This window comes from Cyrtonyx montezumae, unplaced genomic scaffold (assembly GCF_038088225.1).
Source record: "Cyrtonyx montezumae isolate F1298 unplaced genomic scaffold, pur_monq_1.0 scaffold_5, whole genome shotgun sequence".
Classification (NCBI taxonomy): Eukaryota; Metazoa; Chordata; class Aves; order Galliformes; family Odontophoridae; genus Cyrtonyx; species Cyrtonyx montezumae.
Window position 1 is genome coordinate 6,007,349 of NW_027072056.1, and position 144,179 is coordinate 6,151,527.

The following is a 144,179-nucleotide window of genomic DNA, read 5'->3' on the forward strand; positions in this document are numbered from 1 at the left end:
ATTTTTTCTCTTTCAGCTTGAAATTGGGAACTGTGGGAATGGAATTGTTTCAGCTGTAGCAAAAATTAAATGAGGTTGTCAACCCCTTCTGCATCTCTTTAACACAAGCAGGAAGTATTTCTTGCAACATGAAATAAAAAGAACGGCAATGAATGAGAAAATGTTTTTCAACTAGATGTTGAGAATAACATAGCAAGCACCACTTTGTCTTTTCTGAACTTTGATAGAAAGCATCTTGTTTACTGAAGATGAATCTAGATATTTCAGATAGCTGGTAGAGCCACCCACTTCCCCAAGCACAAGCACAAAACAAATGTCATGCATACTATGCAGCAGAACCCTGTGAGATGAAGCCAATCAGCAGAAATACACTAGTGACATCACTGATACTTCAAGGCTAACTTCTGCAGCTTCCACAGCTGATCAGATGCCATTGCTTGAGAGCTGCTTTGAAAATAACACCTCCAATTTTATTATTTTGGCTTACAACGTCACAGGCAGATGGTGGTATGAAAGTAGAGGACAAATCCTCCATGCAATATTCCATCACAATTTATTCCTGTGCAACAGATGGCAGCAGAGGGACAGTCTGACAAAATGGGTGGAAATGTGGATGAAGCAAAGGGGTGAAATTGAATTCCTCCATGTAGCTGAGAATTTGCTCTATTAGTGTTACCGTGCTCTTTATATTTGTTGTAGTTCTCATGGAAATAAATAGGAGGCATTACTTTCAGAGCGACCCACATACAGCCTGTGTCATTTACTTTGTGCAGCCTGGGCAGTGCCAGATCAGGCATCTCTTCACAGTACCCCACGAACAGGGCAGACACACTACTGTTGTGCCATTTTTTCCTGACACTGTGTCTAACAAGAGAGGTCTGCAGTCTCTCACTAATATTAATAGAACTACTAATGCATTTCAAATTTTATTTTTTGCATCTTCAAGTTTAAACAGACTGCTGAGACGATTTGTAATTCAACACTTCTCAACACTTACTATCCATGAAATCCTGAGCCTTCCTCAATAGGAAATGGTGCTTCACTGGCTGGAATATCTATTCCTGCTAATCAGCATTTTTAGATAAAGTTTTATTGCCCTTTGCTTTCCCAGCATACAGAATGAAAAGCAGAACAGCACACAAAGGGAAATGTTTCCAGCGTCCTTCTATTGCCACCTGGTGTTCATATTATGTAACCACATACATTTATATTTAAATCTGCAGTTTTCAATCTGAGCTACAGAGCATCTGTAGGTCCGTGGTCTCTTTCTATGAGTACTGAAAAATTTAACTATAAAACATATTTTCTGTCATTATTCTTAAATTTTACATTCAGTGTTGAATTTTTCTTGGAAAATTTTATAGATATAGATATCAAAGAACACTGATAATACTGTGTATATATAGCTAGTAGATCAGTAATATGTCTGCACATACATATATATATAAAACTCAGCTGCAAGAATAGAGCTTCCAGGCAAGCAGAAAGCACGCTGCACTTTTTCTTCCCCTGCACATATTAAATAATCCCAATATTCCAAGAACATACATACAGTAACAAAAATCATGAAATTGTCTTAAACATAATGACAGTTTTAGAACAGGTATTCCTTGTATCTTCTGAGTTCATGTGTTGGAAGCTCATGTGTTTCAAGGACTTTTAACTATGTTGGAAACATACTGTAAGTTAAAAAGACATCTATGATTGTGATGTAACCTCTTGACTTACAGAGCAGGAGAGCTAAGGAAGCTGCTCTGAAATTGGAAGATCAAGGCTCAACTCACCAAGTTTGAAAACATGGTTATGTTGAACTGCTCAAGTTTCATGTTTCAGGAACTGCTCCAAAAGCGGAGGCAGTTAATGAATCTTTCAGCTCAATAAAGTACGGATTAGTAGCAGAAGCCCATATCTGGATTAAAAAAAAATAATAAAACTTCATGGGAAAGAACATTACTCCACTTTCTCCTCTTCCCTAAAAGATAACATCTCAGTCAAATGAACAAGCCAAATAAAATGGAAACATTACTTTTTAATGCTATGGTTTCATTTTGCTTTGGTCTAAGAAAATACAACTTGTTTTTATGTGTTTTTTCAACCAGTTTGTTACACGCTCAATGCATCTGAAGTTTTACAACTCTAAACTGTATATTTCTAAAGCAGTAGTTGTCACAGCCAAGTGAAAAATAATGACCAACCCGCCACCAGTGTCTCCAATAAATCTGAATTTCACTGTTATCATTAAATCACAAACTTTAGTCGCTCTACAGACTTTTCTCCACAATTCGAAAGCTTTCTACATCTCTCCTGACTCTGATTCTCAAACCATTGCATTTCATTTCTTTTCAGTTCTCTTTTGTTCTTCTATTTTGTTGGGATTCCACAAAACATTTGTCATTTTATTCCATCCTTTTTCTCTAGAGCTAAAATCTTGCCACGTATGAAAAATAATTCTCTGGTTCTCTAAAACTTTAGACTTCATTTCAACTTGAAAAGATATAAATTCTCTGAGAAATTCTGCTATGGCTTCCCTAGCTACTTGCCAGTGCTTTATTTATGTGCCTTTGATTTCTTCAGAACATGGTTTACTTTACTTAATCAAACAGATTAATTTTGGACAGAGCCAAATTTCCAGCAGTTGCTAAAAACATTTCCTAGACTCCCAATGAGTTTTAGATTAGATTCTTTATCATTATTGCTATATCTTTTTGGTCCCCACAGCCTGAAAATTAAAATTCTGCTATATATTAAACATTATAGATTCAAAACACATCAGGCAAATTAAATACCATTCCATCCTTCTTCCAGCTAAAACTCAAACATAGTTGTGTCATTTTCTCAAAGGAAATAACTCAGACATGTTTGCTGCTGGGTGCTTAAGACCTTTCCTTACACCAGCCACCAATACATGCTTTATATATTCACAGTTCATCAAGAAATATTACATCTAGAGCTTCTAGTGAGATAAGAGAGAGGACTAAGTTCTTTGCAGCTTCGAGAATCATTCACGCCATCTGAGCATTCTGTCAGCCTGCCTTCCCACTACCTAATCCTGACAAAGAGCTTTCACCCACATCAGTGAGGCTGCTCTGACCCCGAGGCTAGAGGGGTTACAGGGAACACAATGACAACTCTTTCTCAGCAGACACCGCTGAAACTCTTTTACTCTGCATGAAATGCTTCACAAGGCAGTGTATAAAATGCTCACTGAGGCAGGGGAGAGATCCCAGACACCCCACTCTGCACAGTCCTAACCACAGCCACGTGAGCTATAAGAAAGGAATAACCTCTTTCTATCGCTAATCCCCAATGCTTGTTTTCATCTCACCTAAACCTTGGTCGCAAAGAAAGACCATACTGAGATGGTAGACATCAAAAACACATAATGATGAGACACGATTCAAAACATTTTGGTACAACCCTAGAGTTAACTAGTTACTTCATACCTATAGCTTTACACTAGTCCCGTGAGCCCAATGCAACTTGTTCAGTCACTGTCATATTTTTATTATTTTTAAGTCAATTTCTGTTTTTTTTTCATTTTTGTTTGTATTTTCAGCCAAACTTTGAATACCTAACACTAGATGGTGCCTTCTGATGAGAAAATTCTAGGCCAATTTCTCTTTAAAACATGCTCCTGCTGCAGCACTGCAACAAAATAAAATGAACAATGCAATTATGGTAAGCCTTGAGGAACCATGCCATCTGATTTCCAACAGTTTTTTTTTTGAGAAGAGCAAACTCACCATGCAAATTGAAGTGCAATCTGCAAACTAAAATTAAGTACCTTCATACTTCTTTTTTCATTGTATGAAGTTCCAGTGTTCAGATTACACGCATTCAAAATATTTCTATATAAAGTACTCAGTATTAATAAATAAAAATAACCTTTCTTCAGGGAAGTAGAAGCACTCCAAGAGAAATGAGGGGGAAGATGCAGTTCTTATACATTAAACACAGGAATAGGCAGCCTATGGGATATACTGACATAAAATATTAATTTTATTTTTTTAATCTGTGTTAGAAGAATTTAGTTGTAGTTTGCCTGGACTAGTAGCTCTGAACTGTGGGTACGCTTGTTTTTAATATTTCCATTTCATAAATCGGAGTTTGCACTGTAAGGACAAATGTGAACAATGTTATTAATATGCTTTAAAAGACCTTACTCCTTAACCCACTATGCATTCCTACTAAGACTGTAAGCCTCAGATGTGTGTCCCTTTTAATTAGATTAACAAATTTTCTGCCAATACTAAGTATATTCACTTACTATGGAAACTCATAGAATCATAGGGGTTGGAAGGGACCTCAAGAGATCATCGAGTCCAACCCCCCTGCCAAAGCAGGGGGTAGTTAAATAAATACGGTGACCAATTATGACTTTAACAAATCAGTTCTGTAAGTTAACACACTGGTGAGTAGGACATAGAATGAACACGAACTAATTAGATCAAACTCAAGACCAAGCTGAGCTCTATACAACAGCTAGTTCTGCAAGGAGGACAATCACTATTAGCGAAGTGCAATGTTCCAAACCAGCTGATGTATGCACTTAGGGAAATATAGTTAGTGACCTTCCCATTGAAAGCATTAAATCCTGTTCTCTGCAGGAATTGACGAACAGTTGAAAGAGCTTTTGCTCTCACAGAATTCCTCATTGTCTCCATAGTCAGAGATCTATTTAACAGGAACTAACCAGCTGTGACTGAAGTGAACTCCCAGCCTGGCTCTCTTGCCCTTGCTGAGGCTGAGCCCTCTCTGAAACATACAGCCCCACTCCCTCACAGGAGTGCCAGCATCATTCATAAAAACAATGCATGAACTAAACAGTGAGGTAGAGAGAAGGAAATCTCATTCTCAAGACTCAAAAAAGATTACTTATTAATTAACTATATATTTCCATTACACCTTGAATGGGATCATACAGAATAAAGCTTATGTGGCAAAATATCTCCAGGGAGCCTTTAGAGGAGTAAAATGGTTGCTGCTTTGAAAGTTGGCATACTACATCCCTCTCAGACATGGACTCTGCTTCCTGCTTCTCTTGTAGGCAAAGCTCCTTCACCTTTCCAAAGAAAGGCAGAAAAAGGACATCACTTTTTAATCATCAAATTCAAGGACAGGACAGGATAAATTAGGGGATCTTCTTGTAGGAAAAAGCTGCAGAAAAGGAATCTTTTCTGAACACACTACTACCAAGTTTCACTGCAATTTCTGCAAAACTGACCTTTTTTTGGATTTATTTTCTTAATGGTTGCATTTAATTTTGTTGGCTTATTTTGTTTTTCCCTGATGAAAATACAGTGATTGTCTTCATGTCACACGAACCTGTTCTGAAAAATCTTTATTACACCTCAAGTTGTTGGAAGAATTCAAAGCGAGCTTCAAACAACCACTATTTGCCAAAGGTGCCACAAAAAATCTGGTTTGCACTTTCCCCAAAGTCAGAGCTTCCTTTCTAGACTATGTATCCCAGGATTCATCACAGATTTCATTTCCAAAGTGAGCTCCAGACAGCATCCTTGCTGAGTCACCCTGTCACTCCAGCAACGAATGTTCACAGATATTTGGAGCTTCAAAATAACACTACATTAAACCCTATAATCACCCTCAACACAATATGATGTCATGCTCAGCTGATAGAAAATGATTTTGTGATGTTGAGAATCCCTTCTAGGTCTCACAATTCATATAATTTTTAAAAAATATATCTTAAATTTAGAAAAATAGTTATTTCAGTAATTTTAATAAGTACTTGAAATACCCTCTGAAATCAAGACATTTCAGTCAGACCATCAGGAAGTGCAAACACGGAACATGCAATCCTATTTCATCTGATTTGATCTCTTTTTTCCTGCAGTCAGACATGTAGGAAGACAAAGTCAAGACATTATCATAGATAGGGAAATGATGTACAAAACAGTTTTTGCTGTTCTCTGATGTTTTAGTATTTTATGTGATAGCACTAAAACTGGGCATGGAAAAGGTAAAGAGCTCTTTATCTATGCATGAAGGTAAGCTGATTGGATATGGAACATTTGAGAACTCTGAAAAACCAGAGTTTTTCCAGCAGCCCCTCTGCAAAGGAAAAGCTGAAATCAGAATCAAGTTTCCGTCCACAGTTAAATTGGTATAAATCAGAAATGGTGACAAACCTATACAAAATGTTTGGCCTGGAGAACAAAATGTGAAATTTGTCATTTATAACAGCTTCTGAATAAAATGGTACAGCCCTGTATCTAGCCAACTTGAAGACACAAAAACATAACATTGCATAGAATTAATCCAGAATATGTTTCATAAATGTATTACAGGAAGAAAGGAATCAGAAACTCATAAGTGAATAGAAATGCACCTACAGTGCACTACTACTTCCAGTCTTAGTCATGTTTGTAGCTATTAACCCAGGACTGTCACGAAATACAGTCTCATGTAAAGAGACTTCCAAACCACAACTTTGAAGTAAGTGAAAAAAATATAAAATTGGTATAATGCAAGACTAAACATGGTATTTCAGAAAAGTACACACCACTGGCTTGTATAATGGCACCTGAATATTGATTCTCTCTTCCTTTTGTAATGGTGAACAAATGCAACAATACCTTTCCCCTCGTGCCACTGGGGATATGTGTGGCGGTGCAAAGTTTGCACTGAGCAAATAAGTATTCCCAAGATGTCTCCACTGTATACCTGAAGTGCATCACTAGAAAGAAATGGTGTACACGATCTGTGTATTCCTCTGAAACTAAACACTAGTACTGAACAGCAGCTGTTACTCTGCTCATTTTTACCAAGCTTCTTGCCCATTAGACCTTATATTACAAACTGAAGAGTTGTGCTTGCCTAAGACACGCAGCAGTGAACTCATTTGTGTCACAAAAGGGTAAAAACAAATCCGACAGCAAGCAATTCAGTCTTCTCAGACAACAGCTGTAAGGGTACAGATTAACTCAGCAGAGAAAGTTTAGCTGCAGAGTCTACTACAAACAAGAACTCTTCACTTTGTCTCTCCAAGGGCTTGAGCCTATAGAACATCAGTGTGATCCAGAATGATTTAAATGTACAGCTTACTGTTTTGACAGCAGCAAAGATTGACATGAGGAAAGAGACAATACTGCTGCTAGAGCTTGACTGCCCAACTCTATCAAACAGCAGTATTTATAGTCTTTGCTCACTCGTTTTTATGACTGTGAAAAAATACAATGCAGCAAAGGGACAGAAATTACATTTTTAACTAACCTCCTACTTTTGTTAAAAAAATAAAATCATAGCACAGACAAATCATTTCCAGGAAATACATCAAAGATCTCACGCAAGGTGCTTGAATTCTTACTCTCATGCAACCTTACGATGATGATGTGATTTAGTTTTATGTATTACCTGTCATTCTGGAACCAGGAGTCCAGTCCATGACTGCTTTACTCTCAGAACAAGAGTATAAAATGTGGCTGATGCATATCTGATTCATTTCCAACCTTCACACTTCTCAAGTTCCTCCAGAGACCATCAGAGCTAATTCTGTAATAGAGGAAGAAAAATGAAGCGCATTACTATGGAAATTAACAATTTATCAAAACGTCATGAGCATGACTCTCAGGTACCCTCAGATAACTGTTACCACATTAGATGGAAACAGTAATGATAAGCAATCAGAAGGGATAAAGAAAGAAAACACCGATAAACGTTTTTATTTTTGTACCTTCTTCAACTCTTGTGGATTTCCCCTTTATTATTGTAATACTCTGTTCACTTATAATAATTAAAAGGTCTGTAGGAAAGTTATTCACCTGGTGTTTCTTGTTTTCATGCACAGCCTTAAAAAGGATGGCACTGATAACTGTTTCACATGTTAACTGTAACTTTCAATAGAGAGAATTTTGCTTAATTCACCTCAGAATTCACTTCTTTACTGGTACCAGAAGATATTTATTATATTGAACAGTACCCGCTGTACTGCTGCTCTATCCTACCATCACTGTATTACAGTGTTCCCAAGGAGTCTTGAATTTTTATACTTGGTTTGATTTACAACATTCTTTGACACAGAAGACAGTGCTTGCTCAAGGTAATATTTGGGCCATCATTCAAATTCAATCACAGAATTTAATCAGGAATGCAGTATAAAAATAAGCATGTTGCCTCTCACTCAGTAATATCCACAATCCTCCTTTTGGAGGAGCTTTGGCAAAGGACATCATTTTCTTGTATTGTCACTCCTGCAGTGGTTTTACCATCACGCTGAAAAGCAGTGAGTGGGAGACTTACTAAATCCATTGGAGCAGGGCAGATAAACAGCCCATGCTGGGTTTTGGGGCTTCTTTTCTGGATGCAGAGAATGTGGCATTTTGCTGACACTGATAACAGCCTGCAGAGTTTGTGTCACTGCCACAGTCGAACATTTTCCCTAAGTTTTTAAATAATGAAGCAAACTGCTCTACATTACAGGGGACTCACTAGCTACACACAATGGCAACATGACGGGGATCGTTGGCTGTGTCAAGAGCTGTCCAGAAAGGAATTATAATTTTGCTTTCTCCTGTAACTCCCCTTACAGTAATTTCTGAGCACCACAAAACCTTCACTTCATGTATTTTGTACAACTTCAGAACCTTTCTTTGCAATAAATAAGAAAGATGGAGAAGTGAAGTAGAAATACGACTAATCCCAGTTTGGTCATGTGCTCAGAAGTACTTTGACATCTGAGATGATGTATTCCACCCAAGGTCACACTGAAGGCCTTCGGTGAAGTGAGAAATTGAAGCTGGGTGTAGTGAAACCAGTTTCGTCTTCCAGCAGTCACTCACCTTTCTGAAAATAAAACCTGCCATAAAACAAAGATTCCAATAGCAGCCCAGTTACAACAACAACAAAACCCATGGGATCACATAGGATTTCTACCTCAACTCCTTGCACCACATCTCGTTCATAACAACTTATATAAAGAATATACTACACAGCTAGTGCTGAAATGTGCTTTGTCATACCAGAGACAGCAACAAGCAAAGTAAATATATTTATTCCTAAACACTTTTGTTCTAAAATACTTATGTCCAGGTGTCACACAAGACAGCAGGAAATTCCTGTTAACTTGAATGACAAAGCAGGAATCCTTAACATTGTAAAGGCTCAATCTTAGACCATATTCAAATATTTAGATACATGATTCAAGGGCAAGTGAAGAGCATACAGCTAAATGTAGGCTCCAAACCTAAAAACAGCTCACTGGTACTATCCTGCAACATATTTTTATCACTCATTTAGCTACAAAGGTATTTTTGAGAGCAGAAAAATTAAAACCCATTACAAAAGCACAGGCAACTCATTCTCCTCCTGCCCAGGACACACACTTATGGAACCATAGAATGGTTTGTGTTGGAAGGGACCCCAACGATCAGCAAGTTCCAACCCCACTGCCAACAGCCATCAAACTCACTTATTCAAAAATTTATTCTATCACTTGGATATTACAATGAAATGGAATAGATTATGTTCTTTAATATACATAAGCACACAAACCTACTTCATTACCTAACAACATTTTAAATAAATTTGCATTAACCAGAAAACCAGGCAATCCAACACTCACATGTTGGAGGTATCCAGGGCATGATACATAAAACATCATTTGGTCTGTCCTTCTATTTCCTTTAATTCAAGAGGAGTCTAGAGGACTCAAATGAATAGATGACTGCATTTTGGAGAACGAAAGCATGGCTGTTGATCAATCATACTGGTGCAGATGGTCAGATTTTCAGGGGCTTTTTTGTTTGTTTGCTTTTACAAAGGGGCAGCACTCCAAAATCAACAAGACAAAAGGTTTCCACAACCAAACAAAACCACGACTGCTTTGTAAAGAAAATGAATAAGGTATAAAGAGATGAATAGAGGCTCTGCTACATACAGATATACATTCCACCTGTGAAGTAGTGTTTTAAAAGATCAGTGTACCCAGTTCTTCATGAAATGCTTATCAAACACACAGATGTGCACACATCTTTGCTATAAGTACAGCATGTTAACAGCTACCTATCAAGAGATTTTCACTCTTGCACTCACCCTATGGACATGGCCTTGTGACCAGCCTCAATATTCCCAACCACTTAACATATACATAGCTCCCATTAAAGATTATCATTACAGATTACTACACCAGTAAAGAAAAATTACTACATCAGAATGAACATCAGCATTTCTCACTCTTTCATATAAATTGAGCTGCCTGAAATATCCTTGGTGTAGTGATGGAACACTACTACTCAAAACTCTGGCTACTCAGGGCTTGATGTTGGACAGAACATCACTTTTCACTGAGTGAATGACTTAAAACAATAACAATTAGATTGGTATGATTTGTAGTCATTGATTTAATACACTTTCTTCAGAAGCAAATTTCATGTAGCAGATAGAATGCTATCCTTCTCCAGAGAAATAAAACATAAGCACCAAGCAAGCTTATAAACAGCAGTCGTAGGGTTAAAGGATTCTTGTTTAGCTCTTTGCAGGCAAGTTTTAATTCATTCTACTGAGCATCTGAGTAATTGCAGCACAATTTTAATAATGCATGTGTTTGTATGTGGTTTTATGCAGCCCTGTTTTAGCTCAGCTCTATACTCCTAAAACTATGCAGTTGTCTCCTGCTTAGTATTTGACTTATCCCCTGCCATGATTACGTTATTTTTATCCTGAAAAAAATAGTGATGGCTGTTTTGTGTTGTTGGTTTATTTTTAATGAATCTCTTTTAAACTTGGCTCTTTCAGAAAGAAGAATCTGACAAGAGGGTTTCATACATCTGTATAATTCTTATCCTTTTGCTCTGCAGACCCACTATTTGACAGCTGGATCACTCTCATCCAGAGAAACACTCTGATAATACAGACACAGTCTGGCGCCAGGTGCACTGCAGTTATGAATCCCAGAATCACTGGGATGGCAGGCAGGATGCTCCATTATTCTAATGCGATCCCTTGCTGTTCTTGGATTCTGGTTAGAAAAGCCTAGCAGGCTCACTTGAGCAACACTTACACACTGCTTTCTTACTCAAGCATGTTTCTTCTTCCTAGGCATTGAAGAACAGAAGAGTACATCACATTCAATAATCAACATCTAAGGATGTAGACCAGAATTCTAAATTTTTGGCCTGTAGTGCAAAAAAAATGACATTTCTAATTTGAATATCCTTAAAGTTAGTTGCAGTACAAAATAACAGACCATGACACCAGCAGCTGATCAACGTGTCTTGTTCTCACTAGGTCACTCAGTATTCACTTTTATAGCTGTAGTACTCAGCAGAGCATCTTCAGAAATCTGAAAAATGTTTCACAAAACCATTCCAGACCTATTGTCCACACTCCAAGTTCTCATTCAAATCCATTTTTTAATGGAGCTGTTCCCACAAACAGTGGCAAACGCAAGATCAGAATAAAGAAGTCCATTCTCATAAGGGAAAAAAGTAATTAATATTCTGCATTTAAAATGGAAATTCTAACTAATGTTAATACATCAGGAGGAATCAATAACATGCAGAAAAATGGTTCCACAAAGCAAAGCCTGCTGTTTCAAAGCTTTCGCCCCATAGACTTCAGCATTCCTATCAACTAAGACTGCTATAGCTATCACTGTAGAAAGAGGTAACAAAACTCCCATCCTGGACTGGACATGGTAAATCAGCAGGTGATCTGGAACATGACATTTCTCCAAACAGAAAAATTCCTTATATCATAAGTTATTTATTTGGTTCCCTTTGCATAAAGAAAACAAAAGCAGATGAGATAAAATATAAATTACAACTTTTGTTATTTTTGGCACATGTATAACTTGGATAATACTCAGTAACCCAGGAGACTGCAGGCATCTGTTAAATTCATGCCATCAGTATAAAGTAAGTAGTGACAACCTCACCCACTCCAGGTGAGGTCACCAGCACGTACCACAAGAACAGCTGGCTGTAGAGGCTTTGAGACACCAACTGCCAACCAAAGAGCAGGGCCTGACCTCAGCCTAACTGCACACAGACTGGACATCCATCAGCAGGTGCTTCTCTGGGGCTGGAACATAATGAAAGCCCACACCCAAAAGGGCTCAGTTGCAACTCAGTCTGCCAAAGGTTTCTGTTAAGTTGATTGTTCAGTCAAGACTACAAATTTGTTAAAAATAACCACTGATTTGTCTCAGCATTTAAATAGGGACGGGCTATTTTTCCGAGAGACTGTGAAGTGTATGCAAATGTCTGAAAGACTCAGCTTTTGCCCTGAGAATGATTAATCCTATGCAGCTGTTCTCCTGGAATATTTTCAAATGTGTTCAATAAACCTTAAAGATTTGTTACAGAGTGGTGACAGAATTATTTTGCATGACTAACTTCACATTTTCATGAACTGTGAAAGCTTAAAGTTGGAGAGAAGATAGCTTCCACTGATTTGGATGATTAATAAGTAAGAAAGTTTTAAATGGAGAGCACCACTACTCCATTACTCGCTCTGTTAGTTATTCCTGCCTCAAGAAGCTTATTTTCCAAGGACAAATGCATAATATGCTCACTGTCCTCAGGACTTGATATATTTGTCTTGTTTTGAACAGCCATTCATAATGCATGAGAAAAGGTAAAGAAAAAACTCGAATTAGCATACTTTATCTAGATAACTTTATCTAGATAATATATCTGATATCAACTACTTTTTCTAGATATTAAATGCTACTTGTAACGTTTTCAACAGCACTCTATTAATTCAGCAGACTGCCATGTGTTGCTCGCTTGTAAGTTGGCATTTTTGAAGAACTATGCAGTTGCTGAATAAGGCTGGATTTGGAGATGCTATTGAAAAGCTCTTCCTGAATTGCAGTCTTATTCAGCTCATTTATTTCAGTGTAGAAATACGTAGTTCAAACTTCCCATTTATTTCTGGCTCTCACATTTCTATTGGTAATCACAACAAACCATCTGCTTCCAAAAGCTTCACCCCCTCATTCCAAAACAATCTCCAGTTTTCTGTCTAACAGGCAATAAATAAAGAAGAATTTCTTTTAACAATTCCTTTAACTTAATGCCTTGGGACTGGGTTTAAATTCTAACTGCCGACCATCACACTCCATCAGCAACATGGAGCCAGAAAAAGATGTGAAGTGAGAAGGAAGAACTCAAACTGCCTCTTTAGCTCTGGAGAGAACAGTTTTGACATTACCACACTTTCTGTCATTGAGATAAGACTTCTTCTAAGCATATATAAACTTACTTAATTGAAAATCCAGGAAAAATCAAGGTCTTGGCACAGTTCTCTGGTGACTGCTCTGTGTACCCCATTCTTGAAGCCATCTGATGAGCACTGCAGTTAAAACTGCTTATTTCTACACATATCCTTAATGGCAGGAATATTTTATAACAGAATACGTTTGATTCCCAAGTTATCTCTCTAACAAGTTGCGTGCTGTAAAATCTGACCACTATTACTCCATCACAGATTGGAAAATGATTTCAGAAGATGCAAATAACCCAAGAACACGATTTTAAGTGACAATGTGCATCTGCTTCAAAGAGCTCAAAGCCTGAAGAACATTCATAGAAAAGCCCTAGCGAAAACAGTTAAGTGCAGCTCAAGAACAGACCCCAGACAGCTCCTGCTGATTTCTTTACTTATCCAAAAAAACCCGATGCACAGTGCCTCAATTGCAATTATTCCTTTACAGCTGAATTGCTACCCCTGATGTGCAACATCTTACAAAGGCTCCACTACATATGAAAATGCATATGGAACTTAAAATGGTTCTGGAAAACAACGAGGACCAAAATATTCTTTATGATTACTTGATCAAAATATTTCATCATTTTGCAATGTCTTTAATTAAAAATAATTAATGCAATCAGGTAAACACTAAAATGGAAATAATTCAATTATGTGCAAAGTATTATATTGCATTCAAATGCATTTAATTCTCTCAGCAAAATGAGAATATTTTTGAATTTTAAAATACCACTACTCTACACTGTATTACATCTCTGGATATGAAGAATTTTTCATTCCACTGGAATGACTTCAGACTAGGCTGAGTTGCCCTCGAGATGTTCCTTCACTGGCTTTTAGAATAGATGAATTATTTATATAATTATAATAATATAATCAATATAATTATAATCAATATAATATAATATAATAATAATAATAATATAATCATTATCTAATTTAGACAACCTCATGAGATTCGTATGTAAAACTAATAACAGGATAATTAAAAAATGAAGCAAAACTTTTTGCTCTTTCACGATTCTCATTGCTCTAAATGACAATGCAGTCTTGTTTCCCTACTGCATAAGTCCTTGGCATGACGTTCAATTATATCGCCTGAAATCTTTATGGTTAAAAAAGTTTTCACCTGGCAATACAGCAAGACTTGCACTGAATGCTGAAACTTAGTTCTAGCGTGATCCTATCACGAAATAAAACCTCTTAAGACAAAGTGCTGAACATTTTGGACAGCCGTTTTTCAGGCACCTGAAGCTGGAATCTCCAGACACACCATTACTGACCGCTGAGTGGCAGTGTAAGGAAAACAATGCCAAAACCAAAGTGAAAATCCATGCGGTCTTCCACCGAATCTATACTGTCATAAAAACTGCCTGATCATTTACTCAGACTATCCCTGTTAGGAAATACGTGTTTTATCAAAGAATACATACACACTGGTGTACCGGACTGTGCCTGGACATGTTGGCTGATTACACTATTACATATATGAAGAGAGGATTCTCTGCACCTCAATACATGCTATGATTAAGAAAATAAAACCTGTAGGATTCTTTAAGAAAATTCTGAGAAAGCTTGTGGCTGTCTGTTAGAATAATAGGGCTTCACCCTAAAAGCTGAAGGCTGATAAATCAGTGTGCCAGTATGATGGATACCGTGAAAACAAAACAGCATTCAATAGCAAGTGAATATCAAAAATCAAGAAACAATAAAAAAGAAAATAAACTTTCCTGCAGAAAGTTATGGAACTGAGGAACATCAATAGTATTAATCACGAGCCATACAATTACAGTAAAAATCACTGCCTGAAAATTATTAATGAGCTGTATTAAACACCTGAAACCTACAGCAGGCTTCAGATATGTATGATAAATAAGTGAAAAGAAAGCTTCAGTCAAGCTAATAGCTAAGTACTTATTTTACACAAGGCTTATTCATGGAGACTGAAAAAGACACAACAGACTACCATTCAAAATCTAGCAGCAGCTGTTCACCTACCTTCTATGATCAACAGAAGCTACAAAGAAAAGCAAAACACAATGGGATGACATACTAGAATTACCAAAAGGATTTCAAATACAATCTCACAGTTCAGCTGGCTACTTCGCTCTGCTCACTAAGTACTCCATTGTACAGAGCAATAGTAGATAAAGCAGCATGATAGGAAGCTTTTTTTTTTTTTTTTTTAGAGACATGGAGAGTGCAAAAATATTTCTCATTTGCAAACAGCAAATTTGGAAAGAAAGAAAAAAAAAAAAAGATAAATGTGAAAGCAAGGAAGAGAAGCTGTACTGCACTGTGTGCAGGAAGGTGGCAACAGATGGATGAGTGCAGAACTCCATAGTCCAGAAAGATGAAAGCAAAACAGAAGACTCTTTCAAGATTCAGTATTTCTGCACAGAAGATGAATCTTTCCTCCTCTCATGCTGCTTCTTAAGATGTGGTTTCAAGTGCAACTTAAACCCCTCTGAACCCATGCTCACATCTGCCTGCCCCTGCCCTTTTTCATGTCACCACTAGCCATCACCGGTACGTGGCACGTCAGATCAAGTTGCTGATACAGCTGAAAGTTAATTTGTTTTCCTCCTCCTGCCACCTGCACTGCTAGCAACAACACAAAGACAGCAGCACAGTCATTCCTGGGGATGAGAGGGAAAGATGAAATTGCCCTTTTCAGCAGCAGCTGCGGGCTTGGTGGGGTGATTTATGATAGTATACTTGAGAAAGTAAGATCATCGAGTAACCACATTTTTCTAATCTTTCCTATTACTCTGAATTATGAGAAACCTGAAACACTGTTAGAGGAGCTGCAATCGAGTACAACACAGGCTGCCAAGTACCAGGAGGCAGTCTTCCAAGACCAGCAGTTCTGTACATTCACAAACTTCCCATGCAAAGTGCTGAATACCTGCTGCACGTCCTCTCTGTGGGGTTAATGAAGCAACAGCCGTGACAGGACTGAATCACAGCGTAATACTTTGCGTACAGTACGTTGTAAAACACGAAGCCGAAGCACAATATTGATGCAATCGGGAAAAAAAAAATAATGTAACACAGTTATCACAACAGTGACTCTTCGGGGAAAGTAGAAAAGGACGGCAGAAGCAACAGAAGAGAAAGCCAAACGCTGCCCCCGACGCCCGAGGGAGCCGCCCCTCAGCGCTAACATGGCGCCCGTGCGCCACCTGGCGGGCAGCGCTCAGGCACCACCTTGCGCTCCTCGAGCCCGCCCCCCGCAGCCCCAGGCGCACGCACACCTGAGTCAAACCACAGCATTCTTCAAATTCCCTTCCTCAACACTGCACCAATACAGCCTACTTTCCCTTTGCCACAGTGTTAAACTTACCGGCGATGTGGTCACAGAGCCTCCCTCCTACCGACAGCTCTGAGGATGTTCTCTGTTAGTTAGTTTCCGGGCACTGCTTTCCTGAGGCAAGGACTGGGAGATCATTCCAGAAGGATGCTCCTGGGAGTTAGTGACAGCCTATAGACATCTCCAAATGCAGAAGGAACAGTTGTACAGTGGAACAGGCACGTGGCAGAACAAAGGAAGAACCTCAACTCGTGTTTTTAACAAATAATTCTGTTTTCTGTATGACATGCATGTGGCAGCTGCCTTTTAGTTAAGCACATAGTGTCTTTCGAGGAAGCCGCTTGTCACGTGTCACCTCTTTACAAACATCCCTCCAACTTGTAAGACCCTCTGCGGAGTTGAGAAACAGCATGAAAAAGATGGTAAAGATCAAAGAGTTACCATTAGCTTTCTGGTGTAGTACTGGTAAAGATATTCAAGAAATATAATAAATGGAAGTGAACTGATTCTCATTGGTTTAGTCAAAAAAAGACCACAAAATACCAACATAATTAAATCAATGCAAGAGACAACACTGGAGAGCACACAGTGACAGAAAGATCATCATTAAAATAAAAGTTGTGAAAAACTGCTAGGAAACCAAAAATTTAAAGCTGCCACTTTGCCACAAAGAACAGTTTGCAGCTTAATATTTTCCAGAGATCACCATAACGACTCCATTAAATCATTAGGTCACAGTCAGCAGAAGAGTTATCTATACTTCTGCTTAGTAACAAATCTCTTTTTTTCCCCTCTATGCCCTTCTCTTCTTCAGTTCCCTTCTTCAACTACACACTTTTGTTTACCCACCTCTCCCTTAACTTTCCTCTTTTGCACTTTGTTTTAAGCTGCTAAACAAAGGCAGTACATTTTCCTTGATGAATAATTTGATCTAGTACATGATGCCTTATTTTAGCAAATGACAGCACCCTCTGCAATGTCCACATTCACTGTCTAAGTACTGTCTGGCTGACAGTCCCCAAAGAAGCTATCCACAGTCAGTCATTACTGAAAAATATTTTCAGTCAACTTCAGTGCTGTTTGAAGTGTCCTGAGTGATTTGATTACAACTAGCAAATGATGGTTTGTCAGATTTAAAGATTAGAAGAGGTCTGATGGGATGACAGATAACGAGGGAGAACCAGGCAGTTGCACAGAAAATTTGTCATCACTTAAGAATTAGACATAGTCAAGCACAATGATGATGTAAAAGCTGAAGTTACATATTAAAGCAGAAGACATCAAGTTTTAATTATGAGGAGAGAGCCTGTTTCAGGAAATAGCAGCTAAAATTCATAAGGGTTAAAATAAACATGTTGCTAAAATATGAATTGTCAAAGCAATGTCATAGCAAATGGAACAAAGAAGGAAAAAAGCAAGGATAATGTGTTCCTCACACAAATAATGAAGTATGGACGTGGGCCAGATAAACAACTTTTTTTTTTTACCTGCCTGTAGACCACTGACTAGCAAAACTAGTTTTAAGACACAGGCAGGAGATATACTTTTATTAAAAGTTAAAGTTGTTTCCTGCTAATAAAATATTTAACTATGTGTCTAGCTCAGCAAAATACAGTCAAGTTGTGGCTTGCTTACAATGCACATGCAGCAACCTAATAATGTAGCAACATAATGCTACATTAGTTTTTAGTTCATGGGAAAAAGCGACAAGAAGCAGTAGTGGATAGCAGCTTAAGGCAGACAGTTCTAGGAGGGAAAAAAGCCTCAACTTCTCAGTAGTAATTATTGTTATGCATAACAATAATAAGATATAATTAAAAACAGTGATTGAAAAACACTTTTTTTTTTTTGTCATCCAACTAGGTATTGTAGTCAAATAGAAGGGATCTGACTTGCTCAAGAGAGATGTTATGACCTTCCTTATAAAAACTGTAAGATAGATGAGCTAATAATTTCTTCTAGACTTAACATCTGATTTTATTTTTTTTAGTCCCACATGAGCTCTATGGAAATAAAACCTGTTCTCAAGAAAATCTTCCATCAACATCTTCCTTCCCTTCATCAGCAGCTGCAGGCAGCGCAGATTTAACAGCTTGTAAAAAAGAACCCACATTTTTTCTTTGCATTACTTAATGTGTATTGCATATAACAACACTCTGGGACCTCCTTGCTCTGCTTGTGTTGCAGAGACAGCAAGCATCTGGCACAGAGACCTTGGGAGAGCCACAGGTGGCCAAAAGCAGATTCATTTGCCTAGAATTTCTGGAGTTAGGAACCACTGACAGCTGAAAATCTGCTCTGACAGAAGAACTTCGAGATGTATGCAGGAACTGTTTCGGGAACTGCCCCTGTGAAAGTCCTTGGGTGGACTCTGGCAGGGAAACAGCAAAGCTTTAAAGCAACAAGGACCAGAATGCAAATCTGCATTCACCCGTGTGCCCTGCGATGACACCAGAGAGTCACAGTCACCCCGTGAACTCACAATAGGGTGAGTGCCTATGAATTCCAGGCAAGCACCCAGCCCACCTTCAGTCTGCTGGCGACTGTCGAGAAGTCAGAGTCTTCCTGCTGGAACACGAGACCTCGAGACCTTGCCAGGCTACGTGAGACGTCAGAGTCCTGTGAGCAGATTACCAGTCACTGAGGACCCGCTCCAGGAACGCCGGATGTCCTCAGGTCCTGCCAGAGACGCACGAGGAGTCCGTCACTGGTGGGACAAGAGAGAGGTGCTGAGGGCCAGAGGCCGCTGACAGCTCTGCCTCAGGCAGCCTCCAGACTCAGTGCTCTGAGCACCTCCGTGCCAGGGCAGCTGCGGCCATGAGCCGGGAGGTACAGGCCCGGCCGGCGGAGGCCCAAGAGGAGATGTGTCCCATCTGCCTCGGCCCGCAGGACAACACGATCCGCGTTATCCCCTGCAGGCACACCTTCTGCAGGGATTGTATCGAGCACTGGGCCGCCGAGAGGACCAACTGCCCAGTGTGCCGCCAGCACATCGGCATGCTCATGAACATGGCACCACGGCCCCCAGCGAACGCCGCCGCCCGCCAACCACGGGGAAGGCTCCAGAGGCGCCAACGGCGGCGGGAAAGGAGAAGATCTCCACACCGCTCCCGGAGCATCTCACCCCGATGCGCACAGTGCAGCCCCTCCAGGCCTCCCCGCCGGCTCATCCGCAGCCTCTCCTGGCAGTGGGAGCTGAACAGGAGCAGCCGGTTCCGGCCATTGGGGGACATCGGGGAGGCTGAACGGCTGAGACAGCTCCAAGAGGGGCAGTGGGGCTCTGGGGACCACGCAGACACCAGGCCACGCTCCTGAGCGGGCGGCCCGAGCTCACCCGGGGACAGCACAGGAATGGGAAAGCGCTGGCGGGGAGAAGGCTGAGGCACTGCACAGCTCTTCTGCCTCAGCTCTACGGACGTCGCCTCCCCGCACTGTGTCAGTAGAAGCGCTGCCAGCGGCTCGAGCTCATCGCTCCATTCCCCTCTGCTCAGCCCCACTGAGACCCAGCGTCCAGGTCTGGGCTCCTCATTACACCAGAGATCTGGGCACACTGCGAAGAGCCCAAAGAACTGAAGAGACAAAGAGAAGGTGCGGGGAGGGAAACTTGGAAGTGTCAATAAATTATGGGATGTATGGGAACTGCTGAATCACGGCCTGAACCACTGACTGGTCACCTGAGATGAGCACCGAGTCAGCCCTGGGGGCACAGGTGAAGGTGATATACCTGTGTGATTGGAAGGGGTGGAGCCTGGCTCCACCTCTCCCAAACCCCATTTAAGGACTGACCACCACCAGGGAAGGATCTCTTTGTGGAGATCCCTCCTATGTGGAGTCCCCTGCAAGCCTTGACATCTTGAAGGTTAGCCATCCTCTCTTTTGTATTATTTGTATCCCATCTATTTAGAACTACCCAAAATAAACTATCATCCATACTATTTTGTTGTGAAGTACCATCCTTGGGAGTTATTTACCCCACATGGGAAATACTTAAATTGATGGTAGAGCAGTTGCTTCTATTTCCTTTTGAGAGATTAAATATAAAGTATCCTGATGTAATCAGACTGCAGAGAATGGAGAAAGCCTTGCCTTGTTTCATCAACTAGATGATCTTTGTAGTCCCTTCCCACCTAAGCCATTCTGTGAAATTAATCTGATTCCCAAACACCAGTGGAAGTCAAAAAAACACAATATTACTAAAAAAAAATAATGAATTCGATTCACAAAAATTTAGGGACAAAAAAAAAAACTGGAAAAAATGTCAAGTCATACTTCAGGGCTAACATGATTCCTTATTTCAAACTAGGAGGCAGCTGGTATGTCATGCAGCACCTATTTCCAACATTTCTAAAGGTTAATGATGTACTGGTTTCAGAGATAATGCATTAGACTCATGGAGAATAAGCTGTGATAAGTGCAACGTATGTATCTTGCAGCCAAATCCGCATGTACTATGGCAGGAGTTTACTGAAAGAGCCAAACACAACGCTGTCCACGGTTCAGTACTGTTAGCAATGAGTTAGCCAATACTGGAAATAAGCCTGCTCCTACCAACAACAGTCATGGAAAGAAATCCCTGTTCTATTATGCCAACCACAAATAGTCAACAAATTCATAGCATAACATAGCTGGTGCCAGCAACTGCGACTGGAGATGTCCACAATGTATGTCTACTTCACAGCAGTATCTCAGAAGGAATTAGAGCACTACGCAGAAGACAATGGTCCTTAATACATAGGGATAAGAACCTACAGAGACATGAATGATTAGAAATCGAAAAAAATGTCAGTTGTTTTGGATGATCACACAGAGAAACAATGAAAAATAAAACCTGGCAGAACACAGATTTCAACTTAGATGTTCTAGAAACCTATTTAACTGAAACAACCTTCATTTTTTTAGGAGGGCATATTTATGCAAAAAGATAATAGAACTTGGTAAGCATTTCAATAGCTGCAGCAGCTGATGCCAGGCTTTGCTTTACCCAGGTGGTTTGGTTTGGTTTTGTCCCATCTCTAAACAAGACCTGATAGAATACTTAACTCAGCAGGATTCATATCCTTTTAATTCCCATGAATCAGATGCAGTTGTAATTTATCTATAAAGAAAGCAAAGCTCCATCCCTCAAAATAATGCCACAGGAACCTCTGCTGTGCTTGAGGAGTCACTTCCAAAAGCGCACATCAGAATTCCGGCCACATGTTCATATTTTGTTATAGGAGAAGCAGTAAACTTGCCAAATTGATCTTCTCAGTGAAGAGTAAACAGGTAGAAGCATTCCACAATTAAAAGCATGCATTGGTTTCCGAGGTATGTATGAACCAGACACAAGTATTTCTCTAAATATTTTTTTTATATAATGTGAACATTGTGCTCATTATAAGACTGCAATTTCAGGTGAAGCGGCCATTTACTGAGCATTTATTTGCCTAGTATTTAAACTAGTTTGGGCACCCACACATTTCTGCAGTTATAGCAATAATGACAGAGCAGCTGTACTCTGTGCCTAGAAGTTAATTCCTTAAGGTGTGACTTCTCATGACAGCAGAGAATCCAGAATCCTTCAGAAGCTGAAGGCACATTCAGTCAGTGCAGGGGCTTCATGCTGTTATAGCTGTGCAATTCAGGGAGGAAAAGGATGCTTCAACTTTAAACATCAATGGTAAATACCTGGTGATGACAGAAGCATGAACAGCCTTCCTTGAGTTTCACTTATGCCCCATAGTGAGGCTAAGAGAAGAGATGGAAACATAGCACTACTTGCTGTTGCATTTGGTAAAACTTTACAGCACACCACCACACATTCCTATTTGCTCTATGTACCTGCAGTTGGGTGGTGCTCTGCTTTGTGCTAGATGCTTCCCAATGCCTTATTTTAAACAGTGCCTGTGAAATACTGCAGTTCTTCTCTGAAGGAACAATTGCAATCTAAATAAAAAAAGGGAGAGTGAGGCAGTTCATTCTGGCCATTACATGTTGTCTGTTTCTCATGGCTCTGTATCTACAAAAAACATTTCCTAAGGATTTCTTTGTTTTGTTCGCTTGATTTAAAAAAAAACTAAAAACAAACATTTCCACTTCATGATCACCAGACGTTTTCTCATGAGATAAACAAAAATGAATAAAGGCCCTAAATTATCTTAAGTATGCAGAATTAAAACCATGGTGAGGTTTATAAACTGTGTATTTGAAAATCACCGCTGCAGAGCCCAGCAGCCCAGCTTCCCCTTGGAATATCACACCCTGTCTCAACTAGACACCATTTTTTCATTTAACTTTCTCAAAACATTCACCTAACTGCACTTTTCCAGTATGTTTTTCCAAATTAGAAAAACTTCTGCAGAAACCATCTGCTTGACATTGCTTACATATAATAAAATATCACCCAGTGTATTGGAAATGTTTGGGGGTCTTTACATGGGAACCAGAATCAGCATGCTGACTCAGGCAGATCTCCCACTGATGTCAGTGGGAACTGTACCTGAACGAGCACTGCTGGAACCAATACATAGTTTGCTGTTGTAGTGATTGCTGCTGAGTGACACAGGAACATATGGTTATAGTTTAGAAATACCAACTGTATAGGAGATGAGGAAGAATTTTTTTTGGCATCTTGGGCTTGCTGCTTTTTTATAACCATCAGAAACACTCAGATGATTCCCACAAATCTGTTTCCATAAGAGCTTCAAGTGAACACTGAGAAACAGTTGTGAAGTTAGAATCTAGCTCAACACAGTTTCAGTGAATTCGTTGGGATAAAAACATGGAATGCCAGAATACTACATATACAGTCTAGAATTCAGTGTTGCAGTCCCCCTACAGATTGTATTATATTACCTCTGGATGAATGCAGACATTTCAGTATATTTTCCTTGCTCCAATCTAAGAAGAAACAAAGTCTTCACAGTACCAGCTTCGTCAGACCTGTAGGGACATGCCTACCTCAGCTGCTGTTCTAAAGGACAACTGCGTGTCAAACTGGACTCCAAATTTAGGTGTTATGAAATTACGGCTTTATTAAGTCTAAAAGTTGAGTTCTACAAATGGTCACTGAGGTTATAGATCTTGTGAACCGTGATCGTGAAAGCAACACCTCTAGGTAGATAAATCCAGCTCCCTCCTCTACAACACCTGCAGAATGATAAGGGAAGAAACGTGTGGAAAATAATGAAGAGAAACTGATTGTGCATCCACAGTCTTAGCCACAATCTTAAGGTAAAGGACTTTATCTTCAACACTTTCTAGGAAGGAACCATGTTAAAGATCAAATGGTAGGTGAAATAATTCCTATTGCAACCCACTAATTAGCATTTAACCATCACAAAGGAGACAACTTAGTTACAGCTCCTAGGTACGTGCTTTTCTTCTTTGAATTACACAAAAAAGATTCAAATACTTTGCTATAAATAGTTTCTATTACTCCTGGTCTATCAGTCATAGGAAGACTTCCAGACCATGACCAGAAAAGCTATGCCCTTCTCGCACAGAGGCAAGGACATAAAAGCTGGCAAGTTTCCTCGTGTAATGAAAGCTAAAGCAGTTGTAAATTAAAAACACAGAAACAAGAGAGCTCTTAAAGCAAATGTGGAAGTAGTACAGCATTATAACAAGCAGTCATCCTCTCTGTTAGATGTCAGAGGGTGGACCTCTTGGTAGGTATGGTAACTTGCCACAGCCGGGCTTCCAGGATAGAAAGACTGAAGTTTCAACTGCATCATAATTTAGCAATTGACCTCTGATTTGGGAGAAAGCCAGTGTACCAGCACTTTGTAAATTATTGCTCAAACCACTCCAGAAGGAGACAGTTGACAATGTTTGCATTCCAGTAACATGAGCCTGGAGAATTGATGGGAAGAGCACACCCAGGCTGGAATTCAGCAAATCAGCACACTGTTTTGATACTTCTGGAGGTATTCTGACTTAGTCTCACCAGTTATCTCAGTCTTAGCTATACTGACAGACACTCTGGCTTCCATACAGCCTTCTTGGAAGATAATCTCTTTGGAAAGGTATGTTTAGCATGAACACTGGCACTTCTCCCTGGCAAATCCTCCTTTATGAGATTTCTACGGACTAAGAAAACTATAAAAAAACAAAGATTTGGAACCTCCCAGAACAGGGCCCTAATCCAGTGTGAGGGGGTGTATCTACCATCCACAGCATCACAAAGCACAGCAGTAACAGAATCAAGCTCGTACTCTTGGATGGCAGCTACACATTTAGAAAAAAAAATGTTTAGAAGTTAAATTAAGAACATTCGATATAGGGAAAGAGGTACCATCTGGAGTCTGAATCCTACTGTAAAATAACTGGGCTAATTAACATACAGAGGCACCATTCATTTTCTCACAGTGTCAGTTCCCACATTACTGTCACATTGAAAGGCTGTTAGCTTGGGCCAAGCTGAAGAACAGAGGATAAGAACAATTCCACTGGTGCATCACTGTAGCTATTCAAAGGAACCTGAAGTCCAGTTACAGACACTAAAACACTGATTTTAGGAAAGGTGCAAAAATAAGGTGTACTATGATTAGTACATCATCCCTGAACAGCTGCTTACCTGGCTTAAGGAAGATCACCTGACACTGCTCTGTCTTTCATTTTGGGTGACTTGTTATACATTTATATCACCTTCTTCCTCTGTACCTAGTAAAACAAAAGGTTCAAATCATAAGCAAAGCAAATGGGAAAAATATGCAACCTAGACCACAGCTATAATTTCTTCCCCTTTGCAAAGCTAAAGAAAGAAATACAGCATGCACTTCTCATCCTAAGTGAAAGCAAGCCCAAATGTAAATCAGTGCTGAAATAGTCATCAACTTGCATAGTTAAGCCCAGGAGTTGCAAATCTTTGTTATTTCATTTTTGACATTGCTACATTATCTTGCTCTTGGTGCTTCCACTCTTGCTCCTGTTGCTGTATTTTTATCTCAGGTTTCCCTTTTCAGATTGAATTTGTAATTGGGATGACTGACAGCAGGACAACCATCTCCATGTCAGTGTATTTGCCTGTATCACACACATTCAAACATCAAGTTAGCACAATCACTGCATCTCCAAGTGAAACTTAGCACGTAAGTCCGGTGTTGGTTAGAGGAGCCTGGCATTAAAAGCATTAAAACTTGAGTACAACCATATTCAAAGTGAGTGAGATAATTCAGGAACAGGACACTCCATTGCCTACAGTATCATCATCTTCACTCCCACATGAACCCAAAGAAGCAATTCCAAAACAGTGCTGGACACAAACACAAAGCTGCAGGAGGAGCTGAACTTCAACTCTGCATGCACTGCTGTGTTATTTAACACTTCATTAAAGAAGACATGAGTTTTGTTTTGGACAGTAGACTTTATTAGAAATTTTCTCTTCATTTGTCAGTAAATTCACATTAAAATATGCTGAAGGCAGCTCAGTCTAAACATTTGACATCCTGCCATAACAACAACTTCCAGTTTAAAAACTAGATAACTGATCAGGCTGATAATTTGAAACATGTAAGAAATGCAAATAGAAAGCAGCATCTTAAAAATGGGATGAGCCTGAAAAATTAATAACATTTCAGGTAAAGCTGGGAAATTAAAGAACAAAACCAAAAAAAAACCCCAAACACACAACAAAATCAGTAACCCCAAGATGGGAAACAATTAAATGAGAACTCCACAGATTCTAAACAGATAAATAAACATTATAGTCACGCATACATTAAGAAGAGAATCAAGTATTTAGAGTTCATACCACATAAAAATTATAAATTTGCTCAAATAAAAAAGTGACAAGATTTCTAAAATATGAGCATCCTAAATTCTTGGGATAGTGAGCACTTTGCTATAGACTGCAGAACTTTGGAGGGACTAGATTTGGTCTTGAAAGCAATGGACTGCATCTTACTTACCTTGTCCAAAAATTGACTGTTCAGACACATCTATCAGTTTTTCCTTTATGCTTTAAAATCACACATTCTTCTAGACAATCTGCTTGCTTGCTTCTTTTGCTCGTTCCCCTAATGTCAGAGCTTTTAGATGCTATCAGCTGATTATGTTGGGTGCAGAACACACAAAGCTCTACAACTCTGGACACCAAAGTTCACATTGAAGCATTTTTCAAGTTTTCCTTTGCTAATTGATTCTAGCTATTGGGGTGGAGTATAGGAGAGAGAAAGAAAGAAAAAAAAAGAAACAACACGCACATAATTGAAGAATGCTCTGTCCTGCATGACAGGGGATCTTGCAGGTCAGATTTTCTATTGGCATTTACTAGAGGCGTCAACAATAAACCAATAAGTGACAGCTTAGGATAATGGCTTTCAGAACTGTAAACACAACAGACAACAGATAACAAATGAATCTTGATCAAATCAATGTTTTCACATTCTTTAGTAGTCCCCCACAGTGATCTGCTTTCACTGATTCAGAAAAAAATATATATTAAAAATTAAATAACACTTAAATGTCCTTCACAAAAATTTATATTTCGCTGTAAACAATTTTCTGCTATTTGCATTGATGTAGTCCAACGTGAGGCCAGAGGGTTCTAGATGTCTTACTGATACTGTAAATAGTTTTTCAGAGACAGAGGCAAAGGTAGAGTTTCTATGTCATGCAGGCGGTCTCTGCCAAGAGCAAAACGAATTGATCTTCGGCACAAGTCCATTAAAGGCAGGGGTTCCGCTGAAGAAAAAAAAGACACAGTTACTTTTTCAGCATCTCCACTTATAGTCTGCGTTATTATTAACATAGATTCTGTACTGTGTTAAGCAGTGCTAAAGATAATAATGGTGTTGTGGAAAACCTGTCAACCATAAGGTAATGGCGAACATTCATAGAAACAAAAAGAGAGAATTCTGCACATTTCACCCGTAACAACTGACCACCATTTCAGACTGAGCTTCCTCAGCTATAAGGCTTATATTAACACAGAACCACTTTTCACACTTCCAAAGTTGCAGCATAACAAGTTCTTACATCTCCAGATTTCTAATGAGACAAAGAGGTTCTGCTCTGTAACACAACATTCTGTATGTTGTGTTAACATGAACTGAACTGGCAGCTTCTGACCCCTGCATTCCAGTTCCTTCTGTGCCTGAGGAACTGGAAACGGTACTTAAGGGCAACCAGACTTCTCAGCAAACACTGCTTTTCCTGTGACACTCTCTTAGTCTTTCTTTCTTGGAAATTCACTGGAAGCAAAAAATAAATAAAGGACTTTCAAAAACCTATAGGGAATTTCACCTTTACCCCATGAATAAGCAAGGGGAGGAGAATTCGGCAGACTGGAAGCCACTGTTTGCTCTCATGCAGACACAAACAAGCCTCAAAACACAGAAACAACTGAAATCCCTGATGGATAGAAGTTAACACTGGAGACCCAAATAGTGACAACAGCATCTCAAACCATCTTAATTCTATCTCCTTCCTATCCTGAAGTGCAAGTCACAGGGAACTGCAGAAACATCACAGAAACATCACAGCATTTCCCTTCTGCAGTAATGTGAACATCCTCGGTAACTGTAGGATTTGTGGTGGAAATTGTTTTGCAGCAGGAATGGGAATAAAGCTGTAAAGATTGGCTGTGCCCATCTTCAAGAGCAACTTCAACCAGATACAATTGGCTGCACACTTTGCTTTAAAGACTACAGGAAGCTTTCTGTGTTTATTGGATAAAAACATTAGTATTTATATCAATGCTCCCAAAATGCGAGGAAAAAAAAATCTGTCATGTGCCTATATAATAGTGAGAGCCTTGCACGAACTTCAGATGTTTTTGTTTTCCTACATGCCCTTAGAATTGCTCATCTCTCAACGGTTTTGTCAGGAGTTCCTCTGTGTCCCAAATATGCAGGTTTACACATCTAAAAATTAACCTACCGATCCTTCAGTTGGTATCATTTTAAAATCTACTTGAAAACAACAGTCATTAATTACAGAGCACAAAATCCCAGACTTAAGGATCGGTTTTATATACTAAAATTGACACACCACTGATTTCATGGATTTTCTGTCACTTATCCCAGCACCATATTTGATTTGTAGAGTCCACAGTTCATTATGGTGTTTCCAAAAACTGTCCAGGGAAAAAGCCTACAAAGCATTCTGCGGTGTGCTGAAAGCATAAAAAGTGTGTTTAGCTTTAAAAACCACTTCTGTGACTCAGAGATGAAGTCCATTTCTTCCTACAATCCATTTCCACTTCATGTAGAATTTTGGCTATAAAGATTATTTTAGAGAGAGCCCACACGTTATAGAAATCAAGTAACATTTTCTATACATTTGTAGTCTTAGGTTTAACTTCTACTATCAGAGTTATGAACACTGATGCTTCAGGGATGAAGCTGTGAAATTCATTAACCAGGATTAGAAAGTAGGAGCAAAAATAGCTCACGAGTTCCAGGACACAGAGTACAACACATATCACAGGTCTTACACTGTAAACAACAATTTTCCAAGTATCTTCCCCAACCCCTGAGAGCCCCATAAAGAAGATATAAAATGAAGACGAACAGTGTTTTAAGCCATTAACTGATCACATGGTCTTTTTTTCTCCTTAACAAAGGAATACACAAAATGCAGCCATCTGTGCAGCCCAGAACAGAGCTAATTCTAAACTTTAAAACACAGCTTAAAGAAAGGTTAAAATATTTTTCAAGTCTGAACTGCGAGGTGAACCTCTTCTTTCTCAATTCTACAGGGAATTTTGAAATGCTAAAGAAAGTGTCTCCAAGTGTTTGCAACAGCTTCTAGATCACAAGTACCGAGGGTGTACTGCAGCTCCAAAATTTAACTACACTATATTTTCTTTCTATCCAATAGCAAGTCAAACAAAAAACAACAAGAAAACAACAACAAAAAACCCTACAAGTTTTTCCTACACTACATAGAAGCTGAATGTTCTGGATTGCTGGCTGCAAGAGTTTGCAGAAAAATTGTAATAATAGGATTTTAAGTAAAAACTTCTTGCAGCTGTGAATAGTCCTAAATGACCAGAAGTTAAATTCAGGAAAAGAAATCATATTATGTTTCAAAATAGTTCATATAATTGTAAAGCTGTTTAGAATTAAAGAGTGAAAAGTTTAAGGCAGCATAACTCAACAGAGGGACAGTTAAACATTTGCTACGTGCCTCTGTGCAAATACTCTCCCACCTCACACTTCTACTATGTATTTTACAAATAAGGATCATTTGGAGAAAGGCTTGGGTCTTAGGAATCACAAGTTAGATCCTGAAAAGTGGGCCAAGTTCAGGTGGTAGTCTCTATGTACACTGAGAGGGCAGGAGAAGTTGTGCATAACAACTCAAAGACTGAGTGCAACTGCCTTCACCCCGGCCTCAGCAGCTGGCCAGGACCCTCAGCAGCACCAAACCCTAAAGCCACATGGACAGACTCAGCTGGGGACCCTTCCTCAGCACCCAGGGCTGAAAGGGTCCCAGTAGGGCCCCTGCCTCAGAAACTGGCAGGGCAAAGGCCACAGTACAACTGCCCTGCAGCACAGATGTAAGTGGTAATTTCAGAGATGTTTTGAGGTTCTCCAGGTGCTGTTTGCTGGTGTCCCAGATGGGTGCTAAGCCCAGGCTCTGACATAACTGCACCCTGGAGCTGACCATTCATTAACTGCGTCACACCCTCTGCTGGAGCATGCTGACAGGGAACTGGGCTGACATCAGCACTGCTGGTGGGGAACTGGATGGTGGTGAGGAGGTTGCTCGTCATCAGCTCTAACGTGCAAACACTCACATACAAACACAAAAACTGCTTTAGATTTTCATGGAAGTTCAGTTTGAGATAAAAGTGGGACAACGAAAAGTTCAGCTATCTTGAGCATGCACTGCTGTGCACTTCACCTAAAACACAAACACGCAGACCTCATGCATCCAAAATACTCAACAGTATATATGAGAATATACCAATACGCGAGAGACAGCAAAATGGATACTCCGAAGCCACGTGGAAATCTGTAAATGTGGCTACTGAAAGATGTCTTTCTACATGTTTACCTTTGAAAAACTTTTAAATATGAGGATATTAACTGATCGGTGTCCCCAGCAAGGGCAGAAAATTAAAACTCTGAATCAAAGTATTTAGTAAACCATTAGGTTCACTTTTTATCCTGGCTCTAAACAAATGTTTTATTTTTAGAATAGCACAAACAGGAATGAAATTGGAGCAATTCAAGCTTCCAGAGAGAAGAAATACCGAGCCATTTCACTAAAGGTATGTGCACTCCAGTAATGCTCTATCCATTAGGAAAAGGAGGAATGAACTGCTGAGCTGAAATTCAAAATTGTAAAGAAAACATGATTCACAAGAATGGCTCTTTGTACTGAATTCCCAACCAGTCTAAGAAACTGAGTGAGACATTCCAGCACATGGCAGCAACCTTTGCACAGGAAACTTAGTTTCCTTTCAGACTCCAGCAGAGACTCCAGCAGAACTTCAAGAAGAAAGAGTAGCCCTAGCTTAGCTGGTAACCTCCAGGTCTGGCTCCCTCCAAATTGCTGTCCCATTTCTGAATGTGTCTGCAGGAATATTTCCTCTTATGGGCTAATATGAAACTTCTTTACCTAAAGGTAGTTTCTTAGAGATGTCACATCACAGAAAGCTACTTTTCAACAGAAAAAAAAAAAAAAAAGGTGAAAAAAGATCACTACTCAGCTTAGTTCCTATATCTCCCAGCAGTTCACAAGAAGTTCCATTTAAAAAGGGCCATGGGGCACTGCCAGCACTCGTGAGGAGCTGTATGCCACCAAAATATGCCCCGAGCAGCAGACACTGCCATGAGCCATGCTGAGCTGCACATACAAAGTATGCCATTAGAATGCACACATGTAGCTGTGACCAATGAAGTGCCAGTGAGCATTTTCCCAATAAATATGCATCTGAGATAGCAATTCACACATCATTACAGGCTACAAGTTCATTTAGTGCTGGCAACCTGTGGTTACTTAACAATCTGGCACTCCAGCAAGAATGCCTCATCTTTGTAAACAGGCTTTTATCGTCAAGATACTGAAGTCATCTAACATCCAATTACATTAATGTTATTAACTGCCACATTACATAATGCTTGTACAAAAGAACAGCTTTCAGCACAAGGCAGTTACTTGCCAAATGACTGTAATCATTTTCTGAAAGAAATTTTTAAACCTAAAGCAACCCGTAACATTTGCGGTTTTCATTAATCTGTGAAGTACATTTTTATTTTACTTTATAAAATTACAATTGTCTGGGGGGAAAAAAATGGTTGGAAAATGAGGTTTTTGTGAGAACCATCATCACAAAAAGTTAAGAATTTTTACAAGTTATTTTGACGTCTACCTAAACCACCAAACCATCTTACACTTTGGTATTTCCAGGCATTAACATTAACAAACATTAATGTTGTTCCCAAACGTATACCCCTTTGCCAGAGGAATCAGGTGCAGCCACGCTGCCTCAAGAACAAAGGAAGAAAAGAACCTGTGCAAAAGCCTGCTGCACAGAGGCATGGAAACTGAGGAGATGTGTGATGCTTCTGTTTGAACCTTAATCTAGGCATAACTGTTCCTATTTGCTAAGCACTTGGTGGATACTGACCAGCTCTCCTTTCCGTCCTTTCCTCCACCAGGAACTCCACATCACTCAGGCCCCAGCCCGAACCACTCAGTCTCCATCTCTGAGCCTGCAAGCTCCATCTCCTCCGCGATGCCTGCCTGTGCTGCTGGATGGCCCTCTGCCCCATCAGGGCACCAAGTCCACCATGCTTCAGACCACAGCACTCCATCTTTTTCTTAAATTTTTCCTCTTATTCCTGATACTAAAACACCTGTCAAAGGGTAACGTGACCCAAACATTTCCATTGGGGTGAATTAGGGTATAGAGGAATTTGTAATTATCCTTGAATTATCACATACAATAAACACACAGATATAAGTAAGGCAGTAGTTTGCCTTCCAACTATTCTGACAGAGCTTAATTATTGTTTTAATTTTACACAGTACAGGCCAAATTCTTTCTCCTACATAATACAATACATAAATACACCCATTCTGACATATTTATGACTTCCCTGATGCAACTGATGGAAAATCTGACTTGTGTTCTTTAAATGGCACATTCTAGAGAAAGGAAATTGCAAATAATATTTTAAAGAACACAGGCTATGACTGGTCATAAAAAATACTAATAAATCTCCTAGCAGTAATGAAAATTCAGTGAAAGCAGAACAGGATAAAAGAAATTACTTATCTATTTTTCCCATAGATGTCTGTGAGTTCTGCAATCTAACCCAGAAAGCCACGCAAACAGAACACCACATTTTAGTCACAGCTCTGGAGATCCGGGAGAATGCTTCCAAGAAGTCTGCAATCCAAAAGGGCACACCAAAGTACACGGTCACTTCTCTCCCAGACACATCTGCCCAAAGCAGTGGGCTCTGAAGGGCAAAACACACATCCTGCAGCCTCACCATCTCCCTGCTGCCCTGCAGGGCTTTCATGCACAGCTGCAAGCCATCCTGCTCCCTTCTGCAAAAGGTGGCAGATGGGGAGGTTGTGTTATCAGTTGATAGGCAGCATCTCCAGCAATTGTCTTCCAGGACAAATAAAACCTTCTGTAGCACCACATCAGCTCCTTGCTTTTAGCAGACTGGGCATTTAAAAAAAGAAAAAGAAAAGAAAAAAAAAGGAAAAATATAAATATAATGTCAGCACCCCTTCCTCTGTAGCTGAGCTAGCACATATTCCTCCAAAAATCTGGTACTTGAAATTAAATACATTAAAGAGGAAAGGAAGGCAAAGAAGTTCGAAGAGAGAAACAACCCTGTATTAAACTTCTAACCCCACTGCCTATTTGCCACATGCTGGGCCAAGGGAATTGTTTTACACATACCTTCAGCTTCTAAGTGTAAAACACAGTTACATGCAGTTTAAAGCTTCAGTCAGGCAACGTTTAGCAGAATTAAGCTCAATGAGTAGCACTGAACAAGCAGATATTCTGCAGTATCATTTGTTTTTAGCTTATGCTCTCCAGCTGTACTTTCTTGAGAGGAAAAAAGAACAGAATGAAAACAAACCCCCCAAAAATTTCCAAAAGCTAGCAGCCTCTTGTTAGGAGGCTGATAAAAGAATGGGTCATTTGACTTAAGTACACGCCTCCTTGTAATCTCTTCACGTTTCACTGCTTGCAATCTGCTACAAGGAAGACAAGAGAGTACGTTGTCAGAAAGCACCAGAGCACGTGCCCAAATGCAGTGAATTCAATGCAGGCTTTGCAATTATTCCTAAAGGTTTCAATTTAGTAAACCTAAGCACAGGCCATATGCACGGTGCCTACAGGAGTGTTTTCCCCTTGAAAAACAATTTGCCTGGATACAGTTGTAGGAAGGCTAGGTTCAGGGAACCACGTCTAAATACTTGTAACAACCTTCAGAAAGCGCAGATGTACTCCACAAATACTGTCTTAGCATTGGTCCCTGCAAGAGGGAAGCAGAGACTGATAACACAGTATCTGTTTTACCAATGAAAGGATGGTGGTAGGTGGGTAAATGCTTTGTCTAGAGACTTCACAGAAAGTCCAAGTGCTGAGGTGAGCCTAATAAAGCTGAAAAAAAAGTCTGTGAGCAAACCTGTCCATCACCCCCACAAAATTAAATGACCAGAGCTGGTTTCGCTCTTTCATTCTCTCCTTTCCTTACCCTACAAGAAAGAAAACAAATGTCTTGGCCCAGGGTCTGTTCTCTTCCTCATCCTGAACTGGGAGCAAGGGGAGTTAAAAAACAAACAAGACAACAAAGCAAGATGAAGCAATTTACTGTGTGACTCTACCCAAGAGGTTTCCTGCCCAGTCTATAAATGAAAAAATGGCTACTCATACAGAACACTGCCCACATGTCTAGGACAAATAAAAATATTCTATCAACACACCAGGTCTTGCAGGTGTACGGAGAGAGTGGCAAGATAATCAGTGGTTTAGTAGCACTAATTGTCAGGGCTGGTCATAATAACTTCAACATAACCAGGCTACTTCTCCAAAACTCAGCCATCTCACCCACACCTTGATGGAACACCTATAAAGATGAGCAGCATTAGTCTATTTGAGGGCAAAGGTTATCTTAAACTCTTATAGAAGCAGACATCCATGGAGTGAGCTGCTGTATCTTCAACTGAATTTTTAATATTATTACAGTGCTTCAAAAGCAAATGTTTAACCATGCCCCAAGGATCTTTTTAGCTCACCCTCATGACTTCAGTGAGCATCTGTCTGAACAGTATTTAAACATGGTTCTTACCGTCCAGGTGGGTTTATGGTCCACCTTAATAAAGGCAATAGGTGAACTGAAGCACACTTACAACATAGGGCAATATAAAGTCTGGCTTATAGCCCAAATCTGGGGTAAACCTACAAATAAATGTGCTGACAAGACACGTGGGACCTCTCCAGAACACCTTCATTTTCTGAATTAGGGAAGGTAATTCAAATGCACATGTGCTTTATAATAATTCCATTTACAGTAATAAAAACTACAGGTATGATTCACATTTGAAAATATTTTAACACACTACACATCCATGTCACAGATTACTAGCACTGCTCTGTTACTCAGAAGCTGCAAAACAGATCCAGATAATGACAAATGTTACCAGCAAATGAATGCAGCAAAGCTCAGTAGTACACTATTTTTTGCATGCTCTGAGAGAGGGAGAGAGAGAACCATGGCCACTTCTCTTCTGACAGAGAAAGCGTATGCATGATTTCATTCCCTGTGGGTATCAAGAAAATACAAATAGGAAGGATGGAAAGATTTGCTTTCTGATCTAGATTTGTTTGCTCGTATCCTACCCTCAAATACTTCCACAAAACAACTCCTCACTTTGTTCTGAACACATTATGAAGGTACACTGAGACAGTTACTTCAGTGATGATCTGTTTTGTAGTAGAGAAGACACATAACGTGAATACATACTGTTTTAAAACAACAACAACAAAAAAGTGTTTGCACAAGAGATGAGCCTAAGCTACAGGAATGGGTTTCATAGATCCTCCCATTCAGCTTCCTCAAGTTTAACATGGTGGGACTGAGAATTTGGCACAGATTAATGCACACTTTACTGATTCTGCTCTCAGCTCATTTATCACCATTAAATTCAGTTCGTGCATGCCAGGCTACAAAGATGAAACTTAAAATATATAAAGGTGTGAGAAGATTAAAGCTTAGATGAGAATTTCACTGAGTAGACACACTGGAGTTCAAAGACAACGTTGTTCAGGGAGTTATGGATAGATTTATAGGCAAAGTAATAACTGAGAAAGTTGAAGGAAAGTTCAGGTTTCAAGGATGAACCACTGCAGGCGACTCCTGTAACAGGTAGTCAGTCACACAGTGCAAACAGTCTGCAACATGATGACTGAAATATGCTGAACACTTCTTGCATTTTATCTCTCCATGAAATGCACTTCAGAAACGGGCCTATAAAACACCTTTGCACAAGGACCTGCCTATAACAACTCCTATGGCTGTGGACAAGTTTTTATTGCTCTGGGAAAAGAAATTCAGACTATTTTTAGGCAAATCTTTGCCCATCCCTCAATTCACTAGCACATTCCTGTCCTAACAGAATAACAGCAGATGAGTTTCTTGGTGCAAAACTCCATCACACACATTAGAATATTCTAGCATTCAAAATTATAAGTTTTCATTGTTGTTCTTAAGCATGCTTTGTTTTTTGGGTTGATCTCCTCAAGAACACTTTTTGAGAGAGGAAGTAAAACTATGTGGATAAGAGCAAGGCATACAGAAAGACAAAGCGTCACAAATATGTGCTGAACCCACCTGGCTGTCTGACCCATCTGCCGTTCTCCCACTGGCCTACTCTATCTACTTGTTGCATTTTTTATGACCTACTTGTTGTGTGGGACGACGTGCTAAGCTGTCCTCTTGTACTCTGGAGCCTTGCAGGAATTTCTAAATGCTGTCACACTAAACCAATACATGTTCGTTCAATATTTCCAGGGCTTACAGCTCGTATATTCTCAGCTGGAACCTACCACAGTAGTTTTCTACATGGGTTTTTCATATTACACTAGATAATAAAGTTACTTACTCTAGCTGGCAATGAAATGGAATTAAAGCATCTTCTGTATCCCGTTGTCACTTTCTTCATAGTTTGCCATAATTAACAGAAGTGATGACCAGTGACAGAACTGATGACTATCCTGCTTCAATATATAAAAATTGTGTTGAGCTCTTCAGAGATAATGAATATTTTACTACGCTCCTTGTATCACTGCTACATGACACTTCCTCAATTGCTTCAATTTACCTTCTCTGTAGGCTCCAACATATGCAGATTTCCTCAAACCAAGCAAAAAATCAGAAGTTGTGCATCATTTAAGTTTTCATGCAATTGTATACACACTAATGAGCTCTGGGGGAGATCTGCAAACAACAGACCTGATTTGGCACTTCGTTACTCCTCGTATTAATGGAATTACATTGCAATAAATCTGGAGCAATTAAATTGCAAATTAGGCTCAATACATCAATTTAATCCTATTATTTCATTACTATTTATATTTCTTGAAAATGACTTTTTTCCTTAAGTAACATAATTTCCATCAGCACAAAATGGGTACTAGAGATTATCAGAATTATTTTCATACTGAATTTATGATTTGTTGTTGTTCCTTTCATGCAAACACAGCTGATGCTCTCCGAAGACATTTCTAAAGCACTCTGAAAACCCATGTTGAACACACCCAGGTCTGTCTTTACTTGCCATTGCTCAGCTCTTCTTATCACAAACTCCTGTAACCATGTTTCAACCTTGGGAAAGCTCTGCCTGAAATTTCACACTGCTGTGCTGCTGCCTACAACTGGTACTCCTGTATTGAAAATGGTCATTTTGTGAGAAAAAAAAAGTATGGAGAGCTCATTTCCTTACTATTTATTCCTACAGCTGCTCTAGGTTATGTGTTATCATACTCTGAGCCTTTAAAGCACCAACACAAAGTTTGCTGAAGGGATGGGTTAGGGGGATATCATAGAATCACAAAATCCTGAGTTGGAAAGGACCCACAGGGACCATCAGGTCCAACTCCTGGCTCCACACAGGACCACCAAAAACCAAGTCCTACGTCTGAAAGAGGTGTCCAAACATTCCTTGAACTCCATGCCCATCATCCTCTGGTGCAGAACTTTACCATGACCCCCACCTGTCTCTCCCCTGACACAGCCCCATGCTGTTCCCCTGGGCCCTGTCACTGTCACACAGAGCAGAGCTCAGCACTGCCTGCCTGCAGGTGCCATGATGGCTCCTCTCATATCCTCTGCCCTGGGAGTTGAGGGAACTCAACTCCTCATGCCTCTTGCCCTCCAGACCCTTCCCCATCTTTGTGGCAATCCTTTGGATGCTCTGTTTATGTCCCTTTATTGTGGCACCCAAAACTGCACATAGTACTTAAGGTGAGGCTGAGCAGATGTAAGCCTAGTAAGAATGACTTGCTACTGATGTGGCTTCTTGCGTTCCTGAGCATGTCAAGGAGATCCAACATGAGAACAAACATTGAATATCAAGAAAAATCTCTTGGTTTTCACATGAGATCACTGGAAGCAGATAGTTAACTTGTATTTTGCTTACACTCAATTTCTCCACCCTTCAGGGCAGCACTGCTGGGCAGAGCCTTCCCATACTTGGTCCCTCTTCAGACTCTGAGTGAAGAAGCCCTCTCTGAGCTGTCTCTGCTGGCCTGAGTGACTGAAGAGAAGATATAGCTGTGGTTGGAAGCTGCTGCCATTCTACATACATCCATCACTCCTTACAGCACTGCTTAATGCCATTTGAGAATTAGGCTGGCAGCAGCACACCAGCCACAGCCTCTTCCCTGTCCTCCTCTAGGTCACCAGGTCCAGGTCCAGCCAACACAATTTCATCCGACCTCTCAGATGACACATAAGGACTCATCCCCTGATTGCACTAGCTTGCTGTTCCTGAGAATAAAGACACAAGGAGAAGGACAGCAAAAAGAGTCCAGTCCTTTTTGTTTGGGTCCTCTCCTCCATATGCACTTCCCAGCTTCAAGTTTGATCCTTCTGTCCTCGTGCTGTCCACCCATGGTTTTGTGACCACCATCTGCACAAGACACAATTGATATCAAACAAGATGAAGAAAAATCTAGTATGGCTGACATACTGAGCAGTATGGCTGCACTCTGGAAGGAACTATGAAACACTGTAAAGGCTCTGCATTCTTGCTTCCTACTGATTCACTGTCAAACAAGCTTCATCAGTAAATGTCCCTTCCAGCCCCCTCACTCCTAGCCACCAGCTGGCTGATGCAGCTGCAAAGGTGAGTGTCATTTGGTCTGCAGAGAAGCTATTGTGAACTAAGATCTTCCTAGATTTTCATATCCCAAAATCAATCTGTAAGGACAGCAATTAAGAAAAGCATTGCATCTGGAGACAAAGTAAAGCTGAGCAATGCACTCACCTCTTTATGTACTTGTGTACCTCTCATTTCCATGGGAAAGGAGATCCCATCATCCCACTAACACCGCCAATTTCAAACATAAATACCGAAGGAAAGGAATTTGGAAGTTCTTTCAAAAATTTCTACATGGTTACATTTTCAAAGCTTCCCAAAGAGATTTTGGTGGTAGTCTGAGGCATGCAGCAATTGGTAAATGTGAAGGTTAAGGTTTTCAAGAGGAGGTTGATTTAAGCAAGCCAACACTTAGATACTTCAATAAATGACTTGAATCATCACAGTGCTAAGCAGGGAGCAATTAAAGAAAACAATACTGTTCCCAGACCAATAGAAAATATGGTGGTTTTGTTGTTGTTGTTGTGATCTTTTCCTTTGCAGTTCTATTAACAGTTTGAGAGATGAAAATTTCAAAATTAGAAATTAACAAGAAGACAGCATGTATGTGTGGGTGTGTGTTTGTTTTTTGTTAATGGCATATTAGTTTGCTGCTGAATTGCCATTATGCTTTAACAGATTCTGGACACAGGTTCCTTTACTATGTGCCTCACATTCTGTACACCGTTTTTTGTCTTTTTAACCTACATTTACATAAGTTAAAAAAGGCAAGACACAAACGTCAGTCCAATTTTACACTTGAAATATGTATAAACATATATATTAATTTTTTTATAATAATAACTCCACTGTGACTGCTTTCTTTTCAACCACATTTTCAGACCTAATAAACCACTTAAGTATATCTTATCTGTCTCCTTGCCTTCCTTCTGTGCTCTAATTCTCATAGCAAACAGTGTTATTCAGTGAACTCAGGTTTTAACTACGAAAGACGCTTCTACTTATGGGTCTGTAAAGATCAAGCACAGTGGTATATTTTGCTTTTTTTGTTATAAAACCTAGGTGATAATGGTGCAGCAGATGAAATGCTAACACATCAAAACAAATTCTTCAACTCATTATTTAATCCAGAGCACAAAACCTCAAAATATTAAAAACAGATTCAGAATTACACACAGCCCTGAAGAATGCTTCCCACTAAATTCCTTTGCCTTTGTGTCGACTCAGCCTTTTTCACTCCATCAGCATTCTCATCAAAGCCAGAGGGAATTTTGCCAGGGTAAATACTGCTAAATGGTGTCCCTTATCCACGGATATGTGGCCTTTTTCTCCCTTGTTAAGTCTTTTCTGGTGTCAATCTGACTGTAAGATTAAGTGGATATACTTTTTCCTACCTGACTACTCACAGTTTTGAGATAAACATTGATTCCTCATGTGTAACAATATGCCTGCGTCATTGTGACATCTCAGGTAATTCTAAACTAATTAAGTCAGTGATGGAGTAAGCATTTGGAAATAGGACATTTCCAGAATCATTCTTCTTGTGGGTGGAAACAGCCACCTAGACCAGGCTTCCTAGGAAGTGTTCAATGTAACATGCTCTCTAAACCCATCACAGTAGTGAGTTACCTATTTTGGTTATGCTTATACTCCCTTCACTGGGAGGAGAAGTCAAGGCCTTGTGCTTGTTTTCAGTTTTTGTTTTTGTTTTCAACCAGAGTCAAAACCCCTGAACCCAAAGAAGCCTGTAGTCAAACACTAGGGATAAGAAAACTCAGGAGCTCAGGGTAACATTACCCGCTCATGCTCATCTCCCAGAGTGCTGACAATTTTTGCATCTCCTTGTCCTCTCCATGTTTATCAGAAAAACTTATTCAAAAAGCAGAATTAACGAGCAAGGTTAGATGTTTCCCTTTGCAGCTGAAACAATATCAAAGCACAGATGTGAAGATTCGGGCCACTGCAGCAATAAGAAGCAGACCGAATGAATCCTTCCAAAGCATCCTCTGCCTCAACCAGAGGCAACAAGGAGGGCAGGGCAGCAACCACCCTGCCTGCTTGCCAGGAACTCGCAAGTTGGCCCACGCACATGCTGCTCAGTACAACCATGCTGCTAGCAATGGAGCAGGCACCTGTCACCTGCACCTTCTGGTTTCCTCTGTTGAAATTCCCAGGGCTGCGAGCAGGCTGTGCTCACCCCTGCCTGGGAAGATTGGGAAAACAGGACTGTGGAGACTGAGCCCAGTGCTACTAGCTCACAAAAGACAAAAGCTGCTCAGGGGTGATAAGCACTGCATCAAGACCAGAAAAAAAAAACCAACCACATAGCGAAGGAAAAAGAAAAGTAAAAGCTTCTTTCCTCTCCCTGTGCTTTATTATCAGTGTGAACTACACACATCTTCCCAGCTATTAATGATTTAAATTCACAGGTTGATATGATGCACATAATACATTGAATGATTTTTTTTTAATAATATAGCTTTAATTTTACACCCAGAAGCATAATCAGAATTCTAGGTTTGTGTATTCAGGGCCCTGGTGCAGCCTGAAATATGCACAGTCTCTAAGATAACTTCCCAGCTTAGTAAAAGCTGGTAATGCTTTTGTGCTATGTCCTGCATTGATGTACCTTCCAAAAACAGAAGCAGGACTATGCATTATTCATCACCGCCTTTCACTTGTTTGGTAACATCAATTAAAATTGAGCTTCCAGGACATTATTCCCTTTAAAATATCAAAGCCATGTGACAGCTGATCAGGACTGGGCCCCTCTCCTCCCCATAAAGCCTTGAACAGAAGCTGCATACTTGAGTAAAAGCAAACTTCATAGAAAGGAACTTGTATCATTGCTCAAAGATCTCAGCACAGCCTGAAGACATTCCCAATGAACACACTTCATCTGGTTGCTTCTTAGATGCATGATATCCTCAAAAAGTTGGCTGTGTAAAATATTCATCAAATTCACACTTGGGGTGATCCATGTGGATTTAGCAATTACTACTGACAGTAAAGGTCACACGATTTCGCCTGTTCCAAAACTGTCTATTCCTCTTCTGTGCTCAGCAGTCACAGCAGGACCAAATCCTTCCTTTCAAATATGTAGAGTTCAATTAATTTTATGTGCATTTTTCCTCAGGGATTTTGTCCAGCTTTGATGAAAGATTCAACTTAGACCATTCAAACATGTGTATCTTACAAAAACTGCCTTAGCATTGAAGCTATTTAGAATATCTGAATCAAATCTCTCTTACATGGCGATACACTGGTTATAGAAAAACATTTTCAAGGAGTTCTGCAACAAGAACGTGTTCCCAAGTAATAACGTATTGGCTAAACCCCTGACACAAATATAGGAAGTTGAAAAGGCTGAGCGGTATGCTAGTCACGAAACACGAACAGAGAACGGACCAAAGTTGTCTTCACATACAATTGCCATCCTCTGGTAACTACCATATCTTTTCTTAAACCTTGCTCTAAAAATTTACTTCTGCATGCATTTCCCTTCTATAAACCACCCAACTAACTTGTTATCTTGCTCTAAAGCTTGCTTTACTTTGTAATGGCAAGATGATTCCAGTTGTTCATACTAAAATACAGATCTGCGTGGGTGTCCTTCAGATTTTGTAATGACGCGGCCATTCCCCAAACTACCAGGCCCAAACCACAGCACCGACCACAGAAATTCTGCCTGAGCCTGTGGCTCGAGGTTCCTCCTAAAACAAATGTACGAGAAGGGGGAGGAGAGGGGCAGTACAGGGTTTATCAGCTGTAATAAAACCTTTACAGAAAAAGGACCTTAGAACAAGCCTCCCCTGCATTTCTGTCTTCAGTAAAACCCCTCCGTGACCTCTTGGGGCAGACAGCTCCAGTAGCTGCTGCTGCCTCAGTTCCTGAGCAGCCTTTTCATAGTTTAAGTTCTTGTTTTCTACATTTCTTATCCTAGACAAAGTGAAGTTTCCAAGAAAACAAAGGCAAACATCACCACACAAAAAGTCACAAAAGGGCAATCTCATATTTATTTTCAGTTGAAAGGCAGCCATACCCGCCATAGTTTGTGTTTTCCACTTTTTCTAGACAGGCATCTTGTGCAAAATGGCACATCAGGCATGCAAAAGTTACAGTAAGGGCTACAAACACTGCTGCTCTACAGCTGAATCCACTGCCACACAGTTCAAACTCGCAATAAATTTATAGCACACCACTGAAAACTTCAGCACTGATGTGCAAAGTAATTATCTTTGTTTGCACAAAGTAATCTAGAGACTATAAAGAAAGGAATTTGAAGGAATGATACAGAACACAAGAAGTAAGCAAACCAGAAGTTCTCAGAGTCCTTGCACTCTTTCTGGAACCTCTGAAAGACACTCCTTGCTCAAGTCGTGCTGCAGGCACAACACAGTGGACAGACTTACTCCTGCAGGGTCTCAAGTGATGTTCTGTCTGCCACAGCATTAAAACAGATCTGTGGGAAACTCTGCTTAAAGGAAGGTAACACCTCTGATGCTGGAAATTCAATATTTTTTTGAAAATGCTACAACGATGATGTCATATCTCCATCTATCATTTGCTAAAATAGGAAATATCATTTTGGAAACCTGAAACGCATCTGGTAAAAGCAAAACAGCATTATTCATGTAATGCCAGAATACTTACAAACTTGTGCAAGTCTTCCAATTTTGCTTTCAGAAACAAGAAGGTAGGTTTCTAGTTACCCCTTCATGATTTTACTCTGTCCAGCAGAAAAAGGCAATTCATTACAGCTCAGCTATGAGCCCTCCGCAGCGCAGGAGCCATGGTCAGCAGCAGTGCCAGCTGCCTTTGTTCAGCTGCTATGGCTCCATTCCCAACACTGCCAGCCAAGTCCAGCAGGTTAAGAGTGCATGCTGCATTTTTCACAGGGATGTGGTCTGTGATGCAGATGAGGTTGCTCTCTAAGCTTGCCTTCAGAAAGCACTCTCAGGAACCCAGACCAGCCTTTCCTCCTCAAAATCTCTCATTCTCAAAAGGGAGCAAAAAACCCCAAACAATTAAGTTTCACTAGCAAAAAGCTTCTACCAAGGAATTTTTAAGTGTTTTCATCTCCTCCTTTTCCTTAATCTTTTCACTACAAATCTAGGGAGACAGTACATACTCTGAACATTTAAGATATGATCCTAAGTGGTAAGCCATCAAGCTTTACTAGCATCTTCAAAATCAAATTGTGTCAGTTATCTCCAGAAGCAAGCTATGTATCTCTTTTTTTCTGTATTGTTGCATGGATTAAAGGCTATTGTAAGAGGAATTTGAATTAGCTGATCTTTTGGAAAACTGCTGAATCTGAAAAAGAATAAATATCACAAGGAATGAACCACGTTTTGGGGAATGCATCAAAATACTGTGAAAGGTAAAGTTCAAGTATTATTGCGAGGCTGTATTGCCAATGGAAGATCCTGCAGAGGTTGAGCTCAGGCAACATTCAGACAGGACCAGCCTGGAAGCAGAGTGCATAACTAAATGACTGAGAACCAAACCCAGCAGCACCAGGCAGCAGCCAGAACCTTCATCCAGCTTCAGCCAATGGTTGTCAGCCAAGTGGCAATTGCAGATATGTATACAGACTGGAGAAGAACTCCTTGAGAAAAGCCCTGCAGAGAAAGACCTGTAAGTCTGCTGGATGAAAAGCTGAAAATGGGTTAGCAGTGTATGCTTGTAGCCCAGAAAGCCAACAGTGTTCTGGGATAAATCAGAAAAGGGCTAGCAGGAGGGCAAAAAGGGGAATGTCCCACTCGACCCTGCCCTTCTCAGTCCCCATTTGGAAAACTGCATCCAGTCCTCAGGCTGCTAGCATGAGAAAGGTTTGGAGCAGTTGGAGCAGATTCAGAGGACGCCCACGAAACTGTTCAGAGGGTGTAGCATCACACCTAAGAAGAAAGGTTGAGGGATCTGGGCTTCTTCAGCCCGGCAAACATAAGGTTCAGCAGATACCTGAGAGTGGCCTTCCAAAATAAATGGAAGCTCATAAACAGAAGGGAAGTCAACTTTTCACAATTAGAAAGAGACAGCACGGGGAAGAAAGGTTTTGAACTACAAAAAGAGATTTAGATCAGATAGCAGGGAAGTATTTCACTGTGAGGGTGGTGAGGTGCCAGCACACGCTGCCCAGAGAAGCTGTGAATGCCTCATCCCTGGGGGTGTTCAGGGCCGGGTTGGATGGAGCCCTGGGCAGCCTGAGCCTGAGCTGCCTGCAGCAGGAGATGGGAACTAGATGGTCCTGAAGGCCCCTTCCAACCCAAGCCGTTCTATGGTTTTATGATACTCTCCACCCAACTCACGTTTAAAGTCATCCCTAAGAGGGAAACTTAGCGAGGTTAGGATAAGGGACAGTAAGCACTGTCTCTTTACCTCTTGACAAGGGATACCAGGGGGAGCATTTATTAGTTTATGTCATATGACAGTGCTATTGCAGCTAATGCATTCATCAGTGGCAATCCAAAATCTGTTGAAATCGATGCTTCAAGAAAGTGCTTATTTTAAATGTTTCGGGAACTGCCCCTGTGAAAGTCCTTGGGTGGACTCTGGCAGGGAAACAGCAAAGCTTTAAAGCAACAAGGACCAGAATGCAAATCTGCATTCACCCGTGTGCCCTGCGATGTCACCAGAGAGTCACAGTCACCCCGTGAACTCACAATAGGGTGAGTGCCTATGAATTCCAGGCAAGCACTCAGCCCACCTTCAGTCTGCTGGCGACTGTCGAGAAGTCAGTGTCTTCCTGCTGGAACACGAGACCTCGAGACCTTGCCAGGCTACGTGAGACGTCAGAGTCCTGTGAGCAGATTACCAGTCACTGAGGACCCGCCTCCAGGAACGCCGGACATCCTCAGGTCCTGCCAGAGACGCACGAGGAGTCCGTCACTGGTGGGACAAGAGAGAGGTGCTGAGGGCCGGAGGCCGCTGACAGCTCTGCCACAGGCAGCCTCCAGACTCAGTGCTCTGAGCACCTCCGTGCCAGGGCAGCTACGGCCATGAGCCGGAAGGTACAGGCGCGGCCGGCGGAGGCCCAAGAGGAGATGTGTCCCATCTGCCTCGGCCCGCAGGACAACACGATCCGCGTTATCCCCTGCAGGCACACCTTCTGCAGGGACTGTATCGAGCACTGGGCCCCCGAGAGGACCAACTGCCCAGTGTGCCACCACCGCATCAGCATCCTTGTGAGCATGGCACCACGGCCCCCAGCGAACGCCGCCACCCGCCAACCACGGGGAAGGCTCCAGAGGCGCCAACGGCGGCGGGAAAGGAGAAGATCTCCACACCGCTCCCGGAGCATCTCACCCCGACGCGCACGGCGCAGCCACTCCAGGCCTCCCCGCCGGCTCGTCCGCAGCCTCTCCTGGCAGTGGGAGCTGAACGGGAGCAGCCGGTTCCGGCCATCGGGGGACATTGGGGAGGCCGAACGGCTGAGACACCTCCAAGAGGAGCGGTGGGGCTCTGGGGACCACGCACGGCCCCGCCCCTGAGCGGGCGGCCGAGCTCACCTGGGGACAGCACGGGAATGGGAAAGCGCTGGCGGGGAGAAGGCTGAGGCACTGCACAGCTCTTCTGCCTCAGCTCTACGGACATCGCCTCCCCGCACTGTGTCAGTAGAAGCGCTGCCAGCGGCTCGAGCTCATCGCTCCATTCCCCTCTGCTCAGCCCCACTGAGACCCAGCGTCCAGGTCTGGGCTCCTCATTACACCAGAGACCTGGGCACGCTGCGAAGAGCCCAAAGAACTGCAGAGACAAAACTGGTGGTGAAGCAATTACTTCTGTTTCCTTTTGGGAGTTGAAACACAGCCATTACTGACCTGGTGAAAAGCTTTGGCACACGCAGTGCTGTTGGATCAGGGATGCCACGTGTGCCGCTGCATGTCCTCCACCGGAGCTGCTGCAGAGGGTCCCTCTCCTGCCTCGCTGCAGCTGCACACTTGGGTTGAGCTGTGGAGCTGCTTCTGGGGCAGCTTCTTTCAACTCCACCTCCAGGATAGGGCCTGATGGGGCTCTTTCTCAGGCCAGCTCTGGGCTTGCACTTTTCAAGCAGCTGTGGACAATCAAGGCCCCCTCATCCCACCACAAGGGCAGCATGGAGCCATTTCTGAGCTGACATGCTTGTGAAGCACTTTAGACATAACCTGGCCCTCAAGGGACTCTGCTCTGGAATTCTGAGGAGCTTGATATCAGCTTTGCTACATCTTAAGTGTTTTCTAGGAGAACTCTGGAAGGCCTAGAAGCTGAAATGATTTCATTGTGGTTTTCTAGATGCAGGTTTCAGCCTCTGAAGCAGCACAGCTCAAGCTCACCAGGCTAAACCAGTTGCAATGTTTGACTTGCTACCATTTACGATGGGAATAAAGGGAAAGTGCTGGACATGAGGTGTGGCAGAATTGGCAGAGTGCTGCCAAAGACTGCAATATAGCTTTGAACAGCTGAGAAAACCCTCTCTGGATGAAAGGCCACGAATGTGTTTTACCATGATAACCAATATGAAGCATCCAGAGCCTTTTCCTAAATACAGCACCCTCACTGAGGAACACAAACAGCTGTGCTGATCTGCCAATGGTACTCACCTAAGGCTTTTCCATCCCAGAGAGAAAACTGGTTCATTGGTTCATAAGGTTGGAAAGGACCTACAAGATCATCTAGTCCAACCATCCTCCTATCACTATCCCTACCCAAATACTAAATCAAATCCCTTAGCACCTCATCTAAACACTTCTTGAACAGCGCTAGGGATGGTGCCTCAACCACACCTCCCTAGGCAGGCCATTCCAGTGCCTGACCACTCTTTCAGAGAAAAAATGTTTCCTCAGGTCTAATCTAAATCTTCCCTGGCACAACTTGTGGCCATTCCCTCTCGTCCTGTCATTATTTATCAGGGAGAAGAGGCCCATCCCCTCCTCACCACAACCCCCCTTCAGGAAGTGGTAGAGTGCAATAAGGTCTCCTCTGAGCCTCCTCTTCTCCAGACTAACTGGTACTTCCTTTTGGCAGTGGCAACCCGTTTGGTACATGAAAGTTAAAGGAAGCAAGCCTGTTCTACACAGAAGGGCTCCACGTGGCTCCCTTTGCTCATAAATTACAACAGTGAATAATGAAGGTTTGACAACATGAAAGCCGTACTGGTGTCTATAATCTCTTAAAAATAAAAATAAATAAAAATAAAAATAAAAAAGATGGAAAAAAACTCTCTGTGCCCACAGTTGCTGCAAATATGCCCAGAAATGAGGTTACTCACATGCCAGCATCAAGAGCCATTCTGAGCACTGCTGGCAAAATTCACAGTGTTGTTAGCAACAAACATGCCTGTCAAATTAATTATACATGATGAATACTCTTCTTAGTTTAGTTTTTCACGACAAGTGAAAAGAATCACAGTAGCTCTTCATGCGGACAAGAACAGTGTCAGAGCTCCAGCTAGGATGAGCCCAGCCTAATTCCATCACTGAACTCCTCACTCCCGAGGAGCAGAGCTGGATGTCAGTCATTCCACTTAGTCATACTTAAGTGCCTGATAAAAATCTCTTCCTTCAGCAGCTTTCAGCACATTTGAATAGAATTGACTGTGAAGTATACTCAGAAAACAACAGATGGCTTATTCTTAACATGGGCAGCAAAATGTGTCAGGGGGATAGACCGAGATAGTATCTTTCTGCAGCAAATTAAGAAGCACGTGTCAAATGCAAATGCCCAATCACACCTTCTTCTTCAGTTTGTAACAAAAGTTAACAACAATCACCCTTCAGTTTCTCAGATTTGGTGTAAAATGAAATCCCTAACTCAGTTTCTTATTACAGAATTTTTAATTTGCAGTTAATACGGAAAATGTACTGATTTCATTTGTGCACTTCTAGTGTTTCTAACATCCCTATGCAGAAATTCAACTTCTAGGCCTGATTTAAGATCGACAATTAGGATTATAGAATTTAAAAACTTACAATTCCATGCTAGTCAATCAAGTTCCAGATGTTTGCTCAGTTGCCACTCGTGGCGTGATAAAATATTTTAAACAGAACTCAACATTATAAATGAAGCTTTGAAATTCATTTACATTTCATTTTAAATCAAACTGAATTTGAATTTAAGTTTAATTGACACACAGCTAACAGCTATGACAGTACGTCAGAACCAAGAGCAAGAGGAATCCAGACCATCTTAAATCTGAAGCTTCACAACGTAGTACTGGTTAAAAGAAAATATCCAAGTGATCTTGATTTGGAAGCTTCTAAAAAGCCATAGATTTGAGCATCCAGAGAATAGAAATCTCATAGATTCTCTGAGGAAGAAGGGGGCAGGGGTGGAAAGGGAGCAAATGTGCAGATGCTTCTTGGAGAAGAAGAAAAAAAGACTCAGTTGCTGAGTTTATTATCTTACTACTGTAAATAATGCAATACAGCCATTCCATTTACCCACTGGATTTTTCTTAGAGCAGCTTAAGCTTTGTCCCACCTACAGAAAAGACTGACTGTATTTCTGCAGTACGCTTCTGTTTGTGTTCTCTTCACAAACGTACATCATTTTTTCCCTTTTTCTGGAGCTGCAAAGTGATGCTGTCATCACTTTGGTCATCTAACAAAGAGTACCATCAGCAATGCACAGAAGAGGCTGCATCTACAGACTGCAGCTGGCATAGTAAGAAAGTGGCACAGCATTGCCCAGATGGAGGAAGGCCACTATTAGGATGGTTTGCAAATCTTTTGTGCAGCAAAAGAGAAAGATAAGAAAGCCCCTGTCCTTTATGGGCACATAGAAGCACATGTGCAGATGCTCAGAGTCAACAGTTGTGTCTGAAGGAACTGGTAATTAAAGTAGTTCAAAAATGACTTGATTTCAAGTTGATAATATGCTTATAACTATTAGCTTCTTCCCTTACCAGATGGGATGTATAATGTGAAAAATAAATGACAAAACAGCTCCCAGGACTGCTTATTTGTAGCTGCAGGCATCTAGCAAATTGTGAATGAATACTGATGTAAAAGAGCAACTCTAGCTGGGACCACAGTAATTAGTCTTCAAAGCATAAGTAATTTATGCAGAACAATTTTAAACAATTGTTAGAACTATGAAAAATGTAAACCAGACATATAGTATAGAGCATGCAGAGCTTGTGGAATTGTTTTTATATAACAATACCGCTTTTCCTGGAAGAAAAACAAAGTCAATTAAGATAGGCACAAGAAACACTGGATAATTTTGTCAGCCTAAGTAACTGCTTCTGCCTCCACCAAATATCTTTCTCTAATGCTATTCCTGCATTACAAAATAACTTCAGTGGCTTCCCTTCCTGATTTCACCTATGACAACACCTTAACAAAGTGAGCCAGACATACATGGAATAAACCGGCTCTGGCCTACTATATTAGTTGGTGCCATATCGTTTATTGCACTTTACATGCTTTTAGCACAATAGTGAGTACACTATTTACTATTTACTTACTACAAGGTGAGTAAATCATCAGCCAACCCACAACACCACATTTCGAATCTAACACATGAGGTGAGAACAGTTTTGTCAGCACAGCATCACTGGTGTCAGCTCGGTCCATCCAGTGCTCCGATAACAACCAGCATGTGTTCCTGATGTTATGTGGTCTTTCTGCATGGATTAATGACCCTAAATATCTCTCAACTTGAGAGCAAATAGCAAAAGAGAATGATTTGATCTGGGACGTAACTCAAGTGGCAGCAGAAGGGAAGGCGACAGCAACACAAGCAGGACAATTGATTCACAAGAGAGCTATTCAGACAGACTGGATACAACAGAGGGGGCCTGACTACACTGCGTGGAATTCTTAGTTTCACTGCCTATGCCTCTGTTGTAACAATGTGATCTAGCCAAAGCTACACTGCCCCAGTGAATCCAGCCCTCCATCTCCTCCTTGCCATTAACAGTAATAACAATAAATCGATGCAATATAATGAATAAAAACTACAATCCAGCCCTGAACTGTAAGCATGTTACGGCAATAAATCTCACCTATTCTCAACTATTTTAGGACTGTATGTAAATGTCACTAGATACTACAAAAGAATTTTAATGTTCTCTATTCTCCAGTCCAGCTACAGCTTGTCATGATGAATAAAAAACCATTTTGTTAGGGTTCAGTTATTCTTTATGGGTGCCTGCAAATCAAGTTAACTAGCTGAAAGATTGTTGAGTATCATGCTTTGAGAAAAAGCACAATGTGTCACGACCCGGTTCTACCTCCTGCTATCCAGACAGGCTTAGGCTTACTCAACTATCACCACACACTTCATACCCTGCCAACCAAAGTATTTCCTTTTAAGATAAACATTTGAATTACAGATTATAAAGAGCAGTCTGTTTTAGCAGGTGCACTGTCAATCCCTGCCATTCTCAAATTTTTGCCTTACCTACTCAAAGTCAGGAGAGTATCTTGCTAAAATCAGCAGAGCACACCAAAATTCTCTCCACAGCTGTGCAGGATGAAGTGCAGAAGAACAGATTTAAGCTTTAATTAAAACATTCAAAAGGATATTCCATCAGGATAAACAAAGACAGAAGCACAGGACTCTGTTCCCTAGTGATCCTAGGAAGGTACATCTGTGTTTCTGACCCACTCAGAAATGGTATTAAAGACACAACACACATTTACTTTGTATAGCCTCAGAAGGGGCATAGAAAGACACAAAATGAAAAAGCATTGCAAATGGCAACTCCCTTCCTAAGCCAGGGAATATGGGGTGTGAGGGTGGAAGGCACACAGCAGCCTTTTGTCTAAAGACAACATTACCTGAATATTAGTGCACAGTCTATGGTCTGTAGCACAAGAGACACATTCAGTAAGTCTGGGAAGACAAAACATTGATTCGAACAGTCAATCTGCTTTACTCACACAATGTAATTGTCTCCTAGTAGACTTGTGGTTAACTATTTCCCTTCAAGTGGGATGGCAGATAAATAATAATAGGAGCAGGAAAAAAAAAAATCAGAAAAATTAACTGGTATCTTACTAAAGCTAGCAAGGCCATGCATTATTCATGCACAGAGGATGGGAGTACACTCATCAGCTCACGGTGCTTAGGGGAACTCTGCATCTGAGGCTCTCACCATTTGTAGCCATTAAAAGCCTGCCTGCACTACTTTATCTGAAAGCAAATGACAGGTTAACTGCTGCACTTCTTCCTCAGCCACAAGCGGGCGAAGGGATGGCTTCCATCCTCACAGGCACTGTGGGCTCTCCTGCTGTAGTTAGCATACAGCAGTGGAGAGTTCTCCCTACAGAGCACAGAACACAGGAATATTTAAGCATAATGATGTCCCTGAATGGAACAAAGAATTCCTGTATTACTGTAAGGTATCTATGGATATTATACTGCATATTTTCATAGATCCTAACACAAAACCTTTACCGTTTAATGTTGACTCAATACACAATCTTTCAAATTAATAAATATATAGAAAATAGCCACTTTGTCATAAAAGTAGCCCCTTTTTGATTATTTACATCCACTAAGAAAGCTAGGCCAAATTTATACTATATATTTGCAACCTTCTTTCTAAAAATACATCTTTATAGTATAGTAGCTATTATTTCTTTACAGCATAATCATGGAAACCATGACTGCACTACTTCTAGCCCATGTGTTAAATAAGTGAGCTCATTTTGTAGAAACTTTCACACTCATGCCTGAAATCTGTCTGTTACAGTACAGTATTTACTTTTCACTTGGGTTGTAAACCATTAAAACCACAAAGCCAAATCTTGCAGACAAAACTCACATTCACCAAACTCCTAATTGAAAACTGCACAATTCTGAGCAATGCTGTTCATAGTGAAGACATTGCTGGTGAAGGAGGGCAGGAGAAGCTAAAAGAATGTTTCCATATTTGTTAGCAGGATCCCTTCAAGAGCCTTCCCCTAACATAAGCTTTACAAGCTTTTAACCTTTAATTTCTACTTTCTCATTACTCTTTTACATGTATCTATACATGCTGTTGCATGACACACACTAGTTAAAAAATGGAATGTGAACAGTGACTCCAGCAAAACATTTTTGTGTTAAGCAACCACATCTCCCAAGCTGTATCTCTAGATCTGATGAACTATTGATCCTTTTTCTCCTTCTTTCACTCTACAAATCTAATGAAATATTGATTCTCTCCTTCACTCATTTTCAGCTTTGGTTATGCATCCCCCTCCTCCACTTCCTAAATCTCCTTTTTCTCTACAGCCTTAGGCAGGGCACATGCTCATCCTTTGTCCCCATTTCAGCCACGCCTTTCTGTATCTGAACCACTGCAGGTCTGTCCCATGGCAGTTTCCTGACAGAAAAACTCTAAGTAATAATACAGATCAAATGATGAGCTGTGCTCCACAGGGAAAAAGCACTGTGAAGGATCTGGTTCTCCCTTCCAGCATCCAGCATCCTACTGCTCGCTGCTGTCACATCCTGCCTCTCCTGAGGCCAAACCCTGCAGCCAGCACACGGTTCACCAGAGAAAGACCTTCCCTACTTTCTAAGGGGGGGTGCACAACCCAGTTGCAGTAGATAACCTGACCCAAGTCCCTGGTTGTTTTGTTAGTCAACAGTAGTATTTGTTGTGCTCTGCAAGCAAACTCTATTTCAATTCTCTCATTCCTTAAAATCAAAAACTATGAACACAATTCTTTTCAAACAGATGGGAAAAATACCTACGCTTCTCTGAGACTGTGCAAATCTCTGCCAGTTCATTTTTCTACAAGTAACAGTTCCTTCCTTATCGCAAAGGCCCACGGGACCATTCATTCATTTCCACCAGCTCCATCTGCAGCTGACCACACAGCCCTCCCAAGAAAATGCCAGGCAACCAGTGAGGCAACAGCTGAGGCATGGCTTTATCCTTCAGAGCCTCCTAGCCAAGCTACCAAGATGAGTAGTTTCACTGTTCACAAGAGATCTGTCCCTCAGCAAAGCCTTTCCTTTTCTGAAGGTACATTTCTGCAGGCAGTGTCAGTGCCCCACACAGCAAAGCAATGAGCATGGGGGAAGCCACGCAGTGGAGGCAGATCTGGTGTAATGGAAGTTTAACCAAGCACAGGACTTGGGGATCAGGTGATGAGGTGGGCACAAAACCACTATGGGAGGAAGGAACAGCAGTGCGAGCAGCAAATGGGCCATGTGGCAGGCCAAGGACACATTCCCCACCATCAGGACAGCGCTTACTTGCTTGCGTACATGCCTTCCACTGTGAGATGGGGGAAACAAAACAAAAGTCATCTATCTAGCCAAACAAAAAAAGCAGGCACTATCAAGCTCTGGGTCAAGCAGGCAGGGCCGCAAACACACAGGCTTCTAAAGGTTTCCTTTTGTGCCTTGCTTACAGATGACTGCAGATGCCCAGCTCTTCTGCTTAAGCACAATGAATTCATCTAGCTGCACACCACAGTTATAGGACACATTAATATCACGCATATAAATATTAATAACAAGCAATAACCTTGACATTGAGAGTTTGTGTCTCCAGACTAACTCCCCTCTTCCAGTTCTGTGTAAGCTGTAATAGCTCGCACTACTATAAATCATCAGCTCCATGAATTTTCCCACTTAGAACAGCATTCTTGCAAATTCAAATGTGAGCACTTCAGACCTGTTACTATTAAATAATTTAATCAGTCAGTGTCTCCAAACCTGGCTGTAGGAGCAGCTGGAAAACTGGAATGCAAAAGCCAATACTTGAATCATAAGCTACCAGAATCAAAGGCAAGAAGAGTTTACTGCATCACCCATATTTCCGTAGCTCAACCACATCCCAACTCCAACTCTTAGAGGAGATCTCAATGACACAAACAGCTCCAGGAAACCATTTTATTTTGAAAAAAATTGTTCATCTTTTCCTTCCCAGGCAATGTATCACTGTACCAGCAGCATCAACCGAAGGCTGATGGGAACAGTGATGACCTACTACCCAAAGCTAACTTTCACAGTCTCCTCTTCTTCCAAAATACTCATGGCAACAAAAGCCTCATTGTCGTGGCTCCAGCCAAAAGGGAGCAGATGCTCACCAGATGCTGCCAGACTGAGAAGTGAGGCAGAAAACGGTGCCACAGTTGCTAGGAACATGCAGAGCTCAATGTGCTGCTACTGAAGTCAGCAGAAGAACTGCACTGAATTTCATGACAATAAACACTGACAAAGGTTTATCCTACTGCAGGCACAGACCCAGAACATCCTAAACAAAGCAAAACAAAGCAAAGCAAAACAAAACAAAACCAAACCCAACAGGCTGTTTGAAAAGTGGTCTCGTATTTCTATTGCATCTCAGGCTTAGGAGATACATTCACCATCTTACCTTCCCCAGTCCAACAAGAAGAGTCCTCTCTGTCACACCACACTAAAGGTCAGATGTACAGAGCACTATCAGAAATCATGTATTTATCTCTAATAGCATTTAGATACCTCCTGCTTACACTTCAGAGTAATCACTGACGTCAGATGAAAGAATCCCCATAGGAAACAGTTTTCACCTCAAGGCACTTCAGAGTTAGAGTGTTTTAGAGCCTATGGCATTTTGCACTGTTAAAATACAGCTCATCCTCTGGGACAGAATCTGGCTCACATCTTAGAAAAAGAGGAGCTACCTCAGTTGGCTTCAATGATATGTTCCAGTGGGGAAGGAAATGGTTCAGCGTGGAATACCCACAACATTCATTCTCAAAGTCCAGTCCTGCAGCACGCCCCAGCGCTCTGCTCCAGGAAGTGGACTGACCATGCTGCCTGACCTTCACAAACCATATCTTAGAGCCACTAAGGAGGAAGAAAAAGCTGAAGTTTGGGTAAGAGCTTGGTCATCTGAAGGGCTAAGCTATGTGTGCAGCCTGTCATCACAGAACAGCCCTTGTTTGACTGGTCTTTTCTCCCTCCCACCTTTCTGCAAAGTAGTGATAAATAATCTAAGGAAAATGATTTCCAGTACATGAGAGGAATATTCTGACTGATTTAAAACAAAACAAACAAAATATCAACAACAAAAACACCCAAACAAATAAATAAAGCCCAAAAAGCCACACAGCCTCCCAGAAAATAAACTTCTAAGTAGATCTTGGTTACACACACATCCCAAAACAAACAAAAGAGAGAAGCAGAGGCAGTAGGAAGAGAAGGGGAGAGAAAATTTACATGGCTATGTGCTTTGTGGTCTGTTGATAACTAAGAAAGCTCCAAATCTCTTCTTAATGACTACTTTCTCAGGAGCTGAACTAGGAATGGGGAGAGCTTCCAAGAATAAGAAGTATTCTGCAGTCCCTGTGGGAGGACTCTGCTCCTCCTGGATCAGCCCAACTACTGCACCTTCTGGAAGTCCTGATACTGGGAGGCCACGCACAGACATCTATACACATATATGCATGTTTATGACACGTGGGATCTTCTTCAACAGGCACACAAAAAAGACAGCAATCAACTATGAAGTGGTATCTCCCGATTTTTCTGTTTATAGGAAAAGAAACATGACTACATATGCCATGCATGCCACTGTACACCTCTGCACAGGTAGAAGAATACAAGACTGACAGACCATGCTACCTGTGGTTATAAAGATAGCATCCCATAAGTAAAGCTGTCCACAGGTGGCCAAGTAATAACTCCCAAGAAACCCAGGCAAATGTGCAGCAGAAATGGCCTTTTGCATTCTGGCCATTACCTGTTCTGTGACATTTTAATAATCAAATTCAAGAAACAAATATACCACCAAAACACTTATCAGTGGTCCTCGAGGGTGGCTGGAATGGAAGGACAAATGTAGGCAGAGCCCAACCCAATGCCCTGGGGGTGCTATACCCACCAGAGTCAAGAAAAGCCAGGAATGGCTTTCCAGTGCTAATGACTGATGCTGCCTCTTGAAGAAAAAAACTTCTGCTGAGCTGCAACAAGAATTCTGCAAATGTCTCCAAGTGCTGCTTACGTTTCCCTTCATTTTATAAAGATCAGTGAGCACATGCACTGGGTCTTCAACACATTGTGCAAACAGCAATGCCAGAGAGCTGACACCACTGCTCCCAGCAAGCACCTGCTCCAAGATTAGCACTTCCATGAAAAGCAACAGATGCTAGTTCATGGAAAACAGATTTGTTTTCTGAGACTGTCTTCCTGAAGGCCATTTTCCACAGATATGTGTCGTGGACAGGACTGTTACCCCTCACTCTCTTATTCCTGGGATTTAAACACAAAAAGGCTGATACAGCAATGGGCTTTCATCACCTGAGGTCACAGCTACCCTGGCACAGAGCCAGTCACAAAGAGAAACGCTCTCTGCAGACCAGCACGCCTTGGCTGCACAGATCACACCTGACTCCTCACCCAGTTTGGGAAAGACAGGGAACTACTGGAGAGAGTCCAGCAGAGAGCTACAAAGATGATTAGAGGCTTGGAGCACTTCCCTTACTAGGAAAGGCTGAGAGACCCGTGATGTTCAGCCTGGAGAGAGAAGACTGAGGGAGATTCTTACCAATGCATTTAAACATCCAAGTACAGGAGTCAAGCGGATGCTCTGATCAGTGCTCTTATCAGTGGGCTCTTACCAATGGTGCCCAGTGACAGAACAAAGGGAATGGGCACAAACTTGAACACAGTTAAGTTCCATCTGAGCAAGAGAAAGAACTACTTTACTGCGAGGGTGACAGAGCCCTGGAACAGACTGCACAGAGTGGTGGTGGAATCTCCTCTTCTCTCTGGAGATGTTCAAAACTCCCCTGGATGCTTTCCTCTACAACCCACCGAAGGGAGCTGTTTCAGGAGGTAGGACTGGATGATCTCCAGAGGTCCCTTCTAAATTTCTGTGATTCTGTGATCTGGTGCATTTTGCTGTCTTTGTTTCTTCAAACTTGTTGCAAAAATATCCTGAATCCTGAACAGACTACACTAATGCAGTGTGAAGGGATGCGTTTTAGTGAAAGAAAAAAAATAAATAAAAAAAGCAAAATGCAAATTCTGCGAAGAATGTATCACTCTGCGTCATATAACTAACTGTACAAACATTTTGTAGGGCACACATCTACTGCTGAGACAAACACCATTTTGCATTACTACAAATTCAAATCCAGTATTGAATATATATCATTTGTGTCACACACACAATTGCACACTGACATCACAAGTTAAACACCAGGCAATTTAAGGCAGATTGTCTGATGGCAATTTTCAAAACATACAATTAAGTACATTATCAATGAAAGAGTTAAAGTATTAAACTTGTTTTTAATAAAAGAATGAAATTAGAAAGAAATCTGTTGCTGAAAACTTCCTGTAAATTCTTATGTGAGAATTATGTTACTATCAATATCATTAATAGAAACAGAAAAGAAAGACAAATTCTCACATTTGAAGGCAACACAATTCCAAATTTGTGAATGTGTTTCCTGGGAAGGACAAGTTATCCACAGTCACAACAATACATCTGGGGAGCTTGAACATGTGCTCTTCCCTGGTATTTCCAGCACAGGGATCTGCAATACATCAACTGAACCTAGAAGGCTCAGCAGTTAGAAACTTTAAGAAAAAAGGCAGCATGCTCTCAAGAAAAATGCCAGGCTCAGAACTGGTGGCGCAGCAAATGAAAGAAGCACTGAAAGGTGTCCACAGCACTCACTCCACATCCTGCTGACATCAAGGAGAGCAGAGATACCTTCCAAATTAAGCCACCAGAAAACAAAACCACACATCTTGCTGTGTTTCTGACTCACCCATGGGTTTCTAAAATAAGAAGTAGATGACAGTACCATACAACAGTCATCTCTGCCCAAAGAGAGAATTGAATGTTTCAGATTTCATATACTTATTTAAAATAACTTTTCTCATATTCTCATTCATGCCAGAACCTTTCCCAGAATTGGACAGACGCTGACACAAGAACAGTGTCAGCCAACAGCTGTGTGGAGCACAGCAGCCGCAGAACACTCACGGTGCCCACAACTCCAGCTGGCACAGGATGAGCAAATACACACAGCATCCAGCTCTCGGTCACCATCCACTCATGACCTTTCCTAGCAGTAAAATCTGCCCCGTGCCCTGATGAAATTCCCTAATTACAGGCATATGAAATCCACTTTCTGTTGCTACTAGATTCACTGCAGTCTCTCTGGGCTGTTTCAGACAGGGTGTCAGGCATTTTGCTTGTTTGCTTTTACATGAACAGAGGCGATGGCTCTCTCAAAATTTTTCTACACTGCCTTCATAGCCTCCAGCCCATAAACATTGCCTTAATTCATTCAGGACAGTCACCAAAGACCCAGCTATCCCTGCAGCAGTCCGGAGAACACTGTCAGCTTGTTCTGAATCAGCAGAGACACTGGCAGCCTTTCAGGTCATCAGAACAAATTAAGTAGCTGAAGAAAGAATAAACTTTAAAGTGTCAGTTGAGAACTCTCCCTGGGAAACAGCATTCTTTTCTCACATGCTAATTCCAACAATTAATCAGTTTACTTACAAAATTTTAAATAAATTGTAAAAAGCAAGTAGCAAAACTCAATACTGAGGCCCTAGAGAAGGCTGCTGCATTTATGCTGTACCGCATTGAAAAAGTGTGCTCACTTCTTTCCAGATACAGTTAAGTGCAAAGCATCCTTGAGTGACAGTTCAGCAATTAACCCACATCTTTCAGTATGAAACTTGTGAAATGTTTTCCTGAGGCCACACACCATCAGCAATTTCATCTTGTTTTTAAATTTTTAATGTCTGGAAAATTCTGTTACAACCCTGAAGAGGAAACTTTTCATTATCTGCGCTTTATGTCTGCCAGAGGACAGGAGCTTTGCTAGGCTCAAGTCCTTCTCTGAATTAATGGCACTGCTCGTGTAACTCATTCAGTAGGCTGCAGTCACCTGTACTTTGTCCCCAGCATTTACAGCAGGGTTGCTCCCGAGCTGTTCCTGCCTCATAGGCGCATCGTGCACAGCCCCCACTGCCACATCCCATCACTAAAATACCTAAAATTACCTCCCACAGTACTAGGTTCAAAAGCTTCAGAGGCAAAGAGGCTGTATACAGAGCATTACTGATTAACCAGTTATACTCACAGGGTAGAAACCACTTATTTCCATATCAATAGGCATTTTAAATCCCCAGTCTAGTATCCTCAGCTTCCTGCTTGCCTGCTCTCATGTTCAGTTCCTGGGGCCTGTTCAGAGCCCATGACATCCATCTCTTTGCCATTAATTCATGGGCTTTTAAAGGTGGGAGCCTTGTGAGCCACAAATTAGGCAGGACTTTAAGCTCCCCACTCCAGACCTACTTGTGTGAGTCCTGCTGGGAGTATTAATTTGAAGGGAACATTTTAAACATTTGTGTAGCAGGCATAGACTTCATGTTAATTTAAGAAGTCTTTTGACAGAGTAAATACACTTCAAAAATGGACTGTGTACAAGTAGGCTAAAAGGATTTAAAAAAAAAAAAAAAAAGGAGTTGGTTACTTCTTTATTTTAATACCTTACATTTCATTCCTGCCTCCTGAAGCAACACCATCAGGACTAACAGAGATCTACATGAAAGCAACATCTTTGTTTTGCAACCTATCTCCATTTCACAACAAATCTAGACATCACTGTTTGAATTATTTCTTAAATCTCATTTCCATATGCCAGGCAGAGGCAATCTGCTTCTGCTGTTTTGCCTTCTGCAAGGCTACTGGATAAAGAAATGGAAACAACCTGTTGGCTAGGGCTTTTTGCTGCAGAGTTAGCACAAGGTGTTACAAATCAGCCTTTTCAAATGAATTCTGCTTCTCCAGTTCACCCCCTAAACATATTAAGCAGGTTAAGAAATACAAAATACTGGATGAAAAAAATACATCAAATTTAACTGCTGTTTTGGACCACTCATTATGGAGCTAACTATATTAACAGAGTTAGAAAGAAGGGCTTTAGTCAACACCCAAACTATTAAAATCCTGTTCTGAAGGAAAACTCCATCTGCCTATAGTATATGGAGAATGGTCCCATCTCCTCCTCACTCAGCCTAGTTCATGTACTTGTTATCTGCATGGCTGTTGTGCTTTTGCTAAAAAGGCTTCTTGCCTTTGGAGGCAGCTCTGTTGCTTTAATGCCTTTGTAGATTTAAGCACTGCAAATAAACAAGTGCAAGGTCTGCAGGGGAAACTGGTTCACTTCACACACTTCCACTTATTGCAAAGTTCAAATGGAGACATGTAATTCATAAGCTTTTATCAACAGAAATACAAAGCCATTCTCATGAAAATTAAACACACACCCATTGCAACCACATCCTTCTCAAACATTTCTGCAAGCTAAATTCCCGATTTCATCCCAAGTTGTCAACAATTATGAAATGTACTGTGAGAAACCTGTTCCCCACACCATAAGTTTCTCCCCAGGCACAGAAGAGCCTGTACCCTCAGGTTCAGATTTTATATTATTTTAGCTGCACTGAACTGGAAGATACTAATCCAGAGCAATAGTCTACAAGATAATTGTTTCCACTTCTGCGGAAGGCAATGAATATCAGAAGGAAACATACACTCTAAGCAATAAATATTACACTTTGCTCTTTAAGCAACATTAATCACTTTCTCTCTCCCACCCCCTCAAGATTGTTTTTTATTTTTTCAGTGAGAAGGTTCCAAGTTACACTTAGTCTACGGATATTTTGTGCTGATTACTTGGACCAAATCTCCAGACAGGTTATATTTACAGCTGTCTACACTGTTTTACAATAAGCTGATGGCTGACTCATCCTCTTTTCCCCTTCAGCTGAAATCACTAAAAGTAACAGGGAGCCATGGTGACAGTTGGAGGGAGCAGAGCACCCATCCAGCCTGTGCCTGCTCCCTTCTCCTATGGCAGAAACCCACCACAAGCAGAGGTGAGCTCACAAAGACCATATCTGGTGCTTCAAATATTTTTTACATTAGTCCTTATCAGTGGTAAAAAAAACAATTATAGGAGATTTATCACTTGAGATTCAACTCTATGCAAACAAATATTTACTTTCAAGTATATTTAGTGCCAGCATGCTTGCAAAGGCAAATCTTCCAACACAATCAGTGCACTTTTCTCACTGTTGTGGAAGTTAAACAGAATACAAGAAACTCAAAATCAGTGATCAGAAATACATGCCTATTACATGAAGATAAAGTGTCAGTAGGAACAAAGCTACCATCACAACCAGAGCTTTTCCATCAACTCTGGATGCTGCAGATTTGCCAGCTAGAATGAGGTATGAAAAAATGACAGGCTGGTAGCATGGACAGGGTGATAGAGCCAGACTGTTAACTCAGCAAGTCTGCAGCACTCTTTGTGTCAATGGGAAAGGATGTGAGTTTTCATTATCACTGACAAATTTAAAAGAGGGTAAGTGTATTCATGGTGTGCCTGCCTTTCATTTCTGTCAGCGTCAGCAAAATCATATTTGATGAAAGACTGAAAAGGATCAGTAGCTGGGTGTTTTTTTTTCTTTTTGTTTAGATTTTCTTTGTGCCTTTTATTAAATCAAATGAGTTGTTTTATAATCACAGTTGATTACTCTAAGCTACAGTGTACCAACAGAAGAACAAATCTTTCATAACATTAGTCAGTATTAAAGAATCAGCTGCCTCCAGAAGATGAGCATATAGCCTATTTCTGTCACTGGTAAATCAGTTTCTTTTCCACAGATCACAGCTTCCTGGTGCCTGGCCTTTGAGCACTATTTTGCTGTCCCCTACATGCCACTGACTGCAAAGAAAGTTACGCACACATTTGAAAATTGTGTAAATACTGTTTATTTCCTAAACTGGCTTCAGTGCTTAACACACAACCACGGCATCAGCACTTTCAGCTGTGCTCAGTGATCCAAATATTCCTTAGCTGAACTGAACACAGTGACTGCTACAGCTGACATCTGCACTGCACGAGCATCTGTAAGAACTGGATGAATAGCTCCTGGAGGAACACAGGAGTTGCTTCTCTGTAATCTTGAGCAATATGAGGAAGCGGTCTGTAGCATAGCATGGAACTAGAAACTACAGGATTGAATTAAAGAAAATGCAATATTGTGCACTTTGTAAGAACCAGCCAATGCATTAGTATTGATTGCATTGCTCTGCAGTTGTAAAGTTTGCTTCTTCGTGATTGAAGCCTTTCTGAAGTCAAAATAGAGATGCTACGTTACTCCAACAAAACATTTAGCCTACCAAAAAAACTTTTGAAATGAGTAGTATATGGGGTTTTTTTCAGCACCAAAATAGTTTCTCTCATTCTTTAGCTCCTTACTTCCCACTTCAAGCAATTACTCAGAAACCAATAGAAAACACTTAAGAGAAATGTCTTCATCACCTCACCTTCTAAAATAAAAGGCCAAGTATTTAACCCAGAAATGCTACCTGAAATATAGCTTGCATCAACAAAACAGGGATTTAATCACAAATTTCGCTATCTTTTGCTCCTTCATGTGCACCACAATGACCTCCTTGGTAGAAATGAAACACTAGAATTATCCACTTGGCCCTGTGTTCTGCTAGGCATAGCTACACTCATCTTTCATGAGCTGTAGGAACCTTGCAATTGGTGGGTGCAGATCTGAGAAATAAAAATGACCTCATCAGTCTGGAAGTATAAAATAAAAAAAGATAACAATTTTCCTTACAAGTGTGAGGAACTGAAGTATCAAAGAAAAAAAAGGGTTAAGTTTGAGTCTAAGAGAAGGAAAATGTATTTCTATTAATATTAATAAACTGAAGAGCTTCTCCTTAGCAGTTTTAGATGAAGAACCACCTTTAAATCATTATCCTTTATATAACCATGACTATGCAATTTATGTTAGGAATATCAACACCCAGAGCACTCTGTATTAAAGCTATGGATTAACAATAACTGTAATGCTGCATCTCGAACAGAAAGCTCCCAGTGCCACATCAATGAGCAAAAGCTCCATTTAAAAACATTTTTCTCATTCAAAATAATAGTAATAATTATTATATGTTAATCACCTCAGTTCTTGGTACATCATCTCCCCAAATGCAAATTTGCTACAAATGCTCGAACATACATACAGCACACACAACAAACAACAAAAAAAACCCACAATTACAGAAATAAACACATCAATACTGCTACTTCAATACCTAACACCCTGGGTGAACAAAAACAAGCAGATGAACGTTAACTCATGCATACAAAATTCAGACTTCTGAAATCCTGAATACTGAATTAAAAGTTTACTGTCAGCCTTCAGGGGAAGTTCTCTCAACCAAAACCAGGTTGATTAAGTGCACTTCTTGCTTATATACAAGATGCAAGTGTTCCCAGTGCTTTCTACTGTGCCACTACCATACTCTTTTTAATACCCTCCTGCTTTGGAGGAGTACCTCCTCTCCTTGCCATCTGCAGGGGTGCAGTTGGGCTGAGCAGGACTCCTCCCTCCAGAGGGCAGCTTGGAGGACTCCACTGATCCTCAGAAAGGGCGCACTTGGCACCAGCAAACAGAAGTGCTGACTTTCTCTGACTGAAGAACAACAGATGTGGAAATAGCTCATGCAAGAATTAATACTTCTTACAGGCAACCCCATGGGAAAAAAACAAAAACTCAGAACAACCTAGTTTTCAGATACAATGAAACACTGATAAATAGCTGAGCAACGCAGCCAGTACCCTCCCATGCACTAATCTACCTCTGCAGTACAACTTGCTTTGCTCAAGGGAATACTGATTTCACTGCATGGTTATAATTCAGGGACTAATCCAAAGTGATTACAGAATTCTGCTAATTAGCTTTCTTGCTTCCATTTGTGACTTCAAGGTCACACTGAGTACTTGTATTAAAAATGGAGCTGCTAAAATGAATCCCTTACTTCCAAGGGTTGAATTATCTTTTCGCATCCCTCCCCAAACAAGAAGAATCAATTCTTCACAAGGCCCACATTGCATTATTGATGTGGAGATGACATAAAATATCCATAATCCCATTAGGTGCCATCTAAAAGAAATGTTAGTAACTACATGACTTAATGACCAAAAAAGAAAGAACCCTGCAGTGCCATTCTCAGAGGTGAGCCCAGTTGGAGCAGCCAACCCCTGATCTTGATGAAGAGTCTGCTAAAGCAACCACCAGCAACCACTAGCCTGCCACCATTCAAGGACCCGTAGGCTATATGGACCAGAATACTGTCACACCTCTGGTGCATTGTCCACTTGACCACATAAATTACTGAGTATTAACGGTTACTGTGCAGCATATGTTCCTGAAAACCTTCAACTTCCAGAACTCACACGAAATGGACAGCTACTAGGTGCTTCACTGTGTCCAGGAGCAGAAGGAAAACCAGCCCGCTCTGATCTGCCTCTCCTGAAATGCAAACAGTACTTGACAAAGCTGCAGATGTGCTCCAAGAAGCAACAGGCTCCATAGCCACAGAACTGCACAGAGGACTATGGGTGGCATTGCCAAAGGTAATTCTGGAACGCCAGGAGCAGAACTGCTTCTGACTGCAGCAGAACAAATCTGAGCAAGTGCTTGCTTTGGCTGAGGCTGAATGAATTTCAGCTTCTCATATTCAGCCACAGAATCGAAGTCATTCAACATGAGCCCCTGCAGTGACAGCCGTAAAGCAGAACCCTGTGATCCTCCCATCAGATCCAATGAGCACAATGCATTCTTATCAAGGTGGTCAAACTCCAATGACAAAAACCTGCAGCCAAGGGGACATATATCTCCAGATAAAACCTTGCAGAGGACAGTAAGCAACCCTCACTATTAAAACTTTCAACTTTCCTCCAGTTCGTATTTTCCTCCTAACCAGTGGATCCTTCTGGGGCCTGTGCACACTACCTGAAAGAGCTCTTTATCATCAATTTTCTCCTTGAATGCCAACTCCTGAACTGTGAAGCAGTTTCTGGTTGAAGTAGTGCTGGACGAGGAGCAGAGCACAGTTCAGGAAAAGAGATCAACACTGCTGCAGCTTTGTCTCTGATGGACAAAGACAGGAGATGGGTCTTCCAAGCTTAAGAACTCAGTGCTTCATTTATATATTGATATAGGTTTGTAGATGCACACCAAGGAAAGTCTAATCAGTAAAAAAAAAAAAAACAAAAAAAAAACTAATTTTAAAATACCTATAAAAATCTTATATTGAATGCACACACCTAACCTGTAGTGGAAAAATGTGAGGACGTACCCATTTCTAAAATTTCCTATTTCTAAAATACCTATTTCTAAAATTTCCGCTCATGGAAAGGTAATCACTCATCTCCAGGAACTCTTTTGTCAAGGTACATGCAGAAAAATTTCTCTTTTTAGAAATCAAAGAACAGAAATTTTCTTTCTCCCCAGATGCGCCCCATGTATTTGTTTTACACAACAATGGGAGCAATTCTCCTTGCAGGCAGACCTTCACCAATGGTATGTATAAACATCACTGCAACCAAGGAACCTAAATAGCTGAAAAGATGCAAATCATAAATGCAGAGAGGTCCTGGTGTTTAGTTTGGCCTCATCCCAACACAAGCTTTCCAGCTAAAATATGCCAAACTTTTTCCCTTGCCTTATAGGCCTTTGAGGAGCATGTGGCCATGCTAAATCTACAGTAATCAGCTCCCAGAAGTATGACAGACTGCGCCATTTTCTCTGCAAAAAGGTCCTTTGTAATAAAGTCATGTCAAGGAGGAAGTGAAATAATAGTGAATAATACAGTCTGGTACAAAGAATTTTGTAATAAAATGTAATAGCAAGTAAACACTTGCACTAAAAGCTTAAACAACAAACATGCTTCAAAAGTTAACAAGTACATGAATGCAGACCAGTGAAGACAGGCATCAGACAAAACAGATTCCCACAAAATAAAAGTCTTAAGGCCCCTTTTCATATTTCTTGCAGATCTTTTAAAAATATACTGCAGTCAATCCCAATACAAAGATCAAATAATTTCTTCTTAATGAAATCACATTTAATAAACCTATTCCTCAAATCATCCTTTAGCCAAAATTGATCATAATGTTAAGTTATCCTCCCCTTTTTTTCAGCCAGGGTAAAATAATGCACATTACAGTACCTAGATGCTTGAGAACAAGAGCTCATAAGAAATATACTGTGAGATTTCACATGCCCGACTTTGCCAATGATGCTTACTTAACTCCATACGCTCAGCACCGTATCAGAAAGTGAGCTCAGCTCTATTCCCATCAGCACTCCAGTCAAACAGTAAATGCCATTGGACAATGCTGACCCTACAAGTCCCTTCTTATTTTGCCAGTGCAAAGTTTGCTTACTTTCAATACTTTTCTTATCCCAAGGGAAAGCATATGTTATGCTTGGAAAGGACAAAAAACACAAACTATGGCCATAGGATAGCTAAACTGACCCCAAAAAATATGTTGTACAAATTGGAGGTGGGGGTGGGAAGTGGATGGAGAGTGGAAGAGAGAAAGCAAGCTCATCACACTGGCCCTCTGCTGTGCTCAGATGCTCCGTGCTGGTTATAGGCGACTGCTTCAAATTCAACCCTTCTCAGTCCTAGGTCAACCCAGACTACTAACAAAGTAACTTCAAAAAGATGGACATTACACCCAAAACATCAACATCAAAAAAGAAAGCAACAAATTATCTGCCTTGGTATTTTTGGTATCTTACCAGAACCTTAAAATCAGGAAAGAACATTAAACATTTCAAAGCCAGAACATCATTGCAGCACTGTTACATTGTAAGGTTTCGAGAGCTCAAATTCTCTCAATAAAGCAGGGCAAAGGAGCATAGAGGGAGGGCTGTGCAGATAGCACTGTCAAGTTACATTCCATCTTTAAAATAACACTTGGAAGAGAAGAGCATTTATGAGATTAAAAAAAAAAAAAAAGGTACTGAATTCAGGTAATTCCTCTAGAAGAACATAGCTACAACATAAGTAGAAATCTTACAAAGTAAGATTTATGAGTTTAACTAAAGGAGTAGAAAAGCCAGAAGAGTGAAACAGACACCAAGCATAATACCTTATGTCCTAGCACTTGTAAAACTCTGCCAGCCTTAGCAGACAGACAGCGGGTCAAACTCCTACTCAGCACAGCAGCCAGCTCAGTGCATGTGTGTCAGCACCTCACACCAATGTGCAGCCACTAAGAGTGCTGCCCACTGCATCTGTACCTCAGAAGCAAAAAAAAAAAAACCCAATGAAGTGAAAGAGAACAATAACTGAATTAAAAAAAAAAATACAGTAGCAAGCTTCTGGTACAACTACAAACCACTAGATGGAAGCTACTACAATTTTCCCAGTTCCATGAATTAGAAGACAGTTTGATTTATCTAACCACTTATCTGTACGTGCCAGCATCAAGCCTGCCCTGGTTCACTTATTCTCTCACACAGAATTAAACATTAAAAATGCACACAAATTTCATGTGTCACTTAAGTAATCAATTTTAGAGGACAATTGAATGCCGTAATGCCTTTTTTGAATAGGTCAATTGCTGACCTTCTCAACACTTCAGTGCAACTGCCCAGCGCTCAAGTCCCATGAGGTTTGCTTGTTGGCCACCTGCCGCTACTGAAGGATAAAACACGGAAGGATCATGGCAGGGGGTGCTGTCATTCTGGGCCAGAAGACTTGGGTTATCTAATGTAAGACCTTGCCAAAGTTGGGCAGCTCATGGTCTTGAGCTTCAATGAGAAAATGACCTTTTTTCATGGACAATCAATGCACATCAAACACATTAAGCTTACTGGTAGATAAGTCAATCTGCAATTGAACTACTCTACTCCAAGGCTGTTCAATGCATCCATAAACTTTTTTTTCTAAAACTATCTTTTCTAATCGAGTCCTCATGGTTAGAAAGGAGAGAAGTAGAAAATGTGTCTTTTCCTTCTTATAATCTACCTTTTTATAAAGCAGCAATGCTGCTGACTGGCATCTTGTCTGGGACACTATTTTGGTGATGAAATTGTTAGTGAAGTATAGCATAAAGTGAAGGTCTGCAGCAGCTCACTGACTGCCCCAAAAGTATCTCAATCCTTTATTCCCTGCCTGTGACAATTATGAGGACTGCTCTGAAAGTAATGCCTCCTACTTTATTACATTGACCCATGGCAATGGAGGCGGATGTTGGTGGGATGGGAGTAGAGGCTGAACATTCCCACCACTATTCCATTACATTCCGTTGTTCTGTGACAGATGGCAGCAGAGGAGCAGGCTGACAAAGTGGTGTCTGACACAGAAGCACATACGAAGCGAAGATGTGGAACTTAATTCCTGAACATGGAAAAAAAAATGGTACCCACTGACATTCATGGCTGTTTGCTAAACATTTCTGGAGACAAAACAGTGGATGTGAGCACAGTGAAATGATGGGTGGTGCATTTCAGCAGTGGCAACAGTAACACAAAAGACAAGTCATGTTTCAGGCACCCATGCACACCTGTCACACCACAAAATGAAGGGTGTCTCAATCAGCTCATAAGCACAAACTGGCACACTGCAATCAGGGAACCATGTGCAGAGCTGAATATCAGCTTCATGGCATTGAAAACAATGGCGGCAGTGTTAAAATATACCAAAGTTTGCACCAAGTGGGTCCTGCAAATGCCCAAATGCCACTGCAAAACTGAGTGAAAATGGCAGTACATGGGGAGGAGACTTGTGAATTCCCCAAAGAAAAAGTTCAAGATGCAGCACTCAGCAAGTAAAATGATGTGCACTATCTTTTGGGTTAGGAAAGGTGTGATTCCTCTGGACTTCCTGCAACCCAGAAAAACCATCAACTCTGAGTGCTACACAGTGATGCTGACACAAAGGCACAAACATCTGCAGTCAGACCAAAGAGGACAACCTTTCTCCTTGGATACAATAATGCCAGGCTCCATACCAGTTTGAAGACTGTAGAGAATGATGTCAATTTTGTTTAGGCTGTCCTAACACACCAACCATATAGCCAAGATCTGGCACCTCCTGGCTACTATCTGTTCAGACTAATGAAAGATGCAACGAGTGGGCAAAACTTTCCTAGCAATGACATGATCACAGCAGATGTGGAATAGATGGTCACCTCTGCTACTGCAGATTTTCAGGAGTGCAGCATGCAGACTCTTGTTCATCCCTAGTGAAAATGCATAGCTAATGACTTAAAAAGAATATTCTGTAGCTGATAATTTGCTCTATCAAATAGTGTTATTTTGCTCTTCATATCTGTTGTAGTTTCGATGGCAATAAATAGGATGCATTACTGAGTATATTCCATAACCAACTACCTGAAACCAAACTTGCACCAACATTCACAGTAACAGTGCATAACAACACAAGACAAGTCTAGGCAAGAGGCAGCTTTTGGCATATGTTGAATCATGCTAAAAGGATGTACTTTAGATCAAATGTATGTACCAAACATACATGAGAACAAGATAGAGCAGGCTAGTATCAGTTACCAAATGTTTAATTTAGGATATATGTCAACACACAATCATTAAAGAGGACTGATGCATGCACAGAGTGGAAGCAAATCAGGAAGGGCAAGACTGATGCGAACTTGGACAAAACACAGCTAGAAAATTATTGATACAGGTTGGTTTGTTTAGCAATAGGGATTAGTACATTAGTTTAAGAACCAACAGATAAGTTTAGCAAAAGGAATCCATAAGTGATAGTGCTAAAACTTTCCATTTCGCTTTAGTGGGTGAATAATTCTTGTTTTCCTCAATAGTTATGCACTGATAATAGAATACTTTTATCTTTTACCTCAATGATTTGCCTTGTGAGAAGCACTGGAGTCACAACAGAACACTTTCATATCTTGACTCAAAATGTAAAAGGACATTTTCCTCCAGTTCCACATACACTGTTTTTGGAAAGTGGCTCACTATGGCCTAATAAGCAATGGAAGTCTTCTGAACTGGGGAAAAGTGGATGAAAGTGGGTCAAGGGCTTCAGTGATGAAGCTGATGAGGAAAAATGGGGAAGAAGTAGGTGGGCACTCGACCACCCTAGGTACCAGTGAACATCTTAGTAATCTCACAATTTACTCATTTTCAGAATCCAATTATATTTTCAACACTGTACTAAGTATTTACGTTGTCAGTACTGACCAAGTAGCAAGTTTCATAAAGCTGTTTCTAAGCAAAGAAACAGAAAATCAGTCAGGAGCAGATATGTGATGATGCACTGGTGACAGATTTAATAAGTGGACTTTAGGTCAGCTCAGTTCTGTTCTACATGGAACGTTTTCCTTCTCCTGCACTTGGGCTATGTCTGCTTTGTCTAGAAAGACAGAACACAAAACATTTGCTGCTTTTTCTCAGGGAGAAGGTTTGATATTTACAATATACTTGTGAACAGCAGTTCTGAATAAACCGTAAGTGTCTCTAAGGATACCTTGCAAACTGCACATATAGCTTAATTTTAGATTTAAACGTTACCTAAATTTGAATAGATATCCATAGTCAGCTCAAGAAATGAGTGGAATTAAGTCCACTATCGAGCAACAGCAGGAACTTTGTCATGGTCTAATCTGTACTGAGGGTAGTTTTTCAGCTTACCTACAATAATCCATTTCAAGCCATTTCCATTTTAAGTAGCTGAAACATTTTATAAACTGACAGAAACTTGTTTTCAGTCTCCTGGAACTATTTTAAGCATTTAGATGGTAATGGAAAACACACGTGAGTAACAAAATATCAAATAATTCTAACAGTTCCTCTATACTTTAGTTTAATCTTATTTTATAGAAGCAAAGTGGAAATGGAATTCACCTTATATGACCAGACAAACCGATCCTGTAATCCCTGTTGGAACTCTCATAACAGCCCTAGCGCTCTTCAATATTACTTGATACTTTACTAAATATAAGTAAAATACTAAATACAAGCTCTTCTCTTTCCTATTATTACATGTAGAGTCACAACCTCATTTCTGTTATCTTTTGACATTTTAATCTTAGTAAACATAGCTAAATCACATATTTGTTTTGAATTATAAGAAAGCACCGCATGAAATTTCAACTTTCTTATGAGTATGTAATTTTATTATAGTTCACTTATTTTGTTTTCCACTTTCTGATCACCAGCAGTTTAAAGGTTTTCTGTTGTAAAGAATGCAACTGGATGGATGGCCTGTTCAGTGAACATCAGTGGTTCCAGAATAAACACAGGTAGCCCCCTTATCCCCTGTAATCTTATTTATACTTTTGTGTTCCACATAATCTTATTGCAGTGACTCATTCGATGGACTTGTTCAGTGTACAAAACTCACTTTTCAAATAAGACAACTGATATTTCACTGGAATACCTCAGTTATCACATTTTGACAAAAGACCTTCAATAGTCTTTTTTCACTTTTTTCATATACCATTGAAGACCACAGAGAATCTGTGTGAGTGTGTGTGTGTGTGTGAGTGTGTGTGAGTGTGCGCACGTGTATTTCCTGAAGATATTTCTCCCAGAGGCTGAGGAGTTTTGCCAGAACAAACCAACAGAGGTAGTTTGTTACAACACACGTGCATAAACTGCTATAGCATGATCTAGATGCAAAAAACTTACACAGCTCCACAAAAGGAAACTAGAGAGTTTAGGAAATGAGCTACTGAGAATTATTAAACACACACACATATATGGTAAGAAAGTCACTGAAACGCACTATCCAGCCTACTATGTTTTAGCATTTATTTAGCTTTGAACTTACCGATCCTACTGTTGCACAGAGGGGGAAGAGGAACACAGGTATGAGTAACAGGAGCAAACAGTACTAAAGACATAAGCAGGCCAGAATAATACAGCCAGGTTTCCTGTTTCATTCCACATCAACGTACTGAGCAGAGAAGATCTCAGCAGAGACCCTAATAATCTTCCATCTTAAAATCCAAGCATTTGCTTCTATCTTTTGTTTCCGATCTTCCTACATATTCCCTAAATAACTAAGTTGCTAAACTTCAGTGGTGTACAATTGTTCCTGGAAGGCAGGTTTCTGTCCTTATTCCCACATTCAATGCCACCTTCCGAGAGCTCTGAAAAGCATTACATTATGTAATGATTACAATTATCATCACATATATTCTCTTGTCTAATAATTCTATCTTTAATACAGTTTCTAAAAAAATACCAATTTTTTTCTTAAATTTTTAGTTTTCTCCTAATCCAAACACTAAATCTCCTGACTGATTCAATGAGAAACAAAAGCTGTATGTTTCCCTCAGTAATGGAAGCTGTTGTTCTTAATGCTAACTAGATAATTGAAAATACAATTGTTTTCTCAACTGTATCATCTAGATAAATTGAAAAGCATTGAAAAAGTAGGACTGAGGCCTCAGTGGGAGTAACATGAAAATGTCTGTACCGAGCACAAAAATGCCAACAAAACTGCTGCAGAATCACCATTCCAGTGGTGAAGCTCTGGTTTCATAGATGCATTATTAATAACACTCTCAAATTTGCAATGGCTGAAAAAACTCTTTAAAATCCTCTGTACAACTAGCACAAATAATCACCCATCAAGAATACCACTGCTGTCAGTTACTTTTGTTCAAAAGTATCATCTGAGTACAATTTTAGCCATAAATATGCAATAAAAATAAATCCCTAGTCTCTAACAAGCCAGAAGGAGGTCAATTTAACACTGCTTTCAGGAGCCACAGTGCACTGCTGCTAATGAAGTCTCTCACTGCAGTGCCTGTCAGCACCCCAAGTTCACACTCACTGCTTCTCTGAGCTCAGAGGCTCAGGCAGCTGTGTGCAGGCAGCGAGGAGCAGCAGCAGTGAGGTTCTGCAGGGCTACCCAGTTCCAAATGAGAACAACAGCCAGCATCAGGCCGTGCAAACCACCAGAGATGGCCTCAGTGCAAGGCTGAGCCAAAAGAGCAAGCCTGGGGCATGAAAAACTGTAAGGGACATCCAGGAAATGCATATAGGGACACTACACTTGATGATTACACCTTCTAATGTATTCAGGGCACACATCTTTGTCAAGCTAATTAAATCCAGAAATCATTTACTGTTTGCTTCTTTCTGCGAGGCAGGAAACAACAAGAGGCAAGGCAGCAAGAAATGCCCTGCGGGGCAATGAATCCCCTACTACAATTACTCACTGAAAGGGTAGGAACATCTTCAGACTGCTGTCTGCAATACACAATTACACATTTAATGAAGCAGTTGCTTACTTTCTCAACAAGAGCTGAATGAGTTTCATGAGAATTTCATTATAGGCCCTAAAATGGGCAAGAATTTTATACAGACAGTATGTAATATATGTATATATTACATATTTTATATATATACACATGCATATATACATATTGTGTGTATATATATGTACACAATATATGTATATACATATACACATACATATATGTATTTACATATGTATCCATTCATTCTGGATAGACTAATATGGCCATTTAGAAGAAAGAAAATTAAAAAAAGAAATTAAAAGACAAATAGATAAAGATCTGGAAAAATTAGAAATCAAATCCTACCCAATCCACAACATTTTGCTATTTGACAGTGCCATGTAGCACCAAACCTTATGCAAAAACAATGTTCCAACAGCACACCATTCTATTGGACTCTGGGTAAAACAGAGTAAAAGCAAGCTCTGTAGGCCCTGCCAAACAAAGCCAAAGAGCCTTTAGGAAATCTTGCAACCAAGACTGACCTTGACATGGAAGGAGAAGCAGAACAGCCCTTTCTCAGTGACAGAAGAAATAAAGTCCAGAAAGGCACTTTGTCAGTGCCTCCAGCACTAGCCAAAACAGCAGAGAAGACAGGTCACAGGGAGGTGCCCTCTACCAACAGCCTACGGATGTCAGAGAAGCACACAATGCTACTGAGCTCCACAGAGGACCGGGACACATTCCTGCCAGATTAGCACTGAGAAGTAGACTGACCATTTGCTTCTTAGTCTTGAATCCTTAATCCTAAGAGCTTGAAAAATAAATATTGGTGGAACTAATGCACCCAGTGTGTGTTCTCATATTATTTATAGCAAAGAAAATGGCTTTCTTTATCATCAGCTGTACTGTTTAGACTTCCCAAAGAAAGGGAATGTTTCATTGCCATTTTTGTCCACACTAAGAGCATCCTGGTTCCTACAAAACAACCACTTTCATGTATTACTTCAATCACTAACCACGTAGAGGTACCCTAAAGCTCTGGTTTACACATCTTCTCTTTTGTGTACTGAGGAGATACTGTATCCCAAAACATTAAATACAATGGGATCTCTGGCTTATCCTATTTATAGAGTAACTACAACAGGGCAAAACAGTAGATTACTACATTTGTTATTACAAGCAATAATAAACGACAGAAAAATTCATGTGCATAATAGTAATTCTGCTTCATCCACCTAAATATTAATGTGCTTTTACTATTTTCATATAATAGTCTTGCCCAACATGTAAAGGATGTCATCTTTCTGACACAAGCAAAATTTGTTTGAATGAGAATGCCATCTATGGACTATCAAGCATATATGTAAAGGCTACTTATCAATAGAGCTCATTCTGAGTTCTCAATATATTTGCAGGTACATTTTTTCTCTTCACAGTATACGAAGGAAAATTTTACCAGATGCAGTATTTTGTTAGTCACCACCTGGCAAAACAAAGCTTTTCCCTATTTAATGCAACTATGACCACACTTGCTGTAAGATTTACTAAGATGACTTATAAATTGGAACTGGTACACTTAATGTGAAATTCTATTAAATAAAAGTTATAATAATTAAAAAATATGGGCAATAAGTAGCATACTCTCTTAAAAATGACATTTAGATTTCACATCCATTCATGTTTCATACATGAAATGTTACTTTTTGACACTGACATTTTAAGTAGGTTTCTAACAACAGAGAAGCAGCCATGACTCCCATGAGCAGTCTGATGAGCAGTTATGGGAAGCTCCAGCAGTTGATCAGTATGTACAAGGGGTTGTTGTGAGTACAAGGCACAAATTCCTCCACAACAGTGTAATGATTTTTCCTACTCTAAAACTAGCACTGTGCACAAAATCATGTGCAGTAACACCATTTCTATATTTACCAACTAAAAAACTCTTCTGTCTGCAGCATAAAATTGAAGAGGAAGCCTTCCTAAGCAGACAGAACCCTCTCACCCTCCCATAATAATAATAATAATAATAATAATAATAATAATAATAATAATAATAAAATAAATTTAAAAGACATGCTTTTTTGTTGTTGGTTTTTTGATTCTGGGAAACAAAACTGAGTTTTCAGGCTCTCAGTACTCCTCTAAGCAGCATCTCAAATACACTCTTATGGCCAGGTAAGTTCTCAAATCTTATATCTCCACACCACAGCAGACCTGTTACATTGAGAAAAAAGAGAAACAATACCTGTCCAAGAAGTAAAAGTACACAGCTGCTGCTGCTCCCCAGCCACATAAGTTGCTAAAGGCACAGCCCCATTTGGTAGAAAGCCCAAACTGTTGTTTGGATTTGTTTCATCTCCTTCCTGCTTTAAAGGCAAACTTATTTTCATTAACACTTCAATAGTATATATATTTACACTATTATACACGTAAAGCTGCTGGAAAGAAATGAGACAGAGAAAACATTAGAGTCCCTCTTCATAAGCAACTTAGAAAAAAATATGTGCATTTTCAGGAAGTTGTTTGCATGCATGTGCAGCCTCTGTTCACACCATCGATCTAGAATAGTGCAGAAATATTGCAGGGATGATGATAAAACACCCCAGTATTTTAGTATATCAAGTATATCGAGTTATGTGTTGGATTTTGGAAATGTTTGCATTACAGATGTCGTAGCTTCTGCTTTATTCTCTCAAAGGAATGTAGAACAAAACCTTAAACTTCTTATTGTTCGTAAGTCATACACAGAAGTTTGTAGATGCAGGATCTGATTGACAGAAACAGCTTTTAGTAAGACTTCAGAAAATTAATGAAGCCTTTTAGAAACAAAATTCAGTCAGAAAATAAGAATATTTCATGTCAGAAGAATCTGTAGGGTTAATTTGGCCTCTCAGACTCAGATATAGTACAGTTCACTCATTTTTGCTCAAACTGAAAAGTTCAGTTGATAAGACACAAATGACAAAGACCCTGTTAGATGCCAGCAGCATCACAGTGATTCCCAAGAAGCCAGCACTGAAAGTCACAGCAAACACTTGCCAAGTCCTTTGACTTCTACAGGCTCTTGGTTCAGCATACAGAACATGCAGTTATCAGTGGGCAGCAAAGCTCAGCAAGTTTGTGCTCAACATCAGGAGGAACCCAGTAAATCTTCAGTCCCTCCCATAAAGCCAGGGTTGCAACATGAACAACTGACAGAGAAACTGCTGAGGAAAGTGAAGTGGGGATATTTGTTGTCCAGGAACTTGGACAGCCCTGACCTGCCTTTTCTGTGTGCTGTTTAGCTTATTGCATCCAGGTTTATTTCTTTCTGTTAAAGCATCAGCAGCTTTGCATTTTTTACCCACACCATACTTCCCTGTCTTCCATTCAAGCTCAGGTGCCTTCTTCACATTCAGTCTTCAACTATTTTTTCAGAGATCTTGCTGGCACTTCTCACTGTATCTCTCTTGACACACATTTCTTTTAAGCACATGGGTCTCTCTCATGCTATCGTTCATTCTCCGTACACTACAGACCTTTTTCTAATTGCCTCTCTCCACAACTTTAACACGTAAATGAAATCTCTAAATGAAAAGTAAAACATGCTAGTGGTACCTCTGACACTAAAGAAATACCACTGAAAGCTGGTTTCTTAAGATAGCACCCTGCAATGGTGCTATCTTAAGATAGCACAAACAAAGTTGCCATCTTTCAAACAATCTACAGACAGGAAAGTCCCACATCAAACAGAGCAGTTCTAATTAGATCTCTAATTAAGCTGGTAATAGCGCCATCCAGAAGCTATAAAAGTATCTTCAGAAAAGAAAAAAGAAAAAACAGATTTTGCAATCCTCTCTCTTATCTACTTATTCATCCAGCTTATTTATTTGACAAGCCTACTGCACAAACTTCAGCACAGGAAAAATCAGCCAAAATCCAACAACATTTGGAACTCCAAGATAGAAACCAAATGGAAATATAAAAATTGAAAGAGCTCTGTAACTCATTTGCTGAGTATTTTCAGTTTGCTAGCAGGATTAGATGATTTCTGAAGTTGGGAAGTGTAAAAATTTTGATATCGATTTAGCAATGCAGTCCTCTTCACTGTTCCTTAAAGGAACTAGCCAGCACATGTTATTAAAGGTTCATTAGTACACTTCCAGGCAAAAAATGTGGAAGTCAGAACTGCTAAATCTCACTAACAGTGTACTATTTTTGTTCTTTAAGGAACTATTTCCAATACTCACAAGCACATTCAATAAATGCCAAACCATCACACCCATGTACTGAGTGTCTGAAGAGATGGCCTAAGGACTCACCCAAGCCTGCAGATTATTGACAACTGAAATGATTCACTACAGATGAATGCAAAGTTCAGTGGGTAGATAGTTCCAAGTGTCCCACCTAACCTAACTTCTGTCTTACTGATTATTCCCCATCCACAGCTTCAGAGGTATAGAAATCATTACTGTAAGAGAAAGAGATAAACAAAGGGACAAAACCAGCCATACATGGAAATGCAAATTCAGGTGAGGCCTTTAGGCAAATGAAAGTCCCAAGCCTGGGCTTCAGCCCTCTATCAGCAGAATGAAAATAGATGCTCTGCAGCTCTCGTAGCTACAGAAATACAGTTGCATGTACACATACCACATGATTAAGAAGTTCTTTTAAGCAAAAGAGAATCAGAAGTTCCCTGAAATACCCATGCATCAGATGAAGCTATCCTGCTTTCCCAAATGTGTTAGGAACAAATTATTTGGAAGTACAAAAGGATTGGCTGTAACCAAATACTAATGTACACTTAATGGACTGCAGGTTTTGCAGGATGTTTAAAGTTCCCTCTCTGATCTCTCTGAACTTTGGCTTTCATTTGTTTATACAGGCAGAGGCCAATAGGTCAGACCACTAAAATCAGCAAATTGTTTACACATATGGCAAGCACACATCAAGCAGAAATGCAGTCAAGACTACAGCCATACACAGCATATTAAAGCAATTGCTTTAGTTAAGATAACAAACATACAGTGAGCGGGCCCACATATGTGATCAGGAGACCTTGCAGTGCAGTGAAAAATCGTTATGAAATTAGAAACTGACTGGTATTTCTCCAGAAGCCAAAACACATGTTCCAGCCTGGTCTAGCCCAAGCTATGCACTAACTCTAGCACTGCTCGTTTCCAGAAAAGCAGCAGTCTCTGATAACATCAGGGCCAAATTTTTATCAATTTTTAAGTGCAACTTCAGCACTGTGATAGTTATTACCGCAAAGATTATAAAGGTTTACACTGTGAGGCTGGAGGAACAGCCCACACTGAAGTCACACTCCAAGTGTGCTCTGAGCATGCTGGTCAGCTGCTTGTGTTAGGACACCACATCCACAGCCCCTGCCCACAGCCAGACCATGCACGTCACTAGAGGCAACAGAATGCAGAGTTCTTTGTTCAGCAGAAATGCATTATCCTCACAGCACTTTATGCTAACTTCAAAACCAAAATTTATTAATTAAAAATTAAGCGCTTTAAAATACTCCTTGATTTCTAAGCCTGTAAAATTATTCTAACCTCTACAAAGATTTTTTTAAAGCCTATTCAAATACTATATTTTACATATGATGAATTATTCAGAACTAAGGCAGTCTCAGAAACATTAAGCACTTCAATTGTCAAAGTGTGAACAGGGTACTAATCTAACTCCACGCTCTTTGTTTTGCATTGATGGACAGAGAAAGGTATTTTTGAGAGCAGTTACACACTTTCTGCTTAAGAGAAAGCCAAAGAAGTAAGATGTAATAACTTCAGGAAATGAAGAAGAGCAGCAGGGCCTGAAAGAAACTTATCACTTTGTCCTGGTCTAGCTGTCAAGTTGGCTGAAACCAGAGGAGGAAGAAATTCTTTTAGCTTCAATGCGCTGCATGAAGGCTTTTAAAAGATGCAATGACACACACAAGAGTGATATTCTAAGTATTTACAGTTACTTTTAACTGCAAACCAATTGTCTCATCTTTAAATTTAATGTCCAGGTTACACATATAGACACAAATCCCCACGTGCATCAGAGATGCAGCATGACGAGGTGTAAAAATGCCTGTTCTGAGAATACCTGCAAACCTCTTGTTTTAATGTTGCCTACTCCATGCTTTAAAAAAAATTTGGGTCCTTACAAACAGCTTTTTCTGGAACAAAATCATTTGTTTTGCCAAACGATACAGTGGAACAAGAAACTGCTCTGCCACACTGATGCATTTACATCCTGCAAGTTTAAATGCACAGGTTGATGGATCCAAACTGCAAACACTGCAGGACTACTTCAAATAAGTCCTCCCAGACAAGACCAGTGCCTCATTAGGGTCTGCAGTAAAATCTGTTGTATTATGTTCCTTATGGCAGCTGTGCTTACTGGCATACAATCAGAAAATGTCTAATTAAAATCTGAGTGAAAACTTACTTCTTTCAACAAATAATAAGGATGTCATGCACACAATGTTCCTAGAGTCAGAATAATTTTTCATATGGTAGGACAGATGCAACTGGTTCCAAGGACGTAACACTGGGCACCTAACCAACCTGTGCTGTTCAGAACTTAAACGTACAACTATGAAAGATATCTTCCAGTGAGGTGATGAAATTGACAGAGACAGTTCTAATAAATCATCTTTAAAAAAAAAGAGATCTGAAAGGTCTGCAACTTCATTACTTCTAGAAACATCCACAGAAGACATGGAAATATTCTTGCATTTTTTTCGTGGAAAAATTCGTGGAATTTGTCTTTTCTTTGGTGCGGCCACCTGAAAATACTGACTGATACAAAGCAACTCTGCCTCACTTTATTATTGTTTAAATGAGCCCACTACTGTATCCAATACTCTCAGTGAATAACGCTCCCATAACAACAATCAGTGGCACCAGCACTAAAGATGTGAAACCCGAAACCAGACACAGAGAATACTGGTCAATATTCAGAATGTGAAATGCAATCCTGGAATAAGCATCATCATTTATCTTCTGTATTTCAACACCAACTAACGTTTAAAATTCATATCTGAACAATGGAAAGAACCCCCGTACTTCTTGTAGATGAAGTGCAGTGCTGTGAGTAACTTTTATGTTACATCTTCCCTGCCTGAACTCTGAATTTCAGCACTGATATCCCATTTCACACTTCTGGTATTGGAGGTTTCTCAGATAAAACTGAACGTTGTTTTGATAACAGACCTGAAGGTAGATCTGATTAATCAGTCCCATCCCAGAACAGTTTCAAGTGAAAGACTCAAGTTATTTATATTCTCTCCGTATACGCGAATCAAATAAGACGAGGGGCAGCTTTGATCCAGTCCTGTCACTGCCAACAGGACTTCGTTATCTTGAAAAGACAGCAGAGTACTGAACCTGAGCACAGGGCCTGACATGCTATGCCACAGCTTTCCCTGGTGGCTAGCCCCAGGACACTACAAAGAGCACCAGCATCTGCAGCCACGCAGTGCAGGGGGAAGAAGATTCAAGGACACATTATGGGAGAAAAAAAGAACACAAAACGATGGCTTGCAGCAGAGCTTACCACAGTTTATCTGAGCAAAACACTGCCCTGGATAAAAGAAGTCAGGTTGCTATCTGCCTCTCCTCAGCTACCCTGACTGTAGATTGAAGCCATCTGCACAAGGAGCTCATGATAAGAGAAGGAAAGAAACTTCCAGAGCTACAGACATGCTTAAAAGTAATACCTTGAGGAGAAAAATAATTCATGAGGAAACTCCTATGAAATCATAGTCAACATGGAGAAAGCACACACGTTTCTGACAACAAAATAAATACGCTGAATAATCTATTGCCAAGAATAGTTATGTGCATGGATGGGTGGATTTATGCTGTGCTACGCCTGACAGCAATACAGATAGAGCAGATCTGAGAAGAAACACTGCTTCAAAATCACAGCTTCTAATACAAACCTTTGAGAACCACATAACTGAGTACTTCCAGCAAATTCAAAAAAGGATTAAGCAAGGCTATGAAATTATTAATTGCTAATTTAGAGTAATAAATACTATTTTCAAAGCGTATCATTAGATTACAATATTCATTTCAATTTTCAGAAGAAAATGGAGATGTGAACAGAGCACACTGGCATGCTTTTCTGTATTTTCCTTCAAACTAAGATTTGGCAGGTGCCATGGTATCTCTATGAATGATGGAGGGAAGAAAAAGCACAGGTATGTGAGGATACAGACAAACCATAACACAGCTGCAGACTGCTGAAGCTAGTTCTTCACCTCAGGAGCTACTGAACTTAGAAGTACACCAGCACCTTTTTATGTTATAGGTCAATGACAACTGGATTCCCTGCTAAACAGATGAGATTAGATTGCAGGGAGAAAACCTTGATATCTGTAAATTGCCTGAGGCATCTCTATCGCTGGAGGTTTTATTAGGTGAAAGCTGTATAAGACAAGACGTGGCTAATCTTAAAAGAGTATGAGCTTCAGAAGTTTTTCTGCTACATGCACTAAGCAACTACTCACTGCCAGCCTTGGGCAATCTGGTGACTGTGTGTTATTACAGTAAATTTGTACAAGTGAAAAAAATCCGTAAGTATTCAATGCTCACCCAAACAGACTGTTTCAAAGACAATTCACTGCAGTTTAAGTCACGCACTCAAATTTACTCTTTCCACCCTTTGGAAGAGTGATGCTGCACCTGATATTCCACTGTTACTAATAACAAAATCCTGCCTAACTAGAAGTTAAGAACAACAACAAGGGTAAGAGTTAACTTTCAATAAGCATGCAATAACAAAAGAAGAGACAAACTTATCTGGGGGAGGGAAAAAAGAAGCTGGAGGACTGAAGAACACCAGAAGAGCATCTTGGAGAGAGATGGAAGGGGCAGGAGGTGGCTGGGGCAAAAAGCCAATTTACTGCATGGCCTACTCAAGTGACAAGGCAGTGGCATGAAGCTTCTAAGAAAAGGTTGCAAATCCAAATAAATTAGAAAATGTCAACAAATTAGAATGAGAGGTCAAGAAATGTGCTTAAACTAGGGGAAGAGGTGGGTATTCCAATGAAAACAAAAGGCCCAGCAATGAGCTACCTGCTTCCTAAGGCAGGAACTGAAAAGACTTTTTTTTTCTGTTAAATTATCTTGAAAACTAAAGATTGCTTCTTCACAGCACTAGCTGCTCAGCTACTACCACTTCATCCTCTGATGCACATCTGCAGGGAAAATTCTTCTTAAGATCTAACAATACTGCTTTTTCAGAGTACGTTATTTCACTGCAACCTCCAGAGTAATACATTATTTAAACACAATATAAAACAAACGGGTTTATCTAAACAAAGAACATATTCATTTAAAAATTGTAATTGAAAATCACTTGGGGGAAAACACAATGCATTTGATGAGAAACTATGTATTTCTCCAGATACTAATTCTGCTGGTTTCACTTAGATTTCTTCATAGCAAAAAGGCGCCAGTGGGGAAGAGTCTGTATGACAAATGTTAATTATAAATATCTTACAAGCAGACCAACGTGAGTTTAAATAATAAGAGAGAGGAAAGCAGTCATTCTTAACTCCCAGAGCTCCAGAACTGTTATTTCAGCTGAGACATACAGTCCACAAAGCGTACTGGAGAACTGTAACCCAAGGCCTGGAAAGTATTCAAGGGTTAAGTTGTGGTCTTCTGTGAGGCTAGGAGGATACAGTTTGATCAGGCTCCACACTCTCAAGCTTCTACAACTTTACCCTGAGCCCCCTCCTCTATTGCAGCTCCTGAGACATCGCAGGGGCCTACAAACCCTATGTGTTCCTTCCCAGAGTCATGGAGTAGTAAGCAGCCAACCTGCAGGAAGGCAGGAGCCTAAGAACCACTTCTTCCCCAGGCAGCCCAGGGGATCAGCATCCCAAAGCTTGTATTACTGCTCCTGAGCCTCAACACTGAAATTGATATACATCCTGAGACTGCGCCGATGTCTTCCAAACAACCTTAATTTTATGTCTTCTGCAGCTCTCTGTAGTCACAGAGGACAGGCTGTTAGCATGTGAAACAGGACCCTGAATTTCTGTTTAGATGATTGCTTTAATCTATGTTTGTTCACTGTAGGTAAGTTCAGAATATAGTAGAATAGTTTTGTTGAAAGGGCTCTGCAATATCCTCAAGTCCAACTGCCGGACCACTTCAAGGCTAACCAGAAGTTACAGCACAACACGGAGAGCATTGCCCAAATGCCTCTTGAGCACTAGACAGGCCTGGGGCATCGACCCAGCAAGGAAGACTGTTCAGCGTTTGACCACTCTTACAGGAAAGCTCTTTCTCCAGTGCCCAGCCTGACTTTCCCTCACTCCACGAGTTAGCCTTTTTGCATCTTCCAAAGGCAAAAAAATTCTAGGAGTAAATCACGACTCCGCTGGACATCAGACACTACAACTGAACAGCTGCTTGGGCAGCATTAGCCACACATCTTGTCAAATTTATTCACTCTTTAAGAAATAGTTTAAGGATTTATATTCAGAAACAGACAAATTCACAGTGGGGTGCGTGTTTTTGATTTTCAATTCCTACAGTCTAATCAACATGTTATAATTAAAAAAATCAGGGCTCTTTCATTCTACATGCAATTTCAAGACTTTTACAGCTGATTTGTATATTGACACATCCTTCCTTAATGCAAACACACTACAGTGAAGAGCTTAGGCATCAGCACGGCACACTGAAGCCTTCTTTAAAACTGTCTGGATCACACCGAGATGGAGTCTCTAATGAGGATGTATCTCACCACGTCCCCCAAGCAGACTTCACCCTGAAGCAGCAGCTGTGATAGGCTGCTCTGCACTTCCAGTGGAAGCATGCTCTGTAGGATGAAGTTTGGAAGTGCTAACAGAAGGACAGAACTGATGCACACCCCCAGCTGCTGTTTCACAGCTGTGCTGACATAGGCACAAAGAGCAGCTCCCAGGTTCACTCCCGCCAGTCTGCAGCCACAGGGAATGCAGAGCTCCCATTCAAACACTTCTGTTTTACTGCACAATGTCTGGAAATCCTTTCTGCAGCCTCTCTCTGCATTCTTCCTGCCTAGAAAGATATTAAATTCTAAATTTTGTACTTATTATTTGCATTAATAAATTCCCTCTGTGTATGTGTGGATCATGTGTTATTGTTACTAATGCAGGCAGTCTGTATTCTGGATGTTCTTCTGTAAAATATTCTGCTGGAATTCAGAACACTGGCTGTTCTGTCAGGTAATTTTCAGGATCAAAATAAATCACTGTGTTCAGCTCACTTAGCGAGGAGTAAGTTTCCCACCACAGCACTGTTACGGGGTCCTCCCACCATTCTGTTTAAACACACAAGTACTGCTGTATCAGTAAAGATCTACAGCACTTTGCTATTTCTCTTTTCTAATCTATAAATAGTCTCCAGAATTCCTCATCAGACAGACAACAGACATAAATAGCCCAGCATGTTTTAGAACACCCAAGTAGTCTGGTGACAAAAAAGCATTTGAAAAACAACACACACTGCCCTTACTGTGCATTTGTGCTTTTCTTGCTTTTTTTTTTTTTTTCAATTAGTGCAATAAACAATGAGTCAAAGATCTGACGTAAAATTCTGTAGAACTCAGATACTGAAGAAACAGCCACGTGGCAAATACTGATAGCATTTGATCCAGGGAAGAACTGAGCATGCTTATGAGGAGTGCTCTCCATCCTGTCCACCTCCCCCCTCCCAAACCCTGACCAACATCCGCAGCCCTTGGTCTCTCAGATGTGAGCAGAAGGGCTGTCTAGTGGAAGTCACTGCCCATCGACATGTGATGCTCAAAGGAGCTTCTGAAGCTTCTGGAAAGCTTTACAACAGAACATTACTCCTTTAAATCATACATATTGCTCAAACTCATGAGTAATTCAAAGTGGTCAGAAGGATTTTCACAAATTATCATTTTATATCAAATGCAATTCTCAGTTTCAACTTCATCTTTGAAGAAGATAAAAAAAAAAGAAAAAAGTTGGACTATGCTCTTCACTGCTGGAACTACCATGTAGACAATTCCCCAAGCACACATACCACTTACTGCTTCAGTTCCATCTCTTATATCCCCATTGCTTTCATCAACCTTTAGTCTTTTATAGGACCCCAACCAGCAACTCAGATCTTTGCACACCATGCCTTTACCCACTCCATTTTTTGTTCCTTGTCCCCTCCCTAAGGGACATTTTAGGGGCATCTCAATTTCCTTCTACACCCCAGAACTACATGAAGAAAGGCACACAGTGCAACACTGGTCCATTTCCAAAACTTGCTTCATGCTCAGACTATTTTCCTTCCAGACAGAAATAGGTACACTGCAGACATTCAGACTATAAAGGGCTTCTGCTTGTCCAGTCCTGCTTAAAGAAACCCCAACATCCAGTTCTTTAGTTAGGCAGGCTCCTTATGAAAATAGCAGCTCTTACTACACAGGAGCAGTATAGACAGTTAAAATAAGCAAAAATAATACCTGATACCTATTTAAATCACCATAGAAGTGATTATATATAGGTACATAAATATTTTTCTACTTGTGAACCCTATCATCAGAAAGCACTGTTTCTCGACAGACAAAAAATAAAAGTAAAAAAAAAAAAAATGGAGGCTGCCTCTGACATTTCTCCAAAAATTGGGATTAAGTTCAAATTAAAAAATGAGACTCTTTAAAAGGTTTGGAAACACCTTTACTCATATCAAAGGGATAAGAAAAAAAATAATCTTTCTCACCTACTAAACAACTTCTTTCTTGTATCCAACACTTGCAAATAGTCCGGGAGAGTGGAATTCCTTGCCAACTCTAGAGATCGTATGATAACCACTATGGTATGGGATAGAGGACTTCTTATATCTATGCTTCTAAAATAAACAAACAACTCGGGCAATTTAGAGTCATCAGAAATGTTTTGCTTTATATAAAGTAATTTTAAACACAGTTGCTCTGAGAAGCACCTCAGGTGTTTTTTACTTACCACAGTCATCAGAATACACTGCATATAGATTTTTAAAATTAGACAACATGTACAAGCCAATTTTTGGTATTCTGTACATGTGTAGTCTAAAATACACTCTTCACCTTCAAATTGCAGCCTTCCTCTGTAGTACCTGAATTGCAGAAGATCCCTGCTGCCAAGGTCTCCACTTGCTTTGTAAGACATCACATAAACAGGCACTGGAGCTGCGCACTGAGCAGTGACAATCAATCACTAAAAGGCAAGTTACAAGTCACTGTTTGACAGCACAATTTCACGCGCAGCCAAGTTACTACTTCCAAATCTACCAAAAGCTGCAGCCAGCAGCATGAGATACCTCCAGGGGAAAACAAAAAAGAAAATTCCTAAGGTTAAAATGCAAGCAAACAACAAAAAACAACACACACGTACGTATGGCTGGATAAAAAAGCTTTTAACAGAGAAGATATTTGTTCTGGAGCACCAGCCAGACAAGCTACTTTGGTTTCCTGAATGCTGTTTTTGTGCAGTAAGGGACCAGAGAACATGTGATAACAATTGCCATGATTCCAGGATGTCAAAGTGCCTCACGGCGAAGCAGCTTTAAACTTCCTCTTCACATGATCAGGTCATCATTCATGCCAGCATAAAAGCCTAGTTCACAACTTTACTCTTAGCCACGGGTTCACGCTTAGAAATGACTATTCTGTCTTCCTCTGGGATCATCTAAGGAAGCTATCCCGCCTTCCCAGCCAAAATAACCCACAAGAGACCGATGGGAATTTTTCTCTCTGCTGTCTCACAGTTCACAGCTATGCTTCCCTACTTATCCCCTTTTATTTTATAATTTCTACCAAACCCATTCACATCCTCTTTCTTTGTTTTCATCTTTCCAGTGCTCCCTTGAGCAGCCTTGCAAAGGGCACAAACAGAATGCGGGATGGCTCCTTCTGCGGACGTGGTGGACCAAGCCAAGCTGCACTTTGCTTACCTTGGCAGATATTCCCGGCATTATAAAAACTGCTTTCACTCACAAATCTCGAGTTTGTGAAAGCATCCCACTCCCACCAGCCTTTAAAAAAAGTCTGCAGCAAGCTGTCAGCACACAACTCCACAACGTCTGAGTAATTGCAAAATACTTAGGATCCTCTGATAGTCCCCTGTATGAAAGCACTCGAGAAGCTATTCAGCATTTGACTATAATAACCTGCAGCAGGGCTTCTATGGATAAAGATTCTTCACCCCCCAGTGCTAATTACAGATGCTTATAAAAGGGTAATCTTAAGAAGGGTCACATTCTTTAATTATGTTTCTACTTTGTATGTCAAATGCAATGCTAATGAGCAGAGAATTAATTTGATGGAAAAAATAGACCACTCTATCCTAATTGAAAAGAAGAGTAAATTCCTTTATAAATCACAGACTGAAAGGCACAGGTGCTATAGAAAGAGAATAATCTAATACCAAGTGTACAAGACTTAAGATTACTGAACTAAAATTCCTTGTTATTTGGATTTGAATGGAACTTTTTTTTTTTTGCTAAATGTATGCATTGATATTCACAGCTCATATTGTGGCTCAGATAGTACAGTACTAACAAGAACGAAGTTCCCCTGACTACCTTGTTCAGCCTTTGCCACATAATTCCAGCAGCAGATAAGCTGACTGCAGATAACTGGGCATAACCTTCCGTACACTGTGCTGCAGCTGGATCTGGTAGAGTTTGCTTCTACTCCAGCAGTGAGAAGAGCTGGACAAAACTCAGTCTGCAATGCATACACTGGTGTGCTACTTTAGGAACACGACAGCAACATGCTGCTCCTGACTACGTAAGTATTTAATTTTATGTTATTGCTCTAGATCAAAAATAACTAAAGCTCAATCCAAGAAACTGCATTTCTGGAAAAGAAAATACCCCGAGAGAGCACCTTCTGAAATGAAGGGCTCATTTTCAGACAAAAAAAAGCTGAAAGCAGTTTTGCATCAGTTTCCAGATTCTCAGGAATCAACCATTGCTCCGGAGGGTCCAGAAAGAATGGAAAAAAACCATGGAAAGAATGTCTACTTGAATTCCTGTATGATTCTACACATCACGCAAGAGCTCCAATACCACTGTAAACTTCTACAGGATTCACAAGTCCTATTTGAAAACTACAGATTTAAAACATAACCTCAAGTAAACAAGAGCTTTACCGTTCAATATACCAAAAAATTTCTCATGATTTTTTTTCCCTTCAGTCTCCTCACTTCCATTGGAGACAGTTTACTCGCCACTCTGCTTGCTGAAAAAGAAGATTCTCGCAAGAGAACACACTCTGATGCAATCCTTACCATCATCATAGGTACTAGTTGTGAGCAGTAACTATGGGACACAGTTTACTCACAGGAGGCAGTCATCCTCTAGTACACTCGGTTCACAATTAGAAGATGAAAAGATAAAACATTCTACAAGGGAAGAGTTGAAAGAGAATGTAATGAAGAAATTTGGTAAGACTTACGGTCAAGTCCATTGATGTATCTCATTGTAATTTCACAGTGCCCCCAAACTGCACTGACTATTGGGTAAAGTTTTTTCCCTTTTAGTCCTCTGAAGGCCACTCCAAGATACTGTCCATCTACCATGAAGCTGAGCGTTCCTTCGTCCATATCCAAAACCACCAGTAAGGAGTCTGGGAGTACAAAAGACTCATCTGGTTCCAAAAAGACGGGATACGTCACCCCAGGCTGGTTCTTACAGTTGTGATAAAGTTTATTCCGTCCCAGATCCCAGCCCCACGATTCACTGTTGCTGCCAACCAGTGACGTGTAACCCACTGAGTGCAGTGGAGCTTCGGCTGTGGAGACGCCCACCACCGCGTGAGTCCCCCGCTGCCTCGTGGGCCAGTGGATTTGCCAGACATGGAGGCCTCTTGTGTAGCCAACTTTGCCTCGGATGCAATCTGTGCTTTGGGCAACTGGGTGTCTGTGAAAAGTCAGTTTATCATCTTCCTTTACAAATATATTTAAGGAGCGATCTTCATTGTTCCAAGCATGTTTATATTGGATCTCCAGCTTGGCAGGGGGCATATCCAATAACATGTCCAGCCGTGCAGGCTTACAGAAATCCGGGCCTCTCAGCTCTCGTTTCACTGGCCTAAAAGGGGGCTCCCTCACATCCACAGACTTTATGCTCCCTGAGATTTTCTGGCCCATCGCTTGGCTGCAGATTTACAAAGGAGAAAGAAAAGCTGACTTTGGCCCAACGTTACCTCATGAAAGCGCTTGTACACTGAGCCAGTGGCCTGACAAGCTGACTGAATTTACTTCTCCTGTTTGGAGCTATTTAGCAGCAATGTTTTCAGAGAAAAAAAATGTTCCTGAAAAAAAAAAAAAAGAAAGAAAGTTTCCAGTTAGTTTAAGAAAGTCAATAGAAAACCCACAGCATATATAAAAGCAACTTATTTTCCCTGGTAGTTATTTGAAACACAAAAGCTGACAATTCACCACTTTTTGCTCAGTAATGTACCACTGATATGACAGCATACTCTGAGCCCACCAGCACACAGAGCACAGACAGTCATTTCCTCCAATTCATAATAGGATACAGACATTCCTCACCTTCTGCCCTTCTACCCATTTTGTCTGTCCAGGTTCACAGCAGTCTCGGAAAAGGCACACGGTATTCCCCAGCAACAGCAATAAACTTGGTGTCCAGCTGCAGCTTCACTTTCACTTACTCTTTTGTTTCATACTCCTTTAAATACCTACTATGTGTTTCAATGTATAGTATGTATACATACTTCCATTTCTAGCTGTTCCTTTCCCCGGGCCCTTGCAAAACAGGGCTTCGGTTCTGGGCTCCTCTAGTAGAAATGAAGCCAACAGCAAATGGCTGAAGAATTCTAATTGTTTATTTTTAGGGTACCCTGCTTAGCAAACTGTGAAAGCATCTCTGACAGAGAGGAATCTCAGCTCTATCACTTTGAAGAGGGGTACAAGGAAAGTAAACTAATCAGTGTCTGTGTTATAAGAAAGAGGTTTTTTCTGTTTGTTTGTTTTTTCTTTTCTTTTCCAAAACAAAGAAGTAAAAAACGATTTTTAAGAATGATTCTTACATCCATGTGACAGGTAAGTTACTTTCTGATGGCTGGTGGAAGGTCAGTCCTACACAGGTATATGCAGGCAAGTGCATAAAACTAAAAACTTCTTTCTACTGAATTTTACTCAAAATGTTTGATTTCACCAATTTAATATAAAAACTGATCTTAAGTGCCAAATTCCCTCATATTGCGCTTCCAGGAAGATGCAGAACGTTCCCCCGGAGCTCCTTCTCACTAAAACAGTACTGCAACTTGAAAATTACCCAACTCACCAAGAGCTCTTCCTTCTTTCCACACCATTTAAAGAGAATTTGAAAGTTCAAACAGTAATTTGATTTAACTTGGCACTTCCCATTGCAAACCTGCAGAGACACTCACAAGCTCCTGCAAAGCTGACTCAAAGGTATGGTGGCAAACATGGCCTGCTGAAGCAAGGTCAGTACTGTATTCACACTAATCACCCAGAGGGCAACAAAATACTGACAGTAACAAACAAAGGGAAGTGACAAGGAGCATCATCAGATAAGCAGGCTTTCCTAGAAGGACACATGACCAGTAATTCAGTGGCTCTTTTCAAAAAGCTGCTTGATTATCTGAGTTTGATGGGAGTATATGGGAAGAGAAAATGTCAGCTGTTCAAGAGGAACTCCAGTGATTTTCAGTGAAATTTCATCTTGAAAGCTCGGTGCAATTGCCTTGTTCCTGTTGGTGTGCTGAGGGGAGACAGCCAGGGAAGTCCTCGGTGCATCCTCATATTTCACTTCCTGATCACATGAGGAACTAACCCTGGCACTGAGATTTACCTGGCAAGTTACCAAGAGATTATAAACTCCGAAGGGACTCACTTGGCAAGCCACAGACAAACGTTCTTCCTAACGTGTCCCAAACTGTAACAGAAATAGGTTCCTAATAAACAGATCGGCAATTCAGAGGAGTAAAATATATCACTGTAAGTACCATGACACAAGCATAATTGTGTCTTTACGCTGGGATATGCTTCATAATTATTTTAGTTTGAAACTCTATCTCATAATGTTTGGTCAAAGATATGAACACCACTGTTCACATATCAACATTATCAAACAACTTAATTATACACTGCAACGTTTTGCCAAATGGCTTTGTATGTGCACAGGACTGAACGATAATGTAACATTTTATAGTTTCAGATGCATTAAGGATAAGAGCTCCATGGAGCTTCAGAGCTGCCCTTCATCAAATACTTTCTCCCACCCACTGTAACACACTGTGCTCTTCCCATTCTTGCTCTGCATATCTGACAGCTGTTCTCAGCTTCTGCTAGAAGGCCAAAGGCCAACTGTAACCACACTTGTAACATTCAGTTGTCGGAGGATTTGGACAAGTAAAAGCAAAAGCAAACTCAACACTTAATTGTACTGCTACACCAGCACAGGTGTAACCCCATGCTAGCTGCTACCTCACAGCTATCACGTGTATTTAGTGATAACTGACCAGAAATCTTTATTTGAAGTTGCAGTACATGCCTTCTGCTCACAGCCTATGTACCACTAACCTGAGCCACTCATGTAAGGAGCAACTCATGCAGACAGTGCTCCTGGAAGACCACAGCAGCCCCTCTGGCTGCCTGCAGGACCAGCTTGCCTTCAATCCAATGCCATCTATTCCCTTCCCTTGTCAGCATCCCACCCATTTAACATCAAACAGATGGCAGAGACCAGCTCTGAAACAAGAACGCATCAGCAGAGGCATCACCTCATCCTCCATCCTGCCAGACAAGCTCAGCTTTCTGGGGCGCAGCCCCAGGAGCACAGCTGGCTGCTCTCTCCCCTTCCCAGGGAACACTGCACCGCCAGCACAGCAGCCCTGGCAGTGCCCTGCTCACCACCACTGCCAGCAGCACCAGGCAGCTCCTCGTCATGCAGCCACCCACTGACTGCTCAACAGAGCTTGGAAGGAAAGCCCAAATGCTCACAAGGGGAAGAGGAGCTACTTAACTTTTCTGGCAAAGACACCACAGAACTGGCTTCCAATCTGCAGGACGGAATGGTTAGACAACACAGAAATTGGAAAAGCTGAGAGTTAATGGATAGGATGTGATAAGGCTGCTCCTCTCAGATTAAGCTGTACTCAATCCACTTATTTGGTCACAAACCTTCTCACCATCCCCTGAACTGAACTAAAACTTGCTGAAGCATAGCGCTGCCATCAACCTCTCATGACTTTTTGTGACCTCATGCTACTTAGGGAAGCTCAGCTCCTTGCCTGTTTCCTCAAAGTGAAAAGTCATTATCAGGAACAACATATACAGACATATAAGCATTCTAAAATAAAAGCAACATGCATTTTCACTGCATAACTTTGCTCTGAATTCAAATTAAATGTCAAATTTGATTTTGAAAATGCTGTTTTCACAGAGTGATGCTCCTCCAGCAATTTCAAGCCATCACAGCAGTTAAGAAATAAGAAAACATTCCCATTTGGCATAATACACATGATCTCTCCACCCTCCATTCAGAGGCTAAAACTGAAACACTGAATGCCATCAGCCATCCCTGTGATAAAAAATATTTTGTGGAAAAAGGTAGTATCTTCATGGGAAGAGAAACAGAATCATACCAGTATTGTCCCCTAGCAACTGGAAAGCTCTGGCTGAGAAGACTGCTAGTTGTTGTAGCCTAAAGTGTTTCTGTCTCAGTCTCACACCCCTGCCACGCTTTGTCAGGATCTGACGATTAGATTAAGCACGCTGTACAAAAACAAGCCAAATCCTAACAGGAAAAGCGTGTCAGCGTTGCTTAGCTGTGTCTTCGTGCAGACTGCCAAAATATTTAGGGAAGTTGTTCACAATAAAAACACCAATTATACTTAGCAGAGAAAAGCTTGCTGGGATACCATTTCACTGTAATTAAATACAGTGCATTTTTAGCAATTCAGTATGTTGGCATCAGTAGAACACAACTGCTGATAAAAGAAACATGCTTTCTGCAAAGTCAGCTTTCAGCATTCATGTTTATGTTTTGCCATCGTTACTTTGAAGCACATATGCAGAAAATTTGAAAAACACAGATGAGAAATAAGAACACAGAATTAATGCAAAACTACAGAAAGAACGTGCTAAGGCTTACATCAATTCTACCAACTGGCAACAAAACAAGTGAAAAGAAGCAAGGCAAGACCTAACAAAAAGTACTGAAATACTCTCTCCAGGAAGGTGACCCCACTGCCTAAGAGCACTGCGAACTCCTACGCAATGGTTCCCACTCTTCTTGCTATTACCTCTGCTATTGCCTTCATGCACCCAGCTTCTGCTGCACTGTCCCTGCTGCCATAGGCTGATTCCAGCAGTCGAGGGCTCCCAGGCAGTAAGGGCTGCAACAGGAGGCTCTGAACCAACGCCTCTTCTCCCTGGGCACAGCTTTCACCAGGTGCCTGAACAGAACAAATTCCCCAAGTGATCCAGCAGTCTGAATCTGGTCCTAGCCTCTCTCCAGACAAGACAGTAAGAAGAGAAACACAAGCTCCGTTGCACTGGACAAGCTGATGAAAAGCATTTCACAAGTTGAAGAACAAGGTCTTTTAGCTCTGTGCAGAAAATGTAAAGGCACGAGGCCCAGTGTCTATGGCTTATGTTCGCAGCATGCAAACAGCTATGAAACCATGACAACACTGCTCCAAGGGTGACAATGAATTAAGTACATTTTTGGCACCCTAAAATATTGGCCAGCTTGGTTTCAGCTCTAAGCTTGGCATCCAACATTTTTGATTTATTGCATATTTTGAACAATGCTGGCTTCCTTTGTCAAACTGGGAATACACAGTAACAGTGCAACCAGCCAGAAATGCTTGGACACCCTGAGCTATCCTGGGCTACAGATAACATTTTGTGTTGTGGACACTCTTAGCAAAAAAACATTTCACGTGTGGGATGAACACTGCAGCAGTAAGTCATGACTTCTTCAACCCCAAAAAGGAATGCACATCATGAAAATCCCAAGGATGTGCATAAAGGGTAACTCGTTTTGTAATGTTACAAAAATGTAATTGTTTCAAAATTCACGATAAGCTTGTTGTTAAAATAGATTGTGCATTTAGTTGCTTGGAATTAGAATAATCTGAAATACCACACCATCTGTACCAGCACACATAGAAGCAGTTCAGTCAGATGACGAAGAATTCAGAAAGAATCTTGAATAGCTATGAATATAGTGGAACGTACATTTTTAAATGCTTCCATCTACTGTATTTTGGAACTGAGCTGCCTTGAAGTTTCAGTTTGTTTTTCAACCCTCTGTCTCTCTGCAGGTTTCTGGAACTCGGCTCTCCAGTACTGGAAGTTGGTTTTAGATGGAAACATCAATTTCCCAAAGAAATATTTAAGATGGCAGAAAACACTTCTATTCTGCTTTTTGCATAATGACTTCTGAGAATACAGTAACATAATTTGAAAAACAATTATAGTAACATAATGCAATGAATTTTATAATCTTTTGCTATGCAATATTATTTAAAACATTCAATTGGAAAATTACTGAAAAGTAACACACTTTTGTTTCAGGGTTTTTAACAGAATACACACGTGATTCCATAATTAATGTCAGCTTACTCACATTCAAGCTGCTGCGCTTTCCTATCACCCCTACCCATTTCCTTCTTCCCTTTTTGTCTTGCAGCTGCCTGCATTCAACTGCCCTTGAAATGGGTCTGCCTCGGGAAACTGAAGTTGGTAAAATCTTGCATTTTATTTTGCCAGGTTATTTTCAAGTGTATAAGCCCTCTGATCTGGCACATCAGATAGTCCTGTGAACGCTTGCTCTGTCCTAGCTAAATTCAAACCATCAGTTTACATCTTCCTCACCCTTCTGGCAAGGCATCATGCATCTTTTCAGCTTCCAGCCGCCCCTCCCCTATGGTCAGTATCTCCCAAAAGTGGACATTCTGAATGTCATGCTTGTATTAAAAGAGAAAATATATACATGAATAAAGCTCACCACTAAATGAAGAATTATGTTTTCTATTCCATTTTCATTGTACAGAATCATTTCCCACTTCACATTTCTACTCAGCCATGCTTCACCAAATAAATAAGTAATACCAATAGGTGTCAGAACACACAAGATTTAAAGCTCAAAAAGTAATTAAGCTTTAATATCTCAATTTCACTCCAGCCATTGTTACTTTTCACCAGCCTAACACATTTGCGTTTTTTTGTAATTTTACAGTTTTAACTCCACAGATTTGTATAGGATCAATACCCTTACAGAGTTAGTTTCAAAACAGAGAACTCCAGCCATGGACGTGGCTGACTACACTCCATCTGCTTGCACTTCTTTTGATGTAACTTTCAGTGGAATCAGATGGCCTTCAAAATGCAAAGGAAGTTACAAAGTCAGAGATGAGAAAAGCTGCGCTGGAAAGCACCATGCTGGTCATGCAGCCAGCTTCACATCACAGGGGACATGCCAGAACTGCTCCGAGCTGAGGGGAGCTCCAGAGGAGGCAGAAAGCAACTATCAGACAAACAAGCACACCCCTAGCTTAATGCTATTATTCCCCAGACCGTTATTGCAACTGCAGAAACAGTAATAGTGTACTCTAGTGAAAAGCTAGTCCCTCATCTTGAGGCTTGGTCACTCACAAGATCATGCTCACAAGAGCATGACTCCATGCTTTCCAGGCCTGGTGAGTCTGTGAACCACGAGGGAGCTGAGGTGTACAGCTGGTTTCCAAGGGGCACTCCCATGAAGATGGGAGTAAGAAAGAATATTCTTGTTTTAATCACAGGCTGCTGCAGACTTTGCAGACTCTGCAAGAGGTTTTCCACCTCCACAATGCCTGTTTGCATGTTTAGCCATCACTGAATAAGCTGAGTTCTTAGTCTCTGCACCATTAATTAAAACAAATTCACTAAAGGCTTTAAAGTTGCAATGCTGCTGGAATAACCAGACTATGTTCATCTGCTTGTAGTGCTTTGAAGGCTTGCACTGTTCAATGCTCGTGTGAATTGCTGCAGCAGCTCCTCAGGAACAATACCTGTCGGATGCACACTTCTGGTGGGACAGAGGCAAACACATCCAACACTGCAGCTGAAGCAGCACATACTTTCCAGCTCCTGATCTGACCCGGATGGCTTTAATACTTCCAGCAGAGCTGCCAAACTCCAGTGACAGAAACATATTGTGTCTCTGGCCAAACACAGTGGCCAGGCATTGGAGATGGGCTCCCTGCAGCGAGCTGCTCAGCCTGGTGCAAGGCAGGCTGGGACAGGCTGCAGGGAAGACACTGCTGCACGCAGGGCATCATGAGGGGAGGGAGGGCAGGGCTGGAGAGCACCCAGCCATTGTACTCTGCAAACATGTTGAGGATGAATGCACGAGAACAAGCTCCATTCTGAACAAAAGCGTATTCTTTTGTTTAATAGGAAAATAGGCTTACACAATCACACCATCTGCATCCCTCCTAACCCTTCCCCCTTCACTACTTCAGCCAGCAGTCACCCCCTGTCAAGTCTGAACAGCAGCAGCTCAGAGTAACTACGTTACAACGGAAGGGGCAGCTGGGCAGTGGGCAGGCGCCCTGCAAGTGACCACATGGACTGTCAGGTTGGACTGCAAGCCAATGGCTGAGAAGGAGCACCAAACCCAACGAGCCTACTTCAAGCTGTAATTGCAGGCAAGGCATCCTGCAGGCTTCAAGTCAAGTCCTGAAGGGAGCAGGAAGAAACGCTTCATTAGCCCTGCAGTTTCTAGAGAGATTTCTTTTAAAGAACAGAGGTAAAGTAAACAGACTTCATACATCTTAAGGAAGCAGCATCAGAAATTCAGACCATGAACTGATTTATGATGGTTTTATATTTCCCAAGTGAGGTTACAAAGTGACACGGAGCCCTTGAGCTCTGACAAAGAGACCAAACAACTTCCTCTTAAATAAACAAATATTTTCTCAAAAAGAAAAAAAAAGGATAAAATAGTAAAAAAAGCAACAGCAGTGAACTTCATCTGTCTTGAACGTGCCCTTGCTAAAGCCCATCCGTCAGTAGCAAACAATTGCACAGACAAATGGGAATGAAGGAGTAATAACACAAACTACCTGAACTCCAACAACAAAATTATATTTTCTCATAGACTTAAAAGCTTCCTCATTATACAGAGTAGCATTTTGTTGTGTTTGCTGTTAATTAAATAAGCAGAGCATTTAGTAATGCAGAGGAGTCTGGGAAAGTCCATAGGGATTTAGAGTTAAAGCTGTACAGCCACCTATGTCCTCACAGTAAGCATCTCTTGACTCCTGAAGGCACAAGGGTTGCCTATGTGAGGAGCTGGGACAGGTCCTCCTGTGGGAGAGGCCAGGCACAGTGCTTTTTCCTTTCTAGATCTTCCGTTTTACCAGTTAGACACAGAAGAAGGGCTGATTTCTCAAACAAATATTATTTTACAGAGTAAAAAGCATCGCCATTACCTAGACTTTCCACTGTTAGAACCAAAGAGGGCCTCCAACTAGGAAAAGCTGTAGTGAAAGATGTTGTCACTGAGAAGTGTTTACATCTCCTTACTACTGGTCTAACAGAGCACATCCCAGAAGAATTTCATGCTACAAGTGCCAACAATTCCAGATATTTCTGACCACAGGGAAGTACTTAAAACAAAACAACCCACGAGACTTCCTGACAGAGGTATGGACAGAAATAAATCAGCTTTGTTCCTACCTACAGGAATCTCAACACAGACTGATACATAAGCTCAAGTGCAAGGGCTGTTTCTCAAAATAACTTCCTGCTTGAGTTCCTGCTGCTAAGCAGTCTTCTGCAGACTTTTCTTTCAAGCAGTATTTCATTACTGATTTATTTCATTCTTGAATGCACTGGGGGAAAAGAGTGGGGAGAAAAAAATAAAAAGCAAATTGTTTGGAAAAAAAAAGCTGTACCAGGATACAATTTCTGATAGTAATAAAAAGATATCAGTGCTCAAGGTTTTAGTTCACTAGGAGTATACACAGACAATTAGCATAATATTCTGGAAGCCTTGCCAAAGCTATACAAAAATGTGCACGCTTCGATTAAACTTTACTTGAGAAAAACATATTTGATATGATTGTAAAGAACCTTTGAGCCTTCATCTTCATTTGCAGGCACCATTTACCTAGTAACCCTAGCAGGCCCCACTTTGCCCTGGAGAGAATATGCTCAGTCTAAGTTTGGATCAGCAGTACTATGTACAAAATGGAAGAACTGAACTCCAGCAACAGAGAGGAAGAAAAAAAATAATGCACTCTTGTTTCAGAGTTCTTAGTTCTGGAAAAAGTAGTGAAACCCTAGACTGCAATGGGATGTACAGACCACCTTGGTTTCCATCATAATGAGGAATAAAAAAGACATTTAGAAATGTCTTTAAAGTTATGACACTACCTTCAGGAATAAAAGATTTCCACTTCCCCAGTGAGTTATAAAACCGTAACACGCTCAATATGGCCTATGCTACCAAACAAACATGAGAATCATTTTCCCTTCTCAACTTTATCAGAGCTGGATTTGGTTTCTTTTACCATTCTCAAGAGCAGCACTGACAGGAGGGAATACAGTTTGCTAACATGAAGGAAGGAAAGACCAGATATTTTAGTTCCATTGCATGCCTTCTTCAACACAGACTTCCAGCACAGGGCCTACCCTTCACAATCCCCATCTCCCCACAGCCTCTTTCTTTCCATCCTTTTTCTGCATGTCACGTTGTCAGCTGTTTAGTACTGTGACGCCCTTCTCCCAAGAAATCTGGAAGTCACAAATAGCTTGCTTACTCATGCAGCCTTCCTAGTGGACTTACATCTGGCTCTCATGTTAGGACTCAACAATTCACAAAAGAGCTATCCTCAAAGAAATTGCAATTAAGTGGGATTGTTTATAAAAGTTAACCAGCTTTCATTAGTCATTGAGACACAAGCTTCTTCACCAAACTCATCCCAGCTGCATAACAGAAAGAAAGACCTCTGTGTGTTACCATCAGGAATTCTCCTTCTTTCTAAGGACTACAGTTTGCCCCCACCCCACCTCTCCATACAAGCTCTCCTGACCTCCCTTCATACTCATCACCACAGGGAATCTCCAGCAGATGCTGTTTCTATTTTCTCCTCTGGCACCGGCCCACTTCAGTTCCTGAAAGAGCACTTATTTATTTGCAGCTGACTTTGTCATTTGGAAACATTAACCTGACCCATGGGTGGGATTAATCTGACAATATTTAGATTCTGTGATGTACATGATCTCATCATTAGGATAAAATTAAGGTCTGTAAATGTCCAATTTGCAATGAATATAAAAAGTGACTTCTACAGAATTAGAGGAGATGATTGAATTCACCTCGTACAGCACAGACCCAACACACTAACTCACTTAATATTCTTCTCATAAGCAATGTAAAGAATGGGGAAGAAATAGATGCATATATGAAAACCACCAAAATCATTTGGACATTCTTCCTGCTGCTTAGTACGAGTTTAAGATGTTTACATCTAACCTCACAGCATAGGCTTTTCAGGCTAGTGCAGACTCCTGGCACTGCTGAAAAGACAGACCACAGGATCACACTCACCTACCACCTTTCAGCAGGCAGCATATACTTGGTTCAACATAAAAACATGACTCACCCTAATTCTAAAAAATTATGTCATGGCTTTTGGGTAGCACAGTATAATCCAGAGGAAGAGAGAAGCTTGAAGTAGCATCAAGGTCTTCTCTGAAATTCTTGTAAGCAAAATAAGATAGAAGCACAGGTCCCAGTTTCCAAAGCTACCACATGGCTTTAATGACCATCAATGTGCTAATCTAATGAAATCACAAGATTTAATACCGTAAAAGTACTTCACTTTATTCAGAAAATCGTTCAAAATCATCTGTGGCTGTGTACTATTGGCATTGAGGCACATTTCTTCTGGGACGGCAAGCTAGCACCAGAAGGAAAGATCTCTAATTAGTAAATTAACAGTTTGCTAGGCCAGCAGTTTTAAACAGGAGAGATCAGCCACACTGGGCTCCAGACTGCAGTGCCCAGAAGTCAGCACTAGGTTTGTGCTGCAGTAGCTACTAACAGGTGGGTTCCCAACTACCACCAGGGGCTGTGGGACATGCAGAAATTGGTTCTGGCTCAGGCCGCTGTTCTGTGCTCTAAAAAACAGAGAATACTACAATATCCTCTAACATAACCACTGCGCTTACTAGAAAGGGAGAAAACTAGAAAGGAGAGAGAGAGGGGGGGAGAGAACTCTGCACTACCATCTAACTTTCCTAACATCCTTATCCCAGTTACCTATCTGATGCTATGAAGATGAAGACTTTGGATAGGCAAAAGGATGTACCTGGTAAGGACACTGGTGGTGAAGCCAGGAATCTCAGGTAGCCTCCCAAGTGGTTGCTAAGATTCCCTTGTTTGGGAACCACTGCCTTAAAGCAGTAGTCAGAAGAACAAAGGAGCAGCCAGGCAAGGAGAGGAGGAAAAATATTTACTGAACTGTGCCACAGCTGCAGCCAACACAGACATCCAAGAGCAATGAGAAAAGACAGCCTCAAATGCTATAGTTGGAGCACAGTACACAGCATTCTTCAACTAAGAATCTCATGCCTAAAATCCTCCCAGGCAGTGCTTTGGCGAGGCTCTACCACAGCACACGAGCTAAAACTAGCTCACGTAGCACAGGACTGCATTTGGAGCTCATTTTGCACTGAGAAACACAGCTCTGAAGCAGAGTAAAAGGCAAAGGGAAAAAAACACAGCATGCTCTTCTGCAAGGAAGAATTAATAGCAATGTAAGCACAGGGAACTTCCAATATTAATAAAATACGGTAGTCAGTCTCCATTCAACTGCACTGTGCAGAAATCACTATGATTTATGACTTCTGCCTAGATCCAATTGCAGAGGAAAAGAGGCTGTGTGTGCCTCTCATATTAAGCATGTACTGCTTCATGTCTGCGCAGGACACACGAGCAACCAAGGCCTCCTGCTTTACACAGACAAAACATTAAAGGAATTAATTCCTAAGGCAGTGGGAAAATACTACACAAGAGATCTTCCAATCCCCAAATTCTGCCTATTTAAACTAAGCTGCTTAATCAAGTTAACTGAGAGAATTAAGAAAGCACTAAATTCACCAACTATTTCCCAGCCATTCTCAATCTTGTGCTACTTTTCTTGGGCAGAGCTCTCCCACTGGCACTGCACAATCGATCATCAGCCATGGGGCTGATTGCCAGCCACCAGTTTTGCTAAGTACACTATGAAATTTAAACCTACTTTTGTCACTTATTTACAAGCTATTCATGTACTGCATATGAAGTAGATGTAGTGTTCTATGTTAACAAAAAAAATGTAGCTGAATGTGAGCTATAAATGAAAAATATTTGTTTGATAAGACAAACAGGACAGAAGTTTATCATCTTACAGTACAGATGATTCTGTAAGCTGAGGAACAGGTAAGAACCCACCAGAATGACAATTATCAGTGTAATAAACAGGAAATTCAATTAAAATGTCATTCTAGAAAACACAGAGCTGAAATGCTTGAAAAACAATTTTTTTTTCCCTGCTAGAAGGCAGAGAGATCAAACTAAAAGATATCCTGCTTTTTTTTTAAAAGCTAGTTGTTACATGCAATAAAATTATCTTCTTCCACCATTAGAGACTTAAATGCACGAACTGAGTTCTGCTAAGAGCCCATCAACCTGTACACCTTTGCTGTAATAGTGACCACTACATTTTCCCCTACAATTGTTTTTATACAATCACCCCAGCTTTGACTCTAGCACGATGCATTTCTTCAGAAACCAAACACAAAACAGCTGTGGAAGCAAAATCCACTATGTGCAAATAATCAGATCAAAAACATGAAAGCAGAATATCTCTCGTGAAGGCCACTTAAGTGGGAACTCTGTGATGAAAGTTTTATTAAATGTCAGTTATGCCTTGGTGTAAGGATATCCAGAGGAAGCATCCCACACACATTTTTCATAACAGGTGCAAACAGATGCCTGCTCTGCACAATTTAGATGCTTGAATGAGTAAGCGTCAGACTGCCTATACTGTCAGTAAAGTTCCTGGGGAACTGAGCTACTTGCTATATTCACTACTATGTTTTCTGCATTCCTAATTCAGACATCTAAATTTATATAGCAGCATATTTCCCACTCTAACAATCAAAACAAACAAGAGATCAATTCACTTATCTTCGTCCATATGCAGGAGCAGGAGTAGACCTCCATGCGCAGGCAGAGCGAACTCTAGTACATTACAGCAACAGTCTATCAATCTCAGCAATCTCTAGCTGCAGGGCAAGAGGAACAGTCTCCTCTCATCTTCTGACACCTTACTTAGTAATTACACGTTAGTCTGTGCTCACTACTTTGTGACATTTCTGCCCAACCTTGGGCATAACTCCCACTAGTACCAACACATTTCACTGCGATGAAAAATAAAGTTTTCAAATTAAAGGAGCACGTTGGCTTGGATTCTCTGAGACTTCCTCCTTCAGCATCCTCTATTAGCAGAAAGTAGACAGAGTGCAGAAGTAAAAGCCAGATCAGTTAAGTCTCATGTCTCTGGAGTGTCAATACATTTCAGCTTCAATTTCCCTTTGGTGTTTTCTTCCAGTAGTCAAATTGTAATGGCCTGGCAGATATGGATTCCTTCTTCTCTTGCACTTTCATTCAGCTTTGCATACAAGTGAATAAGCTGCTAATTCTTGTTAGAGTCTAAGGGTAGGAAACTCAAGCCAATTATCAATGCTATAGATAGCTTGCTGGAAAAAAAAAAAAAAAAAACACTGTAAAACAAAAGACGACCCTATCCCTAGACATGAATTCAAGGCAGCAACCTCATGCACTTTCACTCCTCCCAGCACCACTTAGCAGGAGCCACTCCAGCAGGTGAGGGGGGGCACTGCCAGACACTGCTAAGGTTCCACAGCAAGGAGTTCAATCATACGCAAGTACCTCACAGAAACTGCTGATCTCATCTGTGCCCATTGCTTAAGAAAACTCCTCACACTTCACATTTCATTTCTTAGAACTGATGAATTTTCAGACTCGGTTCACTGAATTGATCACCTTTTCTCCAGATGCATACACATTTTCACACCTTTGGGAGAAGATCGCTGTACTTACAATGCTGAATCTTCAGCAATGAACTACGTGTAAGATTTTTAAGATTACAGGAAACAGTTACATTAGCACTGACCAAAATACAGAGGAACTTCTTTAACTGATACTTTACACATTAAGTAACCAGCAGCCTCAATGCACTATTTGCTTTTCAATAGAAAAGTGGCAAAAAAAAAACCCACCCTTTTTATCTTGCAACATCAAAAACAAGGACTACATAAATATTTAATGAACCATCAGTACGTTGTGAATTACAAGCGTGACTACCACAATTAATATTACCCAGATTTTAGCAGCCCCAGAGACTGACAATATCAAAATCGAAGGAAACAGCAATAGCAAAGCACACGTCAACCGCTCTTTTACAACCCTTTATTGAAGACTTAAGACAGGAAAGTTTCAGGCTTTCTAGTGCACCTTGCTGCTGAGAAAGATCAGCACATACCACAAAGGAATAGTTACAAAGACAGAGCTACAACAATCCAGATCCTGCTTACTTCTCAGGACACAGACCTCCTTCTGCAGGAAGGAAATCTCATTCTTCTGGCAAGGCAGCATAAAGGTGGGACATCTCTCAAAAACCCTCTGCAAGATGTTTCTTAGGAATTGTTAAAATGGAAAGGGACAACCCAGTCAAAATAGCACATAAGCACATTTGAGACCAGGGTAGCAAACAAGGGAAATTCACAAGAAAGCGAACTCAACTAGAGTCTGCTGTATGGCTCTGCAAGAATTAGTCTGCAGTCAGTTCAAAGATGGATTTCATTGCCACGTTTTATGCTGCACACCAGAGCTTACTTGTCATTCAGCCTCTGACAAATCCTCAAAGATAAAGTTGCTAAGTCACCCTCACTCTGTAGCGCAATACAATCCAACTCAGCACCTGACACCCATCACAAACAGGATTAGCCCACAGTGTCCAACCCAAAGATACACAAAAGAGAAGGAAATATAACTGCTGCCGCTTAGCTTTGGTTTAAGTTCAGTTGACTTAATTACAAACAGATCTAGGTCGAGGCTGAACATTCATGCTTCTCAATAAAGAAGAGAATATATAAGGGAAGAACTCCACTGGTCTCTGAGGCAAAAATAATATCCCTTAAAGAAAAATGTCACAGAGTCACAAATACACACAAATATAAGTGGACTAGAAGCTACTATTACATTTTTGGTCCAGAAGTAGGCAAAGAAATGAAAGAAGTGAGCTCTTCCTAAAGGTCTTGATGTGCAGGCCCAGTCTGTAACAGGAAAGAGGTAACTGAAATACATCCATTAGGTTTTAAGCAAATATTGCCAGTCAGATTTTGGCAGTTCTAAGCTGAAAGTCTTCCTCGGGTCTCACTGCTCACATCCACTGTTTGGGCTCCTGAAACATTCAAGCAAGCATTCATGAATGTCAGTGGGTGCCACTTTTTTCCACACGGAGGCATTTGGTTCCACACCTTTGTTTCATACGTATTTCCATGTCAGATGCCACTTTGTCACGCTGCCATCTGTCACATAGCAACAAAATGTAACAGGACATTGGTGGGAAGGTTCAACCTCTGCTGTCATACCACTAACATCCGCCTTGGATATCAGGAACCAACATCATAAAATTGGAGGCGCTGCTTTCAAAGCAGCACTCATACATCAACCAGAGTTCTTCCTATCTTCAACTGCATTTTATTAAGACAGCTTTAAGTCATCGCTGAAAGACGTGTATGTTGCTGAGGGCAGCACAGATTCATCAGCACATACACAATCCCATGAAAAATACGTGTGGGTGAGGTAGCTATCTGGTCTGGCAAGTTTCAGTCCACATCGTATGTTTATTTTCTAACAGTAAGTCCAACAACAGTAATTTACAGAATTATCAGCAAATATTTAGCTACACATAGCAACGTTCATTGAGCTTTGACTTAAGGTTGAATAAATAACCACATTTTTTAAGCACTGGTTCCAGAACAGCAAATGGATCTGTACTAGCTTAATAAATACTTTAAGACCCCAGGACAACATGTGTGGCCAACATTTCCATTAGCGTCAAGCTGTGTGCTGTATTAACGTAACCCAGCAAAACGGAACTAAATGAGCTGCGTCAGTCTAAGCTGAAATCCACCAGCATGGTGCCCCAGTTCACAGAGAGGCCAGCAGGAGCAGGAGACACCAACTTGTGCTCCCCTCTGCCAGCTGCTTCTCTTTGTCCTTCAGCCAGGGCCTATGAAGTCCAGCAACATTTATGTCAAACCTCTACATTCCCCTTTTGAGTATATTATATGAAGAGTGCATTTACTGTCACTAGATGAAGAAGGAAATGGAAGTGAATAGCAACACTGCTCCATGCTGCCATTATTCAAGCTGGGATACAGAGCACCTGAAGTTCTCTAGAAGTCTCATGTTTGCAATGAGGCAATATTGCCCTAGCACGAAAATACAAGAGTAAAGGATGTCAGTGAGCAGCAATGAGCAGCCAAACGAGCTAAAGAGAAAGTGCTGACAGAATGCAACCTCACGTACAGAACTTTGCTCTGGTAAAGGCATCCCTTCAGCTTCTTCTCATCCTCTTCTTCGCTCTCCTGGTGAAGAATTACGGAGACAGTACAGCTGAGTACCTAACTACTACTGCTAATCACTTTAATATAGTATTTTTAACTGTGAACCTATCAGCAAACCATGCAGCTTTCTTCTCCTTCCCTTGTTGCTACTGTGTCTTAAGTGAGTAGGCACGGGAAAAAAAGTCACCAGTTGTCTCAATTAAAAAAAAAAAAAGAAAAAACAAAAAAGATCCAACCAAAGTAACCCTCACACAGCACTCTGGAGTCCAGCACTGACTTCCACTGTGCCAAGTCTTCTCCTTCCCCACAGATACTCAAACAGCACTCCACTAGTGGGCTGGAGTTTTGTCGTTTGTTTTTGTGTTTCTATACACAAAACAATCCAAAACCCAGTGCAAACAAACAAAACCCTCAACTCTCAAAGGCTACTTGCAAAAAGGCAGAACTACCTGATTACATCTAAGCCCTAACTCTGCTGGACAAGCTTCAAAATGGGCATGGGTGATGTTAGCAAGACAACTTGCACTGTGGCCAGCACTGGCCACAGGTGCTGGGCCTGCAGGACAGAGCCCAGCAATGCCCACACACCTGTAGGAGGGCTTTGGCAAGGCTGTGAAGCTCTGCCACTCACCCCTGTGACGTGGGAGCTGTTAGCCTGCACCCCCCCGGTACGACCAGCACCAGGACTCTGAGGCATGTCAGCCACTAAGAGAATCACACCATCAACAATGCCAGTTATAAAACTTTGACTTGCTAAGAGATGTGTGGTATCTGGCATTATTCTGTCAGCAGCACCAAATAATGTCACAGCAATTTGATATTCACATCTCTGACAGGCTGCTTTAGTTATAGAAACAACATTAAAAATGCAGCATCCTTTGAAATAGTTGGAGAAGTGAGGCAAGTTCCAGCCCCAAGCACAATAACGGCTCCGCAGGGCTGGTTCCTCCCTGGGAATTAAGCCTTTCACAACCAGAAGACACTTGATCAGGGATTATTTCTGTCACCAATGGCAAACGTGCTGTGAAAGTTATCAGTCACAACTTATGTTCTGCAGGCAGTATCAAATCAGTGACCAGCCATCCCCACAGAAAGGACGCTTTCCCCGCATAGCACTCCAAGCTGCGAGTACTGAACACAAAGGAACAGAAGTGATTCGCTGCCAGCATGGACACTGCCACATCAACTTCCTCCGCCGCGCTGACACCCTGGCACTCCTCGGGAATGAATGGGGCAGAGCACAGCGTGCAGTGCTCCAGCCCTCGGCTGCAGGAATCGCTGCACGCCAGCACCGCCAGCAGCTGGAGTTTTTAAGAAGTAACAAGGGAACGAATTCGGGCAATACCTTTCTTTGTGGCAAACCAAGCCTCGCGTACAATCAGGTTGCCTCTTCCCCACACGGACAGACGGCTCAATATTTCCAAGCTATCTGAACGGTGAAGCCGATGATCTAGTAGCTGAAAAAGCATGGACTAAAAATCGCCAAATAGTATCTTGCAGCAGGAGGGTTTGCATTCACCAGTGCAAAGTCAAATAAACTCAAGTTTATACGAAAGCTAAATCTTCAGCTAAACTAAAATCTAGGAATAACTCTCTTTCACAACTCAAATAAGTAATTTGTTATTTAGAACGTTACAGTATAAAACATAAAAACACTCCAGAAACGTATTTCTTCTAACGCCAGCATAGAAAACAGCACTGTGTAAAAAAGCACCTCATCTCCACAGACTTCCCGTGCAACAAAACACAGAACTACTCCGAGCAGACGAACCTATCCGTCCCAAACTTACCATAAAAGAACCATCAGAGCAACTCTACGGATCCGCTATGCGACCAGAAGAGCGATCCAGAAGAGAGGACGCGAACTATAAGTAAGCAAACTCCAAGATGAAGCAGAAAGAAACTCGTCGCGACTCGCAGGAGTACTTCCCCACGCGGTGCTCCCGCGGGGGGAGGCGGACCCCGCCGCGCCGGGAGCTGCCCCGGGAGGCACGCAGAGGAGCCGGGCGCTGCCGCACGGCACTGCCCGGAGCCGCGGCCCAGCGGCGAGGCGGGCAGGGCGCCCGGGGGTGGGCGGCGGGGGCCGGGGCGGCGCGCCCCGCTCGACTGCGCCGCGCTCGGCCGGGCCGGGCCGGGCCGCCCGGGAGCCCCGCCCGGTGCCCGGTGCAGGCGGGAGGCGGCCTGGCGCGGCTACCGGGCTTTGTGCGCGCTGCCTCCCCCGGTGCCGCCCGCCGCCGCCGCATGCGAGAGCCGACGCAGCTGGGGAGAGCGGCGGCGGGGACCGCCGTGCCCCCTCGCGAAAGCCGATCCCGCTGATCTCATCGCGGCGGGTCACGAATCCAATGGCCGGGGAATTAACACCAGATGGCGACGCCCCTTCCCCCCGGCACGGCACGGCCCTCCCGTCCGCGGGCGGGCGCCCAAGGCGGCCCCCGCACCCGAGGCTCGGCTGCACGGAGCGCCGCGAGCCGCTCGGTGCCTGAACCGCTCCCAGCCCCTCCGGGCAGAGCGGGCCGAGCGCTGGGCTGCTGCCCGGCAGGGGACGGAACGCTGCGCTGCACCGGCGGAGGTCCGGGAAACGAAGCGAGCGTTTCCGTGGGGTTGAGCGGGAGGTTTCTGCGGTATTTCATCTTTCTAGGCTACGTACATCCAGCCGAATTATACTTTGGGATGCTAAAAATAAGTGCGTGATTCCAGGTAAGTGCTGAGTCACGGCCAGAGCAAGTTCTGTCAAACCCCTGCAAGCTACACAAGTCAAAAGGTGAGCGCGTCCATCACTGCTCATTAATATCTTTAAAACGCTAGCTTGGAACATCAGTGTTTTCTAATCCTTATAACCCTGGATCTAAATTGCCCATCTCCAGGAGCACCATCAGGCACTGTGAGATGATGTGCTTTCCCTCGCACACACTGCTCAGCTCAGAGCTCCACGCATCTCATTTCAGCCTCTTCTTGCACCGCCTATGCACATCCCTCCCCAAAACTTACTGTAAGGAGGAAAACAATGAAGATCAGTCTCTCACAGAGATATAGTAGCAGTCCTTACACTGTGCCTCTTAGGAGTGGCACGAAATAGATGTCTCTTGTGGGCAGAGACAATAAGGGCTTACTGAGGTGAACGACTTACAGTACTTCCCACTGTTTTTTTCCTCAAATTCTACTTCCCCAAGTGCTGCCTATGCTCTGTACTTCTAGGGTGGAGAGTGCAAGAAATTTTTACACCAATTTTCATCATGATATTTACTTTCACATTACTTTTGTTTTAACTGAAGTCTTCAGACCTTAGTGAGTTCAAAGAAGTGAAAAGAGAAAAACCTATGCTTACACCATAAACAACGGAGAGGAGAATCTCAGACCTTAAAGCTGCAAATTTGCATCTTCAGCCAAGATAGCTCAAGATGAGCTGCAGTGCAGTGATCGTTTGCTTCACACATTCCACATGGACAGGACAAGTGTAAGATGATGGCAGTGGGCTTCAGCGGGGATCTGGAGGTGCCTGCAGGGCTCCCACACTCAGAATGTCCTCTGAACTGACATAGGAAGCAGAACTAACATTGAATTCCCCCCTCCCGGCCCTGTGTACACACTTGCCTCCCAGCCACCAATATATTCTGTGCATTAAATAGATGAATGGAAGTTCTGCATGTGTTCTGAAGTCCTTTAAGCCTAGAAAAGGTTATCTCCTGCTCCACCTTCACTCAGGTGGCTGCTGGTTTATACACACACAATGGGAAATCTCAGAAGGAGCACTCTTCCATATTCTTTCTTAGTGGACAAGGTACAGAATTTAAATCCCAAGATTCTCTTGGATTTGAGTGCCAGTAGGATCCACCCCTTGGCTTCCATCTGGGAGAGAAGCTCTAGAATGGGCAATGTTTGAACAGTTATAGGGGAAAGCCTGTGCTTTGATGAATGTTTTGCTTTCTCTTCCTCAGTTTCTAACAGAATTCTTTCCACTAAGCACCTTCCCAGTGCAGCAGTGTCTCCTAGCACTTCCTCTGGAAGTAGGCAGCATGTTTTTCAGTATAAGATGGGATGTGGTTGTTCCTGTCTGTGCCAAGCTCATTGCAAAAAGTGAACTTGGAAAGACCTGCACAGTTTGTAATACTAATTCCACAGAAAAAACTTTTCTATCTTTCCAGCTAGCTTTAGACCCCTAGGTCTGAAAATTGAACAGCACAGAGAAGCATGAGACACACATGAGTCACACATGAGAATCATAGTTTGAAGTTGTATGTTGGCAAACATACCAAAAGCAGAGAACTGCTGAACTTACTTCTTCCCATACGTGTTCATCTCCATGTTAAGTTCCACATTTACAACATGGTTGAACCTTCATGCACCCTCAACTCCACATAAAATATTAGGAAATATTTCCTACACACATATAACAAGTGCTGAGCTCTGACACTCCAATCCCTCTAAGTAACAAAAATTAATTTACTATGATTTTTCTCTCTTGGTTTCTGGGTATATCCAAAAGGCAACATGTGCTCTGGTTCCTGCAGCAGCTCAAGTAAGCATGCAAAACCCATCTCTAAATCCACAGGACAGCACAAACACTGAACTGAGATTTGTGGATTATAAGTACTATGCTTTCTTGCATCACATTTTCTATTTAAAGTACTTAAGAAATCTGTATTTTTTCTAACAACCCCCTCCTCAGTATAGCAATATTAGAATCATCATTCTTATAAAGGAACAAAAGTTGAAAATTATGATGAGTTAATTTCTTGTCTTCACAGATTTTAGAAATCCACATGAAAAACTCTGTCTGGTGACATAGTATCCCTACCATATCTGTCCCTGTAGCAGTGAATTCAAACCTTACCACCTCTATTTCGACCCTATCAAACCTATTAACCAGGAAGCTAGGGTATTTGCATCTCAGTGAGCTGAGAAATGACTACAATGTTCTCCTAGGTCATTGGGCAGAAGTTAGAATTTACTTCTTTGAATACAACCTTGTAGAACCACAACAAGGAAAGCCCACACAGATTAGGAAATCAGTGCTTGCATAAATGGATCATTAGTTCAAAGATTCTGAACAGAGGGTAAATATTGTGAATGCCTCATTTGAGAAATAAGGATGACATTCAGAAACAGCACTGCAGAAGTAGCTTACTTTAAAATGTCTCTTGTAATGTCAGTCTATCTAAAAGCGGAGCCACTTGTACTCTCAAATGTACTTCCAAAGCTTACTACATACTTTATATCCTATAACATAGACAAGTTTATTTCCCAAACACATCAGATAAGGAAGAAAAAAACAACACTATTTTCAGACTACACAAGCATAATACTCATAAGTTAAGAAGAAAGCTGTTAGTGTTCTTTTTCTTATTGTTCATATACTATTTTCAGATCCCAGAGTCTCAAGGAGTAACTAAAGTAACTGATTTATCTGTAGAGTTAGTGTTTAAGTCTTTCCTTCATGCAAAATTTAGTTAGACAGAGGCAGTCAAAAGTTCCCACCAACAGAGAAGCAAGACAGCCAAAGGTTTTTAGAGAAGATTTTTCCTTAACACAGTAATGACTGCTTGTCTTGTGCCAGCAGTAAACAAGGCAGAGACATCTCAGGAGACATAACACAATCAACTGATAAACAACGGCAGCAGTTATTAGAACACAGAACAATGAAAAATTCATTCTACTTACTTATCATGGATTCTGCAAGACTGAACAGGCAAATTCTAGCGGTTACATTCTAATGCAGAAGCCTCTAACTAAGAATGACCTCTGAGAAGGAGTTCCCATTTGGGAAGTTAGAAAGCCTACTTCCACTGCCTGCTGCAACCCAGGACAAGTGGGTGTTCATTAAAACTTGCTTTGTAATGACACAAAACCCCTTGAAGTCATTACAGTGTCACAAGCCTCATCAGAAACAGACTGGCCCCTAGTTCGTATCACAGAACTCTGGTGTTGTCATTTTGGCTTTGAAATGTACTGATGCAGACAATCATACTTTGCACAATTTCTAATTTTCAAGTGGTGTTACTGAATAGCAGTTTCCAGACTATTTTACAGCAGCCACACGCCACTACTGAAAGGTCAGTTTCAAAAGAGAAATCAAACACAAAAATCTCAGTAAGGAGTCTGGGACCACGACTGTCACAGGAACATTAGAACCAAGTTAGAATACAAGATTGCTGATGCTGCACTAGACAATGTTTTTGGTTCTGTTGTTTTCAAAAGGACAATCAGACTGAGGTGCAAAAACCCAGCTCTCTTGAAGCTTCTTGAAGCTCATCGTAGCTTGATTTAGATTGAATTCTGACTTAACCAAACTCCTTGCATGATAAGGTCACTATGTATCCATTCTACCACGTCAGTTACTACATATGTGAAGGAAACTCATTTAACTGTTACTGATGCTTTTGATAGTATCAATACTTGTCCACTGAACTGGTCAAGTGAGAAGGTAAGTCATTATGGCCTCCCATGGGAAAAGCGCTGACCTTACAGTCAGCAAGAAGTGACTGTAATGATCTTTCTGTCCTGTCTTTTTCTTTTGAAGTAAATAAGACATCCCAAAATAATTACTCGTGGAAAGCCACAAGATGCACACTTCAGATCACAGGCAACTACGGAATGCACATCCATAACACGTTAGCTGTTATATCAAATTCTGTCACAAGGAGCTGATGTAGTTAGATGTATCACCCAGATTTCCACGATGCATTTCTGAAAAATTAATATATGTGTATCTCAGTCAATAACCATATATATATATTTTCAGATGAAACAAATTATGTCTTGTTTCAAAGCTGCTTTCTGAATCCACTTAGTGGATAATTTCCTCAATGTTTTACATAGCTATCAAACAAATAAAGAGGTAGGTCTGAACCAGATTATTCTCTTGAAAAGACAGAACTTACCCTGCATTCTGCCTTGATTCTCAAAGAAAAATTTTGAATTTTCTGTAACTTTGGGAAACTATGATAACCAAAGGCAGATTTATTCACATCCTCCCTATAAATATACACTATCACTTTAACCAAAACATTCCAGACATTCAACTTTGTTATATATTCCTAACGTTCCTCAAATATTAGCTATGCCTATTAGTTTTATTGTTTCACAATCTCTCAATATCGAAAAAAAAAATCCTGCATCAATTGCTACTTCCATAAAAGCTACAGTTTTGTTGTTAGAAAAGCATCATGATTTAGCAACATGCCTCAGAGCTAAAAGAGATATCAACACTAATACATTTTTCCCATTGTGTTTAAAAAAAAAAAAAAAAAAAACCTTTGTTTCCCCAGCTCTGGAATACTTACCCAGAGATATCACCTAGGCTTGATTAATATCCATTTGAGCTCTTTCTACACAGACTGATTACCAGCATCTGAAACTCCAGAAAACTCCATCTGCAACTTCTAGAATATGTCACATATTTCAGTTCCCTGACTTGAAGGGCAGAGGGGAGGGGAGAGAACCTTGAAGGTTTTCAGCTATCACTATTACACATTTCTGAGAATTCTCTTGCAACTGTGAGATCTTTGTCTTGAAAGCATTTCGTTTCAGTGAAGTTAAATCACTAAGTATTACAGGCATAACGTGTGGCCTGTGTGAATGCAAAACAAACAAAAAAGTCTGTGTTAATTGCTTAGGTGCAATAACTTAGACAACAGGATTTAAGAGAGATTCTGCTAAGCCACCTTACTTCACGGGTTTCAGTTCTTACTTCACGGGTTTCAGTTATTAACTTCAACACTGTTTTTGCAGCAAAGCTGCTAAGTGGTTGTAATTTTTTCAGTTTGCATTCATCCCCCTTCAAGATTTACAATGATACATATCTTGGGCAATTTTCCCCAGGAGATCTTTTGTTTCTTCAAGTTGAAAATATCCATTCACATCAAAAGCAAAGTCAGTACAGTTTATTATCCATTAGACCATTTGAATACGATTCTTCTACTAAAGGCTGTGACTGCAGGCAACCATCTGGGGTATGAGCACACAAAAGACTGTTTTAAGGGCGCATGCACAAAAGCACCATGGGGATATGGAAGTGTGTACCATACAAAGACACCCAGTTGTCTTTGCTTTCATGCTTTTTTGAAGGTGCCATAAGCATCTGATCAGAGAATTAAGCATCAGAGATGCAGCCCTCAGATGGCAGACGTCAGCTCCAGTGAGGACAGATGGTGGACAAAGGTGAAAAGCACACAATGCACCAGGGCTGTTCTGTATAGGGAAGCACTTTCACTCCGCAGTTACAACAGCCACAGCCTGAACATCATTTTCTTTGGGACTCACTACTACAGGCCCACTTGCCAGTTGTTATGGTTTTGTGATTTTTGTTGTATTGTTGATATTCCACATCATATCCAATCACAAAACCATAACACCAGTAACTCACAGACTCACTTCTCATGCTTTCTGCAAGGTGTTACCATCACTAACTGGCAGCACTCACAGGTATCTGTCAAAGAAAACAACGTGTTTTGCTGCAGAGATATTAGTTTGGCACAGTCATTTGTCAGGGGAACACAACTCACTGGCTGCCTTTTAGAACAGAAACCTGAGGTCTGAGAACATAGAACAACTTCATTTAACTCACAAAAAATACACCTGAAAAGCATTATTCACTTACTTTTCAATCATCTAGTATGTTACAATTGTTTTAAAACAGGATTCATAAAGAAATGTTACCCTTGGACAGGGCTTTTCCACACCTTAATGCTTACACAGTTTAAGGTGATACTGAATACACTGTAGCGTACATCCTACTGGTAACAAGAATCCAAATGGCTACGTGGACTTCCAGCTCACCTTCCTCTTCTCCAAAGTTTCTGAGAGGATAAAATGGTTTTACATCGTATTTAAACTGCAAGGATACAGTGACTCTCCAGGCAACAAAGCTCAAATACTGAAATAAAAAGCAAGATGTCTGTAGGAAAACTGAAATATCAGAGGTCGTAGATCAATAGTCAGGCACCAGCCTTCTGAAATGGCACAATCCTTCCTGAATTTGTAACACGTTTTCACTATTCTATTAGATGGCAGCAACTGCTAAAGTCCTTACTTTTTACTTTAGTAATATTTTCTCTTAGAAAAAAATAGAATGAAATAATAATAATAATAAAACATAGACATAAAATGCATGCATAAGTGTATCTACAAAGTAATCTAATTACCAAAAAATAAAAATAAAAAAGAAAGAAAGAAAGAAAAGAAACAAAAACCAACCAAACAAAAAAAGAGGTACTGTGGTCTATCTGTCTTCCTATTCCTGTGTATTTGTGCACACACACACATAGATCCATGCATCCTTGAAAGACTTTTCTGCATTTACAGAATATTGCCCAGGCATGGACATGTTCAGTGTCTTTGGGAAGGTTGTCACTTGTTCACTTCAGACTCTCTGAAAACTGATCCATGAACAAATACTCTCTCTTTGAAGATTAGTCCATCTGCCTTCCAGATGGGGGAAAAGGTAGTGCAGCAAGAACAGCTGCTCAGGCAAGTACAGGTCACGGAAGAATAAGGACTAAGAGGAAAATGAGAAGAACCAATGTTGAGGAAGCACATGAATTTTCATGGAGACTGAGATGAGCAAAACTAGAAAAAATTCACTGCCATATTAATGCAGAGAAGACACGATGCACATTTAATGATGTAAAAACATAATCCAACTAAACTACATAAAAGGAAAAGAGAGAAAAGTAGTTCAGGACTGATATGCAGTTCCCTTTCTTAAAACAAAGCGATTTTAATCTAAAAGCCCCTATACCTAGAGAGCCACCATTTCTTTCACATCTCTATCACAGAAATCCAACAAACTGAATATGAAAGTGCATGGACAGTAGTAGACATGCTGTTCAGACTGATGAAGAGCTAGGCATGATTCCCATTATATCAATCTATTTTTCTTAGAAATTAATGCTGGTGTATATTTTGTCTCTCAGATCAGCTCACCTCCCAGATGTGAGCAGGCATTTAGCTTGAATCAGAATCCATCATGCTTCAGACAACTAATCTGCAAGCTACTTAACAGTTTGAGTTTCTCTGAATTCACTGGGAGCAAAAGAGATTTAACTGAGACTGAGGAGAGGGAGAAATGTGTGGATACAAAACAATGACTTCATAAACTCTAGCTTTCTTAATTTATGCTTTTTCAGTGTTGGGTCAACACATTGCAGCACAGAAATGATCCCTCCAAGTGTTTCACCTCTAATTGATTACTTCCTGGATACTACCATCCAAACATTTTCACTTGCAAACTGCTTGCCTGGAAAACGTGCTGTCACACACTCTGAAATCAGTGACACTAGGAAGCATAGCCAGGACATGGAACTGGATATGCCAAGACCTCCTTTCCTTTGAAAGATGATCTATCTTATATATAAAATAACTATTGCGTGGCATTCCACTGTTTGGTCCATTTCAGCTGTTTTCACTTTTTTTAGGGGAAGTTAGAACTTCATCAGAAACCCATTAAAAGGCATTTTAAGGAAACAAAATTGCTTGGTTGCATTGATGAATTTTACCCTCACTAAATTCTAAAATATTTTACAAAATATATATGTTATGAACTTCAGATACACAAGCTCCTGCATTTAGTATCTACATTTCCAGACTGTTCTGTCAAGAAAAGTGATTATGTCTGAATGGTACCTTCTTCACAGTTCTGATATATGACAGAAGTACAATTTGGCTAAGAAAGAAAAAAAGAAAATGTGACAGAAACCTTATATTTTTTGTTGTCTGGCTTCAGAAGCTAACTGATAACAACTGCATATTCAAGCCATCACACGACTGCTTGCCAGAACAATAAAACCTGTCTGAGGACACGGAGAATACTAAAATCATAAGCTTTTATAAAAGCAAACAAACTCACTCAGTGACATATTTGGAGATAACTGATACTACTTACAGGCTCTGTTTCCATCTTACTAGAAACACATAAGGTACCATATATAAAAAAACTCAGCACAAAAATGCTAACATACCCTTCAACATTCATTTGTTGAGTTTTGAACTAAGCAAAGCAAGTTTAACTGGTTCTGCCCTTCAGTGCCTGAATCCAACATGCCCCTCTCAGACACCAAGCCCACATTCATCTCCCAGCAGAACACACCATATTGCACAGCTGCAAAACAAACCAGCAGACCCTTCACAGTACACCTGCACAACACTAAAATCTATCTATATATATAACACATGTATACATTCACAAGCAAAGGCTAGCAGAAAAAAAAACCTTACTTTCCTGTGGTAAGTCCAAGTTGTGCCAGAAAGATGTTTTCACATCCTTTCTGTACAAGCAATTGCAAACTAAAGATGCAGTCTTCTTGGGATGCATAAAAAACCATGAGCAAACATTTGATGAGAAAAGATAAATGACTAAAAGGCTTATTATGAAATAGATAGAAGAACTGCCCTCTTCATTCAGTCAGAAAAAGGGAAGCAGAGATTGTTACCTTGTCACCTCTCCTTGTTTTCACGCAGTAAAACATTGCCAGCATTAGCCAAATCAAAACTACACATCCCATATGTTACTGAGGATCATATGCTTAGCTACTTTTGTCAGAGTTTTTTCATGAAGAGTGTGTGAAAGACAACAATTTCAGTACTGGGTTAGGAAACTATTTTATTCTAAAGTAGCACTGAAGAACTGACTGCAAGAGCTTCATTTTGTTTAAAGACAAGTGTCAAGAATCTATCCTGAAACTTCTTCTGAATTTTCTCATTAAGCATCTACATTCTGTTAATAACAATGTTCAGCTTTGAGATTGACATTCCAAGGAAGCCAGACTCCCTTTGTTCCCTCTCTCTTCTGAATGCAGCCTCTGTAAGGGGGGCAGGGGGAGTGTTTAAATGAGATTTGTTCCCTCTCATACCCTATAGCAATGAGTCCAATTCCAAAACACAAGATTAGAGAAACACTGCTAACTCTGATCTCAAATGATGCTTAGTGGTATACTACATCAGTACCTTGAATAAGATTTGAAACATTTGTGTTCAGAATTAGGTATCCCAGACTGAGGAATTGTCCAGTAGTACATTGTACATATCTCTTGTGCTGGCTGGGCATGAGTCCACCAGAACCTCCAGGCACCTCCAGCAGGAGCAGAACCAACTGAACACCTTGCTGCAGAGAGACACCAGCCCCTGCTAGGCTGCACTCAGAGCAGCAAAGCAAGGAGAACCAGCCCTAGCACTCTCACTGCTAGCAGCTTGTTGGTGCGGCAGCCCAGAGGAGCATGGGGCTGCATTAACCCACCACTTCTTGCTACTGGGGAGGAGCAATCTTACAAGGATACCTCCCCTCCCTGTGCTATGTGGCAGGAAAGCAAAGCTTGGCCTTCAGCATGCAAAGGAGGCAACTGCACACAGTGGATGGAGGAAGATTGCTCTGCTGTCTGTTTCAGCACTTCGGTGGTCCTTGTTAGAACCTGATATACCAGAGCAGGAATAGAATATTCAATCCTTCCCTTCAGAAATAATTCAAGAACACAGGCCTTTCTCTCCCAAGTACTTTGTGGCAGGATGCTGAAGTGAGCCGTGAGCACAGAGATCCGGCATCTTTGGGGAAGTTGCCCACAGCCTCTAACAAGAGACCTGGATGAGGAGCAGGCTGCTTGAGAAGCTTGGTAATCACATGCTAGTGAAACTGCAAGTCAGCAGCTATGTCATTAAAAGGCAATAATATTACTATGATGCAGAAAGCTTAGTTCAGAGGTGGAGATAAATAGTATGCTGCCAAACTAACTTTCACATTGGTAAGTAAATGAATGCAAGTTCAAATTAAACTTCCCTTTATCATACCACAACGTTACTATAAGGTATGTTAGAAGGTTTTTTTTTGTTTGTTTGGTTTTTTTTAATTAAAAAGTTATGTAAATGACAGACAGCAGGCTTTTAGAAGTTTACATATATCCAGCTAGGTATTTATTATATAGCTCTGATCTGCCATCCGTATAAATTGCTAACGCTTCTAAAAGCTGTTATCTCAAGCTCTTTAGACCACAACAAAGAAGTCAACTTTGACAAGATCCTTTACAATTTTCTTAGGTTAAAAGAAAGTCTCACATTCAAGATGCACTGAGCTGCCTTTTTTTCCCCAAACCATATATCATGCTGTCAGAATGTATTCAAAATCTAGAAGATGAAAGGAGGATGCTTCTGAGAAACTAAAAACAACAAAAAGCATGTTCAGTAAAAGAGGTACTCACCAAGGAACATGCATTTTAAGTGAACACTATAAACTTAACTATATTGTTCAACTGGTGACTGTTTACACGAGCAAACCCATAAGGCAGTAACTCCCTTTCTTACAAAAGGGAGATTTCAGGATTTATTTCTTTTTAATTATTATTATTTTCTTTGCTTTGTGTTTGTTTTGTTTTTAAGGAGTAGGCTTCTGTTCTATTGTTTAAATCATTGCTTTTTTGCTTTTGAAACACCAGCCATCTTGCTACTGAGACATGGTTCCATTCAAATGCTTTTCCGTCTGGACTGCTGGGTGCTAGGTAGTTCCACCTGACTTTGTTCTCTCTGTTTTTTCTTCTGAGAGTGGACCAAGAGAACTGAAAAGGTTAAATACCAGCATCTCTAAATCTTAATTCTAATATATATATTAACAGATTCTCACTACAGAAAGAAATTTTAAAAATTGTTGGTATTTCTCGTCATACAATAGTAAATATCCTAAGAATTAAAAATAATGCCCTCAAAAATTCCATCTAAAGAATAAAGCAAATTCAAAACTACAGTCTTTCTACCAACAATATTAAAGGACTTTTTGATTTCTTAGTATAAGATAACATCTTTCTGAAGTTACTAAAGTGAAGATGAAAATATAGCTATCAACATTTGGATTAAATAATGTTAAGATCTCATGTATTCAGATCTGAATTACATAACATTGAGACCGTGATACATGTAGCTTAGGATCTCAATGGGAAATAAAAAAGTTTGTGAACTATAATAAGAAATTTCAGCCACAATAAAAAAAATAAACAAAAAAGACAAAGATCCAAATCGCACACATAGCAAAACCTTATCCATAAACCTTATCCAGCACTTCTCAGAATAATGCAGCAATTTTATTTTCATTCCAGCATAGCAAAATACAGTCTCAAGAAAACAACTATCTTGCGGAAAGAAGATTGACTGATAACATTAATTAATGCTTGTGATAAATGAATTTGTAATTTGAAGTAGTGCTGCATTCAGAGCACAAAAATTTAAAATAATAATAATCAAGATTTGGTCCAGGTACCTACAACAGGTTACAAGGACAACTATAGCTCAAACGTATCATTAGGGCTTTTTAAGCCATTTCAAATCCAGTGGTTGACTTTTGAAATCAAATAGAACTACATTTGTACTACTTTTCTGTAAAGGTATAGCTCAGGATTTTCAGCTTGTGAAAATGAATTGATGAGGAAATTCTGTTATTGCTCTTGTTTTCAAGAAAAGTAAAGCGATTAATACCTGCTAATTGTATTAGTAAGCATCACTAATGCAATGACAGCATCACCTAATCTTCAAGACAATGTACTGAAGTCTTTTTCAATGTAAAACTCCAGTAGAAATAAAGTTGGCATATACCGAAGGACAGTCTTAACAGTTGAGCATTCCAGGCTTTCATCTCTCTCTCTTCCACTACTGTGTGTCAGTCACCACAACTACAGCTCTAGCTCCAGCCAAAATGCCTCTGCAAGGTCAGCGAAGGAGTGGAGAGAGGGAGAAAATGTCAAGGAACAGAGGAAATGCATAGGGCCTCTCAGACCAGAAACTATGAATTGAGTGAAAATGTAGCTGAAGCTCCATGTTGTTCCTCCACACTTTTAAGGGCAAAAGCCTTAAGGACTAGTTCCAAGGGCAACAGATAACAGACATTTCCAGAACTGTGTTCTCATTTCTCCTGTGCTCCAAGTGAGCCAGGAAAGCCACTGGCTGATCATGAGCCAATAGAGAAGAATAAGTCTTATAACAGAAAAAACCTTAACAAAAGCAACGCAGAGGAAGCTCTCCCAGTCTCCTTTACATAGTTTATCCAGCCTCTTCTACAGCTACCACAAAAGTAAAGTTCTGTTTTAAATAAGGAAATTGTTCTGAAAGTAGCTAAGTGCACAATTAGGTGTTCTCCATAAAAAAAAAACAATTCTTAATGCATTAGTTAACTGCAATTTTGAAACCACATACATTTTTCATGGCAGAGCAAAAAGGACCAATTTACTTAAATTCTTCACTGCTATTGAGAACCTACTCTGAAATGGATTAATTTTAGTAATATACAGGAAAACCTTCCCAGATGGGAAGCAGCAGCTATTTTAAGTGTTATTTCTTTTTTTTTTTTCAATTAGATTACTATGAATTTTCATGCATCTATCACAGGAACATATATTGAAATTAAATATACTACTGATGCCCTACTTGAGATTTCCCTGAAAAATTTTCACAAGTTTTGATTTTTTTTTCATAACTAGTGCTGGCTGTGAGGCCAGGTATTTTGAAAAGTTTCCTTAATTACCTGTGTCTTTGTTTCAAAAGCAGGCTCACTTTGAAGTGAGTGGCAAATTTACCAAAAAAATTGGGGGCATTTGTTTGCACAACTGTTTTTAATGAAGCAATATTTAATGTCATTTCATATGCTGTACACAAAGGGCATATTCACAGAATTTACTTTAGATCTTTATGAACCTAAGTTAGGAGTCTCCTCTCTTCACACTGACATGCCTGTACAATGTCTCCTATATGGAAACGGACACACTTCTCAGGAGAACTGAGTTATTTTATAATTATAGTCATGTTAAAAAACTACCTGCTGGAGTTAGTATGTCTTACTATTTAGTTATATAAGAATCCACAGAGCGCAAAGTCGGAAGCTAAAGACAGAAGCTAAATACAACAGCACTAATACAATCAATTTCTCCTTCAACTTAAGGAACATTCATTTCCCCAAATAAATCAGTCCTCAGAAACAGCCCCAAAATGCATCAGCTGCTTTGCAGACACTAAAGAACAGAAATCCACAACCCAGAGAGCCCATTGCTTTAGTATTCCTTAATGGTTTTCACAGATGCTGGCTAAACTAGAATATTCAAAAATAGAACTATTTCCTGAGAAACCGAAAAGAAGAGGTGACTACATGAAAGCTTTCAAGTATTTACATAGTCTCCCAAAATATGGTATAATCATCCAGCTACTGTATTACATAACATTGCACAACTGAGAAAAACGTGCCAATTGGCTGTAATCCATGCTTAACAGTTTGGGAAGTTCATGTCCGAACTGCTGCCAGTTTTAGATTATTTACACATGATCAGGATTTTGCTTTGCTTTTTACTCTTTCCAGGTTAAAATAAACCCTCTGCACTTCTTATTTTCAAACCATCACTATAGCAACCACACAGCTGTCACCTTATATTTTTTAAATTAACCACTAATAAGAACAGAAAATTGTGAATCAAGAGGACATTGTGATAATGGCTCATAAAACATCTTGGTCTTTCAAAAAAGAAAGTAAAAAGAAAGCAAGATGTATACAAGCATGCTGCTCTTTATCAAATCTTTTCAACATTTTATTCTTGTCAAAATATACAAATAGATAAAGATATAAACTACCCAACAATGATATAACTTGAACTATAGCGTAAGTTGGTGGTAAAGTGACATCTATGACAAATACTCTTAGTTCACTAATGTGCTTTCCCAGACTTCATGCATTTGTTTAACCTCATCCGTACAACTAGAACCATGCCAAACAAATGCATTTTTTAGGATGAAAGTAAATGAAACAACTCTGTCTTCCTCCATTACTCCACACAGAATATGATCTTTATCATTTCTTTTATCACTTCATGAGTTAAATCCTAAAGCCACAAATTTGTGATGAGTGCAACTTTCATGGTACTGCAATTTATTGACTTGACAATATCAGTCCCTTCTTGCCAGGTCAAATGCTACAGCTAAGTGAAATTGAAACCTTTCTCACCACAGTGAACCCCTCTGGGTCTCTACTCACTTCCTGCAACCAGTACTTTCCACCACCACCGATGCCTTCTGTATCTGGACAAAATTCAAAACTTATAGAAAGTAGATGAAAAAAAAGTTAAATTACTGCCAAAAATATGACAAAGAGGTTTTGCTTATCCACTAGCACTCTCACAGACAGGAAAAAAGACCTGTCCTACTGTTGCACAGTCTTTCCAAAAATTATGCCCTAAGAGGTTCCCAAGTATTCTATGATCTTTCAGAAAGGTTGATGAATATCATATTGGAACATGTATATGAATGCCTTACTCAAAGTGTATATTTATTGCATGTCACCCCTGCAGAAGAGCTGGAGATTTGTTGGGTGTCTCACTCAAGTGCTGCCATACCGCTCACGATGGTTGGAAATTCCTTTTAATTTCTTTAACTGAATGTTCACTATATTTAGAAAAGCCAGGTACTAATGATAACACTCTGCTGCCCAAGCTACTAATGCATGTTTTCAGTTATGGCTTCATCTGGGTGACAAGGTGGGTAAAACTTCATGAAACTTGTATCTTAAACCTGCTCAACTAAACACAGCATTTTAAACCAAAGTTGTTTTTTGTTGTGTTTTTTTTTTCTAACTACAAAAATAGTTTTCAAACCTATTTCTTTTAGTAGGAGCACTCCATTTACTTAGAACAAACATATCTGTATTTTTGTGCTTCTAAAACCAAGTATGACTTACAAAACATCATTAAAACTTTTAAGTGCTAAGGTAGTTCTTAGCGTGATAAGTTTTAAACCTTTGGGTTTAAAACTTATCACACTTTTGTTCAAATAGTCTGATACAAAGACTGGATTGCTGGTTGCTTTTGGAAATCTCTTTTGTATAAAGCACCAGGGAGATCTTCTTTTCAGGGATGACAAGCATAGAAATGAAAGAGGAAGGATTATAAGAAAAACAAAACAATGTGAAAGGTATTAAGAAGATCGGCCTGGAGGGAGTTTCAGTAAATCTAAACATTTATTTCCAGTGCACTTCAATGGTACTAATCACACCAATCTGAACACCAGGATTTAAGACCATGCATTATTATCAGGGAGGTGAATCACCATCAAGATTCACGTGCATAGTGAAGGCCAAAGCTCAAGCACTCTGAGCATCAGCATGTACTAACATGCCCACAAACAGGACTGTCACCTCAGAAAAGAGTCAAACAACATAATTCTGAAGCAGCCTCCAAATATTCCCAATTTTAATTGCCTGGAAATTATGCTGTTCTGATACACTACTTGTAGTGCAGTGCTGAAGAAATAAGTGTTACCAAGTTTAGATTTGACTTCTGTTTTGACTCCCTCCATCTTTGCTTATGAAAGACTTTCTATGTCAGCGAAAGCCTCAGTGCCTGTATGTAGGCAGTTATTTTACAGGTCAAAATAAGATCATGATCATGGCTATCCTTTTTCATTAAATACATATATTTATATATCAGAAGCAATTATTGATTCTCACTTTTACAGTTTAATTTTCATTGGAAGAAAAGTCTGAGACAATGTAGTTCAATAACAGAAAATAAATGCATGTGTTGCTCAGCTGTGAAACTCATTGCATTGCAGTGATCTACTACTGTTCTTTGGTATATCCCATCTGTACAGATTTTTCACCTCAGATCCACACAGTTCTTTGTAATGTTTCCCACCCTTTTCAGTCAATGCTAGAAATCAGTTTTTGTGTCAATAAAATGATGTAATCAAAAATCCCTATACATCCCCAAAATGCTACTTTTTACTTGTTGTCCCTTCTCTTGCCTCCTTTCTCACTTACCTCAATCTTACTCTCTTGAAGGCTTTTTAAATTCGCTTGTTTACAACACTGGATATGCAGAAAGTATCCCAGACCTGCAAAGCTGTTGGGTTTTTGCCTGCCACAAAGAGTATGACAAGTACCAATGAACGAGTATAGTAGTGCAATTTTCTCAACATGTACTTTAGACCTTGGGAAAACATACTAAGTCAGATGTGCTCAGTATTCCCTGTTCTCCCTCTTTCATCCTAAAGCTAAAACAAACTTAATACCGTGCTCCCAACAAAGCCATTTATGCATTAGTGTAGCCCAATACCAATGCTTTTACTTTTTCTTTGCAAGTCTGTATTTTCATATGCAAAAATAAACTAAGAATGGGAAATTTCTCCCATGAACTTCTCTCAGATCAGCAAGACCCTTTTCCCCTCTTCTCCTTCTGCACGAGGTGGTTCAATACAAGCCCCACCCTGGCAGCTAGACAATAAAGCTGCAAATAACTTATTCTGATCAAAGCCCCATCTGCTTGGCAGCAGCAATTCAACTGCACTTGTGGTTTTTGTATGGCTGCAGCTTCTGAATTGAATGATCCTTTCACTTAGATGGAAGTTTAAACAAAATATGGTAATTAGCGTCAACCACTGTGGCTTTCATGGCTACTGTCTACAAAGACATCTCTAATAAAAGGATTTTCCTGCTTTCCCATCTAATTACACAACATTGTTGAACAATACAATTTAAATTTAAATCAGGCAGTTCTTTTTCTTCTGAGTCAGCTAACAGACTTCCTGCCTCGAACTGAGTATTGGCAGAGACTACAATTAAAAAGAGGAATTCTACCTGAAAACAATCAAACTGAGCTTTGTTTCATCTTTTTCTGTGAAATGTGGATGAGGCTGGAAATGTTCAGTACTAACGTTTTGAGAATGAAACTACTTATTTACCTTTCGAAAGGAAATCAAGATTTAACTTCATACCGCATTAGGGTGAAAAATCAAACGTTAGGTAATATTGCAGTTTTATTACATAATAAAGATTGCAAAGCGCAATGGCAAACGTTTTTAATGAGACATCCACAAGGCACTAGTCAATATGGATCTTTATAGGCACAATCCTGAACAACGTAAACCAGACAAAATCCGTTTCTTTAAACCAATAGCAGTTTATGTTCAGGTAACACAATCCCTCATTACAATAAAAATCAATAGCGGAAAATTCAATCTTACCAAAAGCGAACATTTTCAGCAAATGAAATTTTACAGACACAATCATATACTGGGCACCTGACCTTACAGCTAGGCAGACTCGGGCCCACCTACCACTTGGACGGAAAGGGAAACCCCCTGGGGTGTCACCGCAGGTGCCGTAGAAAAAAGCCAGAGGCACCGTGTCAAACGCTTAGTAAACATCAGCCCACAAAAAACTGACTGAATGGAAAGACTTAATCTGGCCTCATCGTTGCTGATGAGCTGATAGGCAGGAATTAAATACGGTTGTAAAGCTCCTGGCTAGGACAGAGATTTGGCCACTTGAATTCCTTTAGGCTGCTCTGACAACTTCAGTCTAAAGATTTCTCCTAAATCTTTTCTTACCACCTTCTATCTGCCAAGTGAAACAAATAGGGCAGGCAGACAAAATGTATCTCAGTGAGCCAGATACTCTAGTTATATGAGTTATAAGTTGAGGGAACAGATCTGCTGCGCTTATACTACGTCTGCAACATTTGTAAAACTCACTTTTAGAAATATAATTGGAAGGGAAAGCTCCAGGCCACTAAGTAGCATTCTACTTTAGTTCCAAAACAACAAGAGTAACTAACACACGATACTAAAAAGAGGAAAACTTTTGAAGTAACACCAAACATTATATGTTCCCCAAAAATCTAAATACCAAACAGATTGGGAACTGGAATAGGTACAGACAGTATTCCTCACTGACATTACACATCGTATAGAAGGAGATTCATCTACAATCCACCTAACTTGGCAATTAAGCAGAATGAAACACAAGCGTTCTCCTGCTTTATACTAAAATATATATATAATATACTGCCCATCTGGGAGAGGAAAAAAAAGGCATGGAAACTGAAAAAAAATGCCTATCAGGAGGGCTATTTAGCTGACACTTCTACAAGGAGAGCTCATAGCAATCATAAAGTCTGCAGGAGTTGGAATTCTCGCTGTAAATTTCTGCCCTCACAGTTATTTTACTGGTGTCGTCTCGGTAATAAATGAAGGTATATTTGGAAACAGTCAATAACAGGGCCATGAATAATTAATATGTTTTCACATTACGTGGCACAGATGGTTATCCTCACACTGGGGAAAAACTTTTTACATAATACTCAATAGGATGTGTAAAACAACGACTTTTCACTTCAAAACATTGGTGAAAATTCCATCATTTCTGTGCACCCACTTTCTTCACATACCAGAACTCATTATGCAGTTTCTTTCTGTTTGACAGGAATAAGAAAGTTTGCATCTGGGTGTAGTTTCCACACCCAACATCATATAGATACTGTATTGTCTGACTTGTGATCCAAACTCATTTTTGAATAATAAAAACTAAAATCTGCTACGGTTCTATTCTTTAGAAGGACTGCTGCCAATTGTTGTGCACTTAGTTGCTGCAAGCAGAAAACTGCATTACCTTGAAAATACTGTGTCATATATATTATCAAAGAATAACATTCTGTACACAGGAAACCATTTACCATTTGCCAGATCCACAGCTACTGTTAAGATAGTAGGCCATAGGGAATTACATCACGAGATAGCAATTTGGTTTCAAATCTAGTTTGAACCTTCTGGCAAATAATGTTTGTGAAATTAAAATCATAAATACTGAGGAAAACTGAAATTTCCCCAAGAAGAAAATACAAAAATAAATAAATAAATAAAAATAAAACCACCACACTTCCATGCCACACAGGTTCAGAGCTTCCACGGGAACAGAAGAGCACACATCCACTACATCATGGCATCCATGTGCACAGAGCCCAGTGCATCCAAATGCAACATTCCTAACATTCAGATTAATAATCTGTATCTCTAATAAAATTTTACACCTAAGAATTTATCAAGTGAGGACTGAATGGCACCATGCTAAAAATAAATATCTGCCTTCCATAAAGCAGAAACAATTTCCATTTTCTACTTTAAACTACACTGAAAATAATGAAATAGGAAAACAAAGGTGTGAAATGCAGGTCTTTATGGAAAGTGACCTATAAAAAACAAAATACGAATTGAGCCTGAAAGCTCACATTAGCAGGCCTATGACTGAGAAACAAGCCTTTAAGATCTGCAGGTAATGATTTGTAATACTAATCCACTTGGAAAAGACTTCTGAAATTAAGGGAGCACGCCAGCTGCTTAGCAATATCTGTTATGAGATCTTGGTCTTTGCATCGTCAGGAAAAAGAGATTAACATGCAATCAAGTATCTACTGATAAGCAGCCTGGATGGGTTCATGCCCACCATAGGTATGCACACATACTCAACATTCCTTCAGACAGAGTAAGCTTTACTTTACAATCACTATTTCTGAAACATACCCCTAGCCAAATTAAGATAACAGCCTCCCTAATAACAATCTCCTATTAAAACACTAATTACTGTCAGCATTAACACATTCTCATCTACAACAGTCCATGAGGTGGCCTAGTAGAAATTATATTCAACAGCTCTCAAAGGAAAGGATGAATACAAATGCAGCAACACAACCACACAGAAGAGATTTGTCTGGGATGCTATGTTACATGAAATGCACAGCCATCATTATGACTATTTTTTCATAATACAAGTCACTTCCTGAAATAAGTTTAGATCTTATTCCAGTACACATAGGTAATTCTTGCTTTTAAAAGTGAGCACAAAACCTTCCAACAGAAGAAGAAATTAATTTTACAAAATTGTCAGCTATTCATTTATTTATAATGGAATGCAGAAACCTTCCCCTCCCCTTCTCTGTCAGTGCAGTGGATTTAGGCGTGCACCTGCTAATCCAGTGCTCCCTCAGCAAACTCAAGGAAACTCACCGCTACTTGTCAGTACACAGATGAGTGTATTCACCAGCTCATAGACAGCAATTGGACCTATTTGGACCTGAATGAGTATTGCACACTTTTTATATTTCTATTAATTATTCCATCTCTGCTTGCTGTTTGCGCCATTTGTAGCATTTCATCATAGGATGCAAGGCCACTCAACCTCCCAAAGTTCCTTCCAACATAAACTACTCCACAACTCCATGAACTTTTGTACTCAGGTTTTCTTTGTACAGAGACCAAAACATAACCAATTTGATTTCACTCTATAAAAAAAAAACTCTGGGTATGGCTATGAATATGTAGAATAATCAGTAGAAATGCTAAGAGTTTTCTGAATATGTAGATATTCATACGTACACACAAAGCCATCTGTTACTTTTTGTACAGAAAAGCACTCTAAAATTCAGTTTGCTTTCATTTGCTTTAACATATACGTGATCACAGTTCACAGGTCTTCTGTGCTTGTTTTAACTGATGTGTTAAACTTGACAGGCCAAAATGGATTAGCATGGGTAGAAGGAAAAGGCAGCATTTTAATTTGTGGTTAATAAATTTGTTTCTTGTAAAACGTTATTACAACATCACATTATCTCTTCTGAAACATAAACATCACATTCACAGTGACACTCAGTTCTAGCCAGTGCCAAAGCCACACGATCATCTACAAGAGTCATTTGGAAGTGCATTCAGTGTGTGGTCTTCTCACCCCCAAACTGTCTGCTTAACCCTGGCAGAAGGATTCTGGCAGTGAATTGAAGGGATTATTACAGTGTTTCCACAACTGAAGTTCCTTGCCTTTGGCCTCATGCCTCTACAACACACCACAGGCATACAGTAATCCTTCAGAAAAGCACTGCCTGTCATGTCTTATTATTTAAATATTGAAAGGCAGATAAGTATCCCACTTAAAAGAGACAGGGCTTAATCTGAAAACACTTCAAAGGGATCTCTAACGACTTGGCTTTAACTCATCTTCCCTCAGATTAACTGTAGCTTTGATGTTCTCCCTAATCTTCATCTAAACCTCAACTCAAGAACACATAATCGCACCAGAGTTTTATGGAACGTAGCATGTACAGCTGACACATCAAATAAAAGGCACAAGTAGGTTAGACCTGGCAATCTAATTTACTTGAGAAGTTAATGAAGCCTCAATGAGCCACATTTACTGCTGACAAATACTCCTCACACATTAGACTTAAACCGTATCAACACAAGAACAGAAGAAAACAAAGAAGTTTCATGATATTCAGCCACACCTGGTGATAGGAACAGATCAGCGGGCACATGCAGTATGGCAGATACTATTTGGAAGCGTTTCACATTCACCATCATGACTCTGTGAACTTGTGGCATGCTGGTAATTCTGTTTCCTCAAGAATTTATCCATGTTTTCCTACTGAGAGATTTCAAATTGAGAAGCACACATAAATGATGGGCACTTCTAGTGGACTGAAGTTACAGAGGTTTTATTTCAATGCAAAGTCAGCTGAAATTGACATAGAAAGGTAACTACTTTTAATTCAAGGTATTTGTATATCTTGATGTTACTGTAGTGATATGTGGAATGGGGAATTAGTGACTATTATTCCACAGAGCAGCTACTTATCAGTACATGTAATAATGTTATAATGGGCATAAATTAAACATGCTTACTATAGAAAATGGCACGTGTACAGTAAAAGTATCAGACTACTATTAACTACTAACACTCCACTTAATAATAAGATGAAATTCTAAAGCATCAACATGATGTTTTATGTTGAGGAGAGAAAACTGTATTTGCAAGCAGCTGTATTTCAGAGATGATGGATTCATCAGCTGCACCATTCTACAAGCAGATGAATCTAAAGGGCAGAACAAAATGCAGCACTGGAGTTCCTGCCTTGGCTCTGATAGTGATCTTCCTGTGAATCATACATATTATTTAACATCTGCGCAAGTGCTGACAGTCCTGGTTTCTCAAATGTTTAGAAAGTGTAGGACTCTTTGCAGAGCCATGAACCAATTTCTTTTTCCAACCACTTAGCTTTGACCAACTTCTTCAGCCCTCAGAAATGTAAACATTTCCATAGTTTGCATGCAAACTGCACTACCAGTTACACCCAGATAAGAGTGTGAAACCTAGAGCGGCTGTGGAAGAGAAGATACCAAACAAAGGATATCTTACTGCTGGTCACTTTAGAAATGCAAACATAAGATTTAGCTCTATGACAACTCGAGCAGTAACACAAACAGCATGCCAGCTCTGCACAGCAGAACCAAAGTACAATTAAAGCCAAGTTACACAGCTGTCTACGTACCATAAAATATAAGTGCTTTGAAAGTAATGATTCCTAATTGTACTGCATCAGCCCATGTTCTCAGAGATGGATGGTGGTGGGATGGCAGTAAAGGTCGAACCTTCCCACCAATATTCTGTGACATTTTGTTGTGTGACAGATGGCAGCAGAGGGGCAGCCCAATAGAAAGGCATCCAATGTAGAAGAGCATATGAAGCAAACGTGTGTCACTGAATTCTTCCATGTGGAAAAATGGCACCCATTGACATTCATCAAAGCTTGCTGATAGTTTCTGGAGATCAAATAGTGAATGTGAGCACAGTGAGGTGGTGGGTGGTACATTTCAGCAGTTGTGACAGCAACTGTGGGTCACTTCTGCTTGTGCACATTTTTTTTATAGGCATGGCATGCAGGCTCTTGTTCATTGCTGGCAAAAAATGCATAGCTAATGGAGGTGACTACGTGGAAAACTAGTGCTTTGTAGCTGAGAACGTGCTCTTCCAAATAGTGTTATTGTGCTCCTTTTATCTTGTAGCTTCCACAGAAATAAATAGGAGACATTATTTTTTGAGCAACAAAGCTATATGTTGGTCAGTCTCTACAGTATAGAAAAATCTAAAACTTCACAGCCCTGAAACATTCAAGTGGCTGCAAAACTCACTGATATAATCCTGCGTTTTGTTTTTTTAACATATGGTATCTCATAGATTGGACTAGATGATCTTGTAAGGTCCTTTCCAACCTTGAGATTCTATGGTTCTGTGTATAACCAATAAGCTCTATGTGAAGTTCTACTGCAGTGTAACATTGATGCTTTCTTACCATACCCAATGGGAAGATTATAAAGCTTCCCACTAACTTAGGACACTCTGTCTAGATACTAAAGAGATGTCACTTTTTTATTCCTCAGGAATTCAGATTTTTTAGGTGGCAGTAAGTTGGCAAAAACCTTGAAAAATGAAAAGAAAAAAGAATGAAAAGGCAAGCTACATCTTAACTACACGTTCTGCTAAGAAGAAGAAAAAATAAAACTAGCCCAGTTTTTAAGTCATATTTTTCTGTCCATGAAGTTAATTAAAGATACTCCTCTGAGCTTCGTGCAAATAGATTGCAAATCAAAACACAAAATCCAATTTCCTTAAAAAGCTGGAGACCACTGATCGTATATCCCACCTGTTTTAGAAAAAAATGAGAACAATAATAAGAAGAATTTGTATAAGTAGGCTACAAAGCATAGATTTCATTGCCTGTTAAGCCTCCATCAATCTCTTTCCTTCCTCATGAAAAATGGAACATGCAGCACTAATGAGGCACAACACAGACATACCCATTAGGCTAGAACCCCTCTAGCACCAACTGCCCAGCCCTTCACTGACACACCAGTAAAATTTCTGCCACAGTGATGAAAAATATACCCTTGCAGTTTTTAAGTAGAAAGTCATCAAGAAGAGTTGTGTGATGACATTCCTACATTTTGATTTGTATAGTTTATTTCTGCAGTTTATAAATAATCTACAATTCCAGAGTAGCTCAGAATGAGAATAATACATAGGAAAATTTATTGTATAATTTCCTTTTCTCTAGCTACCTCTGTCTCCAATTTTGTACAGGCTACATGAAGTACAATTCTTTCCACAAGTTATAAAATGTTCCTTTAACATATATCAAAATATTATACCTCCTTTCCGACAGATTTGAGATGTTAATTTGTTTCTACTCTGACTTTATTATATGACTCCTGAATTTTCCCATAACAGCATGAAAGTAAACAAGATCCAATACACGTAAAACATCGCAGAACAAAATCTCAAACCACCATAAAATAGTAAAAAATGTACACAGCAAGGACTCCAATGATGTGCCAGCCAGCAACAGTTTGGTGAAATAATACGGATAAAACAAACAAATGACAAAACAGTTGTTCAAAAGCAGTAAGTATAAATAAAGATGAAAAAGTATACAGTTCCTTCAGTTAATTCACAACTAGTGATTTGTTCACTAAGTTATGATGGCTTTTTAATCTGAAAAGTGAATACTAGTGAGGTTCCCATCCCATAGACTTCAAATACAGTTCTCCAAGAATATGGCTTTATTCAAGTTTACATCAAGTTCATGTTTACTTCTTCCTCTTGCTTGGTGTGAGCACAAAAGTACAACTAGTTAAGGGATTTCACTTGTGTATTTCCAGGCTGCTAGTTGCACCTCCTAATAGTGCACACATTTAGCCAATAAAGTAATTGGCATAAGCCTCAAAATAAACATTTTATGTTATTTCTGTACACTCCATATTATGTCAGATCTGGCATTTCTGAAAAACGTGACTTCCTAAGAGAGATTTTATATTCCTAACAAAAAAACCACGAGGCAATCTTGGGAACAAATCAGCGCCCTGAATGGTGGTTCGTAAGTTGGTGTGAACAAACAGCTCAAGAGGCAGCAATGCTTTTCTGTAAGCTCTCAAACAGAGCAAGAGGGCTGGTAGGCTACATTTGCTGGCAGTGGTGGCAGCAGCTATTGTTCCTGTGCTGCAGGGATGTAGTGGAGGAGCAGCATCCAGGCACCACATCCATGGCACAGAACTAGTCTGACAGACTTAACCACTGGGAAGGGCACCTGCTCAAAGAGTAACTTTAAACAATGCAGGGGCTGTGGAAATAAACATGCAGCTATGTGGAAATGCTAAAATTAACTATTCTCTTTGACACATTAAGAAATGCTGATGAGTACTTTCCAAGGAACTTTGTGTTTGATACTAACACGGTAAGAAAAAGTTTGCTTACTTTCTTGTTCATTCTTTAAATATGATTAAGCTCCCAGGATTTTTCAAACCAGGGTAGTGTTGACTACCTACGAATATCTACAAACTTTGGGTAAAAAAACCCCATATATTTCAAATTACAATTTAAGATTCTGCTTGTGGATTTGTAATTCACCCATTTTATATATCCCTGAACATGCCTCTGGATACCAGAATCTGTTTGTGCAAGTTCTAAAGGGAAGAAAAACAGTTGTGTCAGCATCAGTGCACAATCAATAGCATCCCAGATTAGACAATCAGTGTCACAGTATACCATTCAAAATCTTAAAAAAAAAATACATTGAATTCTTAAATAATTTAAGGATATTTTCTTCATATTAAAAATCAACAACAAACAAACAGAACGAGGCTATTAAGGAAGTCCTTCATGAGAAACCCACAGTATTCATCACCTTCAACTAAACAACTGAACTGAGCCATAAACTTCCAAAAAATGTATATACAAATTAAAACCCAGGACACAAAAGCAAAGATTTACAAGATTCCTTAAAAAAATATTTTAAAATAAGTAAATAATGCAATGTAACTACAACATACCCAGAATGTTTAAGTTCAACATGCAACGTTTTAGAAAAATAAGTATTGGCATGATAGCAGACTTGAGTTCATTTACTTTCCTCTTTCACTGAGTCTTCCACACACCAACATTACCTGAGTACTCCTATGCAAATGAATTTCCAGTGAGACTCAAGTGTATAGATATTTACAGAACCCTTCCTTTCTGCTAGTGTCAGTTTAAGCTGAGGCTAAAGCAACAGGCTCTCATCATAATGCTTCACTAAAAGGCAAGAAAAACATCAGATACTAAATGAATTTTAAAAGGCAATCAGTCCATTAATCATAAATATGGATAATTCTGATTTTTTTCAGTAGAAAGCCCTGCAGATGTATATGATATCAAAACTTAATACAAGATTGCAAATCATTAAATGGTAAAATATGCATTACTTTGAAACTATTTTACAGAATGTAATAGGATTCTGTGGCATGAATGTATTTCCTTCAGAAAAGTTTAAAACTTGTAGGAAAGAAAGAACACTGTTTCTAAACTCATCAGATGTTCCTTCTAAATTTCAACCCCATTATAATGCATTAAATCATACAATGTCTACCAAACTTCACTGAAAGAAATCTTCATGAGAATTAGCTTCCCATGGCACAAGTTGTCAACTGACATACTGCCCCTGAAGATAAGAGAATTAAGAATGGACCTGAGAACACATAAAATACTTATGTACAAGCAGTAGGAGTACAAACATTTTAAATGAAGGATGTACACAGCTGTAGTCTCAACATTTCAAACATTCCTTGCTTTTGTGTCATTTCTTCTTGACAGTTACTGCTAACATTCACTGTAGCATCACAGGATTACCACAAAATTTATTCTCAAGTCCTCCCAGAAAGTAGCAAACTCAGAGCTTGCACCAAGTGTTCATAATTATACACTTCTAACACATGCATGAGGAGACGCATGTGGCCATTACCTTTTCAGTGTCCCTTAAAGTACACGTTCCATCACTTGGAGATCGCATATCCGATTGCAATTATGCATTTACAGCAATTCTAATTTCCCAAGCAATTTAACACAAAGAGTTAAAACACTTCCAGGAAATATTTGCATTTATTTTTTGATGTTTGCAAATGTATTAATGAAAGGAACAAATCTAAGACTGTTTGCATTTATTTCTGATTCACTACATGCTTCCTAAGCATAAAAGGCTAATGAGAGATCGGTCAGGAAAATTAAACCAATGCTTCCTTTAATTTTTTTCTGCATGGAAAACCTGCAAGCAGCCCAATGCTGGGTAAGGCAGGGAGTACAGCTCAAGACAGTATATATTCTGGTTTAGTAATAGAAAAATTACTGAAGTAATTTAGACCTGTTTACAGATGAACATCTGAACAAGGCAGTCAGTGAGATCAACTTGTTAGTCACTATAGACAGTTACTGCAGACACTACATTTTCTGATGAAGAAAGGCATTATAAATAAGCAAAAATGATGTGGCATGTCTATCTGACCACTGGCAGTTCAGGAAGAGCATTTGAAAATACAGCCACTTACAGCTCAGTTTTCTACCAGGGCAGTAATATTTAAGTTGCAAGGGTGTACTGCTGCTGTTTCATTTCTTATTAACATCCTGGGTGTCTCAAGTCCTGCTGCTTCTCACTGATGAGCTTCTTATAAAACTGCTTTTCCCAAAATGAATAGCAATAAAACAAAAAGTTTGTACACACACATACAAAGACAGACTTCTTTTTTCCCTTATTGTAAGGATTCCTGCCTTTCTCACACCCATTCCTTTATTTGCTCTCCTTGGTTTATACATGCCATGACTTGAACTGCAAACTAACTTTCTGAGAAGGAAAAGAGATTGAAATTCTCCGTACATATTAAGGCAAAACTCTGTAGCTCTGAAACCTTTCAATTGAACACATTTTCCTACAGTGCATAATCAGTCCATTCCTTCTGTGATGAGCATGCAGCCAAACATAACTGCATGTAGACAGCCAATTTGCTACCTGATCACACTGCAGTCATCACTATCAGCAACTGCAGGTGTATCAGTCTAAAAAAGGGAAGAGTGATTAAAACAATATGCTTTAGTTACAGATGGCTAAATTATTGTATCTTCTACTTTATCCTTTGCAATACTAGAACAACTGAACAAGCATAATAAAGACATATTAACTAACAAGCTCTGCCTTAGTGTCCATAAAAATCCTTCTGCTCAAGCTCTTAACCTAAACAATCCTAGCCTCAGCTTCTTCTTAAATTTCCTTCAGCTTGCCCAGCGTATGTCTCCATGTTTTCTCTCCTTTGAGTTTTCTTGGCTTGGGTTTCTTGGCCACCTTTGAAGCCTGTCAACAAAAGCGTGGGAGGATTCTGTTGTTTAACCCTAGCAGGATGCTGACACCTCTCCTTGTCTCTCAGCTATCTAGATCAGACTAACAGGGAGGTGTGAATGCCTTCAGCTTGCGTGTGGCCTGGTTAAAGCTAAGCTTCTTAACCCTTTCCTGCCTCATTTGCCATTTCAGACAATAATATCTGTACTCTGCTTTAAGGCAAAATGAAGCCACTGGACTGGGCACACCAAAGCAGCCGGAGTTCACTTCTAGAAAAGCATGGAGAAAAGTCCAAGAAGTCGCCTACTCACTGGAGTGAGATGCCAACTTTCTGGAGTTTGATGGTAACCATCGCACGTCTGCTGCAGGCAAAGGCCATCAGGTAAGCATGAATACTTCAACATGAGTAGATTTTGCATAGAACTGGTTGAAATTGACTAGGCTGTTCTCTTACCTGAATATATTACTTTACATTCATTTATTTTTTAATACTTAATTTCGTGAACACCTGTAAATATTTTAGAACCCTGAGAAATATCACTGTTGTATCCAGCTGTAGGACAAAATGACAGCCTCTCATGTCTATGGAGACATTTATCTTCTGACATGAAGATAAATGTCTCCATAGACATGAGAGGCTGCACAGGGAAAGATTGCTTCTAAATCCTTAGTGGGTCTCAAACTAGAACAATGATAATAAGTAATTAGTAGTTTACAGGAATTTAATTGTTCCTCCTGATTCTGCCTCAATCCAGTAAAAGTTCATACAAATGCTAGCTAATGTGACTTAACCTATAGTAAACTGCACGGTTGCATTTCAGGGTAAAAATCCAGATAGGAAAAAAGTCTCTAATAGCTCTCCTTTCAAAAAAAAAAAAAAAGTATTTAGAAAACACAAGTGAAAGAATGTTAGAAATAGCGCAACTATAAAGAGGAAAAGAAAGAAAGGAAGAAAGAAAGAAAAAGAATAGTACATGAAAAATGTGTAATAACAAACATTTCTGCCCATTCCATGCTTCTGTATAAATTAATTTTTTTCACAGTATTTTCTATCAGTAAAATGACTACTGCTAGCTTATTTAGTTTCAGGTAGGTCAGCTCATAATTTGTTAAACCTTTCACGAATCTGTGTACTGCTGGAGGATTTTCACAGAGTACACACTGACAATAAATATTGTAAAGGGAGTGATAACACTACTCATAAGCTGAAGCAGCCTACATTGGTTTTAGCTTTCCCTGGAATCAAAATATTTTAGAAAAAGTGAGTAACAACACCAGTGCCCTAGATCCACTGCCCCATCTATGTCAAAACCTAATACGTTCCCAAAAGTTTTCTGACTACTTATTTAGAATCATAGAACTGCTCAGGTTGGAAAAGATGTTCAAGATCCTCAAGTCCAACTGCAGCCCATCCATACTACCCTAACTCTTAACAATCCCCTGCTACATCATGTGCCTGAGCACCACATCCAAAACAAGATCCATTCAGGGGTGGTTACTACTCAACCACCTCCCTGGGCAGCCTATTCCAGCACTTAACAACCCCTTCTGTAAAGAAGTTTTTCCTGTCAAGTGTGTGTCAATACAAGAAATAAAGCAGAAAGTATGAGCAGAGAGAATAGTAAGCCTTCCATCTAATACAAACTAGGCCAGAAGTCCCACTCATCATTTAAAAAATCTGATTTCATATTTTCCATTTTAGTCAGACATGTAGCACTAGGAATTGAATAATGTCCTCTACTGACTTCCCTACTTTACTCTGATTAGTTTAACTTGCAGAATGTAATAATAAGGAGCAAAATCAGTGGAAATTCTGCCTTCGGTGTACAGTTAAAAACTGAAAATGCTATTGTCTCAATTTTTAACAGATTTATAAACAAAACAGTGACCACTCAAACAAAGAAAAACCAACACACATGCACAAAAGCACCTCTTGTACAGAATGTCTTGAACCTTAATTAATTTTGTTGAATGGAGATTTTTTAATTTATTTTACTGGGAGCATATTAAACAATATCACAATGTGTTGCTCAAAGGTAATGATTTCTATAAAATTAAATAAAAGATAAAACGACAGCTTTCATTCACAGGTACTTCCTTAAAACACAAAGAACAACAACTACTACTTGTTTGTCCAGTGCCAAACCTGCTCTCATAGACCTTTGTTGAAAGGCTCAATATCTAAGTTACTTTAGAAGAACCTAGTTATTACCAATGTCAAACTATACCAAGCTGAGAATTTATGCTTTACACGAATCAGCAAACGCTTACTTGAATTTGTCAGAATGAGATGCCTCGGTTAACACAGTAACAAAACAATCTCTTTTCAAAAGGGATTGAAAGCAATCAATTCACCACTGAGCTTTTAGGGAACTCACCGATCTGCCCTGGGCTCATTAAGAATGGAAGTGGCAAAGGAGGCCATCGCTAACATACCTTATGGCATCCGTTTAAAAAGGATGAAATGAGATATGACACAAGAATCTACCTAATTCAGCTTGAGAGACAAGATTCAGAACTGGTGAATAACAGGAAGAATTTGTATCATGTATTGACTGGGCTGGTAAATTCTGATATAATTAGAATGAAAAATAGTGGCAGTGTACCACTGGCATATGCTGAATTTACTCGTGCCCATGATTGCATACTGTGTGATCATCACCACTGCACTGTTTTTTGCTGTTGTTGTTGCTGCTGCATTGTTATTTTATTTCATTTCCTTGATTGTTTTTAAGCAAGACAACAATGCTGGAAAACGAAAAACTTTTTTAAAAGTCACGATTACAGAAATATAAAATAGAAATTCTTCCATTAGGGCTACCAGATTTAGAAGGAGAGAATAAAGAGCAACGTAGGCATATTACTAGACTAATTGTGACACTAAGCTGGCCGTAGGGTAGAATCCATGACAGCTTATTAAGAAGAGAGAGAAAAAACAAAGCCATACTACCGGTAATAGCTTCACACAAACGTTATCTCTGAGACTCACTAAAGCAGCTATCCACAGGGCATGACAAAGCACATACAAAAACACCTGGACTTCAAGAAATGAAGTGAATACAGGAGAAAAAATGTATTCATTAAGTGTACCTTGAACTATCACAAAGGGATTCAGATTCAGGCTAAACCGAGCAGACTTCAGCAGAAAAATAGTAAAAGACGCTTAGTTTGTGTCACGAGTTCAATAGTTGAAGTTCCTTTGCTGAAAAAGGAACATAAGGAAGCTAACACCGACTATGCGTACGGAATTAAAAACAAAACAAAGAGCTCACACGACACAAACCTCAAATATCGCTCTTCACATTTACCCTTAGGAATGCAAATTATCATTGTCCTTCTTAACAGGTGCTAACAAGCAAGGAACCGAGCTGCAGTCAGTGTTACTGGTGGGCAGATACCTCACTGTATTTCTAGTGGTATCCTTAGTAAAAGGGTCACAGAAAAAAATAAAAATAAAAGGACAACAAATATCAAACACTCATCAAATCATCAAATCTGACCATGAGATTTCAAAATAAAACCAGCAACTGCAACGATAGCATCAGGAAAAGAGGATACTGCCACTGTGCACTATTTGTCTGTGAATTATCAAACTTACTAAGTTTTGTACACCACTGAGAACACATCATCTTTCAAAGGATGAAAACCAGCATCTTCGTACAGCACCAGTGATCTGTGTGGGCCTGAGAGATGCTCACAGCTAGTTCTGTTCTTTTACTAACACTGTGCAGTACAGGACAGAATCAACAAAAGTATCTGATGAAACACAGGATTAGGTGTGCAGATACTAAACTCAGGCAAGTACTCCAAGCTCAAGTTCTTCCAGTCCACTTAAGTTATAAATACACCAACTAGTTCTGTAATCTGGGTGAACTGAAATTCTGGTGCTCTGCAAATAAACCAGCACTTTCCATACTATATTGTCTGAAACTCCACAGAATGAATTCAATCCTGCCCCAAGGCAAGCAAGTGGATTAGGTGACTTCTCCAAATCCTGTATGGAACTCTTGATTCTACTACGGCTTGGTATTACTGCCTGCTGTTCCCAACCTGCCACAGTGGCACTTATATGACACCCTCACCTTCGTGTGTTAACCAGCTTTCAATATTTTAAGCTACTTTTTTTTTTTTAGTAGTCAATTATACTGACCACAGTATACCAATCATACACACAGTGACAAAGTACCAATATTTATTTAAAATAAGTTTTAACTTAATTGCACCTTACAGTATCTCTTGCAAAACTTCGAGGAAGGAAATAAATGCAAATGGGAGCCGGATCCTAATTTTGTTTGTAATATTTCCTCTTGGTTTAATTAAGAAGGCCTCTCACAGAATCTTCTCACAATTATTGTAAACAGTCTCATTTGGACAGTGCTTGGCCATCTGTCAACAGATTCATATGCAGGATACTAAAACAGAAAGATAAGGTCTTAAAACAGATCGTCCTCAATCACTCTGAGATATTCTTTATGCTCCTTTCTCTATGAGAAGCAATGAGTCTTTCCCTATTCTGGAAATTCATTATCCACAATTTAGTTCTAACAGGACTCATAGATACTTAATCATATGACAGTGAACGAGCCATAGGAAGTGAAGAGTAGCTACTCCAAGGTCAAATATTCCTTCCTGCACATGAGTCACACAGCCCAACATGGTACTGTTGCTTTTTACTTTCCTTGGTTAGATTCAAGAGGGAAAACTAAATCAAAGGAATTATTTTCAAATTAATGGGACGATTGTTCAGCTTCTAAATGATCTGAGAACTGTGTAATTTGAGAATTGACATTTTAAAAGGTTATTGATTGTATAATTAGAAGAAGAGAATCTTTTGAGTTGGAAGAGACCCTTAAAGTCATCTAGTCCAACTCCCCTGTAATGAACAGAGACGTCTACAGCTAGAGTTAACATAATTAATCAATAAATTTACTTAACATTTATGTAGACATTAAATATAAAAGCTGACTGTGAACATCTGACAAATATTTCCACTAGGAATATAATGATGTATTTGAAGAGAGATGCTTTCCTACAATCCAAAAATATGTAATGAATGTGAAGAAAACCACTGCCAGACCCATTTAGTAAACTGATCTTTCTGCAAACTGTTTTTAGGCACTACTAAAATCCTTAGAAAACACCCAAAGCAAATACACAGCCAGCCTCAAAGCATGGATTTGTCATGAATCATGTTTATAAGCAACTGTCTTTTCTTGAGAAAGGACAGTTGTCATAATGCCCAGAGCACAGTATCTCACTTCTTAGCAGAGCAGCAAAAACAGAAAAAACAACAAGCAGAGAAAATTAACAAACAGACAAACAAAAACATAGGAGTCAAAGGGGAACGAGAACCTTTTTCTTGGAACAGATTCCTTTTAAAAAAGGTTTTGTGGGAGAAACTCTTTGTGATGGGACTCTATTTTCGCTCCGGAGTAGCTAACAGGTGATTAGTTAGAGATTGCAGATGTGAATCAAGGAGAAAATGTATTCCCTCATTACCAGCTATTTTGGACTATGTCATTTCTTTGCTAGCAAGTTGGTTTTTAAGTGCTTGTAAGATCTGTTTCACTTCTGAGGCAGAAAATGAAACTTCAGATTTGGCAGAAGAGAATCTGGATTTCTAATTAGCCTGTAATTGCATTCTTTCTTGTACTTCACCCAGACTCAAGGTGGGCTGTTTTGCAGACCACCCAATTGTGGGACCCTTCAGACCACCAGCACCTCTCCAGAGGCTTTCTGTGGAAAAGCCGAGTTCATGCTCAAAGTATCAAAGTGCTCATACCCTCTGCTTCCTCTCATTTTAAAGAACTAAGCTCTTCTCTATAATGAACAAGATGAAGAGCGTGCTGAAAGGCAGAAAACGAACTTGAATAAAACAACAGCAGGCAATCCAGACGCTCTGAGAACATTCAAGAATAAGCTAATCATAAAAATCATTTTTAGACACCTGCAGATCTAAATAAACAGAGCAGTAGCAGAAACAGTAAGTGCCACATGAATGATAAGGGGAATTTGTTTTGCAACCTTTTTCCTCAAGGATATTCCAATCTTTCCCAAAACGAACTAAACACAGCAACTCTGTTCTGTTCTATTTATACTCCAGTTATTTGAAAAAGGCAATCTCAGCAGAACCAAAATAGCCATGCTGAAGAGCAAGGATGATTGTCAGAGAGAAGTAGATGGGAAGAGAATACACACTGCCAAGATATCATGAGAAGGGAGCTTTCTTTTTCTTGCACAGAAAGAAACACTTTATTTAATAAAACCAAAACTGTTAAGATACAAAACCTATCTGTGCTGTAACAGAACCATGGGCAAGCATAGACACAGAAGCAAAACACAAAGAAAGCACTAACATTAAGATAATTAATTTGATAATGCCCTGACCGTTCAAAATCAGTTTGAACTATAATAAATACTAGAGATCTTTTAACAAACAGCAACAACACCCAAAACAAATCCAAGAAAACACAAAACTTAGTTTCCGTGTGAATTATCGACTTAAAAGATACATTCTTCCTCTGGATAAAGCAGTTTTTAAAGGTTTACAGCCATTATGGCAGCAAGTTCTCTACTCATAGTGATCCTGAAGTACCAAATTCAACTTCTTGTTTAAAAAAACCTCACCTACACCGAAAAAACGAAATATGACACTGAGATGAATGAAGGCAGGAAGATGAAAGAGAACTTGTTGGCAGTGAAGTGATTCTTCACAGTTACTAATGCTCCTTCATTCTGCAAGCACTGGAAACTTATTACTAGCTGAGTAAAAAAGGGATGTGCAGGACTCCTTGTGGGCAGCTGCCCAACTCACTTCAACAGAATTTGACAGAAGTTTCTCCAAAGCTACTAAGAATGAAGAAACTGTTGCTTGCAGGTGCCAACAGCATAGACCATGATCAAAGGGGTCAATGCCTTTT

At 40.2% G+C, this 144,179-nt stretch overlaps 1 protein-coding gene across 1 annotated transcript; it reads right to left on the reverse strand.

Annotated features, from left to right (window-relative positions):
- Positions 1 to 26,165: 26,165 nt before the first annotated feature.
- SPSB4 (splA/ryanodine receptor domain and SOCS box containing 4) lies at positions 26,166 to 108,383 on the reverse strand. The gene is made up of 3 exons (XM_065748600.1): positions 108,324 to 108,383; positions 89,287 to 90,144; positions 26,166 to 27,211 (listed from the first exon to the last, which is right to left on the reverse strand). The coding sequence occupies exons 2-3, from the start codon at positions 89,978 to 89,980 to the stop codon at positions 27,084 to 27,086; spliced, it is 822 nt and encodes a 273-aa protein (XP_065604672.1). The 5' UTR covers positions 89,981 to 90,144; positions 108,324 to 108,383; the 3' UTR covers positions 26,166 to 27,083.
- Positions 108,384 to 144,179: the final 35,796 nt, after the last annotated feature.

Bases quoted from the DNA above. Each gene is read 5' to 3' on its own strand.
- SPSB4 (XM_065748600.1), bottom strand. From the start codon at position 89,980: ATGGGCCAGAAAATCTCAGGGAGCATAAAGTCTGTGGATGTGAGGGAG. The intron at 27,212-89,286 runs GTAAGTCTTACC...TTTTTTCTTCAG, and splicing joins ATACATCAATGGACTTGACC to CGGAACCCCTGCCTTTAATG.